At 50.1% G+C, this 138090-nt stretch overlaps 6 protein-coding genes, 2 long non-coding RNA genes, 1 other non-coding gene and 1 pseudogene across 30 annotated transcripts; 4 read left to right on the top strand and 6 right to left on the bottom strand.

Annotated features, from left to right (window-relative positions):
• Nucleotides 1-7352: 7352 nt before the first annotated feature.
• LOC130855961 (40S ribosomal protein S10-like) lies at nt 7353-7836 on the top strand (annotated as a pseudogene).
• Nucleotides 7837-69463: 61627 nt separating this feature from the next.
• CHRD (chordin) lies at nt 69464-78930 on the bottom strand. 7 transcript variants are annotated; one of them, XM_057738920.1, is made up of 23 exons: nt 78779-78930; nt 78437-78540; nt 77831-77960; nt 77564-77692; nt 77391-77490; nt 77180-77267; nt 76682-76823; nt 76426-76566; nt 76265-76347; nt 76041-76188; nt 75777-75883; nt 75508-75627; nt 74721-74877; nt 74154-74374; nt 73607-73720; nt 73015-73287; nt 72844-72937; nt 72670-72726; nt 72293-72396; nt 71725-71827; nt 70517-70671; nt 70252-70357; nt 69712-69912 (listed from the first exon to the last, which is right to left on the bottom strand). In XM_057738920.1, the coding sequence occupies exons 1-23, from the start codon at nt 78924-78926 to the stop codon at nt 69857-69859; spliced, it is 2880 nt and encodes a 959-aa protein (XP_057594903.1). In that variant the 5' UTR covers nt 78927-78930; the 3' UTR covers nt 69712-69856. The 7 variants fall into 7 exon arrangements, with proteins under 7 accessions (XP_057594899.1, XP_057594901.1, XP_057594902.1 ...); XM_057738922.1 differs by having other exon boundaries at nt 69712-69909; XM_057738921.1 differs by having other exon boundaries at nt 70252-70354.
• Nucleotides 78931-81143: 2213 nt separating this feature from the next.
• LOC130855333 (uncharacterized) lies at nt 81144-82602 on the top strand. The gene is made up of 3 exons (XR_009054301.1): nt 81144-81198; nt 82307-82385; nt 82523-82602. It is a non-coding gene; the product is annotated as an uncharacterized LOC130855333 (long non-coding RNA).
• Nucleotides 82603-82629: 27 nt separating this feature from the next.
• Nucleotides 82630-86252, top strand: THPO (thrombopoietin). Of its 3 annotated transcripts, XM_057738796.1 has the most exons (6): nt 82630-82697; nt 82924-83051; nt 83355-83441; nt 84960-85127; nt 85367-85447; nt 85564-86013. In XM_057738796.1, the coding sequence occupies exons 1-6, from the start codon at nt 82685-82687 to the stop codon at nt 85939-85941; spliced, it is 855 nt and encodes a 284-aa protein (XP_057594779.1). In that variant the 5' UTR covers nt 82630-82684; the 3' UTR covers nt 85942-86013. The 3 variants fall into 3 exon arrangements, with proteins under 3 accessions (XP_057594779.1, XP_057594777.1, XP_057594778.1); XM_057738794.1 differs by having other exon boundaries at nt 85367-86252; XM_057738795.1 differs by having other exon boundaries at nt 85384-86013.
• A 4074-nt stretch (nt 86253-90326) lies between these two features.
• On the bottom strand, nt 90327-95850 carry POLR2H (RNA polymerase II, I and III subunit H). Its single transcript, XM_057738800.1, has 5 exons — nt 94063-95850; nt 93008-93091; nt 92831-92924; nt 91870-91953; nt 90327-90700 (listed from the first exon to the last, which is right to left on the bottom strand). Exons 1-5 carry the CDS (start codon nt 94133-94135, stop codon nt 90583-90585), a joined length of 453 nt encoding a protein of 150 aa, XP_057594783.1. The 5' UTR covers nt 94136-95850; the 3' UTR covers nt 90327-90582.
• Nucleotides 95851-95936: 86 nt separating this feature from the next.
• Nucleotides 95937-109990, top strand: CLCN2 (chloride voltage-gated channel 2). Of its 2 annotated transcripts, XM_057738791.1 has the most exons (24): nt 95937-96273; nt 98518-98674; nt 98821-98952; nt 99282-99410; nt 99497-99630; nt 99737-99814; nt 99905-99983; nt 100076-100201; nt 100296-100380; nt 100471-100572; nt 101419-101503; nt 101640-101795; nt 102180-102249; nt 102488-102598; nt 102814-103027; nt 103351-103484; nt 103726-103898; nt 104025-104139; nt 104346-104419; nt 104652-104720; nt 104863-104901; nt 105077-105181; nt 109182-109268; nt 109409-109990. In XM_057738791.1, the coding sequence occupies exons 1-24, from the start codon at nt 96193-96195 to the stop codon at nt 109601-109603; spliced, it is 2730 nt and encodes a 909-aa protein (XP_057594774.1). In that variant the 5' UTR covers nt 95937-96192; the 3' UTR covers nt 109604-109990. The 2 variants fall into 2 exon arrangements, with proteins under 2 accessions (XP_057594774.1, XP_057594776.1); XM_057738793.1 differs by lacking the exon at nt 98821-98952 and having other exon boundaries at nt 104346-104410; nt 104658-104720; nt 109409-109869.
• Nucleotides 97631-102831, bottom strand: LOC130855331 (uncharacterized). The gene is made up of 4 exons (XR_009054300.1): nt 102568-102831; nt 100107-100616; nt 99317-99404; nt 97631-98945 (listed from the first exon to the last, which is right to left on the bottom strand). It is a non-coding gene; the product is annotated as an uncharacterized LOC130855331 (long non-coding RNA).
• Nucleotides 109991-110607: 617 nt separating the features above from the next.
• FAM131A (family with sequence similarity 131 member A) lies at nt 110608-119031 on the bottom strand. Of its 3 annotated transcripts, none has more exons than XM_057738797.1 (7): nt 118382-119031; nt 117130-117190; nt 116003-116145; nt 113720-113813; nt 113288-113470; nt 113002-113118; nt 110608-111667 (listed from the first exon to the last, which is right to left on the bottom strand). In XM_057738797.1, the coding sequence occupies exons 4-7, from the start codon at nt 113787-113789 to the stop codon at nt 111192-111194; spliced, it is 846 nt and encodes a 281-aa protein (XP_057594780.1). In that variant the 5' UTR covers nt 113790-113813; nt 116003-116145; nt 117130-117190; nt 118382-119031; the 3' UTR covers nt 110608-111191. The 3 variants fall into 3 exon arrangements, with proteins under 3 accessions (XP_057594780.1, XP_057594781.1, XP_057594782.1); XM_057738798.1 differs by lacking the exon at nt 118382-119031 and adding an exon at nt 117942-118296; XM_057738799.1 differs by lacking the exons at nt 117130-117190; nt 118382-119031 and adding an exon at nt 116783-117119.
• Nucleotides 119032-119172: 141 nt separating this feature from the next.
• On the bottom strand, nt 119173-137848 carry EIF4G1 (eukaryotic translation initiation factor 4 gamma 1). 11 transcript variants are annotated; one of them, XM_057738782.1, is made up of 33 exons: nt 137714-137848; nt 136837-136893; nt 136521-136614; nt 136141-136227; nt 134860-135036; nt 134530-134629; nt 133326-133438; nt 132447-132539; nt 132178-132244; nt 131078-131899; nt 130741-130829; nt 130462-130648; nt 130236-130369; nt 129949-130107; nt 129615-129800; nt 129227-129424; nt 128876-129022; nt 128439-128675; nt 128124-128228; nt 127851-128010; nt 127547-127647; nt 126819-126921; nt 126480-126582; nt 126020-126252; nt 125759-125877; nt 125461-125633; nt 125023-125148; nt 124838-124919; nt 123214-123312; nt 122967-123101; nt 122746-122827; nt 122468-122608; nt 119173-119798 (listed from the first exon to the last, which is right to left on the bottom strand). In XM_057738782.1, the coding sequence occupies exons 3-33, from the start codon at nt 136578-136580 to the stop codon at nt 119614-119616; spliced, it is 4803 nt and encodes a 1600-aa protein (XP_057594765.1). In that variant the 5' UTR covers nt 136581-136614; nt 136837-136893; nt 137714-137848; the 3' UTR covers nt 119173-119613. The 11 variants fall into 11 exon arrangements, with proteins under 11 accessions (XP_057594765.1, XP_057594763.1, XP_057594768.1 ...); XM_057738780.1 differs by having other exon boundaries at nt 119465-119798; nt 129615-129803; XM_057738785.1 differs by lacking the exon at nt 129949-130107 and having other exon boundaries at nt 119465-119798; nt 129615-129803.
• On the bottom strand, nt 127727-127802 carry LOC130856231 (small nucleolar RNA SNORD66). The gene has a single exon (XR_009054522.1). It is a non-coding gene; the product is annotated as a small nucleolar RNA SNORD66 (small nucleolar RNA).
• Nucleotides 137849-138090: the final 242 nt, after the last annotated feature.

Raw genomic sequence — 138090 nt, 5'->3', positions numbered from 1 at the left:
CATAGCAGCCATCAGATTTGTGACACTGTTCCCCAGCACACATTTGACACTGACCAGTGCTGAAACGTGATGCTCTGGTGCAGGATCTCCACACTGCACAACTCCAGATGGCACCATGCGTGTCACAGTTTTGCAAATGGCCCTCCCTGGTGTTGTGCAGTGTACAGCCTGTGCAGCCATACATAGTAGCCCTGCCCAGTTGACTGAGGCTGATGTCCTGGCCACACGTTCCCTGTGGGTCATCTTCCCCTTCAGGCAAATTGATGACACAGAGAACTTGCACCAAGCCTCCAGCAGCCACAGAACGATCATACTGATTTCCACCTGACTGTCCTTTGCCACCCAAAGGGCAGCATCTTCCCTGGTTCCCTTCCCTGCCTGTAGTTCTTCCACCAGTACCTCCATCTTCAGACTTACACAATTCCTTAGCTATTAGCATGATGTATCACACATTATTTCAGAATGAGGAACCCATCTTATGGCAAAGGAAGTGTGAAATGGACATAGGATCACAGGATCTATTGATCTTACTATGTTCTTAGCATTTGGAAACAAACAGTAGAAGAGAATATTGGAATGGCCTGTTAAAGTCTCATTAAAAAAAAAAAAAAAAACAAGAATCTGAAAAAAATAAAAAGTCTCATTTAAGGCACAGGCTTCAGGACAACACCCTGTAGGGTTGAGATGCATCCTGTCAAGACGAGGTGTAGGCATTGGCCAATGGATGATACACAGAGTTGTTTCCTCTGCAGCTGTTCCACATGCATCCAGGAACCAAGAGGTAGAAGTGGGATTGACCCCTCCCATCATCACGCCCAGTGGCCTAGTTTCAGACTTTGTGATTCTGGTACCTACAGCCTTATACTCTGTTGTATCAGAAGGCCTGGCTCTCATAGTGGGGGAAGGGGGAGGGGGACTTCAGACAGGCATACCATAGGGTCTGAAGCTACACCAACTACCTGGACCCTTGGGAATCCCATGCTGGTGGACCGATAAGGAAAGGTTCTGGGCAGGCAGGGGTGATAATTGACTCTGATTGCCATGAAGAGCTAGGGTAGCTATATGATTGGGGGCAGGAAGGACTATGACTGAAACACAGAGGTTTCCTGCCCAGTGACAAGGGTGTGCCGTCAATGACTGCAACCACCGCCTGACAAAGGCAAGGTAGCTAAGGCTCAGATCCTTTGGGATGAAGGACTAGGTCTCCCCACCAGGCAAAAAACCCACACCCATCAAAGTGCTGGCCAACAAAGAGGGAAATGTATGATGGTGATGGAGAGGAGATGACAAATACAATTTCAGCTTTGGGACCAGCTGCACCAGTGGGGACCATAGCTTGTTCTATTAACACTCTTGTATTATGTTCTTGCAGAGATTGTAGTCGAACACCTTTTTTTTTTTTTTTTTTTTAATTTTTTTTTTTTTAATGCATTCTTTTTTTTTTTTGGGGGGGGTACACCAGGTTCAATCAACTGTTTTTATACACATATCCCCATATTCCCTCCCTTCCTTGATGCCCCCCCCTCGAGTCCCCCCCACCCTCCCTGCCCCAGTCCTCTAAGGCATCTTCCATCCTCGAGTTGGACTCCCTTTGTTATACAACAACTTCCTTTGTCGACCACCTTTTGATGGGGTCTCTGAGGTGGATTGGATTTGATGGAAGGCAGGAACAGATCTGAGTGGTACAGGAGCTCTCTTGTGCACCATTTCAGATCCTCTTGGCCACAACTCTTACTCCAGCCACTGCTTTGGCAACCAGTTTTGCACAGACTTCAACCAGTTCTTAGCTGGTGCAGCCCGACTGTGCCTTGCCTTGGGCCCTTACTCCCTTACTCTGAAAATTCCTTCCTCCCTGGGTCTCCTGGACCCTTCTCCTATATTTCTACCCTCTCCTCATTAGCTCTTTTGGTTCCTTGTGCCCTGTAAATATGGATTCTCCCCAGAGTCCACTCTTTGTCTCCCTTCTTGGTGTATACATTTTCTCCAGACAATCTTGTCTACTCACATTGCTTCAATCTTTATTTTTATTAAGCTATTTCCCAAACCTCCAACTCTACTCCCATATTTCAGACCCACATTTTCAACAGCTGGCTAGAGACCTGCACAAAGAAAACCAACCAACATTTCCAACTCAGGTAGTCCCTGCCAGAGAATGACTATTCTTTTGCTATATGAGAGTTTTGTATTCTATATATTTAAAGTATTTTAGACTCTGGGAGGGCTCACGCCAATGAGCACTTCCCAGAACCCCCGCTGCCAGTGTCTCCATCCCCGTGGTGAGCCACAGCTGCCTCCCACCTCTGCAGGTGACCCTCCAACACCAGCAGGACTTATTGGAGCCTTAAAGTGTTACTGAGTGCAAAAAATAGAACAGATAATAACATGCAGTGCTTCATCAGCTAAGAAAATCCGTCCTGGTTCTCTTCATTCCATAATTCCCACCTGCTTCAGAGAATGCTTTACTTCCTATTATTGATTTGAGAGTTTGATGAAAGTATATTTTGCCCAAAAGTGCCTCTGTTTGGACCAAAGAAGACTTTTCTATGTATATAGCTTATCCAACTTCAATAATTTCACTGAGAAGTATCAGAAATGATGGCGTGATCTCTGTGAACAAAGCATTATAAGCTCAACCTCAAACTCCCTGAGTATTGGGAGGATAGTAAGAACACCTACTTCATCAGACAAAGTGAGGATCAAATTGGATAATCCACGTGGGGGCTGAAAGCCATGTCCAGCCCATGACAATAGTCCACTTCATCTCCACCCTTTCCTAGAATGGCTCCATCCCAGCTGTTACCACAGGCCCCTCACTCTGCACTTGCCTGAAATAAACCGCAGGAGTTGTGTCAGAGGTGGTATGGCATTAGCCTGGTGGGGCTGGATCCCTGGTCCCTGCACCACAGCCACTCTCAGTTCCAGTGCTTGTCCCAGTGGAATCGGTCCCCTGGGGATCTGCCCTTGATTATGGAAGTCATTTCTGGTACCCCAACTGGAATCTGTCCTTCCCATCTTCCTTAACGACTGAGTCACACATCTACTCAAGACAAATCCCTAGTAGAGATGAATGGATTGCCCAGACTGGCTTTGACCTACTGCATTTCATCCCTAGAGGTAGGTACAAAATAGGAGTTCTGTTAGTAAGAGAGAAGGAGAATGACTTTGAACAGGCAATGACGAGGGTCTCCCTGTCTGGATAACCTCACTCTGCAAATTGGTCTGAGTTCTGGCTATAGTATGAATATTTAAGAAGAAAAACATAAAATAAAAAATAAATTATTTTGTATTTTTCATATAATGATAAGGAAATTACACACACACATGGGTGCGTGCACACGTGCACACACACACAGACTCCACTCCTGGGATCCTGAGCAAGAGGGGCTGGCAAGCTTCCCTCCAACACCCTAAATTCTCCATACCTGATTTTGTTCTCCACCCTTCCTCCACCACGAACTTCACGATCATTCTGTAGATTTGCGCTCACCAATAATCAAAGCCAACAATCTCAGTCAGGCATCCCAGTTTCTGCCTTCATCTCCTATATTTCTAACTCACTCCCCATTACCAAACATCAGGAATGCTTTGCCCCACAAGGACCTGAGATCCATTGATCCTACCACTTTCCCAGTCCCTCGATCCCCAGATGTCACCTCTTCCCTCCTTGCCAAATTTAATTTCCTCAGCCAATTCTTATAATTTCTTTATCACAATCTAATTCCTTTGCCCCCTTTCACTTCATGATACTCACTTAGAAAAATGAGACCAGGTTAAGTCCAGCCCTCCACCTACTCCACACCTGCCCCCATGCACCTGAACCTGACTGGAGAAAAAGACACAAAACTGCCGACTGTTTTCTCTCTAGATCCATGAACCTGAAGCACATCTCAACGGTAGCCAGGCAATCATCCAATACATCCCAATCCCTTCACTCTCCTATATCCCTGAGTGACGATTTCTTCCCTTGTCTTCCCCTCAGACCTCCAACACCTTCTTTAGCTTCACCCTTTACTTGCAATCTTGCTTCCCGTTTTACTGAGGAATTGAAATCTGTCAAAAAAGAACTGTCCTGGACTCCCACCTACAGCATCTGTGCCAGCATACTCTGTATTACCTCCTGACTATAGATAAACCATCTGTGGTCCTGACTAAAGTCAATCCCTCACCTATTCAAGGACATCTCTCCAGTAAATCTATCCTCTCTCTCTCACAGCACCTACTAAGTCTTTTCCATAAATATACAATCATACTATTATTTCTCCCATTTTCAAAGAAAAACTCTTGACCCTTCCTTCCCTTACAGAAACCATCCCATTTCTCTGCTCCCCTTCATAAAAAAGCCACTTGAAAGTATTACTTGTACTCATTGTCTCCAATTCTCTATTGAATCCACTTCAGTCAGGCTTCTGCCTCTACCACACTACAAACGTCTCTGAATAAGGTCACTGGTATCTTCTGTGTTGCAAAATCCAATGATCTGTCCTCAGTCCTCATCTTACTTGACCTATCAACACACCTGGCACATTTCATTGCCTTTTCTTCCCGGAAATACTCTCTAGCAAGACTCCACACTCTCTGGGTTTTCCTCCTTTCTCACTGGCTGTTCCTTCTCAGCCTCCTGGTTCTTCAATTTGTACTTCTTTACTTTGGAGTACTCCAGGGCACTCCTTCACTTCTTCCTCTATACTAACTCCTTTGGCAATCTCGTCTAATGTTATAATGTTAAATATCTTTTTTAAAGACATTCAATATTTTAAAAAATTGAAATATAGTTGATTTACAATACTGTGTTAGTTTCAGGAAACATGTTAGTTTCACGGCCAACAGGCACATGAAAAGATGCTCAACATTGTTAATTGTTAGAGAAATGCAAATCAAAACCATAATGAGGTATCACATTGGTCAGAATGGCCATCATCAAAAAGTCTACAAATATTAAATCCTGAAGAGGATGTGGAGAAAAGGGAACCCTCCTACACTGTTGGTGGGAATATATATCGGTGAAAATGGAAAACAGTATAGAGTTTCCTTAAAAAACTAAAAATAGAGCTACTGTGTGGTCCAACAATCCCACTCTTGGACATGTATCCAGAAAAAACAAACACTCTAATTCAAAAAAGATACATGCTCCCGGATGTTCATAGCAGCACTATTTACAATAACCAAGACATGGAAGCAATCTAAGTGTCCATCAATAAATGAATGGATAAAGAAGATGTGGTACTATATGGCACACAAGCAGGTAAAGACAGGGGAAGATGTTCAGCATAGCACATAACTACATTTTTATTTTATTTTATTTTATTTTTAATTTTTACTGGAGTGTAGTTGATTTACGTTTTATTACTTTCTGCTGTACAGCAAAGTGAATCAGTTATACATATACTTATATCCACTACTTTTTAGATTCTTTCCCCATATAGGCCATTACAGAGTATTGAGTAGAGTTCCCTGTGCTTTATGTAGGTCCTTACTAGTTATCTATTTATATATACTACTGTTTACGTGTCAATCCCAAACTCCCAGTTTATCCCTCCCCTCACCCTGGTAACCATAAGTTTGTTTTCTACATCTGTGACTCTATTTCTGCACATAACTACATTTTTGTTAAGGTAAAGACATTTTCAACATTACATTATACAGGATATGGAGCTTCAGCTCCAGGGGTAGGTGCAGGGTCTTCAGTTGCAGCCTCCCCCGTGAGTTCTGCTGTGAACTGCAGGTAGACACTCCTTCAGTCCTCAGGCCCAACCACATGCAGCTGCCATCTGGGCCAGGAGCAACGGTCGGGATTACATCTACCTCCTGGTGGTCCTTATAACCATAGCACAACCATCTTCTTTCCTTTCCTAATGGGGATGCTTTTCTTTTAAACATTTAAAACTCTAACAGAAGAGATTTCTAATTAAAAATAGCAGATTAAACATCTCTGTTTATTTCCATTCCCTCCCACATCCTCTCTAAAATTAACGTGAAGGATTAAAAAATGGATAAGCCTACAGCCACAAGAGAATGAGAGGAGGTCCATCAGCTGATAAGAGATTTTGACAAAATTCTGGAAGACAGGAAGCAAAAGAAGGAATGATAACTAAGTAGCAGAATAAAGGAAACTGCAGATTAGAATATTGGCACAGAGAAAAAATACAGAAAAGAGCTGTGTATCCCTATAGAATGTCAGAGAAGTTCAGTTCCCTAAGGAATCAAGCAGAGTAGAACTGCGGAGGGCAAGTGGGGCTGAAAACAGGTGGCTAATTAAAAGTCTCCACAGAATATAAACAATCCTCCCCTTCTCCCCTTCCTCCAGTTCCCCTGTGGTCAAACCAGACATCCGTCCTTCAGGGAGAACAGAGTTTCCTTCCCTGGAGAAACGAGTGGCCCAGAGAATAGAATTGCACACTATGGTGTTAGAGGATCCCCCAGCGTCATGGCCAGCTCCTGCACAATCACCCCAAGCAAAGCCCACCCTCAGCTCAACACACACACAAGGCTCCTGGTACACTTTTTGTGCCATGCTCTTAAATACAAGCCGTCAATCAAGAATCACTAGAAATTTGAGGAAGGCTTCCAAAATAAATAAAATCAAGATTTTAAAAAATGACTCTACTGAGTTCCCATGGGATGCTGGTAGTTTCTTTTTTTCTTTCAATGATGTCTGTTTGCAGATGATATGATTCTTTTTCTTAATAAATTTATTTATTTATTTATTTATTTTTGGCTGCGTTGGGTCTTCGTTGCTGCGTATGGGCTTTTTCTCTAGCTGTGGCGAGCACGGGCTTCTCATTGCAGTGGCTTCTCTTGTGGTGGAGCAGAGGCTCTATGCACACAGGCTCAGTAGTTGTGGCTCGTGGGCTCTAGATTGCAGGCTCAGTAGTTGTGGTGCACAGGCTTAGTTGCCCCGTGGTATATGGGATCTTCCCAAACCAGGACTCGAACCTACATCCCCTGCATTGGCAGGCGGATTCTTAACCACTAAGCCACCAGGGAAGTCCCGGGATACTGATAATTTCTTGCATCTTCACAGAACCACCAAAACCCATACAAACTAACAAGGAGAGCAACTCAAATCACATATAATCTATATCTGTACCATAACTACAAGGCAGAGATTCCACAAACTTTAATTTATATGTAAGAGGAAAATGAAACATATATCAGCAAAGCTGGCTCCAGAGCTTACTCCAGAGCAGAAAGTCAGGTGAAGACTGCAGGGAAGGAGGACGGGGTCAGGGGAATGCTAGCAGTGCAAGAACATGCATAAATGTCACCACTTCAAAAAGACAGGGTCTCATCTTGAGTGGAGGAATACTGAGAATCCTTCTCCAGCTCTGGCCCGGGATGCAGCAGCCATCACGATGTTGATGCCCAAGAAGGACCTGCCTGCCATTTATGAACTCCTTTTTAGGGAGGGGGTGATGGTGGCTAAGAAGGATGTCCACGTGCATAAATACCCTGAGTTGACAGACAGGAATGTGCCCAGGCTTCATGTCATGAAGGCCATGAAGTCTCATATCACCAGGCTACAGGAAGGAACGGCTTGCCTGGAGACATTTCTACTGATATCTTACCAGCAAGGGTATCCAATATTTCTGTGATTACTTCCATTTGCCCCCTGAGACACACCTGCCACCCTGCACTGAGCCGTCCTGAGACTGGCCACAGCCCAAAGGTCTGGAAGAACAGCCTGCAAGACTCACACGAGGGGAAGCTGACACAGACGCCTACAGACCAAGCGTTTTGCCTACGGTGCTAACAAGAGCGCTGATGCCAGGCTGGGTCAGCAACCAAATTCCAGTTTAAAGGTGCTTTGGCCATGGATGTGGTCGGCCACCTCAGTAAAATTGGAAGAGATTGTTTACTGTTTTATAAACCTATAGGAAGGAAAGAAGGGAGGAAGGGAGGAGGGAAAGAGGGGGAAAGAGGGAGAGAGAAAGAAAGAAAGAAAGAAAGAAGAAAGAAAGAAAGAAAGAAAGAAAGAAAGAAAGAAAGAAAGAAAGAAAGAAAGAAAAGAAAGAAAGAAAGAAAAAGAAAGAAAGAGGAAGAGCGAGAGGCGAGAGAGGGAGGAAGGAAGAAGGGAGGGAGGAGGAAGGGAGGGATGGAGGGAGACTGAGAATAGGTCTTCCACCGGGCAAGCCAGAGCATTGGTTACTGAGAAATCTAGGAGAGGCTCAAAAATGCACAGGACACAAAGTAACAATCTTGGAAAGCCTCCACTCCTAGGGAAAGGAAGGCAGCTTAGAAAGGGGAGGCATTACTTAGAGACTGAGAAATGAAAGAAAAGGGGGAAATGGTGGAAAGTAGAAGTCCTACAGAAACAAAAAAAATCGCAGAATTAGAAGACACACCAATCTCTCCCTCACAAAAGCGCAATCTATTAAAAATATATCACTCCACTTATCAATAGAAGAGGGCATTCCTGAACTAAGAATCTTAGTAAACAACCCAAGCCCTTTACCTCTCCCCACAAAGAAACACCTTTTATTAGCAGGCTGGGAAAATTCAACACACTTTTAAATAAACAAATCACAGGCAGAATCCATACCAAGCCACTCTGAGAAGAAAACAACAAGTGAGAGTCTAATATGTTCAGCTGATGAATTTATTCCCCTCCAAAACAACAAAGAAACAGATGAAAATTGTGACACAATATCCAACACAAATTAAATATTATCAAATAGGCATTTGAAGATACAAAACACCAAAATTTAAGTTTACTGGATAGAAATGGACAAAAAACAAAATGGGAAATGAGTTAATCACCTCAGGAAAGAGAAGAAAAAGTTAAATAGAAATATACACAAATATCAACTCAATATATTATACATCTGAAGCTAATATAATGTTATAAGTTAATTATACCTCAATAAAATCTTTGTTTTTTTAATTAAAACTTTTTAGAAAGAAAGATTAAATCACAAGATGTCCAAAGGAGAATAGATGCAAATTCAACTTGAAAATATAATAAGGGATATAAACAAAAGAAAAATAAATAAGGAGGTAAAATGACCGGAGAAAAGATGATAGCTACAGGGAATAGCCAAAAAGGAACCATATACATATAACTGGAGTTGCTGAAAAAGCAAAACAAAATAAAGGAATGAAACTAATATTTAAAACTATAATCCAGGGACTTCCCTGGTGGTCCAGTGGTTAAGAATCTGCCTGCCAATTCAGGGGATGCCAGTTCAATCCCTGGTCAGGGAACCACATGCCAAAGGGCAACTAAACCCTCACACTGCAACTACTGAGCCCGTGCACTGTGGTGCCTGTGCACCACAACTAGAGAAGCCCGCACACTGAAACTAGAGAGAAACCCATAACAAAGAGCCCATGTGCGGGCAATGAAGACCTGGCGCAGCCAAAATAAAAAAAGCACCAAAAAATATAATCCAATAATGATTGTAGCAGTGATTACACAAGTATATAAACTTGTCAAAACTCATCAGACTACACACTTGAAATTGCTGAATTTTATTTTATATCAATTATGCCACCATAAAGTAGATTATAAATTAAATAAATATGAAGTGTTTAACCCCAAAGTTATAATCCCAGAAAACTTTCTGCACATAAAAATGGCCTAACTCTACATGTTGAATGCACCTATGGACATAGGAAAATTGACCAGAATAGTCAACTCTGAAGCATATCAGAATAAAACCATTCGAAAGGCAAAGAAAAAAATCCTCATGGCAAATTTTCCAAATCAGATACAAAGTAAAGAAAATCAAGTTGTCATCCTATTGAATAATCATTAGTGCAAACCTAAAAGAATAGTGAAAGAATATATAACTGACAATTTAACAGAAAGAAAAGGAAATTATAGAAAATATTTTATTTATCTAAAAGAACCCAAAACGGAAGAAAAGAGGGAACATAAAACAGGTGGCTTCATCAAATTTACCGGCGCTGAAAGAAAAAATTGAAAATTCAGAAAGTGTGGTGTTTTTTAAAAAACTGTATTTGGCATTTAAATTTTTCCAACAGTTCTCGCTATGACAGAGTAACTAGAACTGGACTAGCCCTCCTGCCATAAATAATTACAAAACTAGACAAAATGTATGAAGAAATTTTTTTAGATGTTGGGACAACAGATAGTACAGAACCATGATCCCTAAGAGAAGAAATGCCCAAGTGAGCTCTGCAATTACCTGGCTTTCTTCCTAGACCACAGTACAAAGAGGTAGAGCCCAAGCAGAGAACAGTGGGCTCCTTGAGCTGAAGAGGCAAAAATTAGATTTTAGGGCTGTTGAAACAGCTGAAATTTGTGAGTCAGGGTGCTGAAAAGGAGAGAGATGTAAGAAATCAGAAATCTGCGTAGAAAAAAAAAGAAAGAAATCTGCATGAGGGTTCTCTCAAGTGTTTGGTCGAGTACTCAGCTGAGCCTAGAGGAATGAGAGTCTGCAGAGCCTGGCAGAGAACAGCTATTGAGAAGCTGGGAGCTGCACAGAGATTCCAGAGATCTCACAGGACTGGGAGACACGGCAGTTCCAACCAGCCAGCGTGGCTGAACAACGTGCAATTCAATTCAGGCCTCAGAAAGGCCACATCTTAGCAGGAGAGCTAGTCTAGCCCTAAAGTAAAGAATACTCTATCTTCTTCTTTTTTTTTGGGCGGGGGGGACCAGACAATAATTGAAAGAATGGGGAGATAGCTTCCTTTATTTGGAGTCAAAATGTATCTACCTTCCATAGTTTTATGATTATCTCTGCTTCCTCCACATCCTATATACAGACAGAGTACTAGCTTTACATCTGGGACATAAAGTTACACCCACAAGTCCCCAACATGCTTACAGTCACACACACATACATGAATAATTCAGGCCTTGATAAATGATTAAGCAGATGTACTGATATTTATCAGAAACAGGTACTTTCCTTTCACAGTATCACACATCCTCATGATTGAGGGTGATTAAGGAGAAGATCTGAATGAATAACTGACAAGATCAGATTAGTAATTTTATAGTTTTCTACATTCAGGTGGACTTTAAACAGTAATAAAACCAGCAAGTAAGAAGTCATTGCCAAACAGCCCTTCAGGTTCGGCATTAATAAACTGTATGTAAATATCAAAAAAAAAAAAAAAAAAGAATACTCTAGACCAATGCTAACAAAGCTTAAAACAAGCCTTGAAGAAAAACATCAGATTGATTCACCAGTAAATCGATTGCCTGCAAAACAAACCTCAACAACCTTTAACGAAGAGGCACATAATTCTCACAACATAGCATGTACCATGTACGACTGATAATCAAAAAATCACTAGACAGGTGAAGTGGCCGCAAAATCAAAGAAAGAAAGAGTTAAGAAAAACAAACTCATACATGATAAGAGGTGTTGGAATTAACAGATACAGACTGTTAAAAAGCCATTATAAAAATGTTTAAGGATTTAAAGGGAAAAACTAAACATAGTGAGTGAACAATTGGGGGAAATTCAGTAGATAAAGGGAAATTATTAAAAAAACATCAAATGGAAATTCTAAAATTGAAGAATACAATATCAGAAATAAAAATTTTGCTGAATAGTTTGAAGGGCAGATTAGACACTGCAGGAAAATAAGATCAGTGAACTTGAAGGCAAGTCAATAGACCTATCCAAAGTGAATCACAGGGAGAAAAAAACAGGCAAAAATTGATCAGAGCCTTAGTGACCTGTAGGACAATAATAGGCGGTCCTAGGACAGGAGAGATATTGCAGCATGAAAAAATATATTTGAAAAAATAATGGCTAAAACATTTCAAACATCTCAGATATTATGAGAAAATATCACCCCACAGAGCCAAGAAGCTCCAATGCTATAAACCAAAGATAACTAGAAAAATCTTAAAAGCAGGGAAAAATGAAACATGAAATGAAAAAAAAATTAATGATAAAACATTGACTTGGAAATAACACAAACCAGAAGACAATAGAACAACATCCTTAAAATACTGAAGGGGAAGAAACTAACCTATAACTACAACTCATGCAGTGAAAATATCCTGCAACCGTAAAGGCAACCAATAAAAGGAACCAGAGCTCCTTGGAGAAATAGCTGATTCCAGGACTAGGACATGGAAAGTACAAGATGAACCTCAGACATCTCATAGAGCCAGATATTTTATTTATAGAGCCACATTTATTATAGATAAATGTGGAGGGAATGGTTAAGTTTGAAAATCACCATTTTGCAATCATCATAGTAAAAAAAAATGGCTCAGGAAACTGGGTGTTGAATCTATAGGGAATTTGATAAGGAGCAGGATATTTACAAGGTCTTAAAATTTCTCCCCTAAGGTGGCTTATTAACTGCAAAGGAAAAACAAGTTGATAAAGCAGACAACACCTTGACTGCGCAATCCAAATCAACATCAACAATGGGTAGGTGAGCATGTGTGCCTTTAAATGTGATGCTATGAAAAGAATACATCACATGTATATTATTACTTCTAAGGATGTGTAAGCTGAATCTAATCATAATGAAACAAGGAGATGCAATCTTAACTGCATAAAATTACCTAGGGAGTGTTCCTGCCAAAAATGTTTAACCTGTTTAGCATAATCAGAAAAATGCAGAGTGTAGAACATTCCACAAGACAGCTAGCCCGAGCTCTTGAAAAAGTCAGTACCATGAAAGCCACCCCAAAAGTGTGTAAGGGAGAACCATTTTAAGTTAAAAGAGAATAAGAAAACGTAATAACTAACTGTAATATGTGACTCTTGACCCAATACTGGATCTAAAACAAACAAACAAAAAATGCTATTAAAGTAAGTTTGGGCACAAATAGTAGAATTTAAATATGAATGGAATATCAGAAGATATTATTCAATTAGTGTTAGGTGTTTGGAGTGTTGTAATGATCTTGTGGTACGTAGGAAAATGTCCTTATTCTTAAAAGAAATATATGCTGGGACTTCCCTGATGGCACAGTGGTTAAGAATCCAGTGCAGGGGACATGGGTTCAAGCCCTGGTCCAGGAAGATCCCACATGCCATGGAGCAATTAAGCCCATGTGCCACAACTACTGAGCCTGTGCTCTAGAGCCCGTGAGCTCCAACTATTGAGCCTGTGTGCCACAACTACTGAAGCCCACATGCCTAGAGCCTGTGCTCCACAACAAGAGAAGCCACGGCAATGAGAAGCCCTCACACCGCAATGAAGAGTAGCCCCCTACGAAGACCCAATGCGGCCAATTAATTAATTAATTTTTAAAAAGAAATATATGCTGAAGTATTTAGGACTAAAATGTCTTGATGTCTACAATTATTTTCAAATGATTCAGAAAAACAAAAAACTAGAGAGAAAGAAAGCAAATGTGGCAAAGTGTTAATGACATGGTTAGGGAAAGGATATATGAGTATTCGGTGCACTATTCTTTCAACTTATATGTAAGTTGAACATTTTTAAAATAAAAAGTTGAAAAAGAAATAAAACAGGAAAAATGGCCTTGGAGAAAACAAGGCTAACTCAGGGAACAAGAGAAAACTTAAAAATTTACATAATCTTAGGGGAAACTTGAGAAGCTATTACAAGTGTAAAAAATAACAGAACACTCTAAAACCAGAAAATTCAGTAAACAAGATAGCAGTCTTAGAAATTAAAAACTTGATCACTAAAAAAAAAATTCAATAGAAGGACCAGCAGATCAGAAAATAGATTAAAAAAACAACAAAATAGGAAATGTGAGAGAAAAGATATGAGCTGTAGAGGATCAGTTCAAGATTCCAACATCTGACTGAAAATAGCCCTAGAAACTGGAAATGGAAACATGGAAGGGAGGGAAGTATTTTCAAAAAATAAAACTAAGAAAACTTCCTAGAGCTGAAGAACGTTTGACTTCCATCCAAGATCCCAGAACAATGAATGAAAAATAACTCCACCAAAGCGCACTTACATTATTTTTTGGAAGTTCAAGATGTTGGGGATACAGAGATTGTTAAAAGATTCCAGAGATATAAACAAACACACTAACATGTCACCTTCAAAGAACCAAGAGTCAAGTAAGGTTCTGAACATTTTGACCCGATAGCTTGATGACAGGTGCACCTCATCCTGAGAGGTCTCCCTGGGAAAGGCCCCTATACTTCACCCAACACCATCGTTACTGGCATATCTTTCTTCTTCATAAGAAACCAAATCGCCAGAGCAGAGGAATGCCAACTGATTCATCTTTATGTCCCCCTCTCTTCTTTATTTCTAAAGTCCTGCAAAGAATATACAAAGTTGTTTTGAATAAGCTATAATCAGGCTCTGTCTCTCTGCCCCCATCTCATCATTTCCTTCCCTGCCATTTTCTGTCCCCTTCTTTCTCTGCACACTTGTTCATCCTGGAAACACTGATCAAGACCCAGGGTGCTGGGTCAGGGGCTATCAAGTGAAGAAAGACCAGTCGTGGGTCCCAGGAGCTCCCAGGTGTGAGGAGACAGACGCCAGGCAGGACACGGCCCTCCTGGGAGCCTGGCCTTCCTCCCCAAATTACAGCACAGAATCCAGAGGTACCTACACAATACTTTAACACTCTCTAGTCTTAAACTTGACTTAAACACAGATTGAACTTTCTATTTTTCTAATTGAAACATTTAGCTGAGTTTTTACTTATGGAATTTTGTAAAGGGTCCGGGGCTCCTTAGGGAAGAAAAGTTTCTTCCTTCATATCATCCAGGGAGAATCCACATGTTCCCTCCATTTGCTGTACCCCGTCCCTGTGTGAGTCGTTCCTTGAAACAGGAGGCCCCAGGATGCAGACAAGGTTTCATCAGCAGCACTGGGCCGGATGATGACAGTGTGAGTCGCCCAGGGACACTGGGTGCCCTGGAGGGGGGCTTGGGAGGGCCAGGCTCTTCACAAACAGTTCCCAGAGGAGCCTCTCCCCCTAGTGGCCACAAGTGGGAGCTGCGGCGCTCTCAGCCAAGGAGATGCCGACACGAGAGTAAGGCTTTCTACACACACCCTCCACCCCGCCCCGCCCCACTCCCCACCCCACAGACACTGGACCGCCTCTTCAGAGTCTGGCCTGCGGAAAAGGCACAGGCCACCTGGAGTCTCCGTTTATACAATTTCCCTGGGTCCTGGGTGGAACTTACGGGTGTGCTGGACTTCCCTTGGCTGTGCCCGAGGGGAGCCCCAGCCCGCCCAGGCCTGTTCTGGGAGGGCAGCTGCTTCCCGCTGCGCCCCTCTGGGCCTCAGAACCTTGATACTGAAGCTTCGCTTGCACGAGCTCCTTCTAAGGCCAGGGGAGAGAGCTTAGCACCGTGTTCATATGGACGCATGTTAATGCAAGATCTGCAAAAGTAAGATTTTTTTTTTTTGCTATTATTTTTCCAAAAGAGGGTCCCACAAACTTTTTAAGCTTTAGACCACACGACGTCTATACACATCTGACCCTAATGGTCACATAGGAGCCACTTGGTGTCGAGCTCTCTGAAGAGTTCTTTAACCCAAACGTCCAGTCCCCAATCCCACTTCACTCCCTGGAGGCCGCAGAGGACTTTGGCAGGGCAGCCTGTGCAGGGGTCAAGAACATGGGTTTATAGGTCAGACAGATGTAGGTCTACATCCCACCTCTGTCCCTCGGCACGCTGCTCAACTGTGCCTTTCTTTCTTCATCTGAAAAACAAGGATAATGGTGCATATTCTCTGGGCTGCTGTGAATACAGAATCAGAGAATGCACAGGAAGACGTCTGTTTGATGCCTGACCAGTAGGAGGCGCTCCAGGAATAGTGGTTAGGGAAGGGCCATAACTAGACACCTACCCTGGGAATGAATTTATATACCCCAACTTCAATTCAACTCTCTATGTTAAATTGGACCAAGTAAAATTGCCAGTATTTCACTGTTTTTTTGACCTACAAAAAAACGGCAGCTTCACATGATTGCCCCAATGGAACAAATGATGACAATTATTACATAGGGTGGCTGGGGTGTGGTTATTCGTAGGGACCCCCAGTCCCTCCCATGGCATATCTGTGCTTTGCCTGGAGAGGCTGAGAGAGGTAGTTTGGCACCTTGGCAGTACAAGGTGCCCGTTATGGTCATTTATCACTGCTCCAACTGGAGCTCCCCAGGTCTCACCAGCCAGTGAATACAAGCCCAAGCTCACTACCATTGATGGCCAAGTTCTCCACCCTTAGCCGAGCCCCTGTGTGGTTGCCCTTCCCCAGGTCCTTCAGTGGCTGTAAGGGAAGGGCTGTGCCTGAGGTTCGGGATGCTGCTTTCTGCTGCACCGCCTGCCCTGGTGCTACCTCTGAGCCTTTTATATATGAACCAACCAATCCAGAGTCCACATCCCCAACTAGCTCCTTTATCAAAATTCACACACCCTGTTCTAAATCACCCTAGGGCCAGATACCATCTAACGAGGCACCACTCTGTAGCCCGGAGTCTGAGGAGACCATTCAAACTACCCAATTCCAAACTCACTCAGAGTACCTACCCTGCTTTGCCCATTCCTTCTCACAAGAAGCCAGTTAAAGGCTCAGACTGTGCTCTGTCTTCTGCCTCCTGAGCAACACTGGTCCTTCCAGAGTTGTGTTTGTTGCAGTGGCACTGCCCTGTTCTGGAGCCCTGCCATCAGGGAGGAGCCCCACCATCAGGGAGGAGCCCTGCCAGCTCTCAGCCACCTGAAAATGAGGCGGGCCCACATGAGGCCCATGCCCTCCCCCTGTGTGGGCCACAGAGGTGGGGCCAGCAGGGCCTCTTCTGACAGCAGAGCGAGTCACTCGCAAACCCCAGCCCTCCTCTCCCAAGTGGACCAGGCACTCTTTCGGGACACCTGGCTCCAGCGCTGGTCGTCTATCACTGTGGGCACTACTGTGCAGTGATGGTGTCCCAGGCTGTCTTGCAGGGCCAGAAGCTCCTCTTCCCTGACCCCCCGCCGAGCGACAAGCCAAGCCTGAGGTGGTGGCAACGGGTGCGTGCGGAGGGAATGGTGAAGATGGGCGCTGGCGTGTTACTGATCTTGGGAGAGTTCTCCTTCCCACCTGGAACCAACCGTTTTCCCCTGATAGGCTGGGAGGACCCCCGGCGGCCTTGCCAGCATCACAACGCGTGGCAGCATGTCACCATCTTCGGCTTCTTCCTGCCCAACGTGGAGCTCACGAGCCAGGCGTGGCTGGTCCAGCAGCACATGAAGCTGGAGCAGGTGGTCACAGCCTTGGCCCTGGCTGCGATGCTGCTGGAAATGGCGGCCCACCTCGAGCACAGGAACGCCCTGGAGATCCGCGTGCACACCATGCTGATGCCGCCCGCCTTCCTACTGACCCCAGTGCTCACCGTCAAGGCCTGGGTCCCTGGCCAGCCCCCACTCTGGGTGCTCAAGGCCTGACTGCTGCCGGTGTCTGGCTTCTGGCTGCTGCAGGTGACCTTGATACTGTATGCCCCACTCTCTGGACAGCCCTGGCGGGCAGACAGCCCCTGGACCTCGCCTTTGTCACCACCTTCTTCTGCTGGCACCTGGGCTTAGGGGCTGCCGTGCCGGCCGCTGTCTGTGGCCCCTGCAGCCTCTGGCACCGTCACTGCTCCTTCTGGGTGGGATTCCCAGGGGCCAAGTACCAGCTGTGCCCCACAGGTGGTATTAACAGGGAGCTTGAGAAGCTCAGGGCAAGGCTGTTCTACAGGATGGAACCGTCTAATTTAAAGACTGTTCTTCGGTCCCCAACTATGCTTTGTCTTGATCCTATAAAGAGCTCTGTGAGGATGCCTACTAGGTGAGTGACACTGCAGTGTCCTGGGATCCACAGCGTGTCTTCCTATCTCAGGAGCCATGTTCCCTGTTCCCAAATAAACCCGCCGGGTGTTACCGGGATTTTTTTTTTTATGCTGTCCATTTAAAAGCCTTCCTGTCTGCCTAGCTTACTCTGTGAGTATGGTTTCCAGGCCTCTCTTGAGGGGATTCCAGGGCTTCTCCTCTAGCTGCTTCTGAAGTGCAGGAGGAGGTATGGGGAGGGGAAGTGGGAGGAGATGAACATGAATTGCATGGATAAGCCAGTCTTCCCAGCCCCACTCCACACTGATATCTGGTGGGAAAGTCTCCCTTTCTTATTGTCCTTCTTAAAAAGTAGATTTTCTATCCTTGACATTTCCCAAAAGTTGGGATACAGCCACTTTTAAATGTATGGTAATAATAAACACAAAGTTCAAGAAGATGAACCCTTGAGAGGTGGGGGAGTGAAGGAGGTAACAGGATAAAATACAGTGGAGGTAGATGTAGGTTATTGGTAGTGTTTTAGTTCTTAAAACTAGTAACAGTTCCATGGGCATATAATAGGTAAATAAAACGAAAGACCAGTCATGGACCAACAATGAGAGTTTGTCGTGCTCCAAGGTCATGATTCATCCAGCCCACACACCCAAGAGCCATTTAAGGTGGGAGCAGGCACAGAGGTGGATCTCTTGGGTGGGAAAGGCCGTGTGCATTTGTGCCTGAGGCTGGAGGATTGAATGCGTGTGTGTGTGTGTGTGTGTGTGTGTGTGTGTGTGTGTGTGTGTGAGAGAGAGAGAGAGAGAGAGAGAGAGAGAGAGAGAGAGAGAGTCCATCACAGCGGCTCTCCTCCACATTTGTATATCGTGAGGATTTCAGATGCCTTCGTGTTTCTGTTCTTTCTGGTTTTGTTTTCTATGTTAATTATAGGAGGATGGAGAACTTGTTTAAAAGCAAAAGTGACTCTACTCCCTTCTGCCCTGAGGGAAAGGGGGCAGGGCTGGCGTAACTGGCAGCAGATTCTGGAGAGGGGAAGAGGGACCAAGGCACTTAGCCAAGGCCTGAGCCTGGAGAGAGAGGGATCTGTGAGCAGTTCCAGCAGCAAGGCTGCTACAGAAATGTGGAAGGTGGTGGGAACACAGAGGGAGAGGTAGGTTCCTGAGACTCTTTCAGTTCTTAAAACTGGTGGTGGGCAGGGATATCTAATAACCAATGCTATAATTGTTTGTCCTGCTGTGATGTAAAAATATCCAGCCTTTTCAGAATTAATGGCAGAGGATGTTGAAGATCTAGATTTATATTCTTCAACAGATGTTAGCCAAAGAGGGATCCAAGTTGTGATTGTAGAGCAATTTTCAAGGTGAGTTATGAATAAAAAGATTTTTAATCTACCTTTTCAATAAAATCTGCTTCTCAAATCAATGTTTTGTGCAATTGATTCTGGGGAAAAAACAAAGGAAAGGCCCATATTTGGGTTGGTGGGAGCAGAGGGGAAAGAATCGCCATGAAATGTGGGGTGCAAATGATCTCAGTGGTACCAAAGATGCAGGGTCTCAGAGCTAAAAGGAAACCTGCGCCTGTCAGCCCCCTGGAGCCCACAGTAATTTTCAGAGCCTTGGATTTCTCCCAGAATGAGGAGAGGAGGTGCAAATAAACCATGACGTCAACTGACACATTATGTAGACGAAATGAAATTTAGCTCAAGCAAGTTCCATAGAAATATGTACCCCTTAGTGCAATGGGGAGTCCACTGCTTCTACTGGCATGAACCTCCTTGCATGGAATGTATAACATTTGGAAGCCTGGAGAGGCAGAGAGAAAGAAAGGAGGAGATGCCCATCGTAGACACACAGAAAGGATTGCAAATTGAAATCCCACTAGTAAAGCTGCTGCCATTCCACAGTGGATTGTGTGGTCAGAAATGTGTTATCAGAGGCTGGAACGCTTCAAGGAGCATAGAGAGATTTTCCAAGATGGCAGACAAATTGAGCTGTGGTTTGAGGCTATCACTGAAGATCACCAAAAGAAGCCGTGTTCTTGGGAATTCCCTGGCAGTCCAGTGGTTAGGACTCGGCACTTTCACTGCTGTGGGTCCGGGTTCCATCCCTGGTCGGGGAACTGAGATCCCACAAGCTGTGTGGTGCAGCCAAAAAAAAGGGGTGGAGCGAGGGGAGAAGAAGCCATGTTCCTGAGCATAGAAAACAGGCTCTGGGAGCTGAATAGCAAATGGTTACATTACAGAGAGAAGGGGAGCAAGGGAAGGAACGGGGAGCAGAAAGGACCTGGCAGACCCATCCTGGAGGGGCAGGCTCCAGATGTAGGAGGACAAAAGATGCCTCATTCTTCCCCAGAAGCTTCAACAGCTGGAACCAAACCAGTCCCATCTTACCTTCCCAGGGGAGCAGGGACCCCACTGAGGAGAAGCCAAGCACCTAATTCAGGAGATCTAATTCAGGTGGACTAGATCTAATTCCAGGAACACGGTTGGCAAACACACCTCTGCACCTACTAAACAAAGATCCAAAGGTGAACAGATGGGGAAAGAGGGAAAGACACACACCACACAAGCTTCCATCTAACCTTCTGGGGAGTAAACACACAGTTGGCCCTGTGTACCTTTGGTGGCCCTGCCGACAATGAACAGCTTTCTTACACATCTGTGCTCTCACCCAGCTCAGCAGGAATCTGGCCAGGCAGACATATGACTCACACCAGTGGATTTCTCGTGTGTTTTTGAGACTTAGAAGAATGCCAGCTTCTTTATAAAAGAAGCTCACTCTCAAATATCGTAATTGGGATGTCACTCCATTGTGCTAATTCCATGGAGGAAAAAAATAATATTGATTCATTTTTTTCTGCTCACAAAAGTAATAAAAGTTCATTGGAAAACAGCTGGAATCTGAGAAATGTATGAAGAAGAAAATTAAAATTGCCCACAGGCTGACCATTCATTCAGTCAACAAACATGTACTGAGCTCAGACCTTTTTAATGCCAGGTCTGCTCTGGGCTGCAGAGATGAACAGAACTGACAGAGCCCTTGTTCTTGTGTCATTTCCATGCTAGTGGAGAAAGCAGAAAAGTGACAATTCAATAAGCATAAAATATATCAGGTTGTAATAAACAGCATGAGGGAGAATAAACAGGGCTGGGGGACAGGGAGACTTGGGGGGGGTGGATTTCCTATTTGGAGGGTCAGGTGACATTGTACCCAGAAAAAAGCAGAGTGAACTTTGAGGATTTTGCCTTCCAATCTTTTAAATATATGCTAATATTTTTATTATTGGTGGCAAGTTTTCAGATGAACAGTTTTTAAAATCAACATTTTCTTCTTAAAAAAGTAGAATTTGTTCATTATAGAAGAAAAGTAGAGAGAAGACAAATCTCCTACATTAGTACTACCCAGGATAATTCTGCTGGGTGTGTCATTGCGTTTCTCTCCTTCTGTGCCAGTTACTAAACTCATATAGTATTCACGCTATTGAATCCTGCTTTTTTTCTCTTAATTCTCTATCTTGTAAACAATTACCCCATGATGGTCAGGGTTTTGAGAGAGAAAGTACCTTCTGTGCAGGAAAAGGTCTTCACAGGCACCCAGGTGCCCTGCTCCCCCAGATGGCTGCCAGGTGCCGCCCTGTCTGGATGACCCTGGGCCCTCCATCCAACATGTCACTGAGAGCTGGACGCAAGCAATACATACTGGATGCCCAGAAGTCAAGGCTCAGAAAGGTGGGCCACATTGCATCAGACTCAAAGGGAGCTGAGTTGCCAGCAGGGCTGAGGAAGGATTGGTCTCAGAGGTAAAGGTGAGGGAGGGTACAAACCCCTGGGGGGGGGGGGTCAGACAGGAGCCAGAGAGAGACAGCAATGTCTGTCCCCAGAGCCAGAGTTGACAGTCCGTCTACCCCAGAGACTGGGCAGCCCCACACTTCTCTCTAAGGCTCCTACAAGAGAGACGCCATTGTCTTAGGAAGCCCCAAAAGTCCTGACCATCCTCAAAAGAAGAAACGTGGATGTTACCGGCTGCTGTGGTTCCCTCCCTCTCCCTCAGCGTCTCCACCCCGACCGCTGCCCTCTGAGTCTGGGCTTCCTTCTTCTTGCTTCTTTGCCTTAAGAGACCATCATTCTGGACCTATGACCCCTCACACTCACCCTTCACCCTACCCAATCAGGTCATTAGAAGTTTTTACAAGCAATGTTGCTTTTCAAAAGTCTTCGAGCATGTCTATTAAACCCTAAGAAGGGTTTGGTTATCTGTGAAGGGTGAAAGTGACAGGTCAAAGGTGTTGGGACCTTCTCAGGATCTGTGCTCTTGTCCCGCATATTTCACCACAGTCCAAATGGTCCAGTACTTTGAGCAGTCCTTACTCATTCTCCTACAAAGCCTTGCAACTTTCTAGCTGTGTGTCAGTAAGCAAATCACTTGCCCTTTCTGAGCCACAGTTTCCAGGGACTGGTGGGAACTGGTCCTAGCATTCCGCAGTTTCATAATTGCCTAAGGTCAGAGCCCAGGGTTATCATCAAAGAGCTTGGGAGCCCCAGAGGGGCAACAGGGAAGTCCTGTTTGGTGGAGAAGAGGCTGGGTGCAGGCAACAGGGTTGGTTCTGTGTAGAAGGTGTTCTGGGAGCTGGGGCCTCAGAGTCCCTCTAACATAGTTTTTAAGAGTAAGAAGTTGAATCTTGGCTCTGCCACTTACTGTCTGGGTGCAACCTAACCACCTCTAGGCCTCAGTTTCTTCATCTTACAACTTCAGTAATGATGCCTATCTCACAGGCTTGTCGCGAGCATTTACAGGTTAAGGACAGAGGTCAGCATCGTACCTGGACTCAAGGTGAGGACTGAAAAAGTGGTTCTAATTATTTTTATATTGTGAACTATGATTATTATTTACCACGTGGAGAAGGGTGAGTGGTGAGGGACCATCAGGCAGAAAGAACACCATCAGCAAAGGTTTGACAAGACGAAGTGTGTTTAGAGACAGAAGACCCCTCTGCAGGGCTGGAAAGTACGTTGGGTAGACTCGGGGACCTGGGAGTAGAAGAAGGATGAGGCTCCAGCAACCTCCCCGCCTCTGCTCCCTAGCTCATTCCTAACCCCATCACCTGACCGGGAATTCTGTACAGAAATGCCAGCCACACCCTTGTCCCCCACCAGCCCTCACCTTCTACAGTGGGAATCGTCTCTCTAGCTCCCCCACTGCTGACAGATCCTAAGCCCTTGTCACCGACTGTCTGAACAGCACAAGTCTCCTAAGTGGTCTGCCTGGGCCCCCACAGTGTTCCCTCCCAGACAAGCCCCACTCAGGCCCGGAGCCAGCTCTGCAGAATGTCGGTGTGGTCCGCTTACAACCATTCCACCTGCCCGCTGCCTTTGTACAGAGTGCCTGTACAAAGCCCATCACGGGCCACCTTTCCCCTCCATGTCACTCCCTCCTTCTCCAGAGTCTAAATGAGAGAACCACTTGCCTTTACCCAAACACACCACAAACTTGCTTCTGGGCCTTTGCACATGCTAGCCCCCCTGTCCAGGATGCCCTCCCACAATTCTTCCACTGAAAACATTTTTGGATCATTTTGTACCCAGTCCACTCTCCCTTCTTAGGGCCATGTGGTTCCAGAACAACCCTTGATGCTGTAACTATTCTACCATGTGCTCCAAGGATGCTCCAGCATCCCACTGCCAGGCTGTGAGTTATCAGCTCATCTTTACATCTTCAATACCCAGCACAGTGCCTAGCTCTTAACAGAGGCTCCATAGAAATGTGTGGAGTGGGAATTCTGTGGTGGTCCAGTGGTTAGGACTCGGTGGTTTTACTGCCATGGGCCCAGGTTCGATCCCTAGTCAGGGAACTAAGATCCCACAAGCTGTGCGACACAGCGGAAGGATGGAAGGAAGGAAGGAAGGAAGGAAGGAAGGAAGGAAGGAAGGAAGGAAAGAAAAAGAAAGGAAGGAAGGAAGGAAGGAAAGAAAAAGAAAGGAAGGAAGGAAGAGGAAAGGGGGAGAGAGAGAGGAAGGAAGGAAGGAAGGAAGGGAGGGAGGAAGGAAGAGAGAGAGAGAGAGGAAGGAAGAAAAAGAAAAAGAAAGAAAGAAAGAAAGAAAGAAAGAAAGAAAGAAAGAAAGAAAGAAAGAAAGAAAGAAAGAAAGAAAGAAAGAAAGAAAGAAAGAAAGAAAGAAAAAGAAAGGAGAAAGAAAAAGATGTATGTATGGAGTGATTGAGATTGGAAAAATAGAGCCAGAGCATGGAGAGAGGGTTACGTTATGGGGAAACACCAAAGACTTGGAGGCCAGGGAATGGCATCCTGAGGTGTTCTAGGGAGAGGACCACAGGCAAGGAGAGGGCAGACTAGATGTGCCCAGGACACTGGGACTTCTGCACCTCCAGAGAGTAGCAGGAGGAGGAGAGCAGTGGACACCCAATGGAGAGTCAGATGGCTGTGAGGAGAGAGGAGGGCTGGTCCTCCACCACCCCTTTAGCAATGACCCACTTAGAGGGTTCACTCCTGTACTGCAAAATGAGAGCCACACTCGCAGAGTCATCCCGTCAAACTGGAAAAGGAGAAGCTGGAGTATCTCCGTGCTCTGGGACATGGCTGCCTGGGAGGAGCAGCTGCGAGTGGTCTCCAGCTATTCTTGTTCCATGGAAGGTCCTGTGGCTGCCTGCTCCAACAGAGAGACTGCATCCTCAGCATGGAGGCGCTCCTCTGTGGGGTGTGGGGGTAGGACAGAGCTCTCATACCACCTGGGGGAGGGACAGGAGGGTGGGGTCCAACCTTCTCCAGATCTCAAGGCCACAAACCCACCACATCCTTCAATCCTGCGGCCATTGCTGGGACCTTGGGCCCTTCCCCATCAACTCCCTCCTTGCCTTCCAAAATCTCCCCATGCCTTCCCCTGGCTCTCTCAGAGGAAAGACGCCCACTCTGCTCAATGACACCCCTCCTACCCTTTAGGGTGATTTCAGCTGCTGGTTACAATACTCAAGCCACACTGCCTCAAACAACAGCATTTACTGGTTCCTATAATAAAAGTCTAGGACAGGGAGAACTTCCAAAGGGCTCTGATCCACAGGCCCCTACTCTGTTTTCTAGCATCTCTAGACAACATGCAGCAGCCCGCCACTCATATTTTGAGTAGAACAACTGAAAGGGAAAAAATTCCTCTCTCTGTTCCTGCATTGCACACCTCTGTCCCATAGCATTAGCCAAAGTTGGACCCTTGCATCCCTCTTTTGAATGTATATCTATCCTTCCCCTTCTCCTGACATTTTTGTCTGATTTTCAAAAGAATCCATAACCCAAAGGAGATGACAAACCATTACCTAGCAGAAAAAAATTAGTTCACAGTAATTGTCCTTAATTCTAAATGTTGAGCAAAGGTTCAAGTTCTATTTGTAATTTTAAGCACCGGTTGTGACATACGGTTTATTCTGACTCCCAAGGAGGCTGGAGAAATTCTCAGAGCATGGACGAGGCAAGACAGAGGGCACTATAGCAAGGAAAAAGACAGAAAAGCTATAACCGAACACATGACCTGGTAGATTTATTTCTCTCTGGCCTCATCGAGCTTCAGATGTGACTAAATGCTTAAAGAGGGAAGATGGAAGTAAATGTCAAAGCTCATTTATTATTTGTGCTATATAATACACATAAGCCTATATACAAAACAGTATACACAATTATCTTTTAAGTACACAATTTTTAAAATTTTTTTAAATTTACGTATTGTTTCGGCTGTGTTGAGTCTCCGTTGCTGCGCACTGGCCTCCTGTAGTTTTGGCGAGTGGGAGCTACTCTTCACTGTGTTGCACAGGCTTCTCATTGCGGTGGCTGCCCTTGCTGTGGGGCACAGGCTCTAGGCGCATGGGCTCAGCAGTTGTGGCTGACAGGCTCTAGAGCTCAGGCTCAGTAGTGGTGGCGCACGAGCTTTGTTGCTCCGTGGCGTGTGGGATCTTCCCAGATCGGGTATTGAACGCATGTCACCTGCATTGGCAGGCGGATTCTTAACCACTGTGCCATCAGGGACGTCCCTACACAATTATTTTTAACTGTTTATTCTTAGGGCAGCTGTATGGACAGAATCATCCTCAACTCATCTTTCTTGTTATTTTTATGAAACCCTAAATTAAAAGAACTCCACTGAAGAAAAGGGAACCCTTACACTGTTGGTGGGAATGTAAACTGCAGCCGCTGTGGAGAGCAGTATGGAGCTTCCTCAAAAAAACTCAAAATAGTGCTAGCTTCGGCAGCACATATACTAAAAAAACTCAAAATAGAGCTGCCATAAGACCCAGCAATACCACTCCTGGGCACACATCCAGACAGCTGTACTTTGAAAAGATACATGAACCCCAATGTTCATAGCAGCACTATTTACAGCAGTCAAGACATGGAAACAACCTAAACGTCCACAGACAGATGAATGGATAAAAAAGATATGGTACATATGTACAAGGGAATATTACTCAGCCATAAAAAAGAGTGAAATAATGCCACTTGCAGCTACATGGATGGACCCAGAGATTATCATACTAAGCAAAGTAAGTCAGAAAGAGAAAGACAATACCGTTTGATATTGCTTATATGTAGAATCTAAAATATGACACAAATGAACTTATCTACAAAACAGAAACAGACTCACAGACATAGAAAACAGACTTGTGGTTGCCAAGCAGGAAAGGGGGTGGGGGAGGGTTGGATTGGGAGTTTGGGTCTGGCAAATGCAAATTATTATATATAGAATGGATAAACAACACGGTCCTACTGTATAGCACAGGGAACTATATTCAACATCCTATAATAAACCATAATGGAAAAGAATATGAAAAAGAATATAAATAAATAAAGAACTCCACCTAAAATGCAAATTAAAATCACAAGGCTCTAGGTATAAAATAAATACGATATAAGGATATATTGTACAGCACAGAGAATATAGTCAATATTTTATAATAAACGGAGTATAATCTTTAAAAACTATGAATACTATGTTGTATACCTGAAAATTATATAATATTGAGGTATATAATCAACTATACCTCAGTAAAAAAAAAAAATCACGAGACACCCCTACACACCTATTAGAATATCTAAAAGTAAAGAGATCAACTATGCCAAGTGTTGTTGAGGTTGTGGAACAACTGGAACACTCTATTCAATACATTGCTGGTGGGGAAGTAAAATGAAACAAGCACTTTGGAAAACAGCTTGGTATTTTTTTTTAAGTTAAAAATACATCTACTGTATGATCCAGCCTTTCAACTCCCAGGTATCTATCCAAGAGAAATGAAAGCGCATTCCATACAAAGACTTATACACAAACATTCACAGCAGCTTTATTTGTCAAGGCTAAAAACTGGAAATGACCCAAATGTCTATCAACAGATGAAAGGACAAACTGTGGTATATCAATATGATAGAATACTACTCTGCAGTGAAAAGGGATGAACTATTGGTACACACACAACAGCATGAATGACTCTCTAAACAATAATGTTGAGTGAAATAAGTCAGATAAAAAAAGAGTATATGCATATGATTTCGTGTATATAAAATTTTAGAACATTCAAGCTTCTCTACAGTGACAGAAAGCACATTCACGATTGTCTAGGCAGGGGAGGGGAGGGGAGGGCGAGTTACAAGGGGACACAAGGAAACTTTGGGGAGTGATGGATACATTCACTCTGCTGATAGTGGTGATGGTATGGCAAGTGTATACATATGTCAAAGTTTATTGAATATTAAGTACACCTCGATAAAGCCGCTTAGAAAAAAGACCCCCAAATGTTCTCTGCACCTCTTCCCCTTCTCTGCTTGGAACCTCGTGTTTAGGGCCCGGTTTTAAATTCCCCCTTTTTCTGCCCTGTCTCTTCTTCAATCCACCTAAATTAGGCAGGATTCTCCTTTCCGGGCTGGGGAGTTATGTCATTCTTTCACAGCAGTGAGACAGACACAGGGTCATCAACAACCTGTGCATTTTTATTTGTGCTTGCTCTGCTGTTTGCATGGTCAGAGTTTCTTGCTCAGACGCTACAAAGTTTCTGTTTTAGATGCCATTGTTCCACGTCATGGCTGAGGAGCAAGAACAAAGAAGCAGTTTATTGAGGCAAAAGCAAAGGACACACTCAGAGTGCAGGCATCCTCTAGAGTAAGGGGCGCGCCACAGGGGTTTTTTTTTTTGCTCCCCCCGTATGACCTTCCACATGTGGTGTTCGACTAGAAAGGGAAAATTTAAGGGAAAACAGCTCTTAGAGTGCAGGACCAGAAGCTGATGCAACCTGTTGCAATCCAGGCCACACCTCAACCCTCCCCTCAATGAATATCCCACCCCTAATCAAAAAGACCCTCACTCATTCAAAGGGCTAAAAATAAGATAAAGAGGTAGCTTTGCCTTCTGCCTAATGCCTATATATGAGGAGGCTGTCCTTGGACCCAGCCCTGTCTTTCCTGCCTCAAGATGAAAGTGGCGTCAGGGCTCAACTAATCCGAGTCCATTCACAGTGATAATGTACCCCACATTTCCTCTCATGGTGCCAAGCAGTTCCCAAATATTAACCCCACTGACCTTTGGCCCAACGCCAAAGGTCTGAGTTCTCTGCTAATCTAGGTAGTTGTGGATCTCAAGAACTGGGGTGGCTCTCCTGATGGCAGAGTAAACAGAGAGGAGTCTTTTCTGAAGAGGATGACTGAACTCTGAGCAGCAACCACATACCTGTTCCAAGGACAGACACTGTTACTACACCTTTTATTACTTTCCTCGGGGTAGAAAGTGTGACACCTTATGTTACATGTCTTGCATCAATGACAAAATGGAAAACTGTTCATGAAAAGGAAGCCAAAAAGCAAACAGCAAAAAAAAAAAAAAGCAAACAAAGATGGCTTCTAAAAAATCTTTCTAAAATACTCCTTGCTGTATATATTACAAATAGAAACAATAATCAAAGCTGTTAATTCCATCTGCTTCCTCTACCAAAGAAAAATTCCTTGAGTGTGGGAGTCAGGAGGCTTCAAATCAGTGGAGGGCGTTTCCCCAGGGTCTCCCAGAGCCCCCTCCTGGCTGCTTTTTTGCCTTCAAGGCCTCTTCCACTTTCCTGCTGCCGTCACAGAATGGCACCCCCTGCTTCAGCTCTCTTCTCATCATCCGGCCCTTAACACATTGCCATTTGCCTTTGGCCCCAGCCTTCCAGTGAGGCAGCTCTCCAAGGCCCCCAGCACCCTCAGTGTTGCCCTCATGACCTTTTCTCGGGCCTGATCCTATCACCTCTGTAGTGCATACCTTTCCTCTCGCTCCTGCCCTGCCACAGTCTCCTGCTACCTCTCCCACCACTCTTTCCCACCGGTTCCTTGCTTTATCCCAATCTCTTAAGAATTTCCTAAATTCTATCCTTGGTTGGCTTTTCCTCTCTCTCTGCACAGTCTCTCTCTGAGTATCTTTTACCCTTCCATGCTTCAAGTTTTATTTTATTCAAATGACACCCAGATCTACGTGGCTAGCCCTAAGCTCTCTCTCCAAGCTTGAAATTTACAGATGGTGGCCTATAAATAAGATACATTCCTAACAAATGAAAGAAAAGATATTTTTTAAATCTGCAACTCAAAATTATGAAGGGGTCCCTTGGTGGATTAGAAACTATGGAGAATTTCTAAAGATGAAATGATGATGGGATTGGATTAAAGAAAGAAAACACAGTCCAAAATGTGAATGGGAGAGCACCGTGCCCAGAGGAAGCAGTGCCTGGGAGCTGGACAGGACCAGGGCAACTCAAAGGGAGAACCACGAAGAGGAGCGATGTTTTGTCTCTGTGAACCGCCCCCTGCCCACATTCACGCAAACACCAGCCAGTCAGAGGCGACCAGGACATCTCCCTCCTGGCGACATAGCGGATGGGGGCTGGAGTCAGAGAGAGAAGGCAGCGTCTCATGCACACCAGAATCTGGAGCACCCACACCACAAGACCAGCCTCAGCCATCCCCTGCTCCCAGCTGCCCACCCTCCCCTTCCCCACTCACTCCCATCCCACTCTTTCCCCAAGAAAGTAGCACAAACAGATGCTCCAACAACGACCACAGTCAACAGTCAGCAAACTCTTGGGTAAGGCCAACACCACGAAAGAAGTGGAGCAGGCAACAAAAAGGAACTTACAGAGGCAAAGTGTATTCACAGCAAGACCTAAACATAATCCAAATCCTCAGAGGAATAAATGAGGGTCTGGCATCCACGAAATAAGAACAGGCAGGCTGTGCCGAAAAGGAACCCATGAGAACCCTTGAAAATAAAAAATACCATAAAGGAAATAAAAAATTAAGCAGATGAGCTGATAACAAAATAATGACAGTTTATAAGAATTACTGAGCTGGAAAATTGACCTGAGGGATTCTTCTGGAATGCAGCACAAGAGGAGGAAATATGAATTAATTTATTTAAGAGATGTGGAAGATAAATTCTGAAGTTCCAGTATCCCTCTAATAGGTGTTCCAGAAAAAGGAAGTAGCATAGAGAGGGAATTTTTAAAGAAATCTTAAAACTAAAAAATAGAATAGAAAATAATATAATGTTGTGTTCCCACCAATCAGTACTCCAGTTTATAATGTTTTACCAGATGTACTTCAAGTAATAGTTTTAAAGAATAAAACTACAGATAAAGCTGATGGTCTTCCTGACCCCTAATCTCACTTCCCCACCTTTTACATTCAGGCAGCAACCACCACCATGAATTTAGGGATATCTTTACATATGATGTGTATTATACGACATATGTGATGTTGCATGTGGCTTTAAAATTTACTTAAGTCATAACATACTGTACATAGGGCTCAACAGTGTAAGTTTTAGCTTTCTCCACATTTATGGCAAGAAGGCCAGTTAATTTCTCTGGACTGCTATAGAATGTTTCATTGTGTTACTGACTATACCACATTTTTTATATAGTACTTTATTTATAGATGGATTTATGCAATAGTTCCAAATTTTTGCCAGCATGAAACAATGTTATAATATGTGCCTTATGTGCTTGGCTGAAGGTTTTTCCAAGTGTATACTAGAAGTAGAATTGTAAGGTGATAGGATATGCACATTTCCAATTTTACTAGATTCTGGCAAACTGCTCTTCAATTTATACTCCAACAAGTAGTGTATGGCTGACCCTGTTTTTCCTTAACCTCACCAAGACTTAATATTTTCATGCTTTTTAATTTTGCCAGTCTGATAGGTGAGAAATTATACCTCATTATAATATTTATTTGCATGACCTTGATTTCTAGTCAGTTTGACCATCTTTTCATAGTCTACTGGCCATTTGGGATTCCTTTACTGTGAATTGTCTCTTTTCCTTTCTTTTTTTTAAGAACTTTATTATTTTTTGGCTGTGCTGGGTCTTCATTGCATTGCACAGGCTTTCTCTAGTTGTGAGCGGGGGCTACTCTTCATTGTGTGCTCGGGCTTCTCACTGCAGTGGTTTCTCTTGTTGCAGAGCACAGGCTCTAGGTGTGCGGGCTTCAATAGTTGTGGCACACGGGCTCAATAGTTGTGGCTTACAGGCCCTAGAGCGCAGGCTCAGTAGTTGTGGTGCGTGGGCTTAGTTGCTCTGTGGCAGGTGGGATCTTCCCGGACCAGGGATTGAACCCATGTTCCCCACATTGGCAGGCAGATTCTTAACCATTGTGCCACCAGGGAAGTCCCTGCCCTTTTTTAAATTGAGATATAATTGACATATAACATTATATTAGTTTCAGGTGTATACCATAATGATTCAGTATATTGCAAAATGATCACCACAATAAGTCTAGTTAATATCCATCATCACACATAGTTGTATAATTTTTGTTGGGTACTTTTTTAATATAAATTTATTTATTTATTTATTTTATTTGTTTATTGGCTGAATTGGGTCTTCATTGCTGCACCCAGGCTTTCTCTAGTTGCGGAGAGCAGGGGCTACTCTTCATTGCAGTGCATGGGCTTCTCTTGTCGCAGAGCACAGGCTCGAGGCGTGTGGGCTTCAGTAGCTGCGGCACATGGGCTCAGTAGTTGTGGCTCACAGGCTCTAGGGTGCAGGCTCAATAGTTGTGGCACACGGGGTTAGTTGCCCCTCGGCATGTGGGATCTTCCTGGAGTAGAGCTTGAACCCGGCTCCCCTGCATTGGCACGTGGATTCTTAACCACTGCGCCACCTAGGAAGTCCCTTGCTGGGTACTTTTAAGATCTACTTTCTTAGCAACTTTCAAATACAGAGTAGAGTATTATTAACTATGGTCACCATGCAGTACATTACATCTCCAGGAATTATTTATTTTACTGGAAGTTTATGCTTTTGACCCCTTTCACCCGTTTCACTCATCCCCCCCCCCACCTCCCTGAATCCTTTTTCAATTGCATTTATAGTGTTTCTTCATACACAAGTTTTAAATATTTACATAGTCAAATTTATCCGTCTAATGGAGGTAAATGTTTTAAAGAATGAGTATTTCTTGAACCTAAAAAACCTGAGTCCTCAGAATGGAGAGAACACGCCGCGTGCTCAGCAGAATGAATATAACAGTGCCCGCGTGGCCCCTGGCAGCGGCGCTCCAGATGTTTGGGGCGGGGAGAAACTGCTGTCTGTGCGAGTGTTTGCAGTGGGACCGGAAGAGAGGGGGGTGTTCTCTGGGTACTGGGAGAAACGGGCAAAACACCGAGGTCTCGCCCATCCGCTGGTCTCAGGCTGTCCTTCGCAGTCACTTCGCAAATCCCCGGCACCTCAGGACACTGCTGCAGACAGAATTCTGGAGACTCAGTAGGGAGCATGGATGGAAGGATGTTGTTGTTGCTGTTATTTTGGTTTTTTCACAAAATATCTAACAGTTTAGAGTTCACAAAGCACTGTTTACACATTAGGCTGAACCGTCTGAAATTGCCATTTCTGTAGAGTGAAGAAGCACTGAAGGTTGGCAGTTTCCTAGAACTCAACCTAATACATGATACCATTTCATACTCTGAACTCTGTGAGATTCACAGTATTATCATCAAACTGTTTTAACAGGTGAGCAGCCAGTGGAGCAGGGAGCTTAAGTCTGCCGACACGGGGTGGTGCTGGGGGGTGGGTGTTGCGCTTTATGACAGCTGAACGGCAGAGGTGAGTCTGCCTGGCTCCATCTCCCGGCCTGACTCTTCAGGCAGTGCTTCCTCCCTCTGAGAAATGGGAAACACACTTCATGCTCCTCTCTCCCCCAGGAAGATTGTACCTGTCATGGACATCGCCTGTCTTCTAGGGAATTTAGGCTCAAGATAATCAGTGGCAGTAAATGGCCTTTGCCCACAGCACTTGGCCTTGATATTCGGACAGACAACATGCCTCAGGCATAACACATGAGCTGGAGGAAAGTGTGTCAGGGCGAGAGTGGACTGTAAACCAGAGATGATCAGGTGAGTAGGGGAGAAAGAATGATTGTTGTGTGTGTCCCAGCTGCTAAATGCTATATTCAGAATGCTAGGTAACCCGTGTGCAGTTTCCTTGCACCAATGGTATTCCAGAAGGAAAGCCTCCGGGGCCTGGATGACGTCCTCAGCAGGCCTGAGATTTTCTGCTCATTTTTAGAAAAGGTCTTTGGTCACTTTGGGTTGCAAACACGGGCTCAATTCAGTCACTGGAATGCTAATGCAAGATATTCACCAAAACTCTCAACTTATTTTTACTTTAAATCCTCTCTCATCCCCCAGCCTGGCCCTGCCCAGCTGGATCCAGCAGTGGGGACAGGAGAGAGGGGTTGGCTTCTGCCATCGGTTTCCACGGGCCTCCCCAGCCAGTTGCCATGGCTACAACTCTGCTGCTCTGTGGGAGCAGGCGGGAAGGGGCAGCAACAGCTGGCAGTTGACTTCAGGCTTCCTTGCCAGGCAGATGTTAAATTCTGCCTCTCTCTCATGGAGTGCTTTAATGCCCTCTCCACAGGCTCCCCACTCAGGCTCTTTCTCCCGAAGTTCTCTCTAACCTGTGAATGCATCTCAAGTCCAATCTCATTTCCAGTGGTCCCCTGGGGCCCCTTCCTCAGCACTAACCTTTAGCTAGTGGGGTCCCTCCACACAGGACCCAAGGCATGGAGTCCTCGCAGGCTCTCTGGCTGTGAGGCCCACATCTGTCTAGCAGAAACGCCCATGCTTCCCATACCCCCCAAAAACCTCTGGGAGTGCAGGATGGTCCCAGGATGGTGGCAGCAGCCCAACCAGCACAGCTAGTGAGCCCTCCTCTCACCTTCCAGATTCCCCAGGTGGGACCAAAGCCCAGGCCACCATGCCCCAGCTCTAGGGGTCACATGTGAAGCTCTTGGAGTCGCCCCCACAGACACGCACCCTCCCTAGGTTTGAGGTGAGGGAGCAGACACTCACCCTGCCCCCAAGATGGGACTCACAGCATAGCTTTCTTCAAGGAAATCCTGCTCACAAAATCCTTCTGCCTCTTCTATGTCTACTTTTTCAGAGTCTCAAAGGGGGCAAGGGGTTTCAAAAGTCTTGGAACAGATGTTCTCATTTCCTTAGAAAATCTCATAAGGTGACTTGGCATCACACTTTGGATTTTCACTTCTATGACACATAGTAGTGCCTGGTGCAAAGTTTAGTTTTCAGGCCCTGTTACATTTATAAGCATTGACTCTTTTTACGTTCATAGGTACAGATAACATCTTTTTCATTTTAAAGATGAGGAACACTTGGGACTTCCCTTGTGGCCCAGTGGTTGAAACTCCGCACTTTCACTGCAGGGGGTGTGGGTTTAATCCCTGGTGCAGGAAATAAGATCCCACACTCTGCGCAGCATGGCCAAAAAAAAAAAAAAAAAAAAGTAGGAAAAAAACAAAAGATGAGGAAAACTCACCTCTGAGGACTTACAGAGGTAAGGCCAAGGTCACCCAACCAGCCAGTGATGGAGCTAGGATTCCAACCAGGTCTGTCTGTGGTCGCCTGGGAGGTGTGTGCCCACTGGCCTTGAGCCCAAGGAAAGAATGTGAAGACCCAAAGGGAAGTGCTTCCTTCATTTAGGACCCAGGACCCAGGTCACCACAAGAGGCTCTGGGCTACTATAGAGCTGATGTAGGTCAGCTCCTGTGGCTTGGTCCAGCCTACACCCTCATGGGACACGTTCTGGGACCTAGTTTCAGAGAGAGGGACGGGGGGACCTGGGTTGTGGGAAGGACCGATGATTCTACTGATCTGGCAACAATCCCATCTCAATGTGACTTTCGACTCAGAGGAGGGTGCCAGGAGGGCTGACTCACCTAGTCCAACATCCAAGCCAAACACCATGAGGAAAGGGCTCAGCTCAGCCAAGACTGTAACTGCAGGAGGACGGGGAGTCTGTGCTGGGATCCCAGCCATGCCTTTGCCTCAGCGTTTTCTCAGTGTGCTTGGGCCTCCTTTCCTCCATGACTTCTGTGAGCTTGGGAACAAGGTATACTGGGACTTCAACAGGTGGTCCAGAACCATCGCAGGAAGGTGCCGAGAGATGAGAGATGGAGGAACTGACGTAGCTGATCCTTACAGGAGGGGAAGATATGGCACTGGCCAGATCCCGAGATGGGCTTAGTTTGGTCTCCAGTGAGGTCCAGTCTGGTGGGTGTTTCCAACACAGTAGCTAATAAGCCATGTTCTATCCACAACAGAATGACCATTGAACACCGTGGCACGAACACTTAATTATACAGAGAGATATTTACAATATATTATTAAGTGAGGCCTCTGTAGAACAGGATCCTGTCTTTATAAAAGCAGTGTTATTGCTTGAACAAGTGTTTCTGGAGGACAGGCCTAAAAGGTGCAGTCTGAGTTCTCGGCTCCGTTGATCACTGTGGGTCCCAAGATCACACCCCTTCAAATAAGTTTCCTATTTATCCTCAGGCTGACCCAAAGGCTTGGGGTCGGTACAGGGTCCAGCTGCTTCCAATTCCTGCTGTCAGAGCCACTCACCTCCATCTCTTCTACAGACCCTCTCAAGGATCTGCTGGCCGGTCTTCTACACCCTCCAAATACAAATGGAGTTGTCATACCCCCATGTCATTTCCGCAGACGACTGGGCCACTCATTGGGCACCCATCTGTTGAATGATCCCGTCAAGGATTCCAGGAAGCCCCTCCAAATCCTACCCCCAATTTCTGGTGGGGGCTGCGTCCCTGAGGCCACAATGTGTTTTTGGCACTTTCTCAATGAAGAACACACACACACACACACACACACACACACACATTTAATCTAGGACAATCTACCTTGAAACAAAAACAAAAACACAGATAAATGTTTTTGTTTTTATATGCAGTAGGCTCATAATAGGTATATTATTCTGCCTCTAGGATTGAGCTAAATTCATACATAGGTCTGAAACATTTCTTCAAGGAAACAGTATGCAGAGGTACAACTCTGCTGCCCCACTACAAAGATGATCTTTCAACACATTGTGCAAGACAGCCTGGCTTCTCCAGTTCACAATGCCTCAAACCTCTGCTTGCCAGAAGGGGGTCTTTGCAGGACTTGCACAGCTAAAGACTTATAGAGAGATTGATCAGGACAAGGGGGAGAGGTCACACAGCTATCTCCTTACACTGAGAACTGTTCTACTTGTAGCTGCAAAATTACAAGGTATAGATTCTGTTGGGTTTGTTTGTTTTTATTCTTTCAATCAGAAGGAAGGACTGGCTTCCTCTGTTATGTATTTATGCCTATATATATATGCTTAGAGAAAACTCTCGAAGGAAATACAACAAAAACTTAAAAGGTGGTTATGGGGACTTCCCTGATGGCACAGTAGTTAAGACTCTGTGCTCCCAATGCAGGGGCCCAGGTTCAATCCCTGGTCAGGGAACTAGATCCCACGTGCATGCTGCAACTAAGAGTTTGCATGCCACAACTAAGGAAACGGTACGCCTCAACTAAGGAGCCTGCCTGCCATAACTAAGACCTGACGCAACCAAATAAATATATAAAATAAATATTTAAAAAATGATTCACATCTAATAAGATATTTGTCAAAAGAAGTGGTTATGGCAAGGGCTTGGAATTATTTTTATTTTCTTTTATTGTTACCTGTGTTTTCCATAATAAACTTTCCATCTCTACTTTGCCAGAGTCAAAGCCATTGTCTTGAACTGCCTCAAAGTCCTATTGCCTTCTTTCCACCCCTTCATTATGTCGATACCCACCTCTGTGTCCACATGCGTCCTTCTATCCTTCCCTCCAAAACCAGAGACCAAGACAGACTTTCCTTCTAAATCTTTACTGCCTCTCCCCGTGTTCTCACTAAGCCTAACATGTAAAACTTATCTATTAGTACATTACAAACATGTCAATAGCATACCCCCAATAAATAGAAAGAGCTCAATAAATGATGGTGATCATTATTTTGACTCTTGGTACCTCAGTTTACCTCATCTATAAAATGGGGTACAGTACCTACCTCATAGGTTTGTTATAAGGATTAAATGAGTTAAATTTATGTTAAGCACTTAGAAGAGCACCTGTACATTGTAGGTGCTCTATAAGTGTTTGCTAGTTAGTGTTACTAGTGCTAATTAGCATTGTTAGTATTAGTGCATTCCTCCATTTCTGCCAAAGCCTTGACTCATTAATTCTCTCCCTCTCTCCCCCATATTTTAAGCCTCTCTCTGTCTTCAAATTCCTTCCCTTAGTTTATTCAGAGGCAACTATGTCCCAGCCCCCAAATACTCGCCATGATATTACTGACCTACCTCTGTCCACCCTGCAAGTCTAGGCTTGGGGAAGAGCGGGTTTGGATAGTCACTCTTCTACATGTGCTCACGCAACACAGTCTGCTTCCCGCTCACCTCTCCAGTGAAACTCCTCCAGCGAAGACCACAAATGGCCTTCCTTTGCCAAACTCAGAGGACACTATTCGGTTTTTATCTTTCTGGACCTTTCTTCCTTATCCAGCCTCACCGAACTGCACTCTTCCCTGAACCTGTTTTCCTTGCTGCTCCTGTTCTCCTCCTTCTCTGGACTCGGCCTCCTTGCCTGGGTTCTTTCTCTCCCCTCAGTCCTTAAATGAAGATGTTCCCCAGGGTCCGTCTGCGGCCACCTGCCTCCCGGGGAAGCTCATCACTGCCTCGCTCCCCATCTCCTTCTCCTGGCACAACTAAGTCTGCACTTCTGGCTCTGGCGTCTCCCCTAAGCTGTAGACCCGTGCATCCTAGTACACACTGGATATTTACACCCAGAAATCGCGCATCCCCATCTGAAATTATACTCATTTGTCTTCTTAAACCTACGTGCCCTTCAGGGCTCCTACCAAAACAGATAAAAGGTCAGGTGGTGACTCCACCATCACCATCCCCCAGGGAGAGGCTCAGAGAACCTCCTAGGCTTCTCCCTCTGATCACGCCTCCTCCAGCACAGCTCATGTCTCTAGCTTTGCTGAAGCCTGTCTACATCTCTCCACGGTCCATGTCAGAGACAGACAGTGAAACCTGTCTCAGTCTCTCTCTCCCTCCTCCTCCTAACCTTCCTCCTTTCGCATTCCCCTCTTTCTCCATTTACTCAGTCAGTTAGTCAGTCAACAAGCACAGGCTGGACAGCTACACTATGCCAGGCTCTAGGAATATAGAAAGGAAAAAGACCACGGCCCTGAGGGCGTTCAGGATTTAGTGGGAGAGGCCACCAGCAACCCCAGTGTCATGAAATATGGACACACAGGGACTCCTTCTGTCTGAACTGACAGTTATGTAGATCTGTTTTATGATGATTTTTACTACAATATTTCAAACAAAGAAATAAAGACACTAACATATCTTACATCTAAGTACCTGACACCCAGCTCTCTAGGATTCTGATATTTACCTTTCCCCTGTGTGTTTATACTGTATACTATATATATATAGTATATCGTTTATATACTATATATATACAATATCCATGTAACTATATATAATATCCATGTTTTCAAACTTCATGCAAAGTGTATCCTACTCTATATGTCATTTCACAAAGTGATTTTTTTCCCAACATTATGTTTTTGAGATTTATCCATATTTATACATATATTTTCACTGCTTTGTAGTATTCCATTTATTTGTTCATTCTCTTGCTGGTGGATATGTAGATAATTTCCAGTTTTTCCCTATAATGAGCAATGTTATAATGGATCCTTATACATGCACTGTCTCCTAGTGCACGTGAGGATTTCTCTAGAAGTCAATTGCAGAGTTGAAGGACATGCACATCTGAGGTTTAACAGACGTTGCCAAATTGCTCTTGAGTTTCTATTTACCTACTTTACATCTTTGTAAATACCTGGTAGTATCCCTTTTTAATTACTTTACCAATCTGATGGGTATAAAATATTATCTCATGTAGTTTAAATTTTTATTTCCTTGATTATTAATGAAATAGCCCATTCAGATTTCTTTTTCTCTTAATTGCCCTTTCATAGTTTATGCATAGTTTTCTATTGTATTATTTCTCTCTTTCCTATTTCATTTGTAGAATTTTTTTACAAATTGTAGATACTAATCTTTTGTCAGTTCTCTGAGTAGCAAATACCTTCCCCTAGTCTGAGTCTTATCTTCGTTTCTTTAAGATGTCTTTTTTGAACAGAAGTTGTTCATCTAAAACAAGTAAGACGTCATTCATTCCTTTTATGATCTATTGTTGTGTCCTGTTTAAGAAATCATTACCTGCCTCCCCCCCCAACCCAGAAAAAGAAATCATTCCCTGCCCAAAGGTCATCTCCCCAAATTTATTCTAAAAGCTGTAAAGATTAGCTTTTCAGTTCTTTATTTTGGAGTATGGAACTAGGAGCCTAATTTGATATTCTTCCATGTGGATAACCAATTTTCCAAGCATCATTTATTTTTAAAAGTAATTTCTTTCGGTTACTGGTTTGAAATTTCAGCTGTTGTGTATCTTTTCCATGTGTGCGTGGGTCTCTTCCTGGGCTCTCTCTGTTCTGCATCGTCGCCCCACTCTCTAATTACTATTCCTTTACAATACCACCAAGTCTTGTCTTGTAGGTTAAGTCTTCCTTCCATCCCACCTCCTCGTGTTCTTTTCCAAAATTATCTAGCTCTTGCTCTTCCATATAAATTTTAAGATCATTTTGTCAAATTCCATCCAAAGAACCTTCACTGGAATTTTGATTGAAATTTAATTAAATTTATAGATTATTTGGGAGAAATTAGCATGAACATTGAGTCTTCTGATCCATGAACATATGTCTCTTCATTTATTTTCAGATCGTTTTTGCATTCTTCCCACAATGCTGTGTCATTTTGTCCATAAAAAATTTTCCTACCTTCCATTAGAGACATCACGGGATACTTCACACTTTATCTTGCCATTATGAATGAGATCTTCGTTTTTCCTATTACATTTTCTAACTGGTCATGATTGATGAGTAGGAAGACTAGTAATTTTTCAAGAGTTCCCTGGAGGTCCAGTGGTTAGAACTAGGTGCGCTTTCAATCCCTGGTCAGGGAACTAAGATCCTGCAAGCTGAGCATTGCAGGAAAAAAAAAGTCAAAACTAGTAATTTTTTTATGTTGATCTTGTGTCCAGTAATATACCTGAATTAATTTAATACTTTAACAGTTTATCTGTAAATTCTTTGAATTATCTATGTAGACAACTATATTTTGCAAAAGAGAACACTTGCATTTCTTCCTTTCCAATTCTTATACCTCTTCTTTTTTCCCTTTTGTTATTGCATGGGTGAGGTCCTCCAATGTGGAAAAGAAGTGATAATAGTAGGTATCCTTGTCTTACTCCTGAGTTTAAAAGAAATGCTTCTGGGACTTCCTAGGTGGCGCAGTGGTTAAGAATCTGCCTGCCAGTGCAGGGGACACAGGTTCAGCCCCTGCTCCAGGAAGATCCCACATGCCGCAGAGCAACTAAGCCCATATGCCACAACTACTGAGCCTGTGCTCTAGAACTGCACGATCCACAACTATTGAGCCCACGTGCCGCAACTACTGAAGCCCACTCACCTAGAGCCCATACTCCGCAACAAGAGAAGCCACAGCAATGAGGAGCCCACACACCACAATGAAGAGTGCCCCCCCCGCCACAACTAGAGAAAGCCCCTGTGCAGCAACGAAGACCAAACACAGCCAATTAATTAATTAATTAATTATTTTTAAAAGAAAGAAATGCCTCTGAAATTGTCCTCTGTTATGCTTGCTTTTGATTATTGATGGATAACTTTTGTCATGTTCAAAAAGTTTCCTTCTAATCCCAATCTGGTAAGTTTTATCATGAATGGATTTAAAATTTCATCAAATGCCTTCTCTTCATCTGTTTAGATGAACATATATTTCCTCCTTTAATTTTTTAATATAGTGAATCACATTAATAAATTTTCCTAAGTTAAATATTCTTGAATTCTGGAATAAACTCTAATTATATTCCACTTAATTCATTTTGCTAGTATTTTATTTATAACTTTTGCATCCAGGTGCTCAAGTGAGTGTATCAGTTCTCTATTGCAATAATAGCAAACATCCCAAACTCACTGATTAAAACAACAATAAACAGTTATTATATCTCAGTTTCTGTGGGTCAGGGATACAGGAACAACATCGTTGGGTGGTTCTGTCTTGGGATCTCTCATGAGTTACAGTTAAGACATTGGCTAATGCTACCGCCATCTGAAGGCTTGACTACGGCTGGAGGAACATTTCTAAGATGCCCACTCACATGACTGGCAAACTAGTGCTGGTTATTGGTAGAAGGCTCAGTTCCTCATTACTTGGATCTCTATCCTAAATATTAACAAGCGAGCGTCATCAAACATTTGAACTTCCTCTGTGAAGAAACAAGCATGAACAAGTAAATAAAAATTTACTTGTTTTGAGGAAATAAAGACAATTTGAGAACAGGAAAAACACCTTTAAAAATCTATAATTAATATCCTCAGAGAGATAAGCAGAAATATGTGGATAATAAAAATATGAGAAAAGAAATGAGAATTTCAGGAGGCTTAGAAATAAAGCCAAGGAATCTGAAGGTGAGATGGTGAGAGAGCGAGAGAGATTAGAAATAGAAGAGAAAATGTAAGGCCTTTAAATGATCAATCCAGAAGGTCCAACATCCAAATTAAAAAAAGAACTACAAAGAGAAAATGGAGAGAGAAAAGTATCAAAAAAAAATAATTTAAGAGAGACTTCTAAGAAGAAAGGACATGAATTTCTAGAGCAAGAGAGTTTCCACATTCCAGGACAATTAATTTTAAAAAGATCCCACCAAAATATATAATCATTAAATATCAGAACAATAAGGATAAAAGAAAGAGCCTAAATTTTTTCCAGTAGAAGAAGGAGTCCTTATACAGGATGTGGAATCAATATATCAGTGGACTTCTAAACAGTAACACCAGAAGCTAAAAGATAATATAGCCATGTCTTCAAATTCTGAGAGAAAATTACTTCTGACCCAGAATTACATGTCCAGCCTAACCATCACTCAAATGTGATGGTGGAATAGACATTTGCAGAGATGTAAGTGCTCAAAGAAAATGTGCCTAGGTCTTACACACCCTGGCATAGGAGGTCACTGAAGAATATACTCCATAAAAATGAGGGAATAAATCAAGAAAGAGGAAGACACAGACACAGGAGGTAGGCAAAGTGAATCCCCAGGGTGACAGAGAAGGGATGTCCCAGGAAGACAGCTGGACAGCAGGCCTAGGTGCAGCCACTGGGACAGAAATAGGAGGACCGAGAGTTCCAAGAGGAGAAGTCCCCAAGAAAAATATGAAATTAATAGATTACCTAACATGTCCAGACATATTGAGAGATGAGTCACTCATAGGAATAGAAATCTAATCAAACCAAAAAGATAGACCATTATTATCACCAGGGAAAATAAAAAGTGATAGAAGCAAGGAAATGTAATCATATCACAATACAAAGTTTAGCTGTGAAGAATACTGATACAGTAATACTGATATGAGCATTGAATAACTAGAAAATATGATGTAATTACTTTGAAAGGGAAGGGGTGGAGAATCTGGGAAGGAGAAAAATAATATCTTCCATAATAGGAAATTGATACATAATATCTAATGAAAAATAAGAAAAATATAAACAAGGTATATAGAAACATAGAGGCAAATAACAACAACAAAATAGGAGCTAAAGGAAGTTGAAAGTGCCCTTAGGGGTTGGGAACTGGGGTGGGGTAAGAGGGGACAAAGGGCTGCAATTTTTCACCGTAAGTTATCCAGGTATACCCTGGAGACCCTGCAGGTTCAGTTCCAGACTACCACTGTAGTGCAAATATTGCAGTAGAGCAAGTCACATGAATTTCTGGTTTCCCAGTGCATATAAAAGTTATGCTTAGGACTTCCCTAGCAGTCCAGTGGTTAAAACTCCAACCTGCCAATGAAGGGAGCGTGGGTTCCATCCCTGGTCAGGGAGCTAAGATTCCACATGCCACGCAGCGTGGCCAAAAGATTTTTTTTTATAAGTTATGTTTATACTATACTGTAGTCTATTAGGTATGCAATAGCATCATGTCTAAAAAAAACAATGTATATAACTTAATTAAAAATACTTTATTGCTAGAAAGTGCTAATTATCATCTGAGCCTTCAATGAATTGTAATTTTTTACAATAGTAATATCGAAGATCGCTGGTCACAGTGATCACGAATCACAGGTCACCTGAACAAATATAACGATAATGAAAAAACTTAAAACATTGCTAGAATAACCAAAATGTGACACAGAAACATGAAATGACCAAATGCTGTTGGAAAAATGGTGCTGATAGACTTGCTCAACGCAGGATTGCCACAAACCTTCGATTTGTAAAAGACACAATATCTGTGAAGAACAATAAAGCAAAGTGCAATAAAATGAAGCACACCTGTATTAATTATCCATTGTTGTATAACAAATCACCTAAAACTGACCGGAGTAAAATAACCATAAACATTTGTTATCTCATTTAGTATCTGTGAGTCAGAAATTCAGGAGTGTAGGGCTTCCTAGGTGGCGCAGTGGTTAAGAATCCACCTGCCCATGCAGGGGACACAGGTTCCAGCCCTGCTCCTGGAAGATCCCACATGCTGCGGAGCAACTAAGCCCGTGTGCCACAACTACTGAGCCTGCGCTTTAGAGCCCGTGAGCCACAACTATTGAGCCCATGTGCTGCAACTATTGAAGCCCACGTGCCTGGAGCCCGTGCTCCACAACAAGAGAAGCCATGGCAATGAGGAGCCCGCACACCACAACGAAGAGTAGTCCCCACTCACCGCAACTAAAGAAAGCCTGGCGCACAGCAAAAAAAGACCCAACACGGCCAATAAAATAAATTAATTAATTAATTAAAAAAAAAAGAAATTCAGGAGTGTAGCTAAATGGCATTGGCTCAGAACCTCTCATGAGATCATGGTCAAAATCCCAGCCAGGGCCATAATCAAAGGAAAGCTTGACTGAGACTGGAGGACCCCTTTCCAAAGTGGTCCAGGGACTTACCTGGCATTCAGTGCTGGTTGTTAGCATGAGGTCTCCGTTCCTTGCCACACAGACCTTTCCTTGGGGCCCCTTGAGTGTCCTCCCCACATGGCAGTTTCCTTCCCCAAGAGTAAGTGAGCCTAGAGAAAACCAGGTGGAAGTTGCAATGCTTTTCATCATTTAACCCCAGATGTCACACCATTATGTTCTGCAATATCCTATTGGTTACACAGGTCAGCTCTATTCAGTGTGGGAGGGTACAACACAAGGGCATGACTAGCGGGTAAGCATCACTGGGGACCATCCTTAGAATCTTTGAAAATTAAGTGACTTTTAAAAATATGTATATGTATACCTTTAACAAAAGGAAGAATTTTTATTTTATATGTATTTTTTTAAACTTATTAATTTATTTTTTGGGGCTGCGTTGGGTCTTTGTTGCTGTGTGCGGGCTTTCTCTAGCTGCTGCTAGCAGAGGCTACTCTTCGTTGCAGTGCTCCGGCTTCTCACTGTGGTGGCTTCTCTTCTTGCAGAGCATGGGCTCTAGGCATGCGGGCTTCAGTAGTTGTGGCTCGTGGGCTCTGGAGCACAGGCTCAGTAGTGGTGGCACACAGGCCTAGTTGCTCCGTGGCATGTGGGATCTTTCCGGGCCAGGTCTCAAGTCTATGTCCCCTGCATCGGCAGGCAAACTCTTAACTACTGTGCCACCAGGGAAGTCCCCAAAATAAGAATTTTTAAACTTTTGTTTATAGTCAGTGCTCATTTAAATTTATCAACATATCTTTATCACTTTCTGTGGTTAACATTGCTTCTTGTACCCTTCCCTTTCTTTCTGGTTTCATCTTGTCTTCTTGAAATACATCCTACAATAATTCTTTCAATGAGGGTGTGTATGGAAATACCCCTTTTTCTTTTAATTTTAACTATAAGTTAGCTGGGCATAAAAGTCCAGTTGGCACTTTGAAGCTACTACTCCAATATCTCTGGCCTTGGTTTTTGCTGAGGCCTGAACATCCTTTGTAAGTAATCTTTTTTCCGGATCTACCGCGAGGTCTTTTTCTCTTTGCATTTGATTGTCTGCAATTTCCCCCCAAATATTCTCTGCTACTACTTCCTCATGAGTTACTTCACTGTGGTTCCATTCACTTTCTTCTTCCAAAACTCCTATTGGACATACATTGTCCTTCACACAATCTATTCATCATGTCTCATAACTGCTTTTACATTTTTTAATCTTTGTCTATGTGTACTGTATTAGTGTTAATTCCTAAGTAATGTCTTCTAACTCACTGATTCTTTGTATCTAGTCTACATTTATCCTGTCTGCTATATTTTTAATAATCAAAGTTTGCATTTCCAAGATCTCTCATTGATTCTCTTTGTATCTCCTTGTTCTCATTTCATTTCTATCTGCTTCCATTCATTTCTTCTTAATGTTAAGCTTTCATTTGCCTTTTTAGGCATCCTGAACATTATTTTCAATTCCTTATAAGATTTTCACAAAATTAAATTAATCCGGAATGAATTCAAATTCCAAATATTGATTCTGTTGACTGTTTTTCTTACCATTAAGGGTTTTTTTTTTTTTTTCTTGTATTTTGGTTTGAAGTGAGTTGGAGAATTTTTGAATTTTGTTTTTACATCTATTTTTCACTCTATCTCTGTCCTTAGCTGGGACCCCAGTCCCAGTTGAAAACCAGATCCTAGAATAGCACTTTAGGGCTCCCCTTCTGCTGTGGTATGAGGACATCACAGACCCAGGCATGTAGCCAGAGGGTGGCTTGGCTCAGCTCCTAGTCAAGAGTCTGTCTTCATCTTCCCACATTTCAAGCCCCAGGCTATACATGGACAGCTGGCTTTTTTTCCCCCTTGACTCTTTTCACAGCAGAGGGAGCTTCACCCCACCCCTGACTTCAAGGAGACTGGCTGTTGTCCCCTGTCTTACACAGAGCTCGTAACCAGGACCTAAGCCTCTGGCAGTTACTGCTGCTTCTAGACCCTGAGGCCACCAGGCCCTCAGCCCCACACATCATGTTGCATTTCTGATCTGCTTCTGGTACACAAAGATAGCTATCTTGGTTTAGGGCCCAACTATGTCCTTTTGTTTATCATTTTTTCTATTTTATTTGTTATTGCTCTGCATTTGGAACAGAGGGCATAGGCCACAGAATGAACTCACTATGCCATCTTGGCTGGAAGTTGGGAACAGAATTGTGTGGTTGCCATACTTATAAAGAAGGCCCACGTTTCCTTTCATTAAATGTAAAAGAAGAGAGATCATTTTATAAAAATTCAGCAGGATTTTGTACATGGGCTTTACTATGAATACTACCTGTGATTCTGACAGAACACATTTCTTCCTCAGGATAAAGGAGGTAGATTCTGTGTGCTCCCGCGTGACTCACAAGCCCACTCAACACACATCCTGCAAGTTGATCTTTGAAAGGGGAGGCCACAGGATGCAGATGAGGCCCCAGCAGCATCCATTCCTCTCTCCTCAGAGCAGAACAAGGTTTGAGCATAATAGCAGGGAGTGGCCCTGGGACCCTAGCGGCCACAAGAGGAACCTATGGCGCCCACAGCCAAAGCATTGCCCATAGGAGTTAAGGTCTTCCGTGCACGTCCAATCCCGTCTGACCTGGGGCCTATGGAGACGGCACAGGCAGCCTGAAGGTCTTGCACAGGCCCTGGGGTGGAATTCTCTCTACTGTCTCTCCCGCTCTGCCAGAATCCAGCTCACCCTACTTGGGCCAGTTCTGTGAAGGCAGCTACTTCCTGCCTGGCACTTCTGAGCATCAGAACCTTGATTCTAGGGTCCACTTGGTCCAGAGAGCTATTTGAATGGGTTCCTTAACTCAAATGTCCAGAGGATCCCTACCCTCAACGAAGCCACCCAGAGGATTGTGGGAAGGCAGTCTGCGCAGGGGTCCAACATAGGTTTAGGGATTAGATAGGCCTAAGTCTGAATCCCACCTCTGTCACTCACTAGCTGTGTGTCTCTGGGCAAGTTACTTAACCTCTCTGTGCCTCTGCTTCATCTATAAATAAGGGTAATACTTTCTTACTTTAATGGGTTGCTGTGAGAATAGAACCAGATAATCAGATAACTCCATCTCCCCTATATGTGGTCTCCATTTTGCATGTGCCTAGGCTCTTATAGTCCCTTCCTATCCTATTCCTGGGACCGACAAACTTCGATCAGCGTCTTCTGAGCCTTGGGTAGACGTGATGTGGGAATTTTTTTGAGGAGGAACCAGGCCCAGATGGAGTCCGTACAGCAGATGCCCCACATGAGGGCCAACGTCCTCCAGCCCAGAGCTGTTCCTGAGAATCATAAATTCACAAACATAGCCTCTGGCTGCGGGTGCCTGGACCACTCCTGTTTAACTATTTCCCACCCAGTGGCCTGCAGACCATACTCTCAGAACACACGCCTGCCAGGGGTACGGCAAGCACAGCTGAGCCAGGCTTTCAGCTGGTCAGTCAGAGAATTCTTAGGCACCTGCTCTGTGCTCGGACCAGGTTCTAAAGGAGAGGTGTCCCTGCCCTCAAGGTGCTCACAGTAAGGTAGAAAGGTGGACTGCAGACCCTCTCAGCAGGACTCTGATGACTGCTGTAAAGAGAGGTGCAGTGCACAGGAGAAGCACAGATCAGGGTCAGCCTGGGATCATCAGGGACATCTTCCAGAGGAGAGCCTGCTGGCTGGGTGCTTGAATGTGGAGTGAGAATGTGCCGAGGACAAACTTCATTGATTCGCTGAACACGTGTTTTTGTTTTTGTTTTCAACATCTGCCACCCTCTCCTCCAGCATCTGTCCTGTGCACAGGGGATTCCATGATGCCAAAGAGCAGCCACAGCCGTCCAGGTCTTGGCCTGGCACTCACAGCTAGGCTGTGGTGCTCTCCTGTGGAAATATAAACAATTCCACAGAACATCAGCCTCAGACAAGGCCACTCTGTGCCTGCGATGGATCTAGACAGAAACAAGCCCAAACCCCGTAAGTCCTTTCTGACGTCCCCACGCTGAGACCTCGCAGCTCCCCACCGTGTGCGTTCTCCTCCATTGCAACGAGCAAGAGACCCAACTGGCTCCACTGCAGGTGGGTTCCTGGTGGTGTTGGGGTGGAAGGTGTTACAGTGACGGCCAAGAGGTAGGATTTGAGAGGAAACAATGAAATGAGGGGCAAGCCATGTGGAGACATGGGGGAGGAAGGTTCCAGGCAGATGGAATAGCCAGTGCAAAGGCCCTGAGGTGAGATGACAGGCTTTTTCAAAAATTAGCAAGTAGACAAACCTAGCTAGAGTAGAAAAGTCAGAGTAAGTATTCCAGGCAGGGGGAATAAAGTGTACAAAACTTCACATAAAAGAAAGTAGGCCCTTGCCTGGCAAGCATGGGTAGTTCTACATGGTTGAACTGGAAGGTCAATGTGTCTCTGTTGGGCTGCTCCCCCAGGCCTACAAGCTCTGTGCTTGCCCAGCCTTGAGACCAAAGAAAGAGCCCGGAGTCAGCAACAGAGGCGTCAGTGGTCTAATGGATGGGGGCGCTTACACACCTGAAGTGAGGTCCTGGAGCCGTGCCCCACCATGTGCAGCTGACAGTGAGCGGAACATTTTCAGGCACTTTTTTCAGTTTTTAAATAGCCAATTCAGTATAAACAAATAACAGGAATAGACAATAATACACATTCACTCACACGCCTCACTTTCAAAGGAACATGAATCGGTGTTCAAGTTATCCGTCGCCTCGGCTGTTAGCTCAGCCTCTGTGGCCTTTCTTACTATAAAAAACAATGGCCAGCCACAGCTGGGAACAACGCCGTGTCGTCTAACTTCTTTTTTCCCGTGATAACAATAGCCAGAATCTCCGCAACAGCCTCAGCGATGTCTGTGAGTCCTCCGTACTCTCTTGGTGGCCCCCATTCCTCAAGGACAGCCACCACAGGGATCACCACGTAGCAGTGGACAGCCACCCTGGGATTACCCCTGCCACTTTCAGGATCACCCCAGGAACTTTTGAAACCAGGTGCCCCCTAAAACCAAGTTCCTCTGCCAAGTTCGTGATGAATCTCTCTATCCAAAACGTTATTCCCTTTCTTGTCCAACACTTGTTCGCCTCAAGATTAAGGAGTATCAACGTAAAGTGGTCCAAGCAGAGCCCTGTGGGGCCCTCCTGAGCACAAAATCCTTTCCATGGCCCCTGTTTCTTATTTGAGGCGGGAGGCTTCAGCCTCCTAGACCTTCTCAAATACCAAAGAGCAGATTCAAACAGCTGCTAATCAGGGAAGTGAGGGATGCAGAAACAAAGGAGGTGCCGCCAAGGAACTCTAGGGCAGTGATTAAAGCGGGGTCCTGATTCCTCCTCAAGGAATACACAGAACAGTATCTTTGAGTTCTTCTGCTGAAACTAAGGCCCCCACTCAGGTGGAGGATGGTAGCTTCAGGCTAAACACAAGATTCCTGGAGCACTGCCCTGTTACGTCACCACCAGCCAATCAGAAGACAGCCACGCACCCCGCAGCCCTCACCCCAGATTTTGCCTGTAAAAACTGCTCCCTGAAAACCACCGGAGAGTGTGAGGCCTTTGAGCACCAGCCGCCTGTTCTCCTTGCCTGGCCCTGCAATAAACCTTCCTCTGCTCCAAACTCCAACGTTTCGATTTGTCGGACCTCCCTGGGCATCGTGCACAGGAACTTTTGTTCTCTAACACTTTGGGGCCCCACGTGTTAGTGGACGGCCCCCCCCCCAGGATTACCCCGAAACATCTGGGCTCCACATGAGTGGACAGCCCCCCGCAACGTTCCAGTCCCCGTTCTTATATCCCAACATCTCGGCACTCACAGGAGTGTCCTCTGTCTCCTGGCTGCTCCGCCGTGTGTAGGGCTGCACCCGGCAGGCCTACAAGCCCTGTGCTCGCCCAGCTTCAAGACCGAAGAAGGAGCCCAGAGTCAGCAGCACAGACACCAATGCTCACGGATGGGGGCGCTTACGTGTCCCAAGCAAGGTCCTGGAGCGACACCCCACCGTGTGTGGCAGACAGAAGGCAGGACATGACGGCAGGCTTCGCTCCCAGGGGCAGGGGGAGGTTATCAGTTACAGGGGAATTGACGTCAGGTTGGCTCATCGGTCACCAGGGAAACAAGCAGAGGGGCCCGCCCCTCCCCGCCCCTTTGATAAGCGATCGGGCGGAGATGTTCTGATCTAAAGCTGGAACAGTCATTAGCTGGGGCCGGGAGCAAGTATGCAGGAAGGTCAGTCAGGTGAACAGGGTGTAGGTGAAGCCGGCGCTGGTCAAGCAGGAGACGTACGAGAGCAAGAGAACAGCCATCTTGCATGGCCCGATCATACAGTCTTGTTTTGAGGAAGAGAGCCTTTACTGCCTTCTTAAAGAGATTTTTAGCAAAGTCACCACAGGTCCTAACGCTCTGTTGGAGCCACTCATGACGGCATTCTTCTTTGCTATGGTAGTAGAGTAAATAAATCGATACATTCTATCTTTAAGCACCATCTACCAAAGGGAGACCCCCCACCTCTTGGATGATCCAGCCAGCTCAGCCTGTGGATGTGTGTCTCTCTAGCCATCTGGGGAAAAGCCTGTCCCTTTGGTCTAGGTCTAATGGGATAACATAGGCCAAGCATTTGTGGGGTCCAGTGTGATTTAAGAGTGAGGTGGATTGAACAAATTTTATCACCAGCTGCAATTTACGCCCCGGAAAAAATACAAAAAAAGGGTCTGCCTTCTCACTGCTGGCAACATAAACCGGAAATTCCCTGCACCAACTCAGGGCTGCAGGCCGCAGGTGTGAACACACACACACACACACACACACACACACACACACACACACACACCACTATCCATCTTTGAGTCCCAAGCCCAGCCAGCTCAGGACTCAGTACCATTCAGCAATTAAAGTTTCCCAGAGAAAAAGTGATGCAGGTGACAGCCAAGTACTGTTTTAGCATTGGGAACAAAAGTGCACGTTTAACTCTTTCTTTCTCTAGGTGCCCTAACATTTCTGTTTCATTAAAATGAATAGAAAAAAGTACAGTCTGGTCCATGAAAGGAGTAAACTCTGGCTTGGGGCAGAGCCTTGAAAACACCATGCACTAGACTTCTATTTCGCATCCTGCTGCCAGTCAGGAGCCACGGAAGTGTTTTTGAACAGAAGGGAGATATCATCACATTTAAACGTTAGAAAGATCACTCTGGTAGCTTAACAGCGGAGGACTGGGCCCACGCATTCATCTCCACTGCTTTCTGAAATCCTTTTTTTTTTTTTTATGTTTTTAATATTAAAATCCATAAGGAAAGAGAGAACAGGAGAGATGTCAAAAGCAACATTTTGGAAGCCGAAAGGCAACTAGATAAACGGTAACCAAGGTACCAGAACCAAGAAAGTTCAATCCTGAGCTACGGGGCAGTAAAGAAAAAATCCTATTTATACCCCAGAACTGCCACATGGTTCAGGAATCGGTGGCCACAGGTACCTCTGAGAGTGGAGAGGGGGGGAGGAATGCTGGTGAAGGTGGAGCCGAAAACAGGAGAATGGAAGATGGACTCCTGCCCCCATCCCAGGCCATCCCTTCCCTCGTTCCAACAGACATGGGAGGTGTTTTTTTCTGAAAGGGTAGAATTGAGGGTCTCTGGACTGGCATGCCAGGCAGGGCGAGGTCAGGGCCCCACACAGAAAATGGGACCAAATGCGGGGTTACATGCTGAATCCTGAGCTATACGCCCTCCATAACCTCCTCACCCATCTCTTCCCCAAAACTGTCAGCCACGCTCCTGAGCCCAGGCACAGTGCTAGGCGAGCCATCTGTAGGAATCTGAGCAGCCCAAGAAGAAAGCCCCAAAGGCCCGATGGCCACACTCCCTTTGAAGCAGCCCTGCCCAGCCCAGCCCATCCTTCAGCAAACTGGCTGGACCCAGTGACCCCCACAGCGGGTGAGGGATGGAGGAGCCCAGACAACGCCTGGCTTCTGTTAACCTGGTCCGAAAAGAGACTGACCCTTGTGTCTTCTCTCACCCATCTCCTCCTCCTGGCCTGTGACCTTGTTCTTCCCCGCTCCAGGTCTCTTATGCCATCACACGTCTCTTGTCCCCTGTGTCCACCCGGTACATAGGGCCAGGCAGGCACTCAGGCCCTGGATGCGGGCCTTCAATCCCAAGGGAGAGCAGTGACCATTCCTTCAAGGCCAGGATGAATGGAGCTGCCCACAGGGGTAAAGGGACTGGAACCTGTAGTCTCTTAAGCACTGCCCACGGCAGGCCCTCCACTAGGGAATGCAGAACCCCCCCACCCCCGCCCAGGGAATGCAGGCCCCGAGCAAAAATGTTTTGTGGAGCCGTGAACATAAACAATTTGATTTGATAATGTATTACCAAAATTCATGGGCCCACATGAGCCAGACTGATGGACTGAAGAGGTACTTAAATATTTGTTTATTGTCTAGTCAGAGCACTAAAGACTCTCTGTAATATACAGACCCCAGTTTCTTCCTGTCCAGTCCAGGAACCATCTCTTCGTGTTGTTTACACCAAGGTTGTCATTCTTGGCTAACTTAACAAATTTCACCTCAAGGAAAAGGTAGCAAGGCTGTTATTATTCACAGTGCTGTGGCTCTTCGGAACCTGTTTATACTGAAATAACACAGACCTCCCTGCCGCTGCGGATCTCTAATACTATGTATTTAACGCCCGTCCCATCACTGTATCATCCATGGTGCGGCTTCGGGGATTCTCTGAAAGGTGGGAAAGGTGCTTCCTTGATAACAGTCACAAAGGCAAGTCTTACCCAAAGTATGAAAAAAAAAAGCAATTATTTATTTTCAGATTATGTTAAATTTACCATTGGGGATTTTACAGAGAACATAGAACAGCACATCTTCCAGCCGTGACCCCTCAGGAACGCTTTAGGCCACAGTCATGGAATTTTTAGAATGTGACCTCTTTCCCTCTTGACCACACCCCCACCCTCCACCCAGCACAGAAGGAAAAGCAAAGGGAGCCCACGGCCAGAGGGAAAGGGACAGCCTTGTTCACACCCTCCCCATCACCTCATGGCAAGTACAGACACCCTTGTTGTCAGCTGGTCTGACAGTCCTTGGAAGAGATGGGTGTCCCCAGAGGATGGCCAGACAGGTGGTGCAGAGGCCCCCCCGGCGGGGTAGGGAGGGTGCACAGGGAACAGCCTGCCACCCCTTGGGTGCTGTGGCCCCCGGGGCAGCGCTGTGGATAGAGCACTGCCGGGCCAGAGCTGAAAGGCAGGCAGGCTCCAGAGCTGGCAGCAGCCCACAGCCCTGAATTTGTCCGGAGTCCGGGGTGACTCAAACTCATGTGATCCCACACAAAAGTACTGTGCAGGCCAGCGGGCGCAATCCACGCACCAGGCTGCCCTCCGGGAAGTGGGGCCCAGGCACGCGCCCAGGAGGACACCACTGGTATGCGTTCCAGACCTCCTCAGGGATCTGGAGCACCTGACACCCAGAGCAGAGAGTCAGAGACACCACGCAGGAGCCTGAGAGGGCCCGGGACCCAGGTGGGTCCTGGCTCGGGGGCTCTGCCAGGAGACCAGCTCCGGCTGCACTAGGTCATCCGAGTGAGACTTAGAAAATTTTGAGGAACAGGCTTCTGGAGGCCATGACCCTCACAGGCCCAGTTCAGGCTCCGGGCACCCGGCCCCGCTGCCAGCCCAGCCCAGCCCAGCCCAGCCCAGACATCCAAGTGTGTTCAGGATATTCTAAGGAAGGCACTCAAAAGCACCAGGCCCAGGGCAGAGACCTGCTTGCCCACATCTAAGGACTATACTGGCCCAGGGAGACAGCTTACCTCCAAGCCATCCTCTCAGCCCTGAGCTTTGGGGGCCTTTCGTTCTTCTGGCACAGACACGTGTGACATCCAAGGCCCTCCCCAGGCTGTCCCACCCTGTCTGCCCAACCTCATCCCCCCACCTCGTAATCCTTCTCCCACCCCACCGAACCCACACTCTCCCTTTGAAATCTCCCCCCCAGGGCCCAGCGTCTTCGCTCCACTGGCAGTGCCTACAGGTGAGGGCTCCTCCACGGCTCGGCTCAAAAGCCACCTCCTCTGTGAGGTCTGCTCTCTTACCCTAGATCTGGGGAGTGTGTCTGTCCCCAGATCTCTGCTAGCCTCAGGTGCCATCCTCATCCCTCCCCGCTCAGTGTCATGGGACTTTACGCATGTCAGATCTCTCATACCAGGTGGTGAGAACCTGGAAGGCAAGGTCTCTACTGGGCAGGACGCTGATTCATTAGAGCAGAGCATGGGGAGGAGGACCCAGGAAAGGGACACAGGGACCCAGAGGAGGAGACAGGAGAAAGGCAGGTCCTGTCCTGACATCCGAAGACCAAGAGAAACCAAGTTCTCAGTAGCACCAGTACCACTGCTGCCCACACAAAGAGGTACCCATCGCATCAGGATACTTTGACCCCTAGGAAATACCTTGAGGCGCCTGCTTGGCTCACAGCGGTTCTCTCTGTCTGTGAATTCCTCTGCCCACCTGCTTACTCACACCCCCACACAGGTGGGACCCAGGCGGCCACAGTTCTCCTGTGTGACTCTATTCTCTGGCCAAATTCCTTCTCCGGGGATCTGGGGTTTGATCACAGCCAGGGAATCTCTGAACACAGCTGGGACTGGGCATCTATAACCCAACCTCCACCCCACCAGGTAGGTGGGGTTGATCACCCCATACTTGGAAAGGCAGCAAAGACATATGTCCAAAAGAGGGAACTGCAGCGGATGAGCCACAGTCGGGGGTGTTGGTCAGGTCTTGTTCAGAAGCAAGTGATAGAAACCCAGATTAAAGCAGCTTGAGCAAAAGGGACGGCTGTGGTCAGCCGTGGCCAAGCACAGAGCGCCGTGTCCAGGCGGCAGAGCTTCGTCCTTCTCTCCACTTCTTGACTCTACTTGGATCTAGTTCTTTCCCATCATAGGTGTAAAGGCCTTTAGAAATACCAGGAAAGAAATTAACACAGCATTGTAAATCAATTATAGTTCAATAAAATAAATTTAAAAAAAAGGAAATGCCCGGGAAATGAGAATTCCTCCCCTCACGTTCACAGCTCTGCCCACGGGAGACCCTAACTGACCTTGGACCACATGCCAGCCCTGAGGGAAGAGGCGGGCCAAAGAAGGTGATGGGCACCCTGCCCTGCATGTCTGCGTGTACCAGGGGTGGGAGGGGCTGGGAGAGGAGCCCCCAAAGGCAGTAGAAGATAGGTCAGGCTGGACAAGCATGCTGAGCTGTCCAGAAGTCCAGTGACCTCAGTGCTGTTCAGAGCAGAAAGCAGTGCCCGGCTCCAGCCTCAGAAGGGCAGGCACCCGTGGAATCCCCTCCACCCTCAAAACACACTTTTCCCTTTTTGGTTAATCTTACTGAGGATGATTTCTGTTATTTATGACCAGAAGAGTAAGACAACCCCAATCACGCGTCTCTATAACAGCACAGGAAAAGTCTAGGTGGCTGTACCAAAACCTTAACAGTAGTTATTTCTGGGTATTGAGGTGATAGAGTGTTTTAGTTTTCTTTATATCCTTTTAAAATTTTTCCCAGATTATATTAATTTTACTTTTATTATGCAAGTACTAAATACCTGATGCAGCAAAAATTGTAAAGAAAACTACCAGATGTTTTTCAGCAAAAATCCAGATACCCAGGGATTGTGATTACTGACATTTCAGCTTCTCACCTTACACACACACACACACACACTCTCTCTGTGGCCTGTGGATTTGAGTGACACCATCCTGTAGGTACCCTGTTCCAACGAAGTTGTCACAAAATGTTTGGAGACATTAACGTTTTGTACCCCATGGAAAATAACTTGAATTCTAATCACATTTGAGGTTCACACGTGTGTAGACAGAGGTACTGCACAGTTGGGTGAATGGTGACGCGATCCAGTGGAGGCCCATAACACGAGCGGCACCTGGAACCCCAGGAAAGCAATCACCATGAGGGAATGAGTGGGCCTGACTCAACACCTGGGTGTGACGGTCAGGTGCAGGAGCGAGATTGAGGTGCCCAGCAGGCAGCTTCTGAATATTCCAAACTCACCTCCTCCTGCCATGCAATGATCTGACATTAAAGGGACATGGGAGAGGTATATCATGAGGAATGCAACCAGCTACATTACTTTGGAAAATTACTTCTGTGTACCTTGTTTTCCGCATCTGCACAATGGGGATGGGATGATAATACCAAGGACCTCACGTGGTTGTTTGGAGGACCACATGTATGTTTAGCTCTTATCACAGTGCCCCTTGCTTCACAGTGAATATTCAATAAATGGTCACGAGGGTGATGATGAAGGAGGCGTGCCTCATCCCAGAGGGCTACAGAGTCAAACCAGTGCCAGGGTGGTGCGGGGAGGAGCCACCATTAGGAACTCAAGCATGGGACGCAGATACACAGCTAAACAGAAGTAGGAGGACTGTGAGCCCCAGAGATCTGGGGACAGGTGACAAGGCACTCTTAGGCAAGGACAGAGGATGAGGGTGACCATCACCTCTGTATGGGCCGCTGGTACCAAGGGAGAGGTGCACAAAGAGCCAGAAATCAATGATCCCAGCCAACAGCAGGAACAGAGGTCCATGGCAGGGAGGTGGGAGGCAAGGGACAACGGAGCAGAGAGATGGTGCTGAAAACAGCAACTGAGAAGAGGGAGCCCAAGCTTCAGGGAGCTGCTCTCATTTAAATGAGACTCCCCCGCCCCATCTCTGTCTCCATTCCCATCCTTGACCCCAGGACACCTAGAGAAACACAATACTGGCCCAGGTATTGGCCAGACATTTTAGTAGGTGATAGCAACTGACCCAGTACACTGGGGGGAAAACCAGTAACTTTACCCAGAACCCACAAGCGTGCCGGGGTTAGGAGCCTCCAATGGGAGATCTCTGAGCCCTCTGGCACCAGCTCAGAACAATTTTCTCATGGATACAGATAACATTATCACCATGGCTCTTGACAACAGACGCATCCCCAAGTTGCTGCAACCTTCCAGGACTGGCTGCTCTGAGGCAGAGCTCTGTGCTGAAGAAGGACCAGTCACATCTCTTGACTGTGCCTCTGAGGCCTGCCTTTGTCCTCATCCCTTTCCTGCATCAAAATCTCCTGGAGCTTTTAAAAAGTGTTGTTGCCGGGACCACACCCCCAAAACAAATACAACTTGCTAGAGAATGCCATGAACGGGATGAGGCCCCATGAAGCCTTCCTCCAGGAGACCTGGATTGTGGGCACTGTGTCTGTGGACACTTGGACAGACGGTCCCCTCCCTTAAAACTGAAATGACCCCTTGAATCCATGTTCCATGAGTCAAACCTGCATTTGAAACTTTACTCAGCCAGTTATAAAAAGTATGTCTTTGTATGCCTTGCCCAATCTCTCTAAGCCTCAGTTTCCTCTTCTGTAAAGTGGTAATTAATTGTACCTACCCCAGAGCATTGTGGATGAAATTAGAATGCATGGCACAGGGCTGGCAACTGATAAATGATAGCTGTTATTACTCATTGTATCATTACCCCAGACCAGGAAGGACAGAGAGAGCGCATTAGCACATCTGCCGTAACAGACCCCCAAGCACACCGCCAACTCCACAAAGCACAGTGGTGGAGGTGCCGGATAACACTGCCTGCAGTGGGGCAGCATCAGGACTGAATCAGACACCCTCCCTCTGTACCGGTGACCGGCCTCCCTAACGCGGGCTTGCCCTGGGTTCATTCCTCAGGTTTGTCCTCCTGCCTCTACTTACCGTTCTCTTCTCATTCCTCCTTCCCCATTTTTCCTTCTATTTTCTTCTGTCTCCTCATTTCCACCTGCTCTTACCCTATTTGTATCATCAAGTTTCATGAGTGGCAAATGGTAGAAATTAACTCTTGCTATTATAAGCAAAATAGGAATTGGAAGGATAAGGAGGAGGAAGCAGGGAAGTTCTCCAGAGCAGTAAGAAGAATGCCAAGGTCTCGGCACAGGACCACCTGTCCACGCACCGCTGCTATTGACACAGCAAAATTCACCTGCCACCATCCTCAAATCTTTGGTCATGAATTCTCAAGATTCACAGTCCCAGGAGGGGGTATCTGATTGGTTGAGCTCAACTCACCTGCCCACTCACCACTGTCCCAGAGAGAGAGACAAGTGGTCCTTAGGTTTACACAACGGACCATGAGCAAGCCTCTTATCAAGACCTCTCAGAGGGAAGAACTCAGACACGGGGTGGGGAGGGGTGATTTCTGAGTGGGATGATCACCAGGTAATCTAGGCGCTAATAGGATTGAAAGATTTGACTGGCAGCCTCAAAATGACAAGTGATAATGACATTACTGTTTTTTCCCCAAATTTGTATTAAGGTACAATTTGCATACAATGAAATTCACCCTTTTTAGTATTTAGTTCTGAGAGGGTTTGTCAAATGCATATAGTTATGTAAACACAACCAAGATATAGAATTGTCCCATCACCCGAAAAAGCTCCCTGTGCTCCTGTGTAGTTGACCTCTCCCCCAGTCCCAGTCTCTGAGAACCACTGATATCTTTTCTGTCCATACAGTTTTGCTTTTTCTAGAATATCATATGAGTGGAACTATACAGTATGTAGCCTTTGGGGACTGGCTTCTTTGGCTGAGCGTAATGAATTTGAGATTCATCCGTGTTGTGGTACGTATTCGTAGCCCATTTCTTTTTTATCGCGTGTAGTGATGTTTCATCAATGATGTATCACAGTTTGTTCATCTGTTCACCTGTTGAAAGCATTTGGGCTCTTCTCAGTTGTTGACAGTTTTTAATAGAGTTTCCATAAACATTCATGTACAAGGTTTTTTGTGAACATAGTTTCCATCTCACTAGGTCAATACGTAAGGGTGGAATTGCTCGATTGTATGATAAACATGTGTTTAACTTTATTTTAAAAAACCATCAAATTTTAAAAGAAACTGCGAAACCACCAAACTCTTTTGCAAAGTGGCAGCACAATTTTTCATTCCCACCAGCAATATATGAGAGTTCCAGTTGGTCCACATCCTCAACAGCATTTGTCTGAAATATCTTTTGGGTCCTTTCCTCACTTCATCCATAGACCATGATCACTATAGACAAACATCCCCATTCCCTGGGCACCTGCTGAGTACAAAGCCCAGAGATAGGCATGAGGCCCCCTCTTCTCACCCTTTACGTCCCCCTTCTGTCCAAGCTGGAGAGGTCCCCCTTACCAGCCCCAGCAGGTGGGCGACGGAAGGTTCGCTTTAGAGCCCTGGGCCAGGCCAGGTCCTGAAGGAGGCTTGGGTGGGAGAGGGGACACTTGCCAGGGAAGCTGAAGAAGGAGCACTGCAGCCACTGACCGTTACATCCTAACCCCACTCCTTTCCCATGACATGCAGCTCCAAGGACTCTAATCCTAACAAGCCAGGTACCCAGGTTGTTCCTTCCCAGAAGAGATTTATATTGAAAAAGAGAATTCGTGTCTCCTCTTATGATCCAACGGGACATATAAAGCACACCTCTAAAATGTTCCTGTGGAAAATGAACCAGGAGTCTAATCAAGGCTCTATATTTAACTTTCAGTTTACAGGAAATATAGGGGATAGAGGAGCAAATTAAATAGCACTATGAGAAGACAATACATAAATCTAGAATGTGGATCATCCTCTAGAGGCAAATAATCCAGTTTCTCCAACAAATAATGTCATGAAATAAAGAGGGGGAGGGACTATAACAGAAAGAGAGGATTTGAAATACACAATAAGAACAAAAGATGCACAGCCAAAGTCACTTAAAGAGGCATTCCAACATTAAACGTTAGAACCATCACACGACTACCAAATCCAGCAATTCCATTTCTAGATAGATGCCCAAAGAATTGAAAGCAGGGACTCAACCAGATACTTGTACACCAATGTTGACAGCACCATTATCCATAAGAGCCAAAAGGTGGAAACCACCCAAATAGCCATCATCAGATACATGGATAAATAAAATGTAGAATATACATACAATGGAATTTTTTAAAGATTTATTTTATTATTTATTTATTTTATTTTTGGCTTCATTGCTACTCATGGGCTTTCTCTAGTTGTGGCAAGCAGGGGCTACTCTTCATTGCGGTATGCAGGTTTCTCATTGCAGTGGCTTCTCTTGCGGAGCACAGACTCTAGGCACTCGGGCTTCAGTAGTTGCAGCGTGTGGGCTCAGCAGTTGTTGCTCGAAGGCTCTAGAGTGTAGGCTCAGTGGTTGTGGCACACGGGCTTAGTTGCTCCGAGGCATGTGGGATCTTCCCGGCCCAGGAATTAAACCCATGTCCCCTGCATTGGCAGGCGGATTCTTAACCACTGCACCACCAGGGAAGCCCCTACAATGGAATATTATTCAGTCTTAAAAAGGAATGAAATTCTGATACATGCTACTACATGGATGAACCTAAGTGAAATAAGACTGACACAGAAGGGAAATATTGTATGATTCCACTTTATAAGCTACCTAGAATAGACAAATTCACAGACACACAAAGCAAAATAAAGGTTACCAGGGGCTGGGGGGTATGGGGAGTTATTGTTTAACGGGTACAAACTTTCTATTTGGGATGATGAAAAAGTTCTGGAAATGGATAGTGGTGATGGTTGCACAACACTGTGAATGTACTTAAATGCCACGGAATTGAACACCTAAAAATGACTAAAATTGTAAAATGTATGTTATATATATTTTATGACCAAAAAATGAATTCCATCTTTATTCATATCTTGAAAAATACTAAAGGAAACATACACAGCCCACAGCTAGAATCTCTTCACTCTGGTGCCCTCTCCCCTCTCACCCCACATACACTGCTGCACGCTTCTCCGCACTCACCTTCACACCCGCCCCTGATTCTCTCACCACTTAAGTAGACTGGCTTAGCCTCACTCCCAGCAAGAAAGAATGTTTCCTCTGGGCTGGGAAAGGAGAGGGAGGATGAGGCTGGCTATAAAGGACTCTTTGACAGTGGAAGGGCTGCGGTCACATCCACAGTGATCATTTTTATCCCATCACACAATGGAGACCTGAGTATTCAGCTTCCTCTACCCCAGAATAGCCTCGCCCACTTATGGCATGCCTAGCGCTTTCCACCCTCCTAATGATTCTCATACCCATCAGATCCAATTCCAGCGAAGTCACTGAGTGCCAACTGCATACCAGGCACGTCACAGACCTTTCCTATAGTCCTTATAACAATCATGCAGCTGGGCATATACCCAGAGAACACCATCATTCAAAAAGACACATGCACCCCAATGTTCACGGCAGCACTGTTTACAATAGCCAGGACGTGGAAGCAACCTAAATGCCCATCAACAGATGAATGGATAAAGAAGATGTGGTACATACATACAATGGAATATTACTCAGCTGTAAAAAGGAACGAAACTGGTACATTGGTAGAGACATGGATGGACCTAGAGACTGTCATACAGAGTGAAGTAAGTCAGAAAGAGAAAAACAAATATTGTATAGTAACGCACATATGCGGAATCTAGAAAAATGGTACAGATCAATCCGTTTGCAAGGCACAAATAGAGACACAGATGTAGAGAACATATGGACACCAAGGGAGGAAAGCTGGGGGCTGGGAGGGGGAGGTATTGGGGTGGGATGGATTGGGAGATTGGGATCAGCATATACACATTACTGATAAGAAAAAAATATCAAACTGTACAGTTTAAATATATGCAGTTTACAGTATGTCAATTATATCTCAATAAAAGTTCTTTAAAAAAAAAAATCATGCAGCTAACCATTATTCTCACCATTTTGCAGGAATTGAGGCTCAGATATGTCAAATGACTTGCCCAAGGTCAAGTTATCAAAAAGCTCCAGGCCTTGGATTCAAATCACTATACTAAGTTGCTGCTAGTAGAAGACTGGCATATTTCTGGGAAGTTTTCCAGAGCAAGAAAACTGAGGTGATGGAGGTCAAGCGACCAGAAGGGTTACTAGCAAAGCAGGCTTTTCTGACTCCCCAGGTCCTCCTCCTCCATCCCCTCACCCTCCCCAACCCTCCAGGCCCCCCCTCATCAAGTGCCCGAACCTCTCAGCTGAGTCTTCTTGGCAACTAAAATGAATACACACGTTGCAAACTATTAGGGTGACCACAGCTATGCGGAGAGAGCTCAGTCCAGCTTTGGATCCGCTTTGACTCACCCCGGGGGAGAGTGGCCCCTCCCCGACGGTGGCTCATCTCTGCCTGCCTCTGACAGCCACTTTCCAGCTCCCTCTTGGCTCTCGCTGCCCCCCCACCCCCACCCCCATGCCTGTTCTCCTTTGTAGGTGTCCAAACTCATTCTTTCCTCATCCGAGATGCCAAGTACCTGCCCTGCCGTTATTTCGCTGGACCCGGACCCGGGGCCAAGTTTATCCCACGGAGAAGGCGCTCAGGCTGCAGGATTTTCAGCTCGTCCCTTGGCCTCCGTGTCCGGCTGCACCCAGATGTGGCAAAAACGGGCACTGTCTCTCTTCAGTCCACGGCAAAATTCACGAGATGTGTGACGATAGGGCCAAGTGAAGAAAAGAGGGATATAAAACCGTAAACTAAACAAAACCCACAGAAGGAAGAGAATACTTTAAAAAACTTTGGATTCTCTGCAAAGAATTTTTCCTGGGTTTTTTTTTTTTTTTCTTTAACCAAATATTCTACTTCAAGCAAACATAATTTTTATAATTAAAAAAGATGGTTCACTGGAAATACCACTTGAAATGTTCAAGGAAATCATGGTCTATTTATGTGCAGGATAAAAGATTTGGGAAAAAATCAGAGGTAGACGAGGATTATTTCTGAGTTGGCATTTTAACTTTATTAAGTAATTAATATTGAGTTTCCTTCATTTTATGCTGTTCTGTTTGCCAAAACAGAACCTTACATTTACAAAGAGTGTATTTAGAATCATTCTCTTTTTATTATTAATTTATTTATTTTTATTGGTTGCATTGGGTCTTCCTTGCTCCACGCGGTCTCCCTCTAGATGTGGAGATTGGGGACTAGTCTTCATTGCAGTGCGCAGGCTTCTCATTGGGATGGCTGCTCTTGTTACGGAGCACTGGCTCCAGGCGTTCGGGCTGCAGGAGTTGTGGCGCAGGGGCTTCGTTGCTCCACGGCATGTGGGATCTTCCTAGACTAGGGATCGAACTCGTGTCCCCTGCATTGGCAGGTGGATTCTTAACCACTGTGCCACCAGGCAAGTCCCTAGAATCATTCTTGAAGAATCATTACATTTATGATCAGACAAAAATAAAACGCTCCTTCTTTTATTCTTGTCAGGAAGTCCTCTCATTCATCTCTCTCTGGAGGAGGGAAGGGAGAATTTAAAAGCTACATCTAAAGGTCTTCCTTGATGCCATTTCCAGTGGTACCTCGGGTGGAACCTATGAGAAAAAGTTCCTTCATAATGACGTCAACCTTGCTTTTTAAAAAAAAAAAAAGCCTCTAAAACATGAAAAACACAGTTGATGTGAATCATATGTCTCAGTGGCCGGGTTCCTGCTAAGCTGGGAGAGCGTACAGATGTGCAGGACAGAAATTCCTCTCCACGCAGCAAATATTACTCTTCGAAGCTGTTGAAGGTAAATAGCCTGGCCCTTGTCAATGTCTCTGCCTAAAGAATGGGCTGCAAAGTCCCCATTTCCCTACCTCCTCCCCCTTCAGTCTACCTTTTTTCTAACCCACCCCTTGTCAAAAAGAAACAGGACATGATGCTAATTATTTACATTTGTTGACTGGTACTTCTACTTGAGCAGGTGACCTAATATCTTAACCAGTTGTTTGCATTTTAAAACTCCCATCTTCCAGTTGTGGAAGGAATTTCAGGCATCAGCCAGCAGGTGCAGTAATGTTTGTGTTGGGGGGGAGGGGGGAGAGTCCTGGAAGTAAATGTGATTTAGACCTCCTGGGACCTGGTGGGCTGGTCAGAAGGAGAGGTGCTGGGCCTCTCGCCGGGTGGCCTCCCCACTCCTCTGGAAGACAAGCTGAAGCTGGTCTGGTTCCAGCTGCTTGGGGAGAATGCGGCATCTTTTGTCCTCCAACATCTGGAGCCAACCCTTCCAGGATAAGTCTACCAGGTACCGCCCCTCACCATCTTCCCTCTGCTCCCCTTCTTCCACATTAACCCCTTTCCTCAGAGTTTTCAAGCACCGTGCTTCTTTAGGTAGCATTCAGTGAGATTTCAAACTACAGCCTGACTTGTCTGCTAACCTGAAAACCTCTTCATGTTTCAGGTGGCACTCTAGCCTCTAACATTTCCAACCACAAAATATGCGCTTAAATTGCAACCTCTTCCTTGGTAGAGAACTTGCCATAAAGTTCCTTCCCCATCATGAGTAGAACCTCTTCCCTCCTTCTTCCTTTTCCAGACTCAGAAATGCCTGAATGGGTTGTATCTTGTAAGCAAACCCTTGCAGGCAGAACTGACACATTAAGGTATGTGACCTAATTGTACCGGTTGGTAGATATTTCTTTAACTTACTCCAGTCATGCTTCATCTTTATATAGCATATAATTCAAGTGCTAGAAGAAGAGATTCTGTATGATTGAATCAGGACCTCATCCTCTGTTCCTGTGGAGGTCTACTTCTCTCCCTAACATTCCAAGGGGCTCTTTTTCTCAGAATCTGTTCTCTGAATTAGATATCGACTGACATATTGATTTCACACGTATCTCACAATTATGGCAGGTCTCGTCCCTTCTCTCCTGATAAGCAACTTAGGACCACTCACAATTAAAAAAAAAAAATTATTACATATCCCTATGGTTCATTCCCTCCCCTCCTTCAAGTCTTTATTCACATGTCTCCTCACCAGAGCATTCTGCAGTCATCCTTATGAAAACTACACTCAGATCCTCCTCCCCTGGAACTCCCCGTTACCCTGCTCCTGCTCTGCTTTTTTCCATAGCTCCATCTTTTCCTGACACATTATATACCCTTTGTATGTATTGTGTGTCTTCCCCTACTAGATAAACTCTACACAGGCAGAACTTTTAGCCAGTCCCCATCATCAAGAGCAGTGCCTGGCACAAAAAAAGATGCCCAGTAAATATTAGTTGAGTGAATAAACTTATGGTGGCATGGCACGTTTGCTGAAAATGTGCAGCGATTGCTACTCACAGTGTGTTTCTGGACCAACATCACATCACCTGAGAGCTTGTCAGCAATGCAGAATCTCAAGCCCACCCTAGACCTTCTGAATCAGAGTCTGCATTTAAACAAGACTCCCAGGTAACGCATATGCACATCAAAGTTTGAAAAGCACTGATCTGTATCACAACAATGCAAAACAATTTAAACTTGGATCTTGGACAACCCTGCTCGTAAGAGACTTTCTTACATACAAGAAATGGGTAACGGGGGGTCTCTGGGGAGGGGACCTTGTTGGCCAAGGGAATAGGGATGGAAGGAAGAAACTATTCCCTGGGAATCATTTTGTGCCTTTTGCACGCAGTTAACAGCTATTTAAAAGTGATTAAATTGATTACTTGTGAGGTACATAGTACGTAATAAAAAGCCTTCTGTGTCTCCCACGGGATGTTTCTACCTGGCCTTCTTTCTCTGCAGTCTTGCTGCTTAGTATCTGCCACCCCAACTCTCCCTCCAGACCACTATGAAGAATATGTCTCTGCTGCTACCCACTCAGAAGACAGAAAGGACTACAGAAGGTTTGGGTTTTAAAGAACAAGGTCATTGGGTTTTTTTGTTTTGTTTTGTTTTGTTTGTTTGTTGTTTATTTGTTTTTATTTATTTATTTATTGGCTGTGTTGGGTCTTCATTGCTGCGTGGGCTTTCTCTAATTGCAGCGAGTGGGGGCTACTCTTCATTGTGGTGCGTGGGCTCCTCATTGCCGTGGCTTCTCTTGTTGCAGAGCACGGGCTCTAGGCACGTGGGCTTCAGTGGTTGCGGCACAAGGGCTCAATACTTGGCTCACGGGCTCTAAAGCGCAGGCTCAATAGTTGTGGCCCATGGGCTTAGTTGCTCCGCAGCATGTGGGATCTTCCTGGAGCGGGGATCGAACCCGTGTTCCCTGCATTGGCAGCCGGATTCTAACCACTGTGCCACCTAGGAAGCCCCATTGGTTTTTTCAAAATTCATGTAAGGGGGAATGAAACAGAAATAAAGAAAACTGAAAACTTCATACTCTGACAAACATGGATGTAAATAACAGATGCAGTGTGGCTGCTCCGCTCTCTCTCACATAACGCACTTCAGGTGTGTGTGTGTGTGTGTGTGTGTGTGTGTGTGTGTGTGTGTGTGTGTGTGTGCAGGTATACAAATGCCAGTGCTCCCAAAGAGCACCCAAAAAAGACATAAGCTTGCTTCTGCTTTCCCCTCATCTCCCCCCAGAGTGGGGGTTGGTAAGGACCCCAGGACGCCACGGTAAGCATCAGGGCCACCAGGGCCACCAGAAAGAGAGGCAGCAGCAACAGGCAGGCTCAGGAGGTCCACCGGCCACTCGGCAGAGCTGTCACCCCCAAACCCGCACAGCAGCCTCACTGCCCCCTGCATGGAGAAGGACTCACTGGGATCCTTGTCGCACCTGTCCTCCCACGGGCACCTTCTACCTCCACCTGCCCCCCTCTCGTCTCACTGCCCAAATGGAGAGGGAGGAGTCCCTGTCCCCACAGTAGGACCAGGCATGGGGGACGCCAAAAGAGGAGGAAAAGGCCTGGCACCTCACAAGGAGGATGTGTCTCAGTCCAGGATCCAGCCCAGCCAAGGCAGGTGGATGAGAAGAGATGTGAATGACTCCTTCCCACCAGCCAACATCTGCTGCTCCCAGAGGACGGGACAACCCTCAGGCCCGCCCAACGCCCAGCAGCCGAGGAGCTAGAACCCCACTGGTGGGTTCCGGTCAATTTGCTGGAAATCATATCACTTAATGCCAACTTGCCAAGTTCCCTGATTTGGTGAGGATTTTTTCAAAATGTCCAGGGTTTTGCCTCCCCTGCCACTTTAAATGCAAAGGATCAGATTTCCTTTGCAATCTCCTGCTTTCCTTATTTGTGCAGAGTTACATGTGCTCTAGCTCCTGAGTTGATCATACAGATACCCTCAGCTGGGTCAAGGAAGGCATCACAGCCACTTTACAAGTAGGAATAGAGGTGCTACAGGGGCAGGACCCAGAGTGGGGCTTGGGCCAGGCAAACAAAAACTTAGAAAAATACTCAGTGATTTCTTTTTTTAAGTCTTTATTGGAATATAATTGCTTTACACTCTTGTGCCAGTTTTTGAGGTACACCAAAGTGAATCAGCTCTATTTATACATATATCCCCATATCCCCTCCCTCCCTCGACCCTCCCACCCTCTCTATCCTGGCCCTCTCAGTCATCAGTGATGTCTTAATAGTAATTATCTAGGGGTTGGAACTCTTTCTAACAAGTGAATTTTTCTTTCTTTCTCACACATTTGTGTATTACCATAATTATTCATAGTAATTTACCTTTATTATGAGCAAAAATAATTCTGGCAGCTCCCTTTGTTCACGAGATCATATATCAAACCCAAATAATGTCATAAGGGGCTCCATTCTCAGACCTCCATGATCATTTCACGATCCCTAAGAATTTTTCCGCTTTTGTCACCTACAGCAATGTATCTCCAGTATTCCAGACTTTGCTCTATGTTTTTTTCCTTCACTCAGCCTAATTCTGGTGAGCTAAAATGTGCCCCTTCCAGCCTGGCAAACTTCCTCCTTGTCCCAACTGTGTTACTTTATGAAACCACCCCCTTCTGTCACTTTTGTTGTATCAGGAGTGTCACACTTTTGTTTTTCTACCTCTCATTATTCTCATAAAAGACTAAGGGTGAAATGCAATGAAATAGTAGCCCAGAAACTTTTTTGAAAGCAACTCACTCTTGTTTACAATGTAGGCTTTCCTACAAGGTGAGCAGCTGATGTGCATTAGAGTGGCGGACCCTGGACTCCCCACTCCCAGTAAGTGCCTGGGCTGCCCACCTCCAGCTCCCATTTCTCCCTCTGCCCTGAGGAGGCACCTTCCGTAGACTGTCGTCATAAATTACTCAAATACCTGAAATGACACTGACTTGGCCCAAAGTGAACTGATGGCTGCCAGCAGCGCCACCGTGCGATGGCTCCGAGCGGCTGTCCCTCATCTGACATACCCAAAATCCGACGCGACATATAAAAGATGGCAAGGGGAGTCACTGGAGAATGCTGAAAGGTGATTCTCAAGTAAAAAGTAGCAAAGTGGAGCACTGTACGTGAAGGAGTTTTCAAAAACCAGGTGTATCAGCTATGTATAAAATAGATGACTAATGAGAACCTACTGTGTAGCACAGGGAAATCTCAGTGCTTTGTGGTGACCTAAATGGGAAGGAAATCCAAAAAAGAGGGGACATATGTATACATATAGCTGATTCACTTCGCTGTACAGTAGAAACTAACACAACATTGTAAAGCAACTATACTCCAATAAAAAAATTTTTTTTTTAAAAACAGGTGTGGGGCTTCCTAGGTGGCGCAGTGGTTGAGAATCCACCTGCTAATGCAGGAGATACAGGTTCGATCCCTGCTCCAGGAAGATCCCACATGCCGCGGAGCAACTAAGCCCGTGCACCACAACTATTGAGCCTGCGCTTTAGAGCCCATGAGCCACAGCTATTGAGCCCATGTGCTGCAACTACTAAAGCCCACATGCCTAGAGCCCGTGCTCCACAACAAGAGAAGCCACGGCAATGAGGAGCCCTTGCACTACAATGAAGAGTAGCCCCCACTCACCGCAGCTAAAGAAAGCCCGCGCACAGCAAAAAAGACCCAACACATCCAATAAAATTAATTAATTAATTAATTTTTAAAAAAAAACCAGGGGTATCAGAACTACGCCCGTTTTCTCCTCTGGCCAGAGCCCCTGTGTATTACCTTCCATCTCTTTCTGCTAGAGAAGCTCAGAGGCCCAGTCAAACTCTCTGCAAAGTAGAAGGCCTGACTGACTTCAGGGTGACAGACCAAATTTTAAATCCTACCAGCAACTGTTCTGAGACACTGTAACACTCAGCAAAAGTGCCCAGGGAAGGTGGCAGGGGGTCAGTGGAAACTAGCATCCAAATCCTGCTTCAGGTTGCCTGAGTTCTTAAGCTCTATTCCATCTCAAAGACAGCCCAAGCCCCTCTGCGGGATCCAGGCATGTCCGCCAGCTGCTGTGTCATCCTGTCCCCTTCCCCAGGTCTCTTCCTGCTCCCCAAGGGTCAGGGGGAAGCCCCCGGAGCCAGTGTCCCTCTCTCCCCCTGCCGACCCTCAGACGCTTCTCCACTGGGGCCCACTCAGGCCCCTGGTCACAAAGGAACAGCCACGAGCCCGAAGACTGGAAAAAAAAAGTTTTAATAAATACAAAAATCTCCAATAATGACTCTGCTCAGCTCAGGGGCAGCAGGAGTGAAGTGGGGGGACCCTTGGTGCTGAGTGAGGATAAATTAAAAATCCCAACAAGCCAGTGACATTATGTACAGAAGGAAAGGGGTTGGGCTTCCCAGGCAGAGGCTGGAGGGTGACAAGGCCGGAGCTGGAGGGGACGTGGCCTTGGTCTGCCCTGGCTGCCCCTCCCCCTTGTGGAGTTGTGGTTCCCAGAGGTAGTGGAGGAGGGAGAAGAGGCAGAAAAGAGGGGCCAGAGGCATTGGGCTTCCCACAGGAGAATGCGCGGTCCTCGGTGCCCCTCCTTCCCCGGCCCAGGCCCCATCCTCTTGGTCACGCGACCTTCTGGCTGCTCCCTAGGAGCCTTCAGCTTCTTTCTCCAGCTCTGGAACTGTCCTGGTCTCTGGGGCTGCTGGAGACAGAAGGGAGTGAACTTTGGAAGAGGAGCAAGGGCGTGGGGTGGCACGGAGGGCACAGCGGAGCTTCTCTGTTCTGGTCCCAGAAAGGTCAGAAGTTTCTTAAGCAAGTCAGCACACACCAGCCGTGTGACTCTAGCCTAGCTGCCTGATTCCCCTGAGCGTCAGAAGTCTCATTCCTGAAGAAAAGGTGATGGAGAACAAGTCCACAAGGCTGCTGTGAGGGGTGGCACTTGCGCAGCAGAGGGCGCTGTTCTGGCACACGGCAGGGGCTCCCTTCCCTCCCAGGTGTCCCACAGGCAGCCCGGAGCAGCTGCCCCAGGCCCCTCACTTACACCGCCGCCGGGGTGTGCAGTGGGAGCAGCAGCGGCTCTCCTTCCCTGGGCCGCAGGACAGTGGCAGTGAACAGTCATCCCGCTCACAGTGGGGAACCCCTGCCTGCTGCAGGACAGACCAGATCCTCAGGGTCCCCAGAGGCGCTGGGGCACAGCGGCCTTCAGCCTCTCGGGGGAAGCCCACCCCCAGGAGCCTGCCCTCCCTGGGAAGTTCCCCTCCCCAGGCCAGGCCCCCAATGCCTACCTCACACAAGCCCTCACTCACCCCACATCTGCAGGTGATACAGCTCATCTCCCCAAAGGGGGGCACCGAAGGGTGCCAGCTCTGGCTCTCTGGGAACCACTGCCCTGCAAAACGGCAGCCCCGTGGCCCGTCAGCCTGCATGGGGTCCCCCACTTGGGGGTGGGTCCCTGACCCCACTGTTGGCAGAAGAGAAGGAGGGAAGGGGGTAGAGGTCAGTCAATGTGAGCTCTGTGAGGGCCATCCAGGTTTTATTTGTCACCTAGCAGTTTCTGGCACTTAGAAGGTGATAAATTTGAAAGGATGGATGGATGGATGGATGGGGGGATGGATGGATGGATGGATGGATGGGGGGATGGATGGATGGATGGATGGGGGGATGGATGGATGGATGGAGGGATGGATGGATGGATGGATGGATGGATGGATGGATGGATGGGGGAATGGAGGGATGGATGGGGGGATGGATGGGGGATGGATGGGGAAATGGAGGGATGGATGGAGGGATGGATGGGGGGATGGATGGGGGAATGGAGGGATGGATGGAGGGATGGATGGGGGGATGGAGGGATGGATGGAGGGACGGATGGAGGGATGGATGGGGGAATGGAGGGATGGATGGGGGGATGGATGGGGGGATGGAGGGATGGATGGAGGGATGGATGGGGGGATGGATGGGGGATGGATGGGGGAATGGAGGGATGGATGGGGGATGGAGGGATGGATGGGGGGATGGATGGAGGATGGAGGGAGGGGTGGGGGGATTGAGGGATGGATGGAGGGATGGATGGGGGAATGGAGAGGTGGATGGAGGGATGGATGGGGGATGGAAGGATGGGGGATGGATGGATGGATGGATGAATGGGGGGATGGATGGGGGATGGGAGGATGGATGAGGGAATGGAGGGATGGATGGGGGAATGGAGGGATGGATGGATGGATGGATGGATGGGGGGATGGATGGGGGGATGGATGGGGGATGGGGGGATGGATGGGACGGGAACTGGATCCTGTCACAGCCCACTAACACATGCACATTCTTTCTGCTGCATGGACCCCTGGCTCCAGGCTAGGCACAGAGCAGTGCTGGGTAAATGCTGAATTAGCTGAGATATCCCTTCCATCTACCCTTACTAGGCATCCCCTCACCATGCATCCCCCCCACCCCACCCAGGACAAGGCACTAAAGAGCTTTATCTGCCCCAAGAAGCCTCTGTGCCCCCCTCCCTCACCTGGACATTGTTTGCAGCAGTCAGTGGGGTTAGCGCGGACAGGCTGGGCACAGGCCAGCCGGGGACACTGCACCTTCTCACAGTGCACCTCTCCAGTGTCCCCCTGCAGGGATGCATTGAGTGAGGGGTGTCAGGAAAAAGAAGTTGCACGTAATCCTCCTGCTTCCTCCCTCTCCTTTCCCATACCTCAAACGTAATATGTCCATGGCCTTTTACTCAGAGGCCCTGGGCTGGGGCTTTTTATATAGCTGAACTCAAGTCCACATTGTGGCCCTGCAAGGTAGGTGCTACCACATCTGCTTATGGGAGAGGAAAGTGAGACTCGGGGATGTGCAGAAAGTGCCCAGGGTTACACGGCGTAGTCAGCTGGCAAAGCCAGGATTCACACCCTAATCAGCCCTTGCACTTTTCCTACAGGAAGCCAACTCTCAAAGCCCAAAGGACTTTTCTCATGTTATTTTGATCCTCGAGCCCTCCTCACCAAGGGGGTTTTCCTCTCCTGGCAGCCCCCTCCCCAGCTCTGCAGACCCGCTGGGTTCCAGCACCAGAGAAGATAGGGCGGCCATACCTTGCAGGTGCAGACAGCGCACTTAATTAAGCCAAATGGAGGCACGACAGGGTGCCACCGGGTGCCCGCTGCCCGCCAGCTCCGGTCACCATCAAAATAGCAGCCTGATGGGGAACAGCGTCCAGCTGCCATTGGTACTGAGTTCATTGGCTGGGCCCACACCCATGGCTTGAGCCTCAGGCCAAGCCCACAGTAGTCTAGCCCCAGGGCCCGTTTGTGGGCCAATGACTCTAATGAAGCCTCTCAGGTGTCACTTGCAACCTGTGCCCCTCGGCCTCCCCCCACCCCCATAAGTACTCTCCCCCACCCATCCCACCCTGGTCCCACCCCACAGCTCCTCTGGATTCCCCACACCTCCACGCACACTTCCAGCTCACCCTCTCCGGGGTCCCTGTTCTTCAGCAGCCCCGGCAGGTCTCTGACATCTTGTTTCTCTGTGGATCCAAAGAAACAGTGAAAGCAGAGGGTGGCCCCCTCCTTTCAGAGGCCCAGAAGCCTCACACCCCACAGCGGACCCTCCAGCATCCTCCCAACTCTTCCAGGGCACTCACCTGGGCACACAGGGCAGCACTGGTCCGGCGCCTGCACGGGGCTTGGGCAGCTGGGTGGCGGGCACACCACGGGGTCACAAATTACCGTGCGCCTCTACAGGGAGAGGTTGGGGGTTGACTGCGATCCTGCCCCAGAACCCAGGCCCCGGTGTGCCCTTCCGGGCCTCCTACCTGGCAGGTGCAGAGCGAGCAGAGGGGGTCATAATTAGGAGCCCAGCGAGCCCCGTGGGGGCGCTGCTGCCCCTCGAAGAAGCAGGTGTTGGGGTCTCGGGGCCGCCCGGGGCCACCAGGTTTAGCCGGCGCTGCGGCATCTGGGCCCGGGCCAGCGGGCGGCGCGGCCGTCTCGGCTGCCACGGCATCCAAAGCCCCAGGCACCCGCAACTCTTCGGTCCCTGCTGCCGCCAGGCGCAGGCCGCCCACCTCGCACTGGTTGGCGATGCGCACCTGAGAGGAGAGGCAGGTCGAGTCAGCACCCAGGCTCCCTCCGGCGTCTCCGCCAGCGGCGGCCGGTCAGCCCAAGACACCCTGAGCACCCCTGTGCTCCAGGAGGATGCTATTAGCCACAGCAATCATCCCAGCGGCCAAGGACGGGTGGGCAGCTGCTGGCCTCTCTAAGTACCTTGTCTGGCTTCACCTTCCCCACCAGCCAGGGAGTGCGTGTGACTCGACCACTCCCAGGGTTCAGAGAAAGCAAGTGACTGACCTAAGACACACAGCGCCAGCCCAACTCAGCCATCCCCACCAGCCCACACCGCCTGCCTACCTGCCCTCGCAGCTCCCCTTGGGGGCTACCCTTGGTGGTGATCAGCAGGGAAGCAGAACCCTGTGCCAGGTGCCGCAGCAGCTCGGGCTCCAGGTCCTTCACCACCCCTTGAGCCTAGGAGCAGACAGAATCAGGCAGGGAGCAAGGTGCTCCAGGGCTGGGCCTTCCGTTCCCAATTCGCGTGTAAGGACGCTGAGGCCCAGGGAGGTGAAGCAAGGTCTCCAGGATAGCAAAGCCCACCAGCAAGCGTGTAGAGTTCAGAAGCCAGGTCTCTCTGGCCCCAGGTCCATGGCAACCCACCCCACGTCGGCTTGGTCCAGCCCACCTGCCCCTCTGGAGGCCCAGGATACTACATACTATCCAAGAGATCCCACCAGAGTAGGATGCAAGAGAGAGAATGGACAATAAAACGCCAAGTCAGATTCACACCCAGGCCTGTCTGACTCCTGAGGCTCTCTGCTTGCTGCTTCCCCAACACAGGCCCACACGGCCTTTCATGCCAAAAAGCAGATATTTTCCAAACTGCCTCCCGCCATCACGTCCTCACCTCTGGGCCATAGAATCCCTTCAGCAGCCGCCGGGGCCCTGGCATCCCAGGAGGCCCAAGGAGGTGGGCAGTGATGGTGCCCTGTTCTGAGCCGCCAAGCCCAGCCAGCAACACTTCATAGTGCAGGTGACAGTGGGTATCCAGGGAGAGCCAGGCGTGCCCTGCTGCCTGGCTCTGCACCGGGGGCAACACCAGGGCTCCTGCCAGGGGCACAGGTAGTGCTGGATCCAGAGAGAGGAGACGTGACAGATGAGAAGGCGGCCTAGAGCAGTGACTCAACCCCGGCATTCCCCATCTTCCCCAACACGGACTCCACGAGCTGGCAGGCACTGTCCACAGGCCCAGGGCTGGGGGAGCAGCAAGTGAGAGCCCTGCACCGTGTGTAGTAACAGGTAGGGTCTCCCGGCAGGGCCACCCTGTACATCCCCACCTTCTCCAGACGCCAACTGGAGCTCAGGCACAGAGAAAGACACCACACCAGGCTCTGGCCCTCTGGCACCATCCCTCACATGCTTGAGTCACAGATTAGAGGACGCCAAAGGGCAGGCAGACCCCTGGAGCACTCACTCTCACGGCGGGCGCTGTGCCCACTGTGGGGCAGGGCAGCCACGTGCCCCCGCAGCTCTCCATCTGGGAAGTCCTTGGTGCCCACGTTCAGGAACAGCTCATTCTGCAGCAGCATATGAGCCCCCCGGGCACCCAGCCCAGGGCAGACACCCACGGCCTGGGGGGCAGGCAAGGGTGAGCCCCAGCTGCAGCCTGCCAGGTCCCGGATGAACCCCTCCTAAGCTTTCACGCACGCCCAAGATTCTGAACCCTTTCCGTGTTTTGTGCCCCCACTAAACCCATGCATACTTCCACACACCAGTAACAATGGATATGAATCTGGCAGGCCCAGGTTCAAGTCTCTTCTCTGCCACTTCCTACCCATGCAACCATCTTGAGGAGTTACGTCACCTCTCTGATCCTTCACTTCATCATCTATTAAATGAGTACTGTGGGGGCCAAAACTAACAGAAACAAGACAACCAGTGCAGTATGTGGCACAATGCATGGCAGCCATTGCTATCATGTTTGTTATTACACGATCTGCTGCACTGGTCTCCCTGTGTAACTCCTTCCACTTGACACGAGCTTCCTGACGACAAGGGGCCACATTTGAGTTTCTTTGTCCTGCAGTCCCGAGCCTGAAGCTCACTAAAAATGTGTCCAGTGAATCAACGCATCAGCGAGAGCCTGTGAGTGAGTGAACGATGCTGAACACCCCTGCCCATCCAACACGGCTCCCCACGGCCCCTGCACTGTCTCCTCTGGTGCCTGGGCCCTGCGGCCCTGCTCTGCCCAAAGCACTCACCGTGTATCCTCCCGGCTGGAGTCCAGCCATGTGGCACAGAACGGTGTGCTGGTTCCTCCGCTGGGGCTTGGTCTCCAGCGTCATGGCCACCACTTCACTGCCTATACCTACCACCTGTACCTGGCAGGCAGGGTCAGGGAGGGCAAATTGGAGGAGCGGAGGAGGCCTGGGCCCTGAACCATTACAGGCCAAAGACCCGCCCTGTCCTGCTGCCCTCCCACCTCCTGCACCCCACCCCCACCCCCACCCCCATCCCCACCGACTCTTACTTGGTAGACCAGGGAGCCGTTTGCTAGCAGTGTAAGGCTGGCTGAGCCGGCTGCACCCGTCTGAACTGGGATCAGGGCATCGGCCCCGCAAAGGACACTTTGCAGGACTGCAGAGAGGCAAGACAGGTGGAGGCAGGCTTGCCCCAAGGCCATCCACACCCCCAGCCCCCAGGATCCCTCCTATACCCACCCTGGCCCCTCCTCTGGCACTTCTCTGTGCCTCAGTTGTGTGTGCCAGGGGTGCCAGGCTTCATCCTGCCTCACCGTCACAGCTCTGCCTGGCAGCAATGTGTCCACTGATGCGCAACCCTGGCCCACTTGCCCTCTCCAGGGCCATCTGCAGCTCCCCCAGCACCAGCCAGTCCATCTCCTGGGCTGTCAGGTTGGGCAGCACTTCAGCAAAGCCTGGCTCCTGGGGGCAGAGCAGGGTATGGTGGGCACAGCAAGAGACCAGAGCAGGTGGCAGTAAGAGCCAGGCCCTCGCTCACCTGGGCTGAGGCATTGGCCTGGAGCTCTCGCAATAGCTTCCCCTGGTGTAGAATCTGGAGCCGCAAGGGAACCTGGGCTGGTCCTGCAATGGCTGCACATGTAGACACCTGTGAGGTGTTCTCCCTGCCCTCCTCACATGTGCTGCCCCCATCCCGCTTACCCCCACTCCTGGATTCCAGCAGCCCACGGAAGAGCAGCAAAAAATGCAAGGAGTCCTCTGTGTCACTGAGAGTGAGTAGGGCAATGCCCCCTATGCCCTGCTGTGGGGGTCCTTCCAGGGTCAGGATGGCACTGAAGGTCTCTGGGGGAGAAAGGACCATGAGAGCCCATCAGAAAGTCCCCTCCTCAGCCCACTCCTTTCCTGGGGGTAGAGAAGACTCCGAACTTCACGTCCAGGAGCTGTGTGCTCCCCTCACCTGCAGCCAGGGCCCGGTGCCGGATGAGAGGCCCCCAGACCTCCCCTGAAGGGTGAGTGGGTGTCACGAGTGCCACATGCAGCTGTTCTGCCCTAAGGAGCCGCAGAGACAACCGAGGCACTGCCCGCCACACCCCACAGACCTGGAGCAGAGAAACAAGGCTCTACTCAGTATGCAGGACAGGCCTGTTGAGAGGCCCATGTCTGGTGAGGAAGGAATATGGGAAGCTGCCCCCAGGCCCTCCTAAGGAAGTTTGAGAAGGAGTCCTGGAGCCAGATGCCAGGGTCCAAATCCTGGCTCCACCACTTACTAGCTGTGTGACCTTGAGCAAGTCACATTCTGCTACTGAGCCTCAGTTCCCTCATCTGTAAAATGGGCATCATAATATCAGTGCCTTCCTCCCACTGGGCTGTTGTGAGGACCCAAGGAGGCAATGCAGAGCATGCTCTCAGCACAGTGTCCAGACTGGATAAGCACTCATAAATGGCATCATCTCACCAGGCCATCTTGGGTGGGGGCCGCAGGGTGTTCAAACAGGATGCTGCCAGTGGAGTCTGAGAAGCGGATTCGGGTAGGGCGGTCCAGCCTGATAATGAGAGTCTCCTGAGCACAGACTCTGAGCCTGGGCCAGAAGCAGCCCTTCCAGCCTCTCCCAATTCCCCCTCCCTGGCCCCCAGCTGACCCCTCCTCCCTCCTTCCCCTTTCTCACCGCCGGTAGGAGATGGAGAACCGCAGACTAGAGCGCAGCAGTGACACTCGGGCTCGTGCCACCGCTTGCGACCTTGGCCCTGTCAGCAGTGCCACAAAGTCTGCGAAGGAAGGAAGATGTCTGCAGCACCGTCACCCGCTGCTGCAGCCGAACCCCAACCAGCCCCTGCCTACCCGTGTGGCCGTCTCCACGGCCCCGATCCTCAGCTCCAGGCTCCCCACGGTCGCTGTAGCTTCGGTGCTCTGGGTCCCGCGGATACTCGAAGGCCAGGCCTGTCGGCTGCTTTTCCGGACCGCTGCGCTCTGCACCGGGGGTGGGGGACGCGGGTTTCAGCTGCGCACGGGGAGGGCCAGTGGGCCGCTCCATTCGCTCCATCCGCGTGGCCCAGGACCAAGCATCGCGGCCCTGCCGCCCTCCTCTCACCGCGGAGCGGGCCTTACCCTGGGGGCAGGTCTGGCAGCAGTGTCCGGGCAGCTGGCGCGGCTGCCCGCAGGCCAGGGGTGGGCACTCGGGTTTGATGTTCTTGCAGCTGACCCTGCCCGCGCCCCTCGCGCGGCGACCCCACTGAGGCTGCTCGCAGAGAAGACGGGAAAACCAAACCGAGTGAGGGCAAGACGCCAATTGGTGAGACTCAAAGGCAAGCCGGGAAGAGGCACCGGACCAGGGCAAGGTCGTCCCACAGAGACTGCTCTGCTTACATACAAGCTGCGTAGCTCTAGACAAGTTTCTTAACCTCTCTGGGCCGTAGGGTCCCTATCTGAAAAATGGGAGTAATGACAGTATCTATCTAGCATGGTTGTACTAGGAGTTAAGTGAGAGACGAAATGGAGTTGGCAAAGAGCCTGACACAGTGGGCGATCAATAATAGGCAACACCTGAGAGTTGAAGGGGGTCGCGTCCTCCCCCCTTACTCCGTCAGAAAAGCATCCCAAATGTCTGCAGACTGACTTCTTCCTCTTCAGCAACTGCGAGTCCACCCGACGCCCCAAGACCCCAGCGCTCCCCGACCCGCGAGGGCCCCGGCCACGGCCCCTGGGTCCACTCACCGCCTCGCAGGCGCACAGCACGCAGCGCATCACCCCGAAGGGCTCCCCCAGGTCCGGGTGCCACGTCTCGTCCAAAGCATAGACCTTCCCGCCGAAGGAGCAGCCTGCGGGGACGGGCTTGGCTGGCGGCCGCTGTCCCGCGCCTGCCGTGTGCCCGCCCCGGGCGCTGCCGGCCGGGCCCGGGGTCCCCAGGCACGACGCGCCCCGCGGCCCCCCGCCCACCCCTCCGGGCCGCCCGCCGCGCCGAGCCGAGCCACCTGCGCCCGGCGCCCCCTCCGGGCGGCCGCAGCCTCGCCCCGAGCCGGACTCCCCGCCCGCGCCTCCCCCGGGGCGTCCCCCTACCTGCTGCTCCCCGGATGGGCAGCGGCTCCTTCTCCGGCCGGATGGGCAGCGCGGGGTGCTCGGGGCTGGCGCCCCGGGCCGGCCGGGAGCCGAGCCACAGCAGCCCGAGGAGCAGCAGCGGGGCCGGCGGGGCCGGGAGGCTCGGCATGACGCGAACGGGACAGCTGGGGAGGCGGGCGGGAGGAGGGAGCCGCAGAGGGAGGAGGGAGGTGGGAGGAGGGCCGGGCCGGGGGCGGTGCGGCGGGAGGGGGCCGAGGCCAGGGCCCGAGCGGTGCGGCGAGGGGCTCGTCGGGCGGCCGCGGAGTCGGCGCCGGGCCGGGCGGGGCGGGAGGGGCGGCCGGGAGGAGCGCGGGCGGGCGGGCGCTGACCCGGGCCGTACGCGGCTCTAGTGCCCCGGGCGCCGGCTCTGGCCCGTTTTATGCCCGGCGCCCGGCGCCCCGGCCGGGGGCCTCCTCCTCAGCAAACGGGGCGGCGGCGGCGGCTCGGCGAGGGGCCGGGCTGAGCCCGGGGGGTCCGGCCCAGCAGCAGCGGCCCGGATCGCGAGTGGGGGAGGGGAGGGAGGGGCTGGAACCGGGCAGGGGAGGAGGGAGGGGCTGTAGGGGAAGGGGGAGCGCAGGGGGGAGGGGGAAGGGAGGAACCAGGGGGCGCAAAGAGGGGAGGAGAGGCGGGTCTGCAGCCCCCACCCGCTGCCGGCGGCCGCGGGGCAGCTGGACCAGGAGGTGCGTGTCCGGCCCAGGATGGGAGCCCCGGGCCAGGGAGGGGCAGAGACGGCCTGAGGCCTGGGCCGGCCACTACGCTAGGACTGGGTTCCTGCCGGAAGGATGAAGAATTGTCTTTAAGGATGACAACGTGCAGGAAAGGCCCGTCAACTCATCTTAGCCTGACTCTGGGCCCAAAGCACCTCTCAAACCCCACACCACTCTCACTTCCTAGCCTGTATCCCTACCGCTTCTCTGAGATCTCTCCTCATTCCACTGTTCTCTAGGACAGGAACTTAGCCAGAAACAGACAGTATCTCCTTTCTGTCTGGTGATAGTGTGTCTCTCCCTACTGTTACCTGTGCTCAGGCCCATCCAACCATCATTGTTCCCAGCCTGGCACACTCTCCCACCCTCTTCCTTCACCCAAGGGACCCTCTGCCTCTCCACCCTACCCGCAACCTCTTTTGTCTTGATTTCCTGGTCATGACAGCCTCCCTGCCCCCTCCCACCCCCACACTCCCACCATCCTCCCAACCATCCCAGCACCCTCCTTCCTAATCTTGGGAGGCATCTCGTCTGGCTGAACTGGAGAATTCCGGGATCTAGGCCATACTCCTTAGCAGACAGCCCCATCCTTGGGAGGAGGAGCAGGAGAGAGCCTGAGGAAGAACTGGGGGGTGGGGGGGGTGCGGGGGTGTGTGTGTGTGTGATGGGAACAAGGTCAGCCCAGGAGGCCCCTGAAGACAGACTGTGGGGAGAGTGGGACTGAGGGGAAAGCAAAGGAACTAGAACCAGGGCCAAAAGAAGAGGGGGGCCAGCGGGAGGTATTTGCGGGGGAGGTTCAGCAGCTGTCTTTCCTAAGACAGGGACACATGGGCCTGGTTATTTCTCTTGTCACATGTGGAGTGGTAAGAGATGCAAGAGGGAGAAAGACGGGGCAGGCCAAGAGGGCACCAACACAGAGATAAGTGGGCTTAGCCGTTGGAGCCACTGGGCCCCAGCAGAGGGGTACCTGAGCCCATCTTCATCCAGCACACACATACCCTCACCTTGAAGTCCTCCCAAACTGTCCAAACTGCTTCCTGGTAACACTGACCCCTGACAGGGTCTTCTCTAATACAGGCAATACCCACATTCCCACTTGCAAAGGAGGAATAAGACACGACCCCCAGAGGGTTATCGGCAAGAAAAGCAGGAAAGCAAGCGTCCCAATAGATTTTAGCAGCAGGTGTGCTGTCTAGGGAAAAGAAATTTGGACAGCCAGGAACTGAGAGACCCACCAGTCTAAAACCAGAGCTCTGTGCTTCTTCCTCAGGGACAAAAATGTCCTGCCAGATTCCTCCTGGAAAAAACCTGTTTCCCTCCCATCGTCTCCCACAGCCAGGTCCCAGATTTCCCATCTCCTAGGAAAAGACAGATCCCCCTATTCAAATCCTCCGTGTGGCGTGAGTGGGTGGAGGAGCTGGGCTCAGCTAGTGAACCATGGTCCAGGCAGGGGCTCCAGGTCCTGCGCGGGTGGGAGGAGAAGGCGTCACTTCCGGGGGCCATTGCCCGTGTCTAGTGGCTCCCTGCTCTCTGATTGGGCAGAAGTGGCCCAGGCAGTCGTGTGACCCCACTGCCCTGGAGGGGCTATGCCCCAACGCCACCTGTGTTCCTACCCATCTGCTCACCAGAGTGCCGCCTGCTCTGCACCTGGGTCCTGGGGCCCTTCTCCACCCGGTGAGTGGCAAGCAAGGTCTGGAGTTAAGTGAGGGTAGGAAGGACAGGAAAGAGGAATTGGGCTCTCTGCTGGGGGAGGGGCAGGCAAACTGGAACCTACAGGCACTGACCTTTGTCGAGAAGAGTGTAGCCTTCCCAGAATGGGAGGAGCAGGACAGAGCAGGGGTAGGGGGTGGGGTGCTGGGTTCTGAGGGACGGATCACAGACGTGGTGGAATACAGCACAGCTGTCGCTGGCCTTAAGGAAAGGGGACATGGGCCCAGGGAGAAAATAAGAATGGAGGTGCTTTTTGGACTTAGGGAACATAGCACCAAGCTGGACACAGCCCCAATCCCCATTCTTCCCAGTCATTCCTAGTTAGCTTACAAGGTTCTGAATCCTGGGGCTGGGGAAGCTGGGCCAGGCAAGCCAGGGCACAAGGAGAGGGGAATGGGAGGAGGGCTCATGCATGTTGACAGACCTACAGGAAATCCCAATATTGAATCAGGTGCAGGCCTCTTTGCACAACTTGTGAAAGAAGGAGGAAGCCATGTGGGGGGTCCTGCAAAGGAACCGGAAGGGGTCTGCAGAGGGGGCAGGGAGGAAGGTGCAGGCTATGAGACAGATATGGCGGATCTCTAAGGTGAGGTGAGCCCTGTAAGATGGGCATCACCTCATCCAACAGGTGCTCATTCCTGGGCAATTTGCTTCAGGAAGGAAGTTCCAGGACTGTTAGCCCATCTCTTCACCTTGGATAACCTAGTATTTCAGAACTTGGGGTGCAAAGAAAAACTCCAAGAGGCTTTCTATGTTGGGGTAAATAGAAAAAGAATGAGAGGTTAATTTCTCCCACACCACCTTCTCAATCTTCTAATCACTGACCTTTAGTAGTTCAGTTTTACTTTTCCCCAATTCCCCTCCTCAGCCCCACTCTCCAAGCTATCCCTGAGCACATTGTACGTGTTTGGTAGCTCCTCATCCATTTCCAATCTCTTCTCCAGGCTTGTACCACAATAGTTCCATTCTCTATCCCCATCCCAGATTTTCTCCAACCAAACAAACAGGGTTGCTCAGACTCTGAGGCCAGTTAGATGTGTGTGTATATATCCTGTCCTGCTGTTCTCGGCAGGGGGCAGGGGCACCAGCGCCACCTCGGATGTACGGAGGAAGCCTGACAAAGAGGAGACGCTGTTTGCTACAATCACAAGGTGATGTGGGAGCAGTCCGAGCGTTAGCAGTTCTAGGCTGGTCAGTGTCTCACACCCTCCCAGCATCTGCTCCCCCAGCCAGGCAGAGTGTTTTCCTTGAAACTTGATTAAATGTTCATTATTCCTGTCACTTGCAGGATAGATGCTAGACCCTCCTCCTTGGCCCACCTGTGCCCCACCTGTGCCCCACCCCACTCTGCCCAGAAGTGCAAGAGCCCAAGCCGCCTCCATGGCCCCAGGACGGATTCAGGGGAGAGGCCCCATACAGGGAGCCACTCCAACCAGACAGCCTGGCCAGAATGGAGCTGACTGGTAAGAAAACCCTCCAGAGACCTAGGGCCAGATCAGAACTTGGTAGAGAGGAAAGAGAAAGATGTGCTGGAGGGGGGGGGGGACCCCAACCTCCCAGGAATAAGTCCTTTGAGCAGCAGATTCCCTGGATTCCAGATCTAGGTCCTAAGTGGGAATTCCTGGACCACCGCCCAACAATGATTTCTTCCTTATCTACCCCTTTCAACCTCACCTCTCCACATCTAAGAATTGCTCCTCGTGGTCATGCTTCTCCTAACTGCAAGACTAACTCTGTCCAGCCCGGGTCCTGCTGCCTGTGACCCCCGACTCCTAAATAAACTGCTTCGTGACTCCCATGTCCTTCACGGCAGACTGGTGAGAATCCCCAAGCACTCTGCCCTCTATCCACCTAACTGGTGAGATACCCTCACTCCCATCACTTCCTCTCATTCCCTGATCCAATCACTATTCTTCCCATATTGTCTTCAGTAAGACCCCCCCTCCCCACCCCCCGATTACCACCCATTTACAAGGATTATGGTTTACAATCAAACCCTCTCTTAAAAGCTCTAGTCTGGTTATATTACTCATGGAAGCCTATCCTAATAACTGGGCCACCATAATCCCCTCTACTTCAGCGCCCTCTCACCACCACCCCCCACCAATCTTTTTCAACAGAACCAGTGCCCAGACGTTAACCCTTTGTCCACACCTGTCCTGCTGCCTGCTGTGGACTTTAGCTTGGGAGAATGGAAAACTCAGACGGTAAGAAAGCCATCCTTTCCCTTGGTGCCCCTAATCCTGTCTTCATCTGTTTCCCACTGATTCCCATGGATTTTTCAAAATTCCTGAGCTCCCTAAAAAGATCTCACCTTCAGCTTGGCCATCTTAACCCAATATACATTCTACTCTGGGGATATCCTCTGGACAAGAGGATGGCTGGTGGTCCAGTATGTTAAATAGAGTCAAAGCTGACCGCCATGAAAAGCTGTATAGAAGTCTCTCATTGCCATGCCTTTGACTTATATCCGTTCAGCCATCTTAAGTTGGTGTGAAGAAGCAAGACCAATCTGTCATCCTCAGATGACACAAAACTGGGAAGCACAGCTAAAATAACAAAAAAAAAAAAAAAACAGAATTAAGGTTCAAATTGCTAAAAGGCTAGGTCGAAAACAAGGTGAAATTTAAGAGATGTATATACAATCCTAGATGTGTAAAGTAATTGAATAAAGTCCTATTCCAGCTTTTAGGCCATGGTGCTCCTGCTTCCCTCATATAAACTTCTAGCCCTAGTATTTACTATGAAAAGGACCTGGGAGGGTTGGATTGACCCCAAACTTAGCATTTTAACAACATTATTGAAGTAGCTACTTAAAAAGGTAGGGGTCCTATGTGGCTTTGGATGTTTAACACCCACATTGTAGAAACATCCCTAAAAAACTCTATTCTGAGTGGACTGCACTTAAACTACTGAAATGAGTACTAGCCATCCTCTTTAGACACATGCTAATTTACTCAGAGGGACCATATTAAACTAGCATGTTTCCAAAAGGAGGAAGCAACCTGAACAGTGAGAGGTTAGAAAATATGCTATGGGAGAAATGGTTTTAAAAAAATAATAAAGCTTGTGTGATTAGCTTGGAGAAGAGTGTCAGTCTTGTGGTAGAGCATGAAGTGCTTTAGTCTGAAACTCAGGAAACCTACTAGCAGGAGCACTGCTTAGAAGTTCAGCTTCTCTACCCTCAAGATCCCTAGAATTCCCTTGCTTCCCTCAGGTCTTCTGGGGGACTGGGCCAGGGCAGAAGGGCAATAGCTAGTGATCCCTTGTATTTCCAGCTCTGCCATTTATCAGGAAGCCCCTTCCCTTCATCTTTATAATCTTTATGATAGTCATATCTACATTAAGTTTTTAAAAAATCATATGATCCTGATTTTATAGCAAAAAGAGTAGATTTGCAGCACTAGAGACAAGAGGTAAAAGCTGTAATAGGGCATATTTCAGCATAATGTAAGAAAAAATATAGAGAGAGCTTTTCTTACTGAAATTACGTGTAAGACCAGGCTGGGTTACCAGACACTGGTTACCGGACACTGGAGTTATTCAAGCAGAGGCTGATGTCCAATTGTCGGGAGACTGAAGGAATTCCTGTGCTGGGTGGGACCTAGGTCCTGTCCAATTTTTAGCTCCTATGATTCATTCTGCTGGCTACTCTTACAGGCTCCCCACCCGCTATTAGCATACCCTTTGAAGCTGTCGACTTTTCTCTTCCATCTCTTTCCCAGGAGCACACCAAGGCACAGGACGTTCTGGGAGCCACGACCCTTCTGCTGGAGGCAGTGATGGCAGCGCGGGAACAACTGGGACCCACTTGCCTCTCATCCCTACTGGTGCAGCTTTCTGGACAGGTCCGCCTTCTCCTTGGGGCCCTGCAGGGCCTCCTTGGAACCCAGGTAAGTCCCCAGTCAAGGGAACTAGAGAAGCTGGCTTTCTTTTCTGACTCAGTCCCCTTAGAAGACCTGAGGGAAGAAAGGGGAATTCTAGAAATCTTGAGGGTGGAAGAGCTGACCTGCTAAGGAGTGCTTCCTCCAGCCACAAAGCCTGGGTTCTGGTACCTTATCTTTCCCACATAGACTGGGAGGCATGATATCTGGACCAGGTCTCTGGCCTCAGGCCCATCCTCTGCCCTCAGCTTCCTCCACAGGGCAGGACCACAGCTCACAGGGATCCCAGTGCCATCTTCCTGAGCTTCCAACAACTTCTGCGAGGAAAGGTGCGTTTCCTGCTGCTTGTAGTTGGGCCCACCCTCTGTGCCAAGCGGGCCCCACCTGCCACAGCGGTCCCAGGCAGCACCTCTCCATTCCTCACACTGAACAAGCTCCCAAAGAGAACTTCTGGATTGTTGGAGACAAACTCCAGTGTTTCAGCCAGAACTACTGGCTCTGGATTTCTGAACAGGCTGCAGGGATTCAGAGCCAAGATTCCTGGTCTGCTGAACCAAACCTCCAGGTCCCTAGACCAAATCCCTGGACACAGAACACACAGACCCTTGAGTGGAATTCATGGACTCTTTCCTGGACCCACACCCAGGGCCTTAGGAGCCCTGGATATGCCTCCGGACACTTCAAACATGGGCTCCCTGCCACCCTATCTCCAGCCTGGAGATTCTTCTTCCCCAGCCCATCCGCCTCCTGGACAACACACACTCTTCTCTCCTTCACCCACCTTGCCCGTCCCCACAGTCCAGCTCCAACCCCTGCTTCCTGACCCCTCTGCTATCACATCCAACTCTACCAGTCCTCTTCTAGTTGCAGCCCACTCTCACTTCCGGAATCTGTCTCAGGAAGAGTAAGGGACTCAGACGCTGCCAACATCAGCATCGCCTCCCATGTACAATCCCCTTACTCAGAGGAGAGGCCCTGGGAGACAACTGCAGCTATACAGGCATACCTCATTTTATTGAGCTTCATTTTATTATGCTTTGCAGATACTTCATTTTTTACAAATTGAAGGTTTGTGGCAACCCTTTGTTGTCAGATGATGGTTAGCATTTTTTAGCAATAAAGTATTTTTTAATGAAGGTATGTACATTGCTTTTTTAGACATAATGCTATTGCACACATAATAGACTACAGTATCATGTGAACATAAGTGGGAAACCAAAAAAACCCCCAAAATTTGTGTGACTCACTTTATTGTGATATTTAGTTTACTGTGGTGGTCTGGACCAAACCCACAATTATCTCCAAGGTATGCCTTTACCAGATTTTCTGCTTTCACCTGAAACCTAAAGCCCTGGTGAAGGGAGACAGGAAGAACAGAAAAAGTGTAATTTTTTAGTATGTGCCATAAAACTTCAAAGGCATATAGTAAATTACACCTTTATCAATATAGTAAATTATGCCATTATCAATATAGTAAATTATGCCTTTATCAATATAGTAAATTATGCCATTATCAATATTAAAAATATTGATAATGTTTACTAATGCAGTTAGTTATCTCTGATCTACCTTTGCACAAATTTACAACTTATTAATTCTCTATATATTCTTTTTCATACCATAATTCCACAAAGGCCTGGCTTGGCCTAGCTTCTGAACAGAGGTATAGCTTATGTCAGAGAGAAAAAGAGCTTTGGTTTTCTGCTCAGAATTAAGGTTAATCTCTTTACCCTCTTTATTATCATTCTTAAGGGGGCTCTGATCTCCTTTTCTTAGGAGATCCTTACTCTTGAGAAATGAATGTGAAGTCTCTCAGAAAAGCAACTGACAAAACTGAGACTGTATAAATAAAGAATAAACAAGAGGACCCAAAAGCTACCTGAAAAGCAAGAGGAAGATGTTCTTCTCATGGGCAACACAGACCCCCTCCCTGAGAAAAAGCTAACAGGAAGCTTTGGAGAGCCTTACACCCCAGGTAAGGAAGGTTGTGCAGACAGGTCAGTCAAGACAAGATGAGACCTGGATGTGACAGCTGAGCAAACAGCCAGCACCTCAGCAGCTCAGCAGGAAGCTGCACCAGGCACGGGTTCCTGCCTCCCTCCTGTGGAGGTCAGGGGGAAATGCAGAAGGTGGCTTGAGTCAATCTCCTAGAGCTCACACAGCAGGAGCAACAAGTGCAAGTCAAGGGCAAGCTGAAGGCTCATTTCCCAATTCCCAGAAGTGTATAGTATCTAAAAAGCAACATCATAAACTCTGTCAGGGGATTTCTAAGAAAAGAAGGCAAGCTTATGGAGCTTTCTGAATAAATGCCACCTTGATGCTTAGGAAGAAGAGGTTTATATTGCCCCAGGCACTCCATTGCAAAGGTCAACACCACCTCTAGATGCTCCTGCAGTAAAACTAATGGAAGCTTTTTCCTTTCCCACCTCAACTTCGCAAAGGACAGGAAAAGCTACCGTGTAGGTAGAGAAGCCAGAAATCTAGGGTTCCAAACACTACCACAAAACCCCCAGGGTCATTAAAGGCATTCCAAAATAGTAGAAGGAAAGCCAGTGTGTCAGGAACTTTGTGCACATTACCTGTTTTAACACTCACACATCTCTATAAGGTAGGTATTATCATCTCTACTTTACAGATGAGGAAACAGGCTCAGAGAAGCTAGGCAAGTTCCCAGTGGTTTCACAGCCTGTGAACAGGAAAAGAAACACCCTACACTGACTTAGTGTGGAGCCCATACACTCCCCAGTGTGGTGCACTGTCCAATATATCAGTCAGTGACTCTGTTTATTGGAAAAAATTTCCAAGTCCTTAAGGAGTACACATCAACAGTTAAAAGAGTTCTGAGTAGAAAACCAAAGCTCTTGGTGGGGTGACCAATTTAGGCATCTCCAGGTGTCCCTCTCTTTCCTTCTCGTCATGGACAGAACAGTTGCCATGGAGAAAAAAATCAACAAATGCACAAAGCTCAAAAGTGCTGTCCAAATCTCAGATGGTGTCAGTTTCTGTGTGAAAGAGAATCAGTTCATCCACACTACCAATTCCAGCATGGAGTCAAGGGAATGCTAAGTGGAAATTTTAATTTACTGAAATATTAAAGTAGGTTAAATCTAATGATCAAATGAAGCACTTTATAGCACATGAAAGCCAGCACCCAGTACAAGCACCCCAAAGGGACCAGAGACAAAGAATTAAGCGTTTTCGGGACAGTCAGCTGAGAGACAAAGATGGCAAAACTGCAAGAAGTATGTAGCCAGAAAGTTCCAGGCATCCAGTACTGGCATTTGACTTTACCCTAGGGCAAATGCAAATAACTCTTGGGCTTCTCCAGTGGAAACTAACTTGCCTCTATTGAGCGCCTAACTCTTTCCCAAATCATTCTGTCTGGCTGATTCTGTCCCTTCTTCCCTTTACAGAAAAGACAAAAAACTGTTAGAACAAGGACACTCTTAACTCTATTCAACTGTATGCCAGTTCTCATTCTTCTGCCACCCCAGGGACGCTAGGACAGTCTGCTACGCTACCCTGCAAACTAGTATCGGTAATGAGGTTCTCCCTTTCTAACGTAAATCCCTCCTTCTCAAACCCCTACAAAAAAATTTGACTGCACAGAAAATGTCCTAGGATTCCATAAAAATTCATCCCAACCCCCACTTCATCTCCTATTCCCTCTCCCCTCACTCCCACCTCCACAGTAAAGCAAAAGAAACACCTTTTCCTCCCCCCTGCAGAGGCCATTCATTTTCAACCCATTTCCCTAAATACTATTTCTAACACCTCCTGTAAAGACCTGAAAATGATGGGGAAGGAAATACCCCAGGCATCCCAGCAGGACAACCAGCTCCCATGGCAAAACCAGGAGATCAAGAGACAACTGCTTAATACACACTTACAATCTTTCTGGATTGTTACCCTGAACTTTCTAGGGGAAATCAGAGTCCCATGTACTTTCTAAGACTTCAAATGCCAGGCTGAAGACCCAACTCTGATGCTGGAGTCCTTGTAAGCATCACCATTTCCTCAACTTTGTTCTTCCCCCACTGTTAAATTAGTGACTGCAGTCAGGCTGCTGTATGTCCCAGGCACTGTCACTGAACTGCCAACCTCATTGGTATTGCTGCCCTGTCCACTTCACTGGTCTGTGCAGCAGCTCCCTGTGCAGTGTCACTGGTAAAAACCACCACCACTTACCCTTCCTCCAGGTCACCATTAGAATGTAGAGCAGAGAGGTAGCTCCTCCACCTGCTTCCATAACCACTAAATTGTTCCTCCTCTCCTCCACAGAGTCGCGTCCCATGCTTGTGTCTATGCAAGCAACTCATTCAGGTCAACGTGACCTGACTTCCTGAGAGACTGAAAGTGTTGGAAGAACATGAGCAGGGCTCTTGCCTATTCAAAATTCTATGCCAAATGGGTGGTGGCCTCAGGAGCCAAAAGCACAACACTCTCTTTCCCAGATAGACAATCACACTGGAGGATAAATGTTCGGGATAGTCAGCCAGGACATTGCGATAACCCTGAATCCAGATACCAAAAAATTGTGACAGATCCTATACTGACATGTGATCACCTGGCTATGGGATAGAAACATAACATACCATAGGCAAACTGCAAAAAATGATTTTAAAATAAACGCAAAAAACTTTTTTAAAAAGGAAGGGGACGGAGGACTTCCCTGGTGGCGCAGTGGTTAAGAATCCACCTGCCAATGCAGGGGACACAGGTTTGAGGATCTGCCCTGGTCCGGGAAGATTCTACATGCCGCAGAACAAGTAAGCCTGTGCGCCACAACTACTGAGCCTGTGCTCTAGAGGCCGTGAGCCACAACTACTGAAGCCCAAGTGCCTAGAACCCACGCTCTGCAACAAGAGAAGCCACCGCAATGAGAAGCCCGTGTACCACAACAAAGAATAGCCCCTGCTCGCCACAACTAGAGAAAGCCCACGCAGCAATGAAGACCCAACAGCCAATAAATAAATAAATACATTTATAAAAAAAAAAAAAAAAAAAAGAAGGGGAGGGACTTCCCTGGTGGCACAGTGGATAAGACTCCACACTCCCAACGTAGGGGGCCCAGGTTCAATCTCTGGTCAGGGAACCAGATCCCGCATGCATGCCGCAACTAAGAGTTCACATGCCACAACTAAGGCCCAGCACAACCAAATAAATAAATATTTTTAAAATGTTTAAAAAAAAAAAAAGGGAAGGGGAAAGAGTCTGAAAAAGTAAAGTTTAATTTTAAAAAGTCATATACATAAAACAACTTCTGATTCATTTTAAGCTCTCCCACTGGGTCTTTCACAGGCAAGTCAGTTTCCCATTGAGTCCAAGACCTCCTAAAGATGCACCCACAGTGGACAGAGAGCCAGCCCCGCCTGAACAGGTGAACAACGGCAACTGCTACTCGGGCTTGAACGAACATCCATGACCTGAGTGACTAAGCAGCAAGGTTGGCTCCCTGGGTGGTTCAGAAGGCCAGTTTCTTCATCAGCAGATAAACTCTGGAATCCACTTCAAATCCATGCAGGTTGTTGGCATCACCCTGCAGCCTCATGAGCAGGCCCCCATAGGACACATAGGCAGAGCTGAAACAGAAGACCCAGTCCCATGAGTCTGAGCTCCAGAGCAACTGCTACTCAGTAGCTCTCTATTCCAGCCTAAGAAAAAAAAGACACCCTTCTAGAGTTTTGTCATCAGGAACCAAATTTCAGACAAAGATGAATGCACAGATATGTGCAAGGCAGTTCTTTACATCAGTAAAGGTGGAAAATACTCCATGCCCAGAATAAGGGAAATGGTCAAATCAATTAAGATATATCCATTTACTGAAATGTTACATAGCTATTTAAATGTTTGGGAATAGCTTTAAATTGACAGGAGAAAACATGTTTCACGTAACACTAAACAAAAAGAACAGAACATTGTAACAAACAACATGATCTCAAAGAAAAAAGTACGTAGAAAAAAAGAAACCTAGAACATTCAAGAATGTTTATGTAAAAGAGTCCCTCTGGTTACAGAATTATAGGTGACTTTTTTCCTTCTTCACATTACTTCTCTGCTTTTCAAATTTCTTCCAAAGGGTACATATTGTTTTAATAAGATTTTAAAGAAAAGAAAAAAAATAGCTGGGCAGAGAAACCAGAGAACTAGGGATTGGATTGCAGAGTAGCAAAATACACACACACACACACACACACACACACACACACACACACACAAAACAAAAAAGCCTAGCAGTTTAATCACTTATGCTGCATTTAGCTCTTGGAGAAGTAACCTTCCTTGGCAATTCACACAGCAAGATTACCAGTTTCTCATTTGGACCACCAGGCCCTTAGGTCCTGACACAGGGCAAAGTGAACAGCCTACATTTCAGACTGAAAACTGTTCCCAAAACAGTTTCTTTCTGGGTCCCACCTAAGTCTGAGGTGCTTGGGGAAAGAAACCCAGGAAGCTTGAGCATGGTCCAAATTTTCAGAGCACAGCCCAAATTCTCACAAGAGGGAGGGGGATGGGACTTCCCTGGTGGTCCAGTGGTTAAGATTCCTCACTCCCAATGCAGGGGGTCCAGGTTTGATCCCTGGTCAGCCAACGAGATCCACATGCCACAACTAAGAGTCCACGTGCCACAACTAAAGATCCCACATGCAGCAACAAAGATCCCGTGTGCTGCAACTAAGACCCAGCGCAACCAAATAATTTTTTTAAAGCGGGGGAGGGGAGAGGGCTCTCACAAAACTGTGCAACTTACAGGCGTGTTGCTGCTTCAGTAGAAGTTTCGTCTCCCTCAATCCTGTACACTTTCCCATACATTACATACTCAAATTGGTCAGCCCTGTGGAACAACAGTGGCAGTTATTCTTAAATGTAGTTAACAACAATAAGAGGCCCTTTGAAAATGGTAACTGGTAACTAAGTGCCAGCATCATAACAGCAGGCACTTTCCAAACATGATGTCATTTAGTCCTCACAGCAACCCTGTGAGCTAGGTATGACCATCAGTATTTTACTGATGAGAAAACTAAAGTTGAAAGAGGTTAAGGTTATTAAATAAATAAGTGGTAGAGCTGAGATGTGAATTGAGTGGGGCTCCAAAGCCTTTCTATCACACCAAACTCCCTCCCAAGACACAAGGCCCACAGAGCCTAGGTCATTTCCACCGCCAGTGACAGGGCAAGAGTGGAGATGCAGATGTAGAGAATGGACTTGAGGACACAGGGCTGGGGTGGGGGGGTGGGGGGCAAAGGGGAAGCTGGGATGAAGTGAGAGAGTAGCATAGACATAGATACACTACCAAATGTAAAATAGCTAGTGGGAAGTTGCTGTATAACAAGGGGAGATCAACTCGATGATGGGTCATGCTTTAGAGGGCCAGGACAGGGAGGGTGGCAGGGAGTCACGGGAGGGAGGGGATATGGGGATATATATATAAATATAGCTGATTCACTTTGGTGTACCTCAAAAACTGGTACAAGAGTGTAAAGCAATTATATTCCAATAAACAGCTTAAAAAAAAAAGATACAATCATACTGTAATCATTGCTTTGAATAAACACCCGGATGTTTGAATTCTTAAGTGTAGCAATTTCCTTAAAGTTACACAGACTCTGCTGATAGTTATTTATTTTATGAATTAAGTAATGGTCTTTCTATACCACTTATCTACTTAGTCCTCAGGCATATTTCAAGTACTCCCTTCTCCACTCCCTTACCTGGAAGGCCTATCATCTGTGGGGTTGTATTCACCATCATCCAGAGTTCCATCTTCATACAAGGTACTGGCTATGACCAACCGGAACTTGTCCCCTGAAAATAACAGCAATATCACAGGGGGAAGAACAGCTGAAATGGCAAAAAGCCTCTTGCTGTTGTTTGTGTTCAATACTTACCCAAGTCTACAGGGTAAATCTGAATGTTTACATCTAAGATGAGGTCCATCTTGAAAGATTCACTCTCACAATGCAGTCGAGACACTGGAGGGAAACAGGGAAAGAGTGGCAGAGGTAATTGCCTGGCCCAGGGCAGCCCCTACAGGGGAGGGCAGACCCCTACTTTGGGGTGGGGGGAGGGGGGCTGGATGCAACAGAATATTCCTCTAACCCTATCTGTATCCACTGGCCTCTCATCTTCACTCATAGAAATGCAGGCTCAATCAGAACCACATATGCAAGAAGGAAAGGGGAGACAACCTATGGCAAGTGGACAGAATCCCCAGAAAAGAATCAAAGATCCTCTGGTAACAAATAATATCCAGGTTCTAGGCCTACCTAGGTGATTAAGAAACAACCTGATCTGGGGCAAGTTATTCACTCATCCAAAGCTTTTGTCTTTCTGTGCCAAGCTCTGTGCTAAGGGGATTATCAAGATGTGTAAGAACTGGTGTTTTTCTGGAAGAACATCTCAGTCTCTAGGCAAAGGAAGAGACACCAAGGACAACTATTGATCAACGACAGAATAAAGAGGTGTATACCAAGCAGTCAACTCTAATTCCAAGCGGATTTCATCAAGAGCTAAAGACTCTGAAGGTAATGGGCTCTGAGGTCGGATTATCTGCTGTACATCCTTGGATGGGTTCCTTAGCCTCTCAGAGCAAAATGGGTAAGACACCACCTACCCCATGGAGACTCTTGAAAGGAATAGGTAAGACAAAGTGTGTGTAAAGTGCCCAGTACAGCCTAGCACAGAGTAGGCAGCGATCAGAAAGCTGCCCGGAATTCACCGGCACCAGGAGAAAAGGCCACCCAGGCACCGGGCACACCTTGTGTGAAGGCCAGGAAGAATTCGGAGCCTCCGTTTTCTCATTCATAAAATGTTTCCTGAGAGAGGTCCCTACACCAGGACCTGCCGGTAGCGGCAGGCCATGTGAAATGGGTGGACAAGAGGCCCAGGGGCGTGTCCCCGAGATTAGCCCCTTCCCCCAAACTCCCCCCCAAACCTTACTTACCTCGATCAAACTTTTTGCCCTCCGGGTCAATGTCTTTTACATCAAAAATATCCTCAAACAGGATGCCCGCCATGGTAAGCGGGCCACGAGTAGCAGAGGCGCTGAGCGCGCGACCACGACAACTAGGGGTACGCGAACCCCCTCGCGTGGAGGGAAAGAGAGAAGAGAGGAAATCGCAGCGCTCGGAAGAACAGCAGCCAAGGAATAGAATAACGCATGCGCACAAGCAAGCACTTCCGCCGCGGAGCTCTCGGGGCTTCTTAACTTCCGCCCCGAATGATTGTTTCCCAGAGGCTTCGGTATTAAGGGCGGGTCTCAGGTCCGGTAACTCCGCCCCGGGCGGTGACAAGAAAGGCCCCACCTCCGGTCGAGGTGGCGTCGTGTCCCGCTCTCTCCAGAGACTCTACTGCGCCCTCTTCAGAAGCCGGGTCAGGAAGGCTGGAATGCTTGGGGGCCTACCCCAGCCAGGGACCTTGATCCTTGGCCCAGAGAAGCCCGGCCCGAGCCCTACCCTGCCTGTCCGCGTGCCCGCCGAGGGCACAGTCCGCTCGAAGGGCGAAAGGAGCAGAACCCCGCCCCCCAGGGCGCTGGCCCGGCAGGGCACAATACCCAGCAACCCCCCCACCCCCAAGCTGGCACCCAGGCCTGCCCCGGCCAGCTCGGCCCAGCTGGATGTCACCTGAGCCGGGTCCGTCCAGTTTGGGAATTTGCCATGATGTCACCATGGGGAAGAGGAAAGCCTGCACCGTCCCTTCACCTGATAATGCACCTTCCCCAGCCCTGCTCTCTTCCTTCACACCGCACCCTCAGCATGGCATTAACCCCAAATCACTGCCCTCCTCGAGCACTGCCCCTTAAGCTCGGTTCTGCCCTTTCCCCCACCACGGCCCTCTCCTGGACAAGCTCTCCTACGTGCTCCTTCATCCTGGCGCTGTCCTGTCCTGCGGATACCACCTCTTCCTTTACAGTGCCCCTTCCTCTAGGGTGCCAGCTCACCGCCCCCTTCCTAGCACTGCTCCCTCCTCCTGGGAACCCCCGCTGCCTCCCACGTGCCCCTTCACCCCGGTGCTGCCTCCTCCCGCACACTGCCCGTTTCCTGGGCACTGGCCTCTCCCCTGACCACCTCTGACACTGCCCATCCACCTGTGCTCACCCCACCCATCCCTCCCGGGACCCTTATAGAGAACGCAGAGCCGCAGCGGGCCGTTCCCCTATGGCAGGTAGACGTCAGCAGCTACTCGGGTTTCTCCTTGGGCCCTGCCAGGGAGAAGCGACCTCTGTCCCCTCACGCCCGCCTCCTCCTAGACCTCCCTTCCCTCTGGCCTCGCCCCTTCCCGTTCCCTCCCCACCTACACCCCCCGCACAAGCCGCCCAAGGCCAGGTTGCTCCAAGTGCACCTCCGTAAGGGAGCCGCAAAAAAAGGCAAGGAGAAAGGAAGGGGATGAGAGAGACCGAGGGTCCCAGTTCCAAGCACCCCATTCTGGGCCTAGTGTCTGCCTCCGAGTCCCCCCAGCTGTGTTTCTCACCCCCCGACGGGGCAGAGGGGCCTTGCCAGGCCGGTTTGAGCCGTTGGCCTCTGCGGAGAAGCAAGAAAGGGCGCCGCTCCTGAGCGCTGGGGCCCGAGAGTCTGATTTAGACGGCTCAGCAGCCCCCGGCCCCGGGCCCTACGGAGCCCCGGCGTGTCCAGCCCCGCCCGGCCAGGTGCGGAGAGCCGCAGACCCGGCGCCTCCACGTGCCTGCGGACCCGCCCCCGCCCTGGCCCGTGACGCCGCTCTCAGCCACCGGCCTCCGCTGCGAGGGGCGCGGGCTCGCGCGTTCCAAGCGCCCCCTGCCGCCTCTCCCGAGCCCGGGAGGCGGCCCCAACGCGGACCCCGGCCGGGCTGGGCCGGCTCGCGTGCATGGGCCGGCGGGCGGAGCAGCACGGAGGGCACCGCCCTCGGCCCGCCCGCCGAGGAGGGGACGCGAGCGGGAGGCTACGCCAGCGGCGCCCGGCCGGGGCCCGCCGCACTCTGCACTCGGCCGCTCGGGCTGCCGGGACGGGACGGGTGTGGGCGCGGGCTCCACGGGCCGGGAGTGGAGTCCGGGCCAGAGCCCGAGCCGTGGCGGGAGGCCAGAGAGCTGTGAGCGGAGATGGCGGCGGCGGCGGGGGCGGCGGCGGCGGCGGCGGAGGAAGGGATGGAGCCGCGCGCGCTGCAGTACGAGCAGACCCTGGTAAGTGAAGCCAGCAGAGCCCTGCGGAGTGTGCTCCTGGACCGCTGCTTCTGGTTACCCGTGGAAGCACGAGGACCGGGGGCCTACCCTAACCCCGCCCCAGCCCTCTGAGGTGGGGAAACTGAGGCACGAGAGCCTGGAGGGCTAAAGAGTGGAAAGATGCATGCAGGTTTCCGGATGAGGCAGGGGGCCTGCAGAGGACAAGGACTTCGGGTGCTTGTCCCAGGTGTCCTTCCCTTTACTACCCCCCAAGCAACGGTTTCTTTGCGGATCCCCACCACCACCTGGATACAAGTCTCAGCACCCCACTACCCCTTCCCAGCACTACTCACATCCTTCAACTTTCTACACTGTATCTCCACCATCCAAGACATTCCTTCTGCCTCCACCATGTGCATGGCACTGTACTAGAAAGATGATCAGACCCAAATCTAGCCCTGGCCCTTACTCCTGGGGGCTGGCAACCCAGCATTGGCGGGAACCCCTCAATCGATTCTCTGGTAAAATATGGCCTGCCACCCTGGGGACAGGAGCTTTACAGGAGGATGGGTCAAGCAGGAATGGGTGTGGGAATCGGGACCTTTGTCCATACTGACTCTGAGTGTCCAGGCCCCCCCCCCCACTCCAGAGCTGTCCCTCAATGTCATTAGAAGCAGGGGTCCTGGGGATCTGAGCTGACTCACAGCCACCACTGTAACTTAGTGTTTGAGAAACTCTTTGCTTCTGCTTGTGTCACTGGGGTGGGGGACCCAAACCCTAGGGAAGGGAGTGGGCCCTGTAGCTCCTTGTTATCAGTGTGGGCTGGAATTTGCCCAGGAAGGAGGCAGGGAAGGAACTTCTCCAGGAGGAGGGGGCCTGAGCTGTATCTGAGGCTGGGAGGTGCCCAGTTACAAGAAAGAGTGACTGGATGAAACAGGATGACGGGGAGAGGTGGCAAAGGTGGGGGTGGAGTAAGGGTAGAGAGTAAGCCTTTGCATAAGGTGGGACATGGCTGTTAATCTGCATGGGCCAAGAATGGGGCATTGGTCTAGGAAGTCAGGCACCAGCCACCTCACCATCTCCTTCACCTGGTCTCTGTCTCTGGAACAAATTCTCAGGGTCAAGCTCTCTCCCTGGGCACTCTCTGCTCCAGCCTCTCCCCCTTGTCCTTCTGATCCCTTTGTCTTTCTCTCACACACTCACCTCCCCCTCCTACGCTGTCTGCCTCTTTATACTCTGCTCTCTCTCTTTTCCTCCTCCCTTCTTCCCTTCTGGTCTCCTTTCTCTTCTCTGCCTCTTCTCCTGGCCTCTCTTTTCCCCCTTTCTCCTATCTCTGGTTCCCTCTTCTCCCTTTCTTGCTCCCGCGCTCACTCTCTCTCTCTCTCTCTCTCTCTCTCTGTGTCTCTATCTTTCCCTCCCTCCACACTCCCCCCAGCCCCAACAGGAGCCCTTTGTGTCCCGAAGCTCTGCGGGTGGCAGCCGGAATCTACTCCTCCCCACCCCCCAACACACGCCCAGCTTGGCAGGTCTAGCCACTGCTCGGCCACTCTCCCGTCCCATCACCCCAGCGTCCACAGTCACAGCCCAGCCATCAGCTTCTGCTGTCCCCCAACCCACCAGTGGTCTCAGGGCAACTCCCGAGTGGCCACCAAGCACTCTATACCCACCCAGAGAGACTTTCCACTCCCAGCTGGGCTGGCAGGCTTGTGGGGGGTGGGGGTGGAGACTAGGGACAAGGGGATTAGGGTGGGTGGGAGGGGTGCAGCTGAGTCGGTCACAGGCCAGAGGCCCAGCAGGAACGTGATAAGGATTGGGGCCCCGCCTGCTCCTAGGCCCAACACAGCTGCCCCCAGTTCCATGAGGCCCTTATTGTTACCCATGTGCCCTTGACCATCCCTTATTCTCTGACCTTCCTTCCTCCCACGTGCAGACTGCCTTAGGTTTTTCCGTCTTTTCCTCCTCTGGGGCCTTTCCTCCCACTCCTCTGTGCTGCCCGCCTCCCCAGGCTTGTGAGAAGAGGACTGATTATTCTGCCACCCCCAGAACGGTGTCCCTGTGCCTTGGCTGTCCCCACCACTCAGGCCAGGACAGCCCCCGCCATCTGCAGTGTGCACTGTTCCCACACCTCAAGCCAGAGTGGGACGTGTGGGTTCCAGCAGGGGTATATAATGTGGGGGCTGGGAGAAGGGGGGTTGAGGCTCCAGGAGCCCTCCCTGCATCCCATTCTGTCCATGTCTGCTAACCCCCATCTCCCTTATTGCTCAGATGTATGGCCGGTATACGCAGGACCTTGGGGCCTTTGCCAAAGAGGAAGCTGCTCGGATCCGTCTGGGAGGGCCCGAGCCCTGGAGGGGTCCGCCTTCCCCTCGGGCTCCCGCAGAGCTCCTAGAATACGGACAGAGCAGATGTGCCAGATGCCGCAGTGAGACCTGGGTTGGGGCAGGGGACTTGGCTGTGCTGTGCTGAGGGGGTCAAAGACCATTACAGCTGCCCGTGAGGGGGAGGAGGGGGGACAGGAGTAGGAGCACTTTGGTGCCAAGCTCCCCTTCTTCCCTTCCCTGCTCCTAGTCTGTACCGTGCACTGCCATAAGTTCCTAGTGTCCAGGGTTGGTGAAGACTGGATCTTCCTGGTCCTGCTGGGGCTCCTCATGGCACTGGTCAGCTGGGCCATGGACTATGCCATCGCTGCCTGTCTGCAGGGTGAGGAAAAGGGCTGGGGAGAACCAGCCTGCTTCCTCCATGCCACACTTGTCCACTGACCACATCCCCTGGCCAAGCGAACTGCCCCATCTTCAGGCATAATCACTGCCCCTCCCATAGACCACACCTTCTTGCCGCCCCATCTAACCGACACGCTTACCTAGAGTGATCTTTGTCTCAGTGAATGCCTTCTGGCCCCCACTCCCACCCCTTGTGCCCAGGCTCTGTGCGGTGTTTGCTGGGACAGCTTGTCACCCCAGGGTGTGCAGCGGCCAGGTGGGGACTGGGTGTGCACATCAGAGCTCCCGTGGCACATCCTCTCCCCACAGCTCAGCAGTGGATGTCCCGAGGCTTGAACACTAACCTCTTACTCCAGTATCTGGCCTGGGTCACCTACCCAGTCGTCCTCATCACTTTCTCCGCTGGATTCACACAGATCCTGGCTCCTCAGGCTGTTGGTACAATAGGAGAGAAAGGGAGGGCAGAGATGGGACCTCCTGAAACAGGCATATCAAATGACTCTCCTGGGATTGTGCCTCTCCAGGCTCTGGCATCCCTGAGATGAAGACCATCTTGCGGGGAGTGGTGCTGAAGGAATACCTCACCCTCAAGACCCTCGTAGCTAAGGTCATCGGGCTGACCTGTGCTCTTGGCAGTGGAATGCCCCTTGGCAAAGAGGTGAGTGCAGGCTGGGGAATGAAGGAGTCCCTCCCAGTGAAGGAAGAAGCCAGGCCAAGGTCAGGGTGTGCTCCTTCCCCACTCACCACCTGCCCCCACCACCCAGGGTCCTTTTGTGCATATCGCAAGCATGTGTGCCGCCCTCCTCAGCAAGTTCCTCTCCCTGTTTGGGGGCATCTATGAGGTAAGGGGGATCTTGGGGGAAGGCAGAGGGGAGGGGTGGGCTGCTGAGCCCATGCTGTGGCCTGATTCCCCTTCCCAACGCTCTCGCCAGAACGAATCCCGAAACACAGAGATGCTGGCCGCCGCCTGTGCCGTGGGAGTGGGCTGCTGCTTTGCGGCACCCATTGGAGGTGGGCAGTCAGGTCAGCCCCAACTCTGCCCTTGGGTCTGAGACTGTAGGCCAGGCCCAGGCCTCAAGGGGCACTCTCCCTGCCCCCCGCAGGTGTGCTGTTCAGCATCGAGGTCACCTCTACCTTCTTTGCGGTGCGGAACTACTGGCGGGGCTTCTTTGCTGCCACCTTCAGTGCCTTCATCTTCCGGGTCTTGGCAGTCTGGAACCGTGATGAAGGTGGGGGAACCTGGGGCATGAGGGGGGCCCTGAATGACTCTGATGGGGACCTCAAGGCTACACCCACCTCTCTCTGCTCTCTGCTTCCCTTCAGAGACCATTACGGCTCTCTTCAAAACCCGGTTCCGGCTTGACTTCCCCTTCGACCTCCAGGAGCTGCCAGCCTTCGCTGTCATTGGGTGAGGAGCTGAGGGAGCTGAGGCGGGTCAGAGAGGAGGAGGGAAGAGAGGGAAGACCCCCTTTTCCCTGGGTGCTTCTTCCCTCTCCAGTATTGCAAGTGGCTTCGGGGGAGCACTCTTTGTCTACCTGAACCGGAAGATAGTCCAGGTGATGCGGAAGCAGAAGACCATCAACCGTTTCCTCATGAAGAAGTGAGTTGATTCTGGGCCACTTTGGGTTGTGTGAGGGTCATGGCCTGGTTGGGGGGGGGGGGGGCGGGGGGAGGGTGACAGGTGAGAAGGCAAATAGTGGCCCCGTCAAAAACAAGCACTCCATTGAAAAAATCAGCCAGTGGTGTTTTCCAGGCTGATTGAACATTTTGATTTTTATTTGAATTACCTGAAAATTGGCACTTTTGAATTTTTAGTCCATGGCAGAGGGCATTTTGGATCAAAGACTAAGGCTTCCTCTAGGCCCTAGGCCTGGCCCAGATAGCAGTGCTCCCTGGAGAATGTTTGAGTCTTAGCTCTTCCCCCGTGGAGCACAGCTCTCTCCATTGTGACCCTGAGGATTGGGACTGGGGAGGCCTGAGACATGACTTCTGTTGGGACTGACGTCCTTCAGGAAAAGGGCAACCAACTTAACCTGCTTCCTTTGGCACCTTTGGTCAACTTCATGATTGACCCCAACTTCCTCCAACACTGACCTTCACTCTTAAGTCACCTCAGAGAGACAGAGGCAGAAACTTGAGGGTAAGGGGAGGAGTGGTAGTTCAGAGGTATCCGAAGAGGGCTGGGGGGATGGATTTTCTGCTGCTGCTACCCACTTCGGGAGGCGGGAGGCAACAGAAAGGCATTTGGGCTCAGTAAAACCCTGGATGGCCATCGCCCTCAGAGCCATCATATCATGAACGGCAAAGGGGACCTTCTCTCAGAACTGTGTGCTTTTATGTAAGAGCCAAGGCTCTGCTGTGACCTCAGTCCTGAGGTATGTGAGGGCACCCAAGCCTATCACCAGTCTGCAGTAGGTGCTTGATGCTGTGGAACCTACATCTCTAGACGCCTGCTCTTCCCGGCTCTGGTGACCCTGCTCATCTCTACTCTGACCTTCCCCCCTGGCTTTGGACAGTTCATGGCCGGACAGGTAACCCCAGGCAGAACAGGAACTTGTACTTTCTCTTGGGATGCATCCCTTCTAAAGCCATAGCCCCTGCTCTCCTGTAGGCCCCTTCCCTTCATCCTGTCTGTCCCCCAGCCTGAGGGACCCTGTTCACCTATAGCTCTCACAGAAAGAGACGCTGGTCACCCTGTTTGACAACCGGACGTGGGTCCGCCAGGGTCTGATGGAGGAACTAGAGCCACCCGGAACCTCACAGGCCTGGAACCCACCACGTGCCAACGTCTTCCTCACCCTGGTCATCTTCATTCTCATGAAGGTGGGGCTCCTTACATATGTATAGTATAGCCAGCATAGGCTTACTAGGTGTCCGGCGCTGTTCTGAGCACTTTCCATATATTAACTCCTTTCAGCCTCACATTAATGCTATGAGAAAGGTACTGTTAGCACCCCTGTTTTAAAGATGGAAAGTCGAGGCACAAAGAGGTTAAGTAACTGGCCCAAAGTCACACAGCTAGATGGCAGAGTGAGGATTTTAACCCAAGCCACCTGGCTCCTGCGTCCTTCCCCTTTCCTTCACCTTTGGAGGATTCTGAGATAGCTGGGACGTTTGTGCCTGACTGATAAGCAAGGTAGGCTTCTGGGGTGGAGCTAGGGGCCGCCTGGGGCGCCTCTACCTGCCTGAACGACCTCCTGCCTGCAGTTCTGGATGTCTGCACTGGCCACCACCATCCCAGTGCCCTGCGGGGCCTTCATGCCTGTCTTTGTCATTGGTGAGTCCTCAGCTACCTGTTCCCCCAGCCTGCACCTTCTGGCCACCCCCTGGCCATCCCCTCTCTGCCTGGGAGCGGGTTTTGGGCCAGCCCCAGTCCCAGCCCCCACCCCTGCAGGGCAGTCCCCTGCACTGAATGACCCACTGGCCCCCTCCCCTCCCCTCTGATCCTCTCTCTTCCTAGCGTCCCTGCCCTCCCCCTCCACTACCTGTTTCTCTTCCCACCCCCCTCCCTGAAGGAGCAGCATTTGGGCGTCTGGTAGGCGAAAGCATGGCTGCCTGGTTCCCAGACGGAATTCACACAGACGGCAGCACTTACCGGATTGTGCCTGGAGGCTATGCGGTGGTGGGTGAGTGCTCCAAGCGCCTGTCTTGGAGAGCCCTTGCCTGGGCCACAGGGCCTGAGGCTCTGGCGCTGCCTGCTGGCAGAAACCAGGCTTCCTCAGATGCAGAAGCCCACTCCCCAGGATTGTACTGGGCAGCCCTGAGGGTCCCTCCAGGACTGGGGGGGTGGGGCCACCTGGGGCCTGGGCACCCTGAGGAGACGGAGGGTGGCTGTGCCCAGGGGCGGCTGCGCTGGCAGGAGCAGTGACGCACACAGTGTCCACCGCCGTGATCGTGTTCGAGCTCACAGGCCAGATCGCCCACATCCTGCCCGTCATGATCGCCGTCATCCTGGCCAACGCCGTCGCCCAGAGCCTACAGCCCTCCCTCTATGACAGCATCATCCGAATCAAGAAACTGCCCTATCTGCCTGAGTTGGGCTGGGGCCGCCACCAGTACGGAGGACTGGGTGACAAGGGGGGTGCGGGTGGGGGCAGAAGGCATCCTAGGACTCCCTCACACCCACCTCCAGCAAGGTCCTCAGCCGGTGAGGCTGGGAGACCAGTCACCCTGCTCTCTCCTGGTCAGAACTGCCCTTGTCCACTCCCTGGGGGAGCCATGGCTGACCCACCCGATCAGAACGAAGCCAGTGGGTACTCCTTGGCCCTTAGCCCTTGTCCCCATAGTCTCTGGGGCCTTCCTCATGGCCCTGGGATAGTAGTGCTCCAGGCTACCCTCCCCATGTGGATGCAAACCAAGTGCCTCTCTCTGCCCTCAGGCAGTACCGGGTGCGAGTGGAGGACATCATGGTGCGGGATGTTCCCCACGTGGCCCTCAGCTGTACCTTCCGGGACCTGCGGTTGGCACTACACAGGACCAAGGGCCGCATGCTGGCCCTAGTAGAATCCCCTGGTGAGACCTGGAGGGGGCCCACGTGCTAGGGTCATCTATCAGGGTCATCTCCCATGGTCACTGCTCAGGAGGGGGGAGGGGCAGGAGCTCAGGACCAGTCTCCTTGGTTCCAAAGGCAGTAAGCTAGCAAACCCACAGGGTTTCCCACTGTGTCCAAGGCCCCTCACTGGGTGTGAGAGAAGGCTGGGGGGGTAGGAGGGCCGCACCCCCAGCTCCTGAGTCCTCCCCCTGCTCTATCCAGAGTCCATGATCCTCCTGGGTTCCATCGAGCGCTCACAGGTGGTGGCACTGCTGGCAGCTCAGCTGAGCCCAGCTCGCCGGCGGCAGTACATGCAGGAGCGTCGAGCTGCTCAGGCCTCTTCACCCTCAGACCAGGAGAGTCCCCCTGGCCATGAGACCTCCGTCCGCTTCCAGGTGAGGGGAAAAGCCCCATGGCAGGGACACCCAGGCTTCCTAAATATCATTGTGTAGGCTGTTTGGAAGGGCGACATAGAAGTGGTCTGAGGCCATGGGCTCCCCAACCCCTCCCTGCCTGTGCAGGTGAACACAGAGGACTCGGGCTTCCCTGCAGCCCGAGGGGAGACTCACAAGCCCCTGAAGCCTGCTCTCAAGAGGGGGCCCAGCAACACCACCAACCTGAAGGAGAGTCCCACAGGTGAGCCCATCTGCTAGCATGATGGAGCCAGAGACCAGCCCCAAAGACCCACTAAGGTCCCTGCCCAACCTTTTTACTGGAGCACATCCCAGCTCCAGACGGGCCAGGAGTAGAACCCAGACGCCTCTCCCTTGTGCTCCTCACCTCTCCTGGTCCTCTCCAGCAAAGATGACATTGCCCTCAGGGCCTTGTGTTTGGAAACGCAGGGAACATGGAGCAGGCAGGCATCGCCCTCAGAAGCCTCTTCTGTGGCAGTCCACCCCCCGAGCCTGCTTCCGAGGTGAGTGGTTAGAGCCTCCCCTTCTGGCTTTTTCTCTCCAGCTTCCTCTCTGATGCTGAGACCACCTCTCCGTTAACCCTGCAGTGCCTGCCTCCGTTCTCCCTGTCCTCCTGCCCTCCTGGAAGTCAGTTGTCCCTGCAGTGTGCCCTTCCTCCCAGCCCCACCACTTTCCCTCACTTCCCTCCTCCCTATAACATCAACTCCTCTTCTCCCTGGTTTGGCTCTAACAAAGTTGGAGAAGTCGGAAAAGTCGGAAAAATGTGACAAGCGCAAGCTGAAGCGGGTCCGAATTTCCTTGGCGGTAAGTGCTCCCTTTCTTCCTGCAGCTCCGGAGCACTAGACAGGGAGGGCCAGGGTCTAGGCGGGGTAAGCTTCCCCTGAGCTGGGGAGATACACTACCTCCCCCGAGCCCCTAGCTGCCAACCTTCCTTCCTCTCTCCTAGAGCAACTCAGACCTGGAAGGCGAGATGACTCCTGAGGAGGTAAGGTGTGACTGGACTCTGGACTCTGTTTCTTCCTGGGTGTGTTCAGTCATCATCTTGGCTGCTGTCCCTATGGGAGGGACCACAGGGTAGAAAACGGGGCAGGCCAACTTTGAGGGAGGTGAGAGCAGCTGTTGGCGCTTTCTCCCTAACCCTCCTGGCCATGTCCCCTCAGATTCTGGAGTGGGAGGAGCGGCAACTAGATGAACCTGTCAACTTCAGTGACTGCAAAATTGACCCTGCCCCCTTCCAGCTGGTGGAGCGGACCTCTTTGCACAAGGTAGGACCAGAGGCTTGGGGCCACCTGGGCTCTCAGGAGCACAGGGTGAGGATCTCAGTCCTCCCACAAGTTGGGACTCAAGCCAGTGGGGAAAAAGGAGACAGTAGAGAGTGGGCTCTGTGCTGAGATGTTTTTCAAACACATTGCTTCAAATGATGGGAGGCCAGGAGCCAGGGCGCCTTAGCCTCTTCCTGCCTATGGTGGAGCCAGGCATCATTTTTCCTCTGCTTAGCCGTGCCCCTAGGGAACTCTGGACCAAAGCAGCAACAAAGACAGGGCTGGAGCTGGGTGGAAGCCAGAAGGCCTCTGACCTTCTAGGGTCAGAGCTAGGCAGGAGGCTGCCAGCGCCTGACAAGGCTGATACACCCACACTGAAAAAAATGGGTGAGAAACAGTCAGGATAAAAAAAATCTAATAAAAAGGCGAACAAACATCCAAGTAGGAGTGGGGACACTGCAGAGAAGAGATAAACAAAGATGAGAAGTGCCTAGTGGGGAGCTTGGAATGTCAGACCCCAGAAAGTCTGACTTAATGTAGGCCAAAGGAAAACTGGTAGGGACACAGGAAGAAAGCTCAGCAGAAGGGCAAGACGGCCTGCATAAGTGGAGAGAAAACTGGAGTACAGATAGGTTGGTGGTGGGTAAGGCTGACACTAACAGAGAGTGGGAGCTCTCTTTGCAAGACTGCCCTGGGCCCCACAGGATGGGGCAGCCAGCATCATTGGGCACCTTCAGGCCCCTAAGTGCAGGCAGAGAGTCCAGGCACACCCAGCAGGCTGCTAGGGCAGAAACCGGGGGCGGGGGGGGGGGGGGGTTAGCTAAATTGTTGACAGATTTAACGTACAAGCCTGTGAGGCATGGGAGAAGAGGAGAAATACTCCCAAGGTCTGCAGCATGGGCAGCTAGCTTACACACAAACTGTGCCCAAGAGCCAGCCTAGCGCAGACAAGCAGGGGCTAGGGCAGGATGAACAGGGGGCAAAAACAAAAAAGCAAAAGGTAATAAAGGAACTTGTAAGCCTTTGGGTAAAGACCTTGGATCAAAATGAGTGGGGAACTACAATGCAATTGCAAGAAAAAAAGAAGATGGGCCTGTGAATAATACATTTGGCTTGTATGTAAAGCCTTTCTTCCCAAGACCTCTCAAGCTCTCCCATCATATTACCTAACCCTCAGACGTCGCACAATGATGATGATAACGCTGGCGTCTTCAGTGCCTGCTCCATGCCAGGCAGCAGGCGAAGCTCTTCACATGTCTAACCCTCACAATCACCCTGTAAGATGGGTGTTGTGATATTCTAGTTTTTATATTCTAGTGTTTATGAGAATGTTGAGATTCGGAGAGATTAAGCGGATGGCCCCAGGTCACACAGCTAGTAAGTAGCAGAACTAGGCCTGGAATCCAAGATGGTCTGACCCAAAAGCCTGTGGATTTAACCATTTCGATACATGGGGAAACTGAGGCAGTGAGGAGGTCACCTGCCCGAGTCAATATAGCAGAGCCAGTCCCAGAGGCCAGATTTCCTGGCCCCAGTCCCAGGATTCTTTTGGAAGGCTACACTGTCCCTCTCCCTGTCAATTCACTGTTCCCGAGCCCAAGAAGTACAGGCCCTCCAATGGGCTCCCTGGTGTCTAATTAAATTAAAATAAAAAAGAACAAAGTAGGTGTTTGTTACAAACTTAAAAATCGGAGGAAGAAAAGAAGCCTTTGAGGAACCAACTAACAAAAGTACAAAGAATTGACAGTGATAAGAACATACAAGATGAGAATTCAAAATGTCCTTGTAGGCCTGAGGAGTCAGTGAGTAGCATCCCAGTGACGTCCAGGAAAGGAACATGCAGAGGGGAGAGGACTACATGGGAGGCTATTTAGAAACCTGTGCAACTGGACGTCCCCGTACTAGCAGAGTGCCTCATTCACTCAGGGCCACCTGCAGAGCAGCAGTGTGTGGAGGGGAGAAGCTAGAGGGCCAACAGGAGGCCAGTGGGTTGAACCCGAAACCTTGTCACATTTCTTAGCCTCTGTGCTTCACTTTCCTTATCTGTAAAGTGGGATCATTGTGCCAACATAGCGCTTTCTGAGGATTAAAGTTGATAACACGTGAAGCACTTAGAACAGTGCCCAGCACATAGTAAGTATTCAATATATGTTAGGAATTACTGCTACTACTTACACTGAGAGGCAAACAACAGGAGACTTTAAAAGATAGTGTCGTGAGGGAAGGGTTGAAGTGTGGAAGACATAGATGTTCTCAGAAAAGGATGAGTGATTGAGGCTGGAAGCTGGGGTGCCTGGCAGCATCTGAGGCTGGAAAGACAGGCTGAGGTAGGTTTGGGAAGGGCCTTAATGGGCCATTCTGGGGAGTCTGGGGTCTAACTCAAGTTTGGGAAAGCTCTTAGGAGGGCAGAGCCAAGTTGGAGAGAGAAGGGAGGCAGAAAGCAGAGCCCACTAAGATGTTGTAGCCCTGTTGTGGTGAGGATGGTGAGAGGGTTGGGGAGAATGGCCAGCATGATCAGAAAGTCAATCAGTAAGGCTTAGTGGGACAAGTGGTTTGCAAATCTAAAAAGCATATTGTCTGCCAGAAGCTCACGCTGATTAGGATTATGGAGAACAGAAAATCAAGGGAAACTATTTAATAGGATCCTTGGGAGAAGATGAGAGGGGTTATTAAACCATAAGAAGGCCAGGCTAAGGGATTATTGAAACAGGAAATATTATAACGATATGTTTCCCTTCTGAAGTCAGATGAAGAAATTAAAGATAACTTGTAGCAGTTAGGATTCAAGTTAGATATGTAGAGGAACTTGCTAACCACATGGCAGTTATGACATAGGCATGGAAGAAGCACAGAAAAGCATACTGTAATGTCTTAAATGGAGAAAGTTAGGAAAGTTCTGGAAGTCCTTTCCTAAAGAATTTAGCCCTGTATATGAGACGTTTTTAAAGTGTTAAGATGATTACAGTGAATTCTGAGTAAGTGGTACTCAAGAAGCTGGGCTATTAATGCCCTTTTTTATTCAAATGTTAAGCCAAAATGCTTACAAGTAAACTCAAAACCGTGTGATAAATGATAGCGCAAAAATTCTAGGAACTGCTGAGTCAGTAGGGTGTTTTTCAAGACATCTGGCCCAAGAAAATCCACTTAGAGCACAAGGGGAACTGCCTGACAATTTCTGAACCCTTGGTGATTACATTTGAAAGCTTGGCGGGGGGCGGGGCACGACTGTTGTCCCCCTGGACTGTAAGCTACATCTCAAAAGGACCCAGGATGCTACCTGGGCCCCAGAAAAGGCAAACTATGAGAGATGTAGCATGCTGCAGGCCAAGATTGGAGGGGTACCAGACTGGCCAGCCAACGCGATGGGAAGCGTGTGTCAGCCGCGGAGGTGAGTTAGAGGTAGAGGATTCACGGCCAGTACCCCTAAGGAGGAGTGGGGTGCATGGAACTTCAGTCCATGACTAATTGGACAGCTGCACTGGATGACTGGGGCTGTGCTGCCTCCTTCTATAGTATGATGAAAAGTGAGCGGGGCTTGCAAGGCTACTTCTTACCTATGACCTTAAACAACTCACTTCAGCTCCAAGCCTCATGCTGCCTCTCCTGTAGAACAGGTATCATACTTACTTCTCAGGACACTACTGAAATTAAACGCTAATGTAGGAAATACCTAGCCTCGTGCCTGGCCAGTCAACTGATGTCATATTTCAACAGTTGTTCTCTCCTCTGTCCTCCTTTCTAACATGGGATGAAGAAGCCTTCCTCTGTCCCTTGCTGCATGAATGTAAGCAACATAATGATTCCCACTATCAAATTTCTGAGGCCTGGTTACAGAAACATTCTTATTATTATTCTTTTTCCTCCAGTGGTCCTGTCCCCTTCCCCTCACCATTCATCCTCACCCCTTCTACTGCCCACTACCACCTTTTTCTGGGTCCCTCTGGCCTATAATCTAGAGCTTTCTCACATATCCAGTCCAATGTGTTTTCTCCCCACCCCGCAGACTCACACCATCTTCTCACTGCTGGGAGTGGACCATGCTTATGTCACCAGTATTGGCAGACTCATTGGAATTGTCACCCTAAAGGAGGTGAGATTATAGTGGCTGTCAAAGCCACTTCCACTTCCAAAAAAGCTCAGAAGCGTATGTCCAACCCACCTGGGGCAGTGCTGGGGAGGGTCTGAGTAGGGAGCTCCAAGTCCACACATCTGACCCTCTCACCTTTCTAGCTCCGGAAGGCTATCGAGGGCTCTGTCACAGCACAGGGTGTGAAAGTCCGGCCGCCCCTTGCCAGCTTCCGTGACAGTGCCACCAGCAGCAGTGACACAGAGACCACTGAGGTGCATGCACTCTGGGGGCCCCGCTCCCGCCACGGCCTCCCCCGGGAGGGCAGCCCTTCTGACAGCGACGACAAGTGCCAGTGATCCCCCTCAAGGGGTGGCTGGGATGGCTGTGGCCCTGGCTGTCAGCCCAGATCCCGCAGCTCTCCTGTTCCTTCTACCTTGGGAAAGCAGGAACTCCAGCCCCACTTCCACACCTGGGGTGCTAGCTTCTCCCGGCTCATCCTACCTGAAATCTGACCCAGTGCCCACCTGCAGCAAGTGTTCCAAGAGCAGGAAGGTCAGCACTGCCCTGGCAGGATGGGGTGGGTTCGCTTCTTGACCCCTGCTCCCTCTTTGAGGGGGGAAGGGGTAGAACTAAGATGGGTTTATACTGGAACCTCCAATGACCAGATGTATATAGAGATTTACAAAGATTTTTATATTAATTTAATAAAACAAATTCTTAAATAGAACAAAATAAACACCTAATGAGCCACTTATATATAGAATGCCTATGCCCATCCGCTCTGTTCTTACCTGGGGCCCTCTCACCTGCCAAAGCCTACAAGGCTCCAAATTCAGCAGCCACCCACACCCCACACAGCCATAAAACTCCAGAACCCGCTGCTGTGGAATGCAGGGTCCGCAGAGGCCGCCACCACTTGCTCATCAGCATCCTGGCTGGGGCGCAGCCCCCAGTAAGGTAGCTTTGGCCTTTTGTTCAGCCAAGAAAGGCACTACCCTCTTTCCTCCCCAAGGAGAGACACTCCCTCATGACTGTCACTCGGCACAATTCCTGCAGACTACTGGCCGGCCACCCATGTGGCCCCCTTGTGGCCGTCTCTGGAAGAACATCCAAATCACGGCTCCGTGGCATCCAGAGCCATTCCTCTTCCAACTCCACCCTAAGGAGAACTCTTGAGTGAACGGGGCAGCCCTCGGGCTATGAGCCACCAGGACCCTGCCCACGTGTTCTACACGTTGCTGGGAAAGGGCCCAGACCCCACCAGGGAGGCCAGGAAAAGGGCCGAGAGTACAGCCTTTCGTCATTCCAGTGCCTCCCAGAGAAGATCCGACTGAAAAAACAGACCAAGACCCCTCTTTAGGAAAAAGAAGATTTAGAGACAATGGAGAGGTGAAGCACAGCATGAGCCCAGCTGGGCAAGGGGCCCCTGGGGGGACAGCCCAATCCAGCAGCTCCAGAAGGGTCAGAGCCCGCCCCCCCAGGTGGGGGTGATGCTGTCAAGCACTGCACGTGGACTCAGAGGTGAGGAAAGAAGCAGAGGAGAGGCAGGGGGAGGGGCGGGGGGAGGCAGGGCTCCCTCCTGCTCTGTCCCACACAGCCCAGTCACAGCCACCTCCTTAGGGTTCACATCCCCCGAGGAGGAAATGTGTGTGGGGTGTTTTAGATTTAAGAACATGAACATCACCGTCGGCCACAGCTGCAGCCATGCCCCAGGGGCCCCGGGCAACCCCCGGCAAACCCCAGGGGTGGGGGCCGAACATGCGCCCCCACCTGGCCCCTGCTTCCTCTGAACACTTTCATGCAAACACACAATGGAGAAGTGAGTGCTCCCAGGAGCCCTCCAAGCTTTGGAGCTCTGTTGGAAGCCTCGCCCGCACTTGGGCACGGAGGCTCTGCCCCCAGCAGCAGCCGGGGGACACATGCCACCACTGGGCGTGATCTGGGTCACTGTTCCTCTGGCTCCACCACATCCTCGTCTAAGGACACCACCCCAGAAGAAACTACGTCAGAGGCTTGCCGCTGCCGTTCCCAGCTGCTCACAGGCGGCAGGCAGAGCGGCCGGCAGTCCTTGCAGGGGGCTGGCTCCTCCTCAGCAGGAGAAAGGCAGGACTCTGTGAGGGGCGAGCTGTAGAGGGAGTCCTGGGCCTCCAACGGGCCCAGGCTGCGGAAGGCACTTTCCCGGCTGGGGGGCAGTTTGGCGAGGAGTAGCTCATCACCCAGCAGCTGGGAAGCCAGGCGGGCCGGGGAGCCCAGCAACCCGTCCTCCAGGCTGCACAGACTAGAGCACAGGGTCTCTGGGGACACGGTCTGCGAGCAGTCGCTCTCAGGTTCCACGGAGCCCTGGCGCATAGGCCGGGAGAATCGGTGGCCGGTGAAAAGGTCCTGGAGGTGGGGCCCCAGGGGCAGCTGCCCAGCCATGTCTGCAGGAGGAGAGAAAGAAGACAGCCCTGCTAGCCCCGTTTCAATTGGCCAACCTGGAAGCCACATCCTCCCGGCTCCACCCTCACGGGAGCTGGGTAACCTGGAGCAAGTCACTTAACCTCTTAGTGCCTCGGTTTCCCTAATGGTGAATTGGGGGTTATAACTTTGTGGGGTTCTTAAGAGAACAACAGACTCTGGTACACAGTAAGAAACAAAATATACGGGGATACGATACATGGTGCCGATTGTTCACTGTGCAAGAGGAGCCTGTCCAAGGCAGTGAAAGAGGGCTGAAATTCAGCCCACACTCTGCCCACCAAGCAACATGCCCTAGAATGGGGCTGTGCCCACCAGATAAAGGTGTGCCTTTTTTTAATTTGCACTAAGATTCCACATGGGCTAGTAGTGGCTTTGGATAAATGTTAGTTATTATCCTTATTCCAGGGGTCAAAACAGGCCTGGAACTCAAACAAAAACACTTGTGGTTCAGGCATCCAAATCACTCCTCTCTAGACCACAGCAACAGTCTCCAATCTGCTCTAATGTATTGCCCACCTTGGAGAACTTGTTAATTAGCTGGAGGGGTCGAGGCGGGTGGAGGCAATCTTCAAAGGCAAAGAGGTGGGGGGGATGGTGGCCTGTGAGGTTTGAGCCCAGAAGCTACAGAGAAAGTCAGCCATGTGGTTCAGAGAATGGAAGATGAAAGGAGGGCCTTTGCACAGCTGCATGGCCCCCGCAGGGTCACCTCTGCAAGCCCTGGCCGAGAGAAAGGTCCACAGGCAAGGCCTCGGCTGGAAGGCAAGGATGCTGAGCCGGAGCCAGCGGCCCTGTGGGCGGTCCAGGCCCAGCAAGCCTTCCTGTTTGCCTGGGGCCCCAGCCCTGTGAGGAGCTGTGCTGCTGCACTGCGGCTCCTCTGTGCCGCCACAGCCAGCCAGAAGGCTGCCTTGAGTGGGAAAGGCAAGACACAACAGACCCTCTCAGAGATCAGCTGCACAGAACGCACCAGTGAGGTCTCTGGGCTTTGCTTTTTTTTTTTTTTTTTTTTTTAGGACTGCAAAACCAAACTGCACAGACAGGCAGAGAAGGCTCAGCACCTGTGGAAAAGGAACCAACTCCATTTCCAACTGCTGACTGCCCACCCACAAGTGTAGATAGCCCTCCTACCCCTGGAATGTCAAGGACTGCCTAGACAGTCTGTCTCTCTCCTCTCCCCCTCCACAGGCTGAGGACATTCTGGATCTCCCCTTCCAAAACAAAGGCTGAGCTCTGAATCACAAGGCCTATCAGGCAGTTCCACGCCAGCTGGCAGAGCTAGCATGGCGTGTCCCCTCACCTGAGTCAGTTCCCCCAGCAAAGTCCTCATCATAGGATTCATCGGTGGAGTCCTCACCATCCACTGAAGACCATGCCCGGAGCTTGGCTTCTGCAATGGCGAATTGCTCGGCCACTCCTGAAAGGAAAGGCACAGAATTCGTTTAGAAGAGAAGATGAGCTAAGACTAGGGCTCAGCTTGGATACAGGAGAGGGAAGACACAGGGGTGTAGAAAGACGCCAACCCCCACATCAGGCCCAAAGAGATGAACATGAGCAACCCTATGATAAATCCCTTCTGTACCCACCTGCTGCGAAACGAGCCTCTTGTTCACCCTCGCTGAGGTCTGAATAGGAGGAAAAGGCTGATTCTAGGGCAGCGGGAGAGTCACTTGGCTTGCTCCAGCCCTTCCACTCAATGAGGTGAGCCACTCGGCCCTGAGCCATGGCAGTGGGCTTGGTCACGTGGTCCTTCACCACCTGGGAAATACCTGGAGGTGGGGCAGAGTGAGGAAAGCTGGTAAGGGCACAGACCAGGGAGCATCTGGGGGGGGAAGTGGAAGGGTGGTGGTAGTTAGGGTCCACATGTGCCTTTGGGTGGGAGGAGAGGGCTGGGATTCATCTCAGAAAGAGAGGAAAAGGGAGATCCCACAAAAGCTCACAGGATGCAGTCCCCAAGAGCCTGTGCAAAAGGGCAAAGAAAGGACCAAATGGCCAGAGGCACAGGAAGGGGTGCATACCATGCAGGGAGGATCTGGCCAGCGCAGCGATCTCCTGGATAGTTAGGGCTCTCCGGGACTTGGGCAGCATCGCGACTGTGTCTCCAACATTCACCTTAGGTGACAGCATCAGAGGGTGAGTGCCCCTCTGACAGCAGTGTCCCCCACATGCCCATCCTCCACCCAAGGCATCAAGGGGATGTTGGAGCTGAGATGCCAGAGCATCTCAGATGTCCCAGTGGCTGCTGGGATATGTAAGAGAATAATAAGCCAGGATCGGCAAACTGTGTCCTCCCAGGGAGCAACAGAGACTCGGGCAGGCCCAAAGGAGTAGAACTGCAGCTAACCCCACACGGTCCCAGCTTGCAGAAGGGAGGGAAGCAGGTTGGCAAGTACATGGAGTAGGCCTTTGAGAAGAGCAAAGAGGAGGGGACAAGGGTATGGCAACAAGGTCTTCCTCCAGGTCCTCTCCCCCTTGCCCCTTTCCTCTCAGTCTTCAGACCCCTATTCTAGCTGTTTCTATAGCCTACTAGGGCCACACACTCAGCCTGACCAAAACCAAGCCCAACACCTTCTCCCCATATCTGGCCCTGCTTCCAGGCTTCCTGACTTCGCATCATCCCACCATTCTTCCATTCAGCCTGGCTCCAAACCTCAGCATTACCATCAGCTCTCCCCTAAACCTTGCTTACCTGCATCTGTAAGACCTAATGATTCCATCTCCAAACTGCCTCTTATAGTACCCTCCTCCTTTCTACTCCCACTCTCGCTGCCCTTCCTCAAGGGCAAGCCCTCAGTGCCCCCTGCCCAGATTAGCACAAGTGGTCGTCCCCCAAGTTCCAACTCCATGCTATTTTCCCAGCCTAAAATGTTGTGTATGTAAGTGTTCCTCTCCCCTCTTCCCATGACTGTCTGGCTCTTTTTCATCTTTGGGGTCTTGGCTGAAATATCACTTCCTCAGAGAGCATTTCTGTTCACGCTACCAGTAGTCTAACCTCCCTCTGCAGTCTGTAACAAGTCACCATCCTCTATCAACATATCCCGTGTGTGTCATTATGGTCTATTTCCTGTGTGTCCTTATTTCTTGTTAGTCTTTAGCTCTTTGAGGAATTTGATCTCTCTTGGTCACTGCTGCACCTTTATGTTTAACACAGTGCCTGGTACAGAGTCATCTCTCAAAATACACAGGCTGAATGAATGAGGCAAAGTATAAATGTAAACGAGTAATTTTCCTGGAGTATGACTGGTCACAATATGTCCCTATTTAAAATCTTTCCTGGGCTCCTCCAATGCCCAATGAAGAGCAAACTTCACAGTCAGGCACTGAAGGAACCCACTCTGTGAGGCCCCGGCCTCCTTCCAGGCCTGCTTAGAATCCATCACTCATCTCCTCTGCCCAGTAAAAGGCCACTTCTCCACCTTCCCTCCAGCCAAAGGAAGCCAGCTTTCCCGGGGCTAAGGCTGCCATCCTAGCCCGACAAAATGCTCCCTACCACTGAAGGCCTGGCTCTCAAGTGCCATCTCCTATTATGCTTACAGTCCAGTTTCTCTGTCTTCTTGGGTGCCTGCACCCCCCCCTCAGCAATGCGCTTGCTTCTCTCCTGAGGGATCTTGGGATGGCAAGGCCTCAGTCTGATTCACCTGGGTTCCTATTTCCTCCCTAACCCTGGCTCAGTGCTCCTTGGCAGCCCCGGGAAACGGTTCCCTCAACGAATGAATGACGTCGCAGGCGCACGCCCCCTCCCTGGCATTGCCTAGCTCTCCTCCATCATGTTCCCACCCCTCAGATGAGGGACTCCACCTGCCCCTTGACCTCAGTCCCACCCTGTCCCTCCCCTTCAGTACCTGGCTAACAGCGCCCCCAGGGTGGTGCCGGCAGCTTCTGGCCAGGCCTGGGGGGAGGAGCACCTGGTGGGTGTTTCCTGGCTGGCTTTCCCTCCCTCCCATCACTCCCCTTAGCCACCGCCATCCTTGGCCATCCCTGCGCAGCTGCGGCCCAGACCCAGAGAAAAGGTGTATGTCTCCCTGGCAACCCATCACCATGCAACAGGGTCTCCCGGGATACGGCCCGGGATGTGCTGACGTCAGGGCCCTAGGCGCAAGCAAGCCCGCCCGCCGGCACAGTGCCGCGCAGAGCAGACCGGTGCGGGGGCGGCCTTGTGGCCCCGCCGGCCGGATAGCGCCTCCGCTCTCTCACAGGGAAAGGGAGCCAGAAGCAGGCTGGCGGAGCGGGGGTGGGGCACACAAATCCCCTTCACGTGGATGCAGGCCCCCTCCCTGCTACCAACACCAGGGGCCCAGCACCTCTGGCAAGTCCTGGCTGTCCACTGAGGAAGGGCGGGAGGAACGGCTCCAGCCTCGGAGGGTCCGAGCAGATCCCAAGGAAGATAGAGAGAGGCCCCGAGGAAGTTCGATCCACTCCACAGCCCACGCGGGGTCCGAGGCCACTGAGGGGTGGGGGAAAGGCTCTTCAGCTGGGCTCCCACTTCTGCCAAGATCCGCATTTTCATCCAGTGTTGCCGTATCATTTCTCCTTACTGCCTCCCCCACCTTCCAGAATATAAGCATCCACCTCGTGCTCTCCACAAGTCTGAAAGCCCCTATCCCACAGCCCTGACCTTCAGGCCTCTGGGGCCATTTTATGGCAGCCACTCCCCACCATCCTCCTCAAGATATATTCTGCCATCAAAACCTAAAACTTTGATAAATTCTGCATCTTCTCAGGCTTCTCAGCCTACCCATTCCTCTTGGAAAGCACACCACATTCTTCCACCACCATCACCCCTGACCGCCACCAACAACAACTTGGACCCTTTACAGTCTTGCTTTGTTCTTTCCTCTCACCAGCCTCAGCTTGTGCACAGCTCTTCACTCTTCTTTTCTGACAAACCCGTGAATTTTTCTGACTTTTGCCCCTGTCCCCTGAGGCTTTTTACTCATGCCCTGTCTGGCCCCAGCCTGGTTGTTCCTATTTCAGCCTGGTACCCAATATCTAAGCCAGAGTAATTTTCCTCTTGCCACCTGAGCATCCTACTCCTCAGCTTCCCATCACCTCCCAAATCACATCTACATCCCTGGTCTCACCTCTGCGACTTGTCTGACAAGTCCATCGTCCTCCAGGCCCTTCACGCTGCCACAGAAACATTTTGCCCAGCACAGAAATCATAGGCATGCTGGCTGTGTCGATGCAGAGAACCAAAAGCCCAGAACCGCTCCAGGCTCAGCTCCCAGTTCTATTCCTATTTTGGCTCCGGATGCTGAGCCAGTCCCCTCCCCACTTGGAACCTGTGCCTAGTCACATAAGGAGAACACTTCTGCCTCGTGGCTTTGAGGAGGTGGGAGTGCCAGGGCCCAGCTGAGCTCTCTGGAGCTCAGGGAGCTGAGGCCCATCCCCTGGACAGTGCCAACAGGCAATGTACATCACAACTGACCTTTAGCTGGAGCAGCCGTCTCTGTCCCTGAGCCTCAGCCAGCTGGTGGTCCCCAGAAATGCTACCAACCAGAAGGAAGACACAAGGTTACAGGCCATCCCTGGCCCCCAGCTGGTACCTAATCGGGGCTCTCTAGGCCAGTCATGAGGTCAGCCAAACTCTCCTGACAAAAGGAGGGAATGACTTCCCAAACTCCAAGCCTTAGAAGGTCCAGAGGGATCAGAGCAGCCTGCTGCTTCTCAGCTTCAAAAGTCATGAGATTAATTTAGGACTACAAATCCCAGAACGCCTCATGGGAACCAAAGTAAAGTACAAATCTTAGCTAGAGTCTTAGCTCCAAAGCACCTCAAGTACCACCCATACTAAGGTCTGTGTGACTGACTGCTTGCCCTGAAAGCCCAGGGCCCACTCCAAACCCAGCTCTCAACGTCACAAGTTCTTGCCTGGTCTCAGGCTTGGGAAAATCTACGACACTGGAGTAAAGCAGGCTGGCCCACCTCAGACAGTAGAATGCAGGCCAGGCCCCAGTGTGCACCACCAACTATGGGAACCAAGGCCCACACAGGGATCAGCAGTTATGGGAAGGAGGCCCTGATAGCCTCCCTCTGAACTCCTGTTTCCCTCTACAGGGAAGGATGATTTTTGTTTTTATTGGGAGTGGGGTAAGGGAACTAAAGATGAGCGGTGATCAGGTGCTCACAGGTGCCCCCAATGGTGCCCCCAGGTGCCCATCGACCTGCGGACTCTGAAGGGGGTAATAAGTTTAGTCAGAAACTCTGTGGTAGGGTGCTTGGCCAGCGTTTGCAGGCTACCTCCTGAAGGGGGTTGGGACACAGCTAGGAGAGGCAGGTTCCCAGCACAGGGCCACTCCCAGGACAGCGAGAGGAGAGGTGTGGGCAGAGGAGGGTGATTGTGAGTGGGTGTGCAAGGCTAGTCGCCACGGGCTGGAGAGGGTCGACCAGCTCCCGTCTAGGCTGCGCGCCTCCTGCCACCCTCAGCGGCGGGGATGCAGGCAGAAAGACCACGAGTCCACCCTGCAGAGCCCAGAGGCAGGCAGCCGGCCTTGTGAACGAACCCGACTCGGTTGAGCCCCCTCCCAGCTCCCTCTTCTGGCCGGGCCCGCCTCCCCAGTGCAGGCTCCTCCCTCTCCCGACACCGGCCCCCTCCTCAAGGCCCCCACCCCCCCCCGCGGCCCGCGCGCCAGGCAGTCGCAGCCCGACTCACCAACCCGGGCCCGGCCTCCGCCTCTTACCCTGACCCGCCGGGCTCCGAGAGCCGATACAGCCCATGGCCGGGCACCCAGGCACGCTAGCCCGCGCTCGGGGCCCGGGCCATCGCCTTGCAGAGGGTCGGGCCGCGGCCGCCACCGGGGAGGGGAGAGCCTGTGAGGGGAGGGGTGGGAGCCGCGCGTCCGCCAACGCTCCCGGGAGAGGGAGCCGGGATGGTGACGTAAGCGCGGGGGCGTGGCCGCCCGCGTCACCACCCGAAGCGGGCGGGGCAGAGCCGACGTCACAGCCACGCAGAGGCGACCTGCGGCCGAGTCCTGCGAAAAAGCTCGGCCTCTGCTCCCAGCCCCGACTGCGGAGCCACCCGAAGGCAGCAGGGGTGGGGAAGGGCGGAATGGGGCATGAAGACTCACTGGGCTGGGGCTGCCGGTCACACTGCATGGGGACAGAAGACCTCACTGTATCCAGGGTTCTCATTTCACAGCGGAGACCCTGAAGCCATAGGCGGTTTCAGCTACAAACAGCCTGAAACCCAGGGCCTTCACACACGGGGGTCTGCATCACATTCTGGCAGGAGAGCGAGACCTGCGTGTTCTATCAAGTACCCCACAGCGGTCTCCCTTCCCTCCTTATCAACAGCGAACCCCACCGCGTCCACACTGAGGGCCAGCCCTCCCAGTCATGACAGGGGAAGAGGCAAGAGGGGTGCCAAGTTACAGGGAACAGCGCTACAGTGCCAGCTCTGGATAAGCAGCTGCCCACCCATCCAGACGCCCTCTCCAGAGGGAGCAGGCCACAAAGCAGTGAGGCAGTGAGCTTAATTGAATTCATGTTTAATAATTACAGGCACCGTGCCCCCCCTTCCCCCTGCCCAGGCAGCAGCAGGGGTGGTGCAGGGGCTGGGGCACATGCCCCCAGCAGCGAGGACGGCCGTCCCAAGAGTGATTTTCAGAAAATAAAAAAGGACCCCAGGGGCAGGCGGTGGTGCCCCCCCCCAAGACACACCAAATTTCAAGACTTTATATATAATATATCTCTGTGCCCCAGGGGGAGGAGAGGGACACCTGGCAGCATCCTGGAGGGGGGCCCCAGGCAGCCCCAAGCCATCCTGCCTCTCCAGCCACTTTATTAGCTCAGACAACATCGCACCACAGGCACCCACTGCCGCCACCGCTGCTGCCGCCCCCTCTGCAGTCCGGGCGGCTGGCTTGGCCATCCGAGTGTCCATGGGGCTCCAAGGCCCTGGCCCCACCCGCCCTCAGTTGTGGTCAGACTCCTCCTCCTCCTCCTCACGAAGCCAATTGAAGAAAGCTGTGACAGATTTAAGGGCCACACCCTTGCCCTGCTGCTCAGCGGGGTCCTTGCTACTCTCCCAGCTATAGAAGGCGTCCTCCTTCACCACGTCCTCGTCGTACAGCGTGTCAAAGAACATTCGAAGCATGTCTGCAAGCAGGCAAAACAGCAGTCAGAGGCATGCTACCCACAACCACTCCATCCTCGCTGCCAGGGATCCCTCCCTTAAGTTCCACTGTTGAGACAAGGCCCTGACCCACCATGCTGCCATTTGTGTGTCTGGCCATTCCAGAGTGACTAGATCACTGATAGGATGCTCACCTCATGACCTAAGAGACTGGCGCACAAGAATGAGTCACTTGGCCAAAACTTACAAACATGCCCAGCCTCACACCTCAGCAGCTTCAAAATTCTCCACTCATGATATATTTAATTGGGGAAAATTGCAGAATTAGTACTCCTGAATTTGAGGAATGACAAAAGCCTGAGATGTATCTCCCACTAGAATCAAGGATATAACCTGGAACATTCACTGGCCGCCATTTATAGGTCCTGACAAACTCTTGACCCCAATTTTCTCTTACTTTCCACATATCCCCTGAACACACACCCCCTCTCAGGTCTTGACATTTTTATGTGTGATGTATCCTTTGCCAGGAACATTGTTTCTCTTCTCACCTTTTATCACCTTCCCAGTGAATTCCTGCAGGTTCAACACAAGCACCCTCTGCTCTGATCCTCCTTCTTCACCCCTAACTACCCTGAACACAATCCATTCCATTCCCCACGCTGCACTGCCAGTCTCTCCAAAGCAAACAATACATTCTTAAAAGCAAAGGGAGGCTGAATAGTAAATACATTTCTTCTGAATAAAGCATAAGACCTAGAGTCCAGGTCAGAGTGAAACGCTGACTGAGCCATCTAAGAGAAGCTGCAAGCCAGGATGTTCCTCAAGGCACACACAACTCTCAATCAAATCCGCAACTGCTGTCTACGGACAGCCTCCCACCCCCATCCCACAGCAATGGTAACACCAGATTATCTATCCCAAACTTGTTCTCCAAATCCCATGCACACCCATCCTGGGGACCCTATACAATCAATTATCCACTCCGCCCTGTATTTGCAAGCCTAAGTTTTTCCCATCTATACACAAAAGGCCTCCTTTACAACTACTATCTCTTTACAGCCAAGTAAAAGATTGTCTTTTGACAAGAGATTAGCTGAACTCAAAGATTTTGTCTACACCTGCGGTTTTCTTTCTGATTCGGGGAAGTATTATTCTGTCCTTTCCAATCCCGATCCTGCCCCCTATGTTTCCACTCCAGAAGCCCTAATTTTCAGATTTGCGCCTATGGAACTCTCAAGCAGTATCTAGCATTACTGACCACTTCTGTCTCCTAAAATCACTGTCCTTTGTTCATAGGGTCCTGTCCTCTTTTGGTCCCTACTTGTGGGACCTCTACCTCCTCAATGCTGTATCCCTCAGGCAATCCTATACTCTCTCATGACCTGTACATGTGTTGCCCTGTGCCAGCAGTTCACAAGATGGGCCTCCAGCTCGGACCTCTTCCTCTCCAAATGGAACCAGGTACCCAAGCTGTCTACCTGACTGACACCTCTAATCAACCCACCAGGACCACAAACTCAGTATGACCAAACAACTTTATCCAGTGCTCCCTACCGCCCAGTGAATGCCACCCCCACTACCACCCCACCTGCTAACACCATCCTGGAAGCCATATATGACTTCCCCTCTCTCATCACTCCCTCCCCATGCTAGTGTGTCTTGAATCTGCCCACTCCTCTCCCATCTCCACTGCCACCAGTGAGGCTGAGCCACTATCAACACACCCCTGATCGGCTGATCCAGCCACATGCACATTCATCCCACTCCAAACCACTCTTCCCACGAATGACCAGGGTTATCTAAAACCTAAGAAAGAATTTTTTAAATCATTGCTTAAAATTCCGCAAAGGCCTTTTTCTGTCCTTAGGCTAAAGCACAAAACTCATCCCCATGGCTTACACAAGCCCTGCATGAGCTCGCCATGTCCATCTCTCCACCCAACTTGCTTCACATAGAGCTGGTTGCTGTGCTCTACCACACCGGCCTTCCTTCAACAGTTTTTTAACTTGTGTCATATTCTGTACCTCAGGGCTTCCTTTTACACACAGTTTCTTCTTGTCAAGTCTCCCCTTCCCATTTGTCATTTAGCTGCCATGGGTCAATTCCCACTCATTCTCTCTCTCTGACTAGGTAGTCTCCCAGAGAGTACCCTGCAGGACCCATCTTCCAACATTCACCTGACTCCATACCAACATGGGAACTATGCTTGACTTAATCACTGCTAATATCCCAACGCCCAGGCACACACCTGTTTGCTAAATGCATAACCTAAGACACGTTAACCTAAGCCTCAGTCTCCCAACATGGAAAAGGAGGGAGGGAATACCATCTACCCTAAACAACAGCTGTGAGAATTAACTGAGGCAAAGAAAGAAGAGCAGCTCAGCCCTGTACCAGGCAGAGGGAGCACAGGATACTTGGAAAACGTTACCATTTATCACCTCTGCACTCCTGGCATCTAACAGGTGGCTATGCACAAAACAGGTAGTCAATTAACCTTCAAGGCCAAGTATAACTCCTTCTACTTGTAGGTAAGGAAACAAATGTTTCAGGGGAAAGGACTCAATCATCAGGATATGTTGCTCTCCAGTGACCACCCACTTTTCTTGGGTTGAGGCCCTTTCCACAACTGCCCTCTACTATCTGGTAGTTCCTCCAGCCCAGCCCATCCCTGTGGCCTGACTCTTACTGGGAGGCTGTTCTAAGGTCACTACAAGGGCCTGGAGGGCATAGAGCGCCTGCAGCTCCTTCTGCTCGTCACATAGGTATTTCTGTAGCAGTTGCGCTCGCGCTTTCAGCACCGCAACGTCCACTCGGAGAGGAGTCTCAACTATAGGGAGGAAGACAGGGAAAAGTGGAATAATGCACCCTCGGCCTGGTTCAGACCTGGAGGCAAAGACCAAAACCTCCCTCCCTCCGTATCCGTTGGGCCCACCCTTGCCCCACCAACTCCCTGGCTCCTCTTACAGATAATTGCAGAATAGCAGACAGTTGTCATGAGGGCTCGAACTAACGTGTTGGATGCTACCTGCTGCTCATTCAGGTTGGCCTGTGCAGGAGAAAGAGAAATAAATGGTCCAGAAATCCTGAATTATGACTGGAAGGCTCCATTCTTGCTGGCCCCACCTGCACACCAAGAACCACCTTCTCCTTTCTCTCTCTCTCCCTCAGTATCCAGGAGAATATACCTCTATCCAGTCAAACATCTGCTGGTTACTGCTGCCCTCCTTCAGCAGTTTCTCCAGCTGCTTGTTCAGCTCCTCAGAGGAGAGCAACCTCTGGCCAGGGGCTTCCGACTCCTCTCCCAGAGTGTACTCCACCTTCTGCAAGCAAAAAGTCCCACAGTGGAGAGGTAAGCATGTCACATGAAATGAGGGAAGAGCAGAGGACTGGCCAACCCCAACTGCTAGAGTTAACCTAAGTCCAGCCGCAAACCTGTGCAGTGACGAAGGTACTGACGTCCTGGCTTTCAGGTAGAAATTCCTTCCAGCTGAGTCCAGCCTCCCGCCACAGCGTCCCCACCTTTTTGGGACCCTGGAAAACATAAGACCAACTCAGCAACTCTCTTTCTCTCCAAGAATCTAAGAGGTCCACAAACGTCATTCAACAAATGCATAATGAAAGCCCACTAGGCACCTGCTAGGAGCTCAGGATGCTACAGAGGCACTGCGGCAACAGTGCCTCCATGCCTACAGTCTAGTACTGGGCACAGACATCAGTCAAATAACCACCCAAAGTCAAAGAACTCACCCACCACAGTGCTATCAGACCTGGGGGGGGGGCGGGGGGGGTGGCCTGAGGGCCTCTAGGAAAAAGTCAATTAGTTGTCACAGGATTCTCAAAGAATTACTGGTAAACAACAAAATCCAAATACCTCATCCTAGCCTTCCATACTCATCTACATTTCCTTTTCTAAAATGGCTTAGTTTTTCGTTATTATAAGTAACAATTGCTTATAGGAGAGAAATACTTCTAACAAGTATGCTTATTTAGTTCCCAAGCCCAGAAAACTTTAGAAGCAGATGTAACTCCCCACCCCCAACGGCAGTAAATGGCAGTCTGAGTTCATTTTCTGTAAGGGGCAAGAGATTCTGAAACCATCACTGCTTTACAATAACAGATATTCAGGATGAAGCCATCAACCCTTGATAAAATTACTGTATTTCATGGATTTTAAAAATGCCCATTTTAACACCACTTAAAACTGAGTTGTCTCACAGTTGACATATTAACGCTTTTTTAAAATATGACCATAAATATTTTCTCAGCAGTGCATAAATGTTGTAGAATCTGTGGCACCTTAGAGTCAATGAAATATCCAAGTAGTTCAATATGCCTTTTCTTTTAAATTATTATTTCAGATTTCACAGAAATTATCCCGGTACACATTTCTACCTAAAAGAAGCAATAAGATGCTCGAAGGACAATTCCTTTCGATTCAAAGACTCACTCCTCTAAGTTCCAGATAGCTGAACTCTTTTAAAACTGCATTTCCCAGCATCTCACCACACTAAGTACCAGACCCAACTTGCCTTTCCCATCATTTCACCTTTCTACTTGCTAGTCAAAATTAACTTCAACAAAGCAGTTTCTACTGTGAATATTACCAAACAGCCACCCCTTCGCAACCTCACAGTACTTAGGGCACTCCATTTCAACTGTTTTACTTCACACTTTACTTCACACTATTGTTTTTATTAAGCTGTCATTTCTTACTTTTATCTTTTACAACTTGTTTCCTAACTGTGTCTTTATTCACTGCTGTGTTCCCACTGCCTAGGTAAATGTTCTAAAAAATGCTAGCTGAATAAATGAATGAATGAATCAATCAAGGACCTAGGGCCTTAAGAGTCTCATTCTCCACCAGCCTTGGCCAGAACCTATGACAAGAACTGGTCTGAGGGAGAGTGTCAGCCTTGACATTTCCTCTCCCAGGTACCAAAACAGCACTACCATCCCACCAAAGGACCCTGAGGCTTCAGGGTCACTGCCAGCACCCAAAATCACATGGTGGGAAGAGAAGTCCTCAACACACCACCTCTGAAAGGCTCTCACTCACCATCCTTTTGCATAGGAGCCCCAGGATCTCCAGCAACAGGGAAGCAGCTTTGCCCAGGGGTCTCAGAGGTTTTGTAATTTCCCTACAAGAGAAAAATCCAGTGTTGAGAGCCTCCCACGCCCCCTCAACACCTCCCCTCTTCTTCCTGTCTTTACCTCCCCTGAATTCCACCAAAGGGAGCTTACCTGAACAGCTCCCCCATAGGCACCCCACCTTCCTGCAGAATGGGCGTTACCAGTTCTGCTAGGTAGAGCCACACGTGAGGGATGTCAATTTCCATGTCTTCAGCCAATTCCAGGATTTCATACAGCCTGCAAAGAGAATTCAAAGTCAGGGCCATCTAGGAAAGACAAGCTGCACCTCCCCCCTTCTTCTGGGACAACAAAGGCACTGCTAAAGGATCAACTGTGGAGCCCTCAGGAACATTTCCTAAACATGGGGCAATTCTCTCAAGCTAAGGCCACCTGCTCTTTAGATGGCTCACCCCCAACCCTGCCAAAAATCATGCTGACCAGGATGGCTGAGGAGCCTACACTCTTATCTAAGGTTCCACAGGTCCTACAAAAGAAGGAAATTTGTGGGTATGTAAACACAACTGGGAGACCCACAGAAGTCAGGCTTACCCTTGGTAGTACTGAGCCGTGGAGAGGTGCCCGGCACAGAGCAGCTGGTGGAGCAGCTGCCCCATGTGCTCACGAGCAATGGCGCTGCGCTCCAGAGTGGACTCAACGCCATGCCGCACAAAGATGAAGAGCAGCGAGGGCGAGGCCAGCTCCTGCACGCACTGCACTGCCTCCTGCAGGAGCCAAGCACACAGAAGGGAGACCGGTCACGGTCTGGCCCAGACCCTACACCCCTGCCTGGCAGCACAGGCCCCTTCCCGCCCACCCTGCCATCACTCAGACCGCTCTCACTACCCACCTTCATATCATTGAGATGGAGGTATTCCTCAATGATGGCCCTGGACTTCTTCTCCAGCTCCTCTTCAGAGAGTGCGGCCTTTGGGGGACTCACAGGGGGCAGGGCGGCTTCTCGCTTCACTGAGTGGAGAAAAATACATCAGAGATTCTTCAGTTCCAGCCCTCCTAGCAAACAGGGTCTGGAGCCCTGAAGACACTGTCTGGGGACTGGCCAGTCCCAAACCAGCCCACGCCCTCCTCGCGTCTTCCCCCGGCCCCTCACCAGCATCCCGCCCGCGGTCCCGATCCTCCGTGAGGCTAGCTGCCTTGCGCAGTCCCTCAGGCTGAGCGGGCCGCTCTCTACTCCGCTCCTCCACTTCCTTGCTGAAGCTCCGCTTGGTGGCGGGTGTCCGTGCACGATCAAGCCGGTCACCACGGTCACCTCCCCGTTCACTCCGCTCTAGGCGGTCTCCCCGGTCCCCAGCTTTCTCACCTCGTTCCCGGCTCAAGCTACTCCTGGAAGACAGACAGACACATCATCTCTCACCTGTACTGCCCAGGTGCACTCTTAGTTAACTATCCAACACGCTGGGCAACTGACAGGCCTCGTTCTTGTCATCAGGTATATACCCCAATCTCAGCCTGCAGCTCTGAGCATTACAGGGGTAAGGATTCCTATGGCAGCAGCCAAAACCCAAGCAGTACTCTCAGTGTGAAGGGCAAAGACACCAAAGAAACCTTACCTCTGTACCACACGTCTGTTATCTGTGCTTTCTGTAGGTACTGCCTGTTGAAGGGCTGAGAAACGGTTCAAGGTACTAGTAGCTGGACGAGAAGCTTCTGATGCTGGGGAGACAGAAAAGCCAGATTAAAATCTCTACTTCTGTACATCCTATCTCCTACTCACCAGTTTAGGACACTTGGTCCTAGTCCTGACACTAAAGTAGTTCAGTCCTTAGTCCCAAGTGCACACTGCCTGCACTATCTAACCACTCTGTTATGAGAGCCTCCTGCATAGACAAGGCTCTGCCCTTAAGAGAGCTGATTAATAACCACCCAGCTCTTTACAGCAGCCTCCATACCTGCATCGGAGGGCTTGGCTCCTGAGCCTCCACTGCTACCCTTGCCCCAGCTCAATCGCCCTCCAGGCGCAAACAGCTGGTTGTTAGAATCAATGGAGCCAGGCTGAGGAAGGAAAGGGAGTGGAGAGAGTCATGGGTCTGATCCAGCCAAAACCCCCAGCCAGCCCCACCACACACAGCCACAAGTGGCCTAGACCAGGGGCCAGGCAAACTTCTTGCAAAGGGCCAGACAGTAAGTACTTCAGGCTTTAGAGACCACGCAGTTTCAACTACTCAACTCTGATGCTGTAGCACAAGAGCAGTCACAAACAACACTTAAAAGGGATGAGTGTGATTATGTTCCAATAAAATTATGGACACTGAAATTTAAATTTTATGTAACTTCTTGTCACAAGATATTATTCACTTTTTAATTTTTCCAACCATTAAAAAATGTAGAAAACTCTCACTCTTAGCTTGTGGGCTGTACAAAAGCAGGGAATGGCTGGATTTGGTATACATGTCAGGGTGCTGACCACTGGTCCAGACCAATGTGAATACACCCCCTAGAGTCTGGCAGTCCTGTCTCTAGCCATCTAACCAGTTAGTCTAAGGGGGAGAATTCAGCTGTGACCTTCCCAACCTCAGAAAGTGAGGGGACCAAGATCCAAATCTGTGCTTAAGGCCCACAGGACTCCTCTTTACCCTCCCACCACTGACATCACCCCTCCCAACACACACACCCCTACCTTCGTGATCTTAGTGAGTCGTGAGGTGTCAATAGGGCGGCTGCCCTTGCTGATGGGTACTGTGTTCCAGCCACCATCATCCACAAGTGGAAGGCCACGGCCTGGGACAAAAAGGAAAGCATACTGGAATGATGAGTAAGTCCTAGCAACCCTCTTCTCATGGTCTGCCCCCAGCCTCCCTTCCTCAGATCCTCAGTTCCATCATGGGGTCTCAGGGGCCCAGACACGTGGCACTAACAAGAAGTCATCAGTGGAAAGCACAACCCCTCACACCGTCCCTCCTCAGTCCCAGCCTCCAACTCACTGATGGGTGGGCCTGGAGGGCCACCTCGGCGCTTGTCGCTGCCCTTGGCCATTAGCTGCTGCACTTTTATGTGCTCCCGATGCTCCTCCATCTCAGCTTCCTTGTGAATTTGGTCAATTGTCTTGGGACCCTGGTCCCCTCGGCGCGGCACCCAATTGCTCTGTGGGGACAGGCCAGCCACAAAGTAATTACACCAGAGAGGGCCAGACAAAAGTGTGAGGGACTGTGGGGTCAGAGGCAGCAGACTGACAGTGGGAAAGAGGGGACACGTACCCGTCGCAGATCCAGCACATCTTGTAGCATAAAGCGGATTCGGGATGAAGTCTTCTTTTCCTTAATGATTTTTTCCATCTGGTTGAAATACTGATCCATTCGGGGCTAGCAAGAAGCAAAGGGATCAAGGTCAGGAACTTCTGAAACTTCACCTCCAGTTACAGGCTCTGCCCCTCCTCACGCCTTCAGCTCCACCACTGTATCTCAGTGACACACAGTGCCACTCAGACACAACAGCTGGGAAGGGTGTTTGCTAGTGGATAGCAGACCCCATGGCGCTTCAGCCTGTCCTCTCCCATACCCCAGGACCCCTACCTTGGCCTTTTCAAAGTCCAGGTCTTTGCCAATGGTGGTGAGCAGACGGCAAAGGCATTCGAGGGACTCCTCATCATGGTTCTTAAGTAGTTTAACCACACAGTCGTGCATGATTGCCTCTGTCAACATCTTCAGCTTGAACAACTCCCCGATAAACTTGATATTCCCTAAAGAGCGCCGCCGGGCTATGTCTCGAGCCTCTTCCAGCTCTTCCTTCAGGCGTCCCCGTTCCTCCGCCTGCCGGAATCACATCAAAAAGACACCTAGCCACTCAGCTAAACCCTTTCTCTCCTCCACTATCTAGATTCCTAAACTTAGCAGCAAGCACTCATGTCCTACGGGAGAGAAGCCCCCAAAACACCACTATCCCCACCCCCATTCCTGCAGCTGAGCAGCATCTGGGTGAGCAGTGGAATTGGGAGTGGAGTTTCTCTCACCGTAGCAGCTTCATCCATTTCTTTTTGCTTCTTCTCAAAAACCTCATCATCATCTTTGTCTTTTTCAAACTCCTTCTGACATCGATTTAGCAACAGCTTTCGGAAGTTCACAGTCACTGTTGGCTTTTCTGTAGTAGGCACTTTCAGCTGCATGTCAAAGAGAACGCCACATTCAGACCGGTCCAGGGCAGGGAAAACCCTCCGAGTCAACTACCTGACCCAGGAGGATCTCTGGGCCTGGCTCTGCCACCAACAGCACAGGATGGAGGAGAACCAAGAAACTGGACTCAGAGTCTCAGGAAGAGAAGTGGGAAGCTAGACCACAAAGTTTAGAAAACAATGGAAACTAACCGCCATGAGACAGCGGCACATGTTTGCATAGGCCACGGAGAAGTTGGGCTCTGAAATAGCCTTCTCGAAGATGAGGTCAATGACCCCTTTGAGGCGTTCCTCAGTGTCGATGGCTAGCTGCGTCACCTGCTTCATCAGCTGCTGGAACATCTGGGGTGTCAGCTTATTCAGAATGGAGCGCACCCTACGGAACAGGTCCTGGAGGGGAGAGAGGGGACAGAGAAGATGTAGAATCCAATGAAGTTTTTAAAAGGACAGGGGCTGCTGGGAGGGATGGAGAGGGTGGTAGGTAGATGAGAATGGAGGACAAAGGCAGAAAAGGCAAGGTTGGCTCAGAGAGCAGACCTTGAAGAGAAGGAATGGAGACCAAAGCCTGACTTGCAGGTACCTGGGTTTTGCTGCCATCAGCATCCTCTTCCCCTCGGTCCTTATCAGCCGCCGTCCGCTTGCTACTGGGTTTCCAGGCCTTCTCTGCTTTGTTCAACTTTATATCTTCGGTCATTGACACTGTGGCAATGATCTTGCGTGGCTCCTTTCGGGGGCCCTGCTGAGATCGCCGGGGTCCCAGACCAGCCTGCTAAGAGCAGGAACAAGAGAAGCCACGGAACTAGTCAGCATAACCTACTACCACTAACACACATCCCCAGGGCAGACTTCTCCCCACCGCCCCAATGAGATACAGGGAGCCAATACCCTCAATTCCCCTTGCCAGTCCCACTCACCGGCCCTCGGGGCACCTCCCCACCTGGCCCACCCCTTGGGGGCCCACGGCTGCTAAGTGCTGGTCGGCCAAGGTTGGCAAAGGATGGAGTGAAGTCTGGGCCACAATTTATGCCTTGAAGTCTAGTGGGATCCAGTGGCCGCAATGGTGTTTTATTGGCCTGTGAAAAGGACAGGGAAGGTTTCAGAAATAGGCTAGGGCTAGCTACTGACCACTCTTTCAGGACCTCTGGCTCCTCCCCAGCCAGCCAACCAGCCCAGACTTACCCTCTCCCTCAAGCCTACCAACCTTATCCAACACCACATCACTGATATGGGGCAATCCCTCCGGCTTCTGCATACTGGCAAAGATGAACTGAAAGCCAAGGAGGAACTCACGGTCATAACGCTTTTTCTCCTCAAGGTTTAGAGGCTTCCACTGATCTAAAAGGAAAACAGGATGAACCAATCACAATGATTTCTCCTGGGTCCCTGACAAGCATACTCAACCCTTCTCAACCCTTCCTTCTGCATACCTGACTTATACTCATACTTCTGTTCCCCTGGCTGAATATTCTCAGCATTTTGAATCTTGTCTTCCTTTGAGTCCCAGGTCTCATCTGCTTCCTCGGGCCGCGGGGGCACACTGCTGCCCTCAGGCTCTGGGCTGGGATTGCTGCCTACAGGAGGTTGATTTTCCACCTCTGGTACTCCCGGGTTTACCTGTAACCGTTGGACATTCCGTTTTGTTTGCAGTGTGACCATTGTTCCATACCCAAACTTTGCCCTCCTCCGTCTGCTGTCTGCTCCCTTACCTCCTTGAAGGCATCTAGAAGGTCTCCTACAGCCTCCTTCTTATTGAGCTCCTTAATTTTCCGTCTCCTCTTTGGCACAGATACTGCCACTATTTGGGGAGGAGGAGTGAGAATAACTTAAGGAGTACCCCTAACCCCTGGGAAAAATAAAAAGCAGCAACTGTACAATATTCCCTTTTTTCATCACACTCTCTCTTGACTTAAAATTCCTTAATCTAGCCCTTAAGAGTTCCATTAAGGGCTTCTATGACCCAGACACAATGGCACAAGAGGTCATCAGTGAAGAATAAGAACCACACCCAGACTGCCCCACCTCTACCATCCAGCCACACCTCACCTTGGGTGGCTGCTGCCGCCTCCAAATTCTGGGACAGGTGGGCTGGGACAGGGGTGCTCTCGGCAGGGAGTGGTTCCTCTCCTCCCTTCTCACCCTCAGCTTCTCCTTCCTCTTCCTCTTCTTCCTCTTCCTCCACGTCCTCCTCCTGAGCAGGCGAAGCAGCTGGAGGAGCCACAGCTGGAGTGGCAGAAAGGACGGCGGGGGGAGCCACTGATGTTGTAAGCTCCTTGGCCTGCTCCTCTGGTTCACTGACGGGGCTTAAGTCCACAGCTGGTGGCGAGGGGGCTCCGTTGAGCAGTTCCTCGGGTTGGGCAGTCGGAGCAATGGGCACAGGAGATTCGGAGGGACAAGCCGGGGGAGGGAGAGGGGCAAGCTCCGGGATCAACTCCACCTCTGGTTCCAAATTCTCAGATGGGACAGTGCCATTAGGCTCAGGAAGAATTTCCACCTTGTGAGATGCCAGGGGGGTGGGAACCTGGAGAGGACTGGAAGAGAACTCAGATTCTGGAACTGGTTTGCTAAGTGTCACTTCTACTTCCAGTATGGGTTCAGCAAGGGGGGTAGGTTCTGGAGAGAGGCAATATGGCTCCCCAGTCTCAGGAGGCATGGGGGTTGATTCTTCTACAGACGTTTGTATCATCCCCGTTGTCATAGTGTCCCCAGGAATAGAGAGGACTGCGAGATCAGGCTCAGACCCCGGTTCCAAGACTGGGGGTGGTGATGGGGTTGGAGACGGCGATGAAGGCTGGGATTCTGAAGGGCTGTGCTCTGGGCCAGGCAGCCCTGGCCGCTCCCCAGTGACTGCTCCCTGCACCCGGTCATCTGCACCATAGGAAGAACGAGTAATTAGAGACAAGCCCTTCACTGCTGTCGTCCCTCCCCCCAGCCAAGCACTCCCAACCTCATAGTGCCCCCCCCCAGTCTTCTCCCACCTAGGTCTTTTCCATTCTCACTCAAAATCCAATCTACCCTAAAATCCCACTACCTGAAACCTAAGTCACTCTTCTCTGGCACCCAGTTCAAGTCACTCCACTTCCCTGGCGTTTTAAATGGTCACATTCCTTTTCCCCATAAAAGCTCTGCCCCACCTTCTTACTTACCTGGCCGGACAACGACAGCAACCTGGGGGGTCTCCCCATTAGCCTGAGGCTCCAGACCACCTCCCGTCTGCAGAACACAAAGCGTTACCAAGTTTGCCCTGAAGAGTCCCACAACCCTTCTTTACTACAGCCATTTCTACTTTAGCTGCCTAGAAATCCAGGAAAGCAGGGAAATAAATCCCTTCGCTGAAGAAAAAGATCAAGGGACGTAGGAGTCCAGGGCAGAACAGCCATCCCAGCCAGGGCATCACTCAAAGAATAGACAGTACCTGGGGAGGGGTGGGTGTGGAGGCAGTGCGGGCCCCAGACATGATCTCCTCCGTGATATCCTTCCCTCCTTGGTTTGGGTCTCGAATTCGGATCTGGGGGAAAAAAGCTACGGGATGAGTGAGAAGCAGGAGGAGCCCACCTCTCCACCCTGGCCCACTCCTAAGACTCCAGGCCAATCCCCCACCCCCCACTAGGAAGCAGGTGGGTGGGTGCCAGAAGCCCCATGAGTTCTACTGTCAACTCATCCGGCTGCTCTTGTAGTCTCTGTCCTGGCCCCCACCCCTAAGACACCCTTGACCTCACAGAGCAGCCACGTACATCACAATGCCCCTCCCTCCCTCATCCCTGCCCCACCAGAAGTCCCCAAGAAGTGGCTGCATGCCCTGGGGCCCAGGACCCCCATCTAGCACCCATCGGCTCACTTGTGGCTAGTCTGCCTGATCTCTGGGGGCAGGGCCCAGATCCAGTGGGTGGAGCCAGGGTGACTCAGCGGCTTCCCCAGCCCTGGCACCCTATTCTGGGCACCACGCCCAGGGCTTGAGGATTGAGCAGAGGCCTCAAGAGCTTCCAGGACTGGGGGGGTGGGGCCACAGAAAACAAACCATTTTCAAGGCAAGCCCCCAGAAACCCAAAACCAAACTTAGATCTTATGGACCCAGAACGCAGGTCTCTAAGGAATTTCCCCACCAGACACCTCAACCTTCCAATGAGCTTCTTCTACACTGAAATCTCAGCACCTCACAAGCACCTCACAGATCCCCATTCTCTGCCTACTCTCGGCTGACGATCTCCCTCAACTTCCTGCTCTCTGGCCCACAACGTGCCTGACCTTGATTCTCCCTTGCCCAGATGTCCTAGAGCCCCCTGCAGCTACTCACCGTCTTCCGCTCCCTCTTGGGAGCAATCTGGGGTGGCTGGTTCATCAAAACTGGGGGGGGAGCCACACCAGTGGGAAACTGCTGCACACCCTGGGCTGGGTAGTAGGCGCCAGCTTTGGGGGGGGGGGGGGGGGGGCGGACACGGAAAGGAAGAACAGTGGCAGGGTCAGAGCCCAACCACACACAAATGACTGCCTGAACACCTCGCACCCCTGGAGAGCCTCTCATCACCCACAGCCGGCCCCTTGCCCTGCCCCACCCTCCTCCCCAAGGGAATCAGGTGTCTATCAAAGCTGGGGAACCAGTCTGAACTGCGTTTACAAGAATTCCTGACACTGGCACACACACCCCTCGTAGGCAGGCACTCCTTCCCCACCACACACCAGCTATCAAGACTATGTCTGTTCCTCTTCTACCCCATAAGGTAACATGTATGCACCCCACCCCCAGAAAAACACACACATATACTCTGAGAGAGCAGCATCTACTTAACCTGAAACAGAAACAGGTCTTTGGCTGGGAATGATAAAAACAGATTTGCCAACCCTGTTCCATTCAACCTGAGTCCAATTCCAGTCTCCAGCCCTTTGCTAAGGGGCAAGGAAACAAAAAGTAACATTACGAACCAGGCCCAGGATGAGGAAAATTCCTTAAAGCAATGGTCTCCAAAATGGGATACATTCTTTAATATCATCCATAACCTCCACTTGTTTCTTTTTGACAAGCAACATTAAGTGTTATTTGTTCAAATTATGCATACGTATAACAAACAAAAACATACATGTATTAGAAGTACATACTTAAAATTTTTCCTGATGGTCAAAATATTTTGGAAACCACTGCCATAAAGAACAGACTAATCCTTTCCTAGAATATAAATGAAAAACAGCTACAGAAACCTCCCAAACCCATGTTACATGGGCTCCCCCCAACCATGGAACAAGTGTCATAGGGAATATTTACTAACAGGCCTTCACACTAGCGCTTGAACTATATTCCTGGATGTGGAGAGGACTCCAACTCTCAGCAATAGTATAAAATCCTCTGCCCACCCCCCCCCAACACCAGTTACATATTAAGCACCAATCCCCACTACCCCTATCATTTTTAGACCGAGACACGCCTGGGAAGGGACTTAGGAATCAGTAGGCGAGTTTAGATGCTCCTTGGGACTCACTCTCACCTGACTCCCTCCCCTGCTTACCGTAGGTCCCAAACTCTGTAGGGCTTGCACCCGGATAGAAGCTTGGGGCTCCCGGCTGCACAGGATACTGCTGTGTCGGGACAACATATGTGGAACGCCCCTGGTGGAGGGGAAGGGGGAAAAGGAGGGGAGAGAAGGAGTTGAGGGAGCTACGCATACCGTATCAGACTACAAAGAGAATACAGGGTAAGAGAGGACAAGCCAATTCTGGGAACGGACCAGAAGTCCCACCTCCGGAGAAGAGATGGGACCGGAGGGTCAGGGAGAGGGGGGCGGGGGTGGGGGTACACGGTTGTGTGTGGCTTCCAGCCCGCAAGCCTCCAGCCTCACCTGTCCAGGGATGTAGTAGGCCCCCTGGGAGGCTGGGTAGGAGATCTGGGAAGGGATCATCATTACTTGGGATCCAGCAGGGTAGACATGGGCAGCTGGGCCAGGGCGGGCGGGGGCTGCGCTCTGCACTCGGGAGGCTGCACTGCTCGGGGGCTGGGCCCGGCTAGGGTAGAAGTGCTGTCAGGAGGGAGGAAGGCAGTTGGCACTAGGAAGGGGAGGAAGTGGACAGCAAAATGGCCACTCCACTAAGTCTCTAGTCTGAAGAGAAGTACCGGGGGCTCTGAAGCATGGGGACCAACACCTTCAAGACTCACTTGACCAACTGATGGTTAAGTGGCCTCTTGTACGCACATGTGTCCTCCAAACTCAAGTACACACTTGGCACTCTGTATATTTTCTCCCTCCCTGCCATGCATACGCATGTCACCTCCTCCAGGCTATCCTTCAGCAGAGGCTTCCTAACACCCAGATGCATCATGCCTAAGTAAAGCCTTTTTCAGCAACATACTCCCCAGCATGCACTGCTCCACCCTAAGGGACTGAGAAGCTAACTGCTAACATGCAAGTCTCCCAGTTCCCAGATACGCACGATGCAACGATTTAGCCCCTAACATGCACTGGTCAGCCTCAGACTGAGGACCTGGACAGCAAACAAGTCCCCACCCTGAGGGACCTCAGTCCCTGTGTCTAGCCCGACTAGGGTGGAGGGTAAGGGTGAGACCAAGAGAGTGTCCAGGATTAGCAAAGGGATGTTACCTGCAGAGACCTGAATCCTCCCTGAGAGCACATGGGGACAGGAAAGAAGAGAATTATCCCCAAGGTGATGAGGGGGGAAAAATGAAGGAAGCAGGACAAGAATCCTCTCCCACTTAGTGAGGAAGAATTTAGGGAACAGAGGAAAGCAAGAACCAGCTGGAGTGTTTGATCTTCCCACAGTCCAAAGAGAAAGAAGGGATAAGGAATGGAGTAACGGCAGCCTCCCAGTATAAGGAGGAAATAGGAAAGCAGGAGCTGGCAGCAGGGCCCAAAGCACTGCCCCCGATTCTTAGGTCACCAGGACCCCAAGTAATGCCATCCCCACCAACTGCATATTCCCCAAGGGGCCAGCCACTGTAAGTAATCAACAGCACAAAGTGCAGAGCCGCATGAAAGAACACATAGCAACTGTCAGGAAACTGGGGTAAGTACAAGGCCTCCATAGTTTCCCTCCTAGGCCCAAACCGGCCTAACCTCTACATGGCTCCCACCCACGCCCCTACTCCCCTCCCCACAGCCCCTCACCTGGCGGGGCTGAGAAGGCGTGTTCATTTGTGTCGCTTGAGGCGTACTGAACACCACCGGTGCTGTCTGCCCCGGGGGAAACGCTGGCTGAAGGGGGGAGACCAGATTTCAGCAAGAGGGGAAACCCAGGTGGGGCAGACACTCAAGCTGGTGAAGGGGAGCAGATCTGTGGCAAGAGCCTCAACAGTCCACATATACCCTCCCCATGACAGCCCCTGGGAACAGCCCAGGGGCCCTGTCTCAATTTGGCTGCAGGAAGCTGCACTTTGCCCTGACAAAGAAGGGGGGTGGGAAAATCCAGAGGCTGGAACCTGTTCCTGACCCGGCTGCCTGGACTCCCCAACCCCCACCACAATCGCCGCTAATTCCTCCCTAATTACCTGTGGGAGTCCAGGGGATGGGGCAGGTGGGGGGCCTGTGGGCTGTGGAGCTTTGTTCATTTCATTTGGTGCCACATCAGGGTCCCCCCAGCACCTGCTGGGAAAGAGTGGAGCTCAGAAACGGGAGGGGACACAAGCTTAAGGCAAATGGCGTGGGGGAGGGGCTGAAGCAAGGGCTGGGTCCCACCACGAGTCCCGGAGACGCCAAGGGGGTGAAGGAGCATTAAAGACCCAGCTTACGTCCCCACCAACACCCTGTCAAACCCGCACCACCTCCAGCCACCCCCCTGACCTGCTGAGACGGCCCCTCACTCACCCCCTCGGTTAAGAATAAATCCACGGTGCGGCCTACAGGTTCTGGGCATCCGAGGGCCTGGGGTTGGGAGGTGAGGGGTATCAACCTGGCTCCGCGGGGCCCAAGACCAACCAGACCGGAAATTCCAGGTCTCGCTGGCACCAGGCTCCCAGATCACAAACGGAGCTAGCAGCTTCGGCCGTGGTGTCCCCACCCCCCACCCGGGGACACCGGGTTCGGGGCCTGGCCCAGGGGCACACGAGGCACGCCTGCCGTGGGTGGCCGCAGGGGCACCCGCGCGGAGCCAGAGGCGAGGCCGGCCGCCGCCCAAGAGTGGAGGCCAGGAAGGGCGGCAGTCGGGCCGTAAAAGGCCAGGCGGGCGGCGGCCGAAGAGAAGCCGGTTTGAAGCAAGTGAGGGTCGGCGCGGAGGGCGGGCGGGGCCGGGGGCTCCTCCCTGCCCGCCGCCGCCGCCTCCCTCCCCTGCGCCCTCCCTGCGCAGCGCCGGCCAGTGCCAAAGAACAACGTGTCACTTCCCGGCGGCCGGGCCGCAAAGGGGGGAGGGGGCGGCGGGCCGGGAGCCGCGGTGCCTGCGCCCGCGGGGCCTCCTCGGGCCGGGCCGAGGTGGCGCTCAGCGGCCGGGGAACCCGGCGCCCTCCCAGCCCGCGGGGACCACATATTCCGGCCCCGCGCTCCCCCACCCCCACCCAGCAGCCAGGCCGGGCCAGGCCGGGCACACGTGGGCCGGGGATCGGGCCCTGGCGGGCCGGGGCCCGGACTTGGGCCACGGGGCCGGGGCGCCAGGGCGGCGGCGCAGGGTAGCCGGTCCCGGCCCGGATGGCGGCGGATGCGGGGGGAGGGGGTGGGGGGGCCGGGTCGGGCCCGGACATGGCGGCTTTACCTTCAGTCTCCTTCAGTCCGCGCGGCCGAGCCCCACGCAGCCGCACAGACGTAGTCCACAACCATTTCCGGCTCCCCGCACGGATCCCGCTCGGCGGCCACCGCTTCTCCGCAGGCGCAGCCGGCGCCCCCACGTGACCGGCGCAGAGGGCGGAGCCGCGCGCGGCGCCGCGGAGCACATGGGACCTGCCCCGCCTCGTCATGTGACAGCCACTGCCCGCCCAGTGTCCCCTCCCGAACTTTGGAACTCCCAGACTGACCCCCCTCTGCGTCTCTGTTCCGCGGCTCTTTCGTTCATTCATACTTTGAGCGAGGATTTATTGAGTGCATACTGCGTGCTCGGCGAAGTGCTGACTGAGGGCTGAGAACACTGAGATT

Source organism: Hippopotamus amphibius, chromosome 6 (genome assembly GCF_030028045.1).
Source record: "Hippopotamus amphibius kiboko isolate mHipAmp2 chromosome 6, mHipAmp2.hap2, whole genome shotgun sequence".
Classification (NCBI taxonomy): Eukaryota; Metazoa; Chordata; class Mammalia; order Artiodactyla; family Hippopotamidae; genus Hippopotamus; species Hippopotamus amphibius.
This window is presented reverse-complemented; position numbering and strand designations above follow the sequence as displayed.

Excerpts from the sequence above, each read along its gene's own strand:
- CHRD (XM_057738916.1), bottom strand. The coding sequence starts at position 78,926 with ATGCCGAGCCTCCCGGCCCCGCCGGCCCCGCTGCTGCTCCTCGGGCTG. Across the intron at positions 77,268-77,390 it reads TTCTCCATCTCCTACCGGCG|GCTGGACCGCCCTACCCGAA; the intron begins GTGAGAAAGGGG and ends TCTCATTATCAG. Across the intron at positions 76,189-76,264 it reads AGGCCAATGCCTCAGCCCAG|GAGCCAGGCTTTGCTGAAGT; the intron begins GTGAGCGAGGGC and ends CTCTGCCCCCAG.
- THPO (XM_057738794.1), top strand. Across the intron at positions 83,052-83,354 it reads ATGTCCTTCACGGCAGACTG|AACCAGTGCCCAGACGTTAA; the intron begins GTGAGAATCCCC and ends CTTTTTCAACAG. Across the intron at positions 83,442-84,959 it reads GAGAATGGAAAACTCAGACG|GAGCACACCAAGGCACAGGA; the intron begins GTAAGAAAGCCA and ends TCTCTTTCCCAG.
- POLR2H (XM_057738800.1), bottom strand. The coding sequence starts at position 94,135 with ATGGCGGGCATCCTGTTTGAGGATATTTTTGATGTAAAAGACATTGAC. Across the intron at positions 92,925-93,007 it reads GATTTACCCTGTAGACTTGG|GGGACAAGTTCCGGTTGGTC; the intron begins GTAAGTATTGAA and ends TGTTATTTTCAG. Across the intron at positions 91,954-92,830 it reads ACAGATGATAGGCCTTCCAG|GGCTGACCAATTTGAGTATG; the intron begins GTAAGGGAGTGG and ends GTTGTTCCACAG.
- CLCN2 (XM_057738791.1), top strand. The coding sequence starts at position 96,193 with ATGGCGGCGGCGGCGGGGGCGGCGGCGGCGGCGGCGGAGGAAGGGATG. Across the intron at positions 100,202-100,295 it reads AGTCTGGAACCGTGATGAAG|AGACCATTACGGCTCTCTTC; the intron begins GTGGGGGAACCT and ends GCTTCCCTTCAG. Across the intron at positions 104,902-105,076 it reads GCGAGATGACTCCTGAGGAG|ATTCTGGAGTGGGAGGAGCG; the intron begins GTAAGGTGTGAC and ends ATGTCCCCTCAG.
- FAM131A (XM_057738799.1), bottom strand. The coding sequence starts at position 116,870 with ATGCCTATGATTTCTGTGCTGGGCAAAATGTTTCTGTGGCAGCGTGAA. Across the intron at positions 113,471-113,719 it reads GGCCAGATCCTCCCTGCATG|GTATTTCCCAGGTGGTGAAG; the intron begins GTATGCACCCCT and ends CCCCACCTCCAG. Across the intron at positions 111,668-113,001 it reads TGCTGGGGGAACTGACTCAG|ACATGGCTGGGCAGCTGCCC; the intron begins GTGAGGGGACAC and ends CTCCTCCTGCAG.
- EIF4G1 (XM_057738780.1), bottom strand. The coding sequence starts at position 136,580 with ATGAACAAAGCTCCACAGCCCACAGGCCCCCCACCTGCCCCATCCCCT. Across the intron at positions 133,439-134,529 it reads TACAGAGTTTGGGACCTACG|CTGGCGCCTACTACCCAGCC; the intron begins GTAAGCAGGGGA and ends CCCCCCCCAAAG. Across the intron at positions 130,649-130,740 it reads TTCTAGATGCCTTCAAGGAG|GTAAACCCGGGAGTACCAGA; the intron begins GTAAGGGAGCAG and ends CAACGGTTACAG.